Source organism: Rana temporaria, chromosome 2 (assembly GCF_905171775.1).
Source record: "Rana temporaria chromosome 2, aRanTem1.1, whole genome shotgun sequence".
Taxonomy (NCBI): Eukaryota; Metazoa; Chordata; class Amphibia; order Anura; family Ranidae; genus Rana; species Rana temporaria.
Window position 1 is genome coordinate 468,407,075 of NC_053490.1, and position 144,179 is coordinate 468,551,253.

At 45.1% G+C, this 144,179-nt stretch overlaps 1 protein-coding gene across 1 annotated transcript; it reads left to right on the forward strand.

Annotated features, from left to right (window-relative positions):
- The first annotated feature begins 9,927 nt into the window (after nt 1-9,927).
- On the forward strand, nt 9,928-94,303 carry LOC120928347 (collagen alpha-2(I) chain-like). The gene is made up of 5 exons (XM_040339445.1): nt 9,928-9,993; nt 11,531-11,690; nt 13,227-13,323; nt 89,450-90,021; nt 93,722-94,303. The coding sequence occupies exons 1-5, from the start codon at nt 9,928-9,930 to the stop codon at nt 93,952-93,954; spliced, it is 1,128 nt and encodes a 375-aa protein (XP_040195379.1). The 3' UTR covers nt 93,955-94,303.
- The last annotated feature ends 49,876 nt before the right edge of the window (nt 94,304-144,179 follow it).

Genomic DNA, 144,179 nt, shown 5'->3' on the forward strand with positions numbered 1-144,179 from the left:
TTAAAAGCTATGGGTACTGGGCCATATTCTCCTACATTTGCGGCGGGCGTCGCGTAAGCTATTTACACTACGCCGCCCCAACTTACAGGAGCAAGTGCTGTATTCCCTAAACACTTGCTCCGTAGTTTGCAGCGGCGTAGTGTAATTGGCCCGGCGTATCCCCGCGTAATTCCAAGGGGGCGGCTTGTATTTAAATTAAGCGCGCCCCCGTGCCGTTCGAACTGCGCATGTGCCGGGCTTAAAATAGCCCAGTGCGCATGCTCCAGTTCTCGATGGAAAACGTCAATGACGCCGACGTGTGCGTCATTGACGTAAAGTCGTATTCAAGAACGACTTTCGAAAACGGCTTTCCCGACGGGAAAAGACAACGCGGACCCGACCCCATACTTAACATGGATACGGCGGACTTGCGTGAACTTACCCCTCATATAGCAGGGGTAAGTTTACGCTTACGCAAGCGATGGCTACGCAACGCAAATTCGTTCGGGAATCGGCGTATCAGGCTCATTCGCATAAACAAATGAGACCTGAACGTAAACGCCACCTAGCGGCCGTCGGCGAATTACATTTAAGATCCGACAGTGTAAGTGACTTACACCTGTCGGATCTTCAGCGTATCTATGCGAAAATGATTCTAGGAATCACTCGCATAGATACGCGGGTCAAAAAACAGAGATACGACGGAGTATCCTGAGATACGACGGAGTATCCTGAGATACGACGGAGTATCCTGAGATACTCCGTCGTAACTCTTCTGAGAATATGGCCCACTATCTATAGCTGACAATTTCTGATGCGTTGGATGTTACATTCCCAGCTGTATGCTGTGGTTCCTTCTGTTGACTGCAAGACTGTGTCCTGTAATGACATAATGTCTGGATGGAGGAACCACAGCATCCAGTAGGCAACAGCAGCACCTGTAGATCTTCACAAGACTAAAGATTTGCCTCGACACCCAGCAGAAAGTTAGTAATATATATTTTCTTTTACGAGATGCTTGTAATTATTATAATTTTATTGTACTTTAATGACAGGGTCACTTTAAGTGCTGTAGCGGAATGCCTATTTACCTTCCAGACCCAGTTGCAGGTGCATGCCCCCCTTAGTTTAATTTCTCACAACTACCTGGGTTCCTGGGCACATCCAGGAGAATACATTCCTTAGGAGAACAGAGAGGCCACACCTGATGAGGCAGAGATATCTGGGCAAGTGATCTACAGCCATGTGAGAGATACTCCACTGTCAGAACCATCATGCGGGCATCTGAGCAAGAGCCCAATGCCGCGTACACACAATCGGAAATTCCAACTGAAATCTGGCTCAAACTTATGTTGCATACACATGGTCACACAAAATTCTGACCGTCAAGAACGGGGTGACGTACAACACTACGACGAGCCGAGAAAAATTAAGTTCAATGCTTCCGAGCATGCGTCGACTTGATTCCAAGCATGCATGTTTTTTGTGTGTCAGAATTGCATATAGACGATCGGAATTTCCGTCCGAAAAATTGAGAACCAGCTCTCAAATTTTTGTTGTCGGAAATTCCGACAGAAAAAGTCTGATGGAGCCTACACATGGTCGGAATTTCTGACCAAAAGCTCACATCAAACTTTTCTTGTCGGAAACTCCGATTATAGCATGCAGCTTTTCCAGCTAACTCCTCCTTGATTGCCCTCAGAATACTCCAGTTCCAGTAGACCCTCCAGCTGTTCACTTGTATAACCAGTGCTACCCTGGACTTCACAGAGAAGAACATTGTTTATGAGGATAATCATAAGTAACTGTGTTCTGAACTATTTTACTGAAGTCATGTATCTCAGATTGTCTCTCTGTTATTATAGAGTCTAATATGCTATGTAGCTTTACAGTGATTGAACCACAGAGACAATGAAGTGAAGAGTCCATGTTTGTGCAGCTTTCATTATATGACTCTGCATTGTGTGCATGTTCTTTGTCTTTCTGTACCTCTTTTGCATTATTGACTCTAACTTTCCACCTATTTTGTAGACTGCAAGTTAGGTTTACTTACCGATACTTTCTGCTCATTCAGTAGATTACCTATTTTGTTAAAATGCTTTTTTTCTGGACCAGAAAACAGATAAAAGCAAGTTGATACAGATAAAGCGTACCGATACCCACAACTAGGGATGACCCGAACACCCCCCTGTTCGGTTTGCAGCAGAACATGCAAATAATTTGTGCGAACACATGAAACACCGTTAAAATTTATGGGCCACAAATGTGAAAAATCAAAAGTGCTAATTTTAAAAGCTTATATGCAAGTTATTGTCATAAAAAGTGTTGTTTTATGGTTGAACTGGATAGACTTGTGTCTTTTCAACCTAACTATGTATCAATGCAAAAAAAGTTTTAAAAACATACATTTTTTCAGGAGCAGTGATTTTAATAATGCTTTCAATGAAGCAAAAAAGGAAATATTCCTTTAAATATAGTGCGTGGGGGTCTCCTTAGTCTACCTGAAAAGTAGCACATCTTTCCCATCTTTATAACAGTACCACAGCAAAATTACATTTCTAAAGGAAAAAATTAAATTTAAAACTGCTCGCAGCTGTAATGAATTGTCGGATCCCGGCAATATAGATAAAAATAACTGAAAAAAACCCACACTAAAATGTAAAAAGAAAATGGTGTAAAACCAAAATCCATACCAGGTCCCCCCATGTGAATGGGTATCAAGTACATTGTACCCCTACACGTCTACCAAAACAGGTGTCAAAAAAATAAAAATGACAGGAGACAATTTTGGACAATTCCTTTATTTAAATAAATTGTCCAAAACTGTCTCCTGTCATTTTTACTTTTTTGACACTTTTTTTGGTGAATGGGTAGGGGTACAATGTACCCCCTACCCATTTCACATATGGGAGGGGGGCTGGGATTTGGGGCCCCCCTTGTAAAAGGGGGTTCCAGATTCTGATAAGCCCCCCACCCGCAGACCCCCACAACCAATGGGCAAGGGTTGTGAGGAAGAGGCCATTGTCCCCATGAAAGCACCCTCCCCATGTTGAGGGCATGTGGCCTGGTATGGTTTAGGAGGGGGGGCACTCTCTTGTCTCCCCCTCTTTTTTGGTATTGATTTGGTATTGATTTTTCGGGGGGACCCCCACTACATTTTTTTTTATTTTGCCACATAGTTCCCCTTAATATCCACACCAGACCCAAAGGGCCTTTGAATGGACAGGGGGGGGGGACTCCGTTTTTTTATGTTTATTGAAGTACAATTCAGCATTACATTATCAAATCATAAAAGACATGGATACAACTCAATACAAGAAAGTCAGCATAATATCCACTTTGAATTGGGCACCTAGTCCCCGAGCAGGTATAGAATTGCAGAGTACACACAACATATCCCTAACAACAGACTGAGAATTCAATTGACTGAAAGAGTACGACTCCCTAGCCTTTTGCATAACCCGTGCCAATGGAAGGTTAGGCAATTCGAGGGAAAAAAAGGGGGGGGAGGGCGGGGAAGACGAAGGGGGGACTAAACAGAAATATAACATGCAAAAGCTCAAACGCCTACCCCGTATCAGTTCAGTATATCTCAACCATTAGCATCTATCTATCCCGACCAGACTTTGTCAAACTTCTCTAGGCATTGCCGACTCTGAGGCCCCATACACACGATAGAATTTATCCGCGAATACGGTCCAGCGGACCGTTTCCGCGGATAAATCCTCTCGAGGATTTCAGCAGATTTTAATGCGATGGAGTGTACTCACCATCGCATTGAAATCCACGCCGAAATCCTCTGGCGATGACATGTCGCGCCGTCGCCGCGATTATGACGCGGCGACGTGCGCGACGCTGTCATATAAGGAATTCCACGCATGCGTCGAATCATTACGACACATGCGGGGATCCCTTCGGACGGATGGATCCGGTGAGTCTGTACAGACCAGCGGATCCATCCGTTGGGATGGACTCCAGCAGATGGATATGTTCTGCATGTCAGCAAATATTCGATCTGCTGGAATCCATCCCAGGGGAGATATATCCGCGGAAACAGATCCGCTGGCGTGTACACACCATAGGATCTATCCGCTGAAACCCATTTGCTGGGATTTATCTGCGGATGGATTCTATGGTGTGTACGGGGCCTGATATGTGAGTCTGTATAGTGGGAGAACTGAGTTTACTGATTGGTACCAGGATTCTCTTGTGGGCAGTTCCGCTAATTTCCACCTAAGGAGGATCTCCCTCCTGGCATAAAACAGGGAGAATGTCAAACAGAGCTTATTATATCTATCCCTCTGAACCTCCTCCAGGTGACTAAGCAGGAGAGTCAGGGGATCAAGCGGGATCTGTGTCCCACACACCATCGTAAGAGTATCAGCAACCTCCTGCCAGTAAGGTTGAAGTTTAGGGCAGGACCAGACCATGTGCCAGAATAAACCCTCATCCACTCTACACCTGGGACACATTGGGTCTCTAAGGGGGAATATACTGTATGTGCTAGTCTCTGATGGGTGTAGTAGGCCCAGTGGAGGAATTTGAGTTGTATGAGCCTGTCCTTTGCCGCAATCATCGACGGGATGAACGTAGCAACACACTCCTCCCATATTTCATCATCAAGGGACGGCAAGTCCACCCTCCATTTGTCGAGGGATTGGGTCGGCTTGACGTCATATGCCACCGTCAGGTATAAATATAAGGAAGACAGGGGCCTCCCCATGGCACTGGAAGTCAAGAGACGCTCCACCGAGTCCGACTCCAGGATTATACGTTCCGGGAACTGAGTTCCAAAGGCATGTCCCAACTGCCAGTACCTAAACTCCCATGATCGGGGTATGGAATACAGGGCCCTCAGGTCGGGAAACGTCATCAGTCTGCCCTCCCTGACTATGTGTTTCAAAGTCAAGATCCCCTTTCGTGCCCACAGGGAAGGATCCGGCAAAGTATGGAAGTGGGGGAGCATTGGTTTCTCTAATAATGGCATGTGAGGGGAGACATGATATGGTTTACTATAGACTGCCCCAGCCTCCTGCCTGACCCGCACTGTAGTCCGCATAGGAGTGGTCAAAGAGGGACAAACCTCCCTCTAAATATGAGGTTACTAAGGGCCGAATTGAAGCCCAGTGTGGCTGCCTCCAGGGTAACGGCCGGGTTTTGTCTGGGTTGGGAAAACCACCAGTGGACGGTGACAAGAACAGCGGCCCAGTAATAAATCAGGAAATTTGGGGGGGGGCGCTTTGGGGAGGTAAAGGATAAGCTTTGCCACTCTGGGGGGTTTCCCGGCCCAAACAAAGGCTATCAGCAGCCCCTCCAAGCGTTTGAAAAAACTCTTGGGAAGGTGGACTGGGGTATTCCTAAGAAAATAAATAAATATAGGCAAGAACACCATTTTCAACAGATTAACCCTACCCACCAGCGTAAGGGGGAGAGTGCGCCAGGAGGTACATTTAGTAGTGACCTGATCCATTAGGGCTTGTAGATTGCGGCTCACGTATTCAGTCATCTCATTAGAGACCTGAATCCCCAGGTATCTGAAATCTTCTACCCATTGGAGCTGTGTTTGGGTATCGGGATAGGCGGGCAAAGGTTGGAGAGAAAAAAGGACTGACTTGTCCCAGTTGATGCGCATTCCAGAGAAGGCGCTAAACTGATCGAATATGGATACGCCATTTTTTTTAATGATTTGTATGTATATTGAAATTTTTTCCTTTAGAAATTTCATTTTGCTGCTCTCATTTATTTCACTATGTACGGCCGCTATGTAAGCAGCCTTACATAGTGTTGGGTGTGGATTTAGCCCCCTGAGCCATGATTGGCCAAAGGCACCCTGCCTTTGACCAATCATGGCTCTCACAGCAGAGTGCGCTGTGATTGGCCAAAGCATGCAGGTCAGGTGCATGCTTTGGCCAATCAGCAGCCGTCAATGCACTGCGATCTCGCAGTGCAATGACCGTCTCACAGTGCATTATGGGGCGTTCAGCGGGCACTTGAATTTCCTGCGAACAGCCCATAATGTTCCATAATGTCCTGCCAGTTGTTATATAACGTAGCTGCATTTGTTTATTTTTCTTTTAATTTCATCTGATATTCCTACAAAAAACACTACTGTTCTAGGATGACTACACATACTTCACTGGAGGAAGCCATGGTTGCCACTCAGACTGGACTTCAGACATGTCTGCCTATGTCCATCTCCATTACATTGGGGGTGGGGTATTACTAGATTACAGAAAAATCCTTTGGTGTTAACCTATCATTGTAACAAAGGTATAGAACAGTCTATGTCAGTACAATGCAGATGTTAAAGGAGTTGTAAATGAAATTTTTTTTCACCTTAATGCAATCCCCCCGAGCCCCCGTTTTACTTACCTGACCCATCGAAAGTCCCGCGCGGCCCCGAGATCCTCTTCGCCGCTCAGCCTGGCCGCTGATTGGCTAAAGCGGATGGATTGAGAGCATCACAGCCAGTGACGCGGCGCGCCGAGGGGCGGGGCCGAGTGATACAGGGAGCGGCTATGGCCGCTCCCTGTATCACGGGAGCGCGCCCGCAATTACTCACCACCATGCAAGCTCTCTCGCATGACTGTGGTCAGTACTTGCGGGGAGGACCAGAGACAGCCACCGAGGGACCCCAGAAGACGAGGATCGGGGCCACTCTGTGCAAAACTAACTGCACAGTGGAGGTAAGTATAACATGTTTGTTATTTAAAAGGAACATTTTTTTTCCTTTACAATCGCTTTAAGCAGTGCTTGTACATGATGGCTGCAATTGCTTTTTAATTAGATGAGTTGTGCTTACATGATTAAAACTTAAATTAAAATAGAACTATAGGCAATATTTTTTTTTTCATTTTGGATTGGTTATAACTCCTGTCAGATTTTTTTTGCCATCTGTGTCCCACTGGGGAGACTTACTTTCACTTACTGTCCCATAGACAAAAAAGGAAGTGAGAGGAAATCCCAGCAAATTCACCCCTTCCAGACCTCCACACATATATGTACTGCGGCAGGGCGACCCTTCAGTGTGAACCTGTACGTGATTTTGATTTCTGGGACATCTGAAAAGCACTGTTCAATCCATCATCTGAAAATGGAAAGAGTATGTCACAACTGCAATCCTTCCAAGACATGGCCGTCCACCTAAACTGACAGGCCGGGCAAGGAGAACATTAATCAGAGAAGCAGCCAAGAGGCCCATGGTAACTCTGGTGGAGCTGAAGAGATCCACAGCTCAGGTGGGAGAATCTGTCAACAGGACAACTGTTAGTTGCACAATCCACAAATCTGGCCTTTATGGAAAAGTGGCAAGAAGAAAGCCATAAGAAGTCCCATTTGCAGTTTGTGAGAAGCCATGTGGGGGAAACAGTACACATGTGGAAGAAGGTGCTCTGGTCAGATGAGACAAAAAAAATGTTTTTGGCCTAAAAGCAAAATGCTACGTGTGGCGGAAAACTAACACTGCACAACACCCTGAACATACCATTCCGACCATGGAACATGGTGGTGGCAGCATCATGTTGTGGGGATGCTTTTCTTCAGCAGGGACAAGGTCTGCAAAAGACTTGAGACTGGGGCGGAGGTTCACCTTCCAGCAGGACAACGACCCTAAACATACAGCCAGAGCTACAATAGAATGGTTTAGATCAAAGCATATTCATGTGTTAGAATGGCCCAGTCAAAGTCCAGACCTAAATCCAATTGAGAATCTGTGGCAAGACTTGATAATTGCTGTTCACAGACACTCTCCATCGAATCTGACAAAGCTTGAGCAAAGAAGAATGGGCAGAAATGTCACTCTCTAGATGTGGAAAGCTGGTAGAGACATCCCCAAAAAGACTTGCAGCTGTAATTTCAGCAAAAGGTGGTTCTACAAAGTATTAACTCATGGGGCGGAGTGCACGCCACACTTTTCACATATTTATTTGTAAGAAATTTTAAAAAGCATTTATCATTTTCCTTCCACTTTACAATTATGTGCCACTTTGTGTTGGTCTATCACATACAATCCCAATAAAATACATTTACGTTTTCGGTTTTTAACATGACATAATGTGGAAAATTTCAAGGGGCATGAATACTTTTTCAAGGCACATAATGTAAACAAGACAGATCGTTGTTCTGTGACTGGAGAAGACCTCTTGTGTTTCTACTAAGCAGGAACACGGATCTCTGTCTTCTTACAGTACAAGCATCCCCCCCCACAGTTAGAAAGCACCCCATAGGGATACATTTATCCCTTTTATTGCCCCTGATGTTAATCCCTTTCCTGTCAGTGTCATTAGTACAGTTACAGTTCATATTATTTAGCACTGAACAATATATTGATGTCACTAGTCCCCAAAAAAGTGTCCCTTAGTGTCTGCTTTGTCTACAATGTTGCAGTCCCACCATAAGTTGCTGATCGCCGCCATTACTAGTAAAAAAAAAAAAAATCCATAAAAATATCCCATAGTTTGAACACGCTATAAATTTTGCACAAACCAATCAATATACGGTTATTGCGATATTTTTTTGCCAAAAATATGTAGCAGAATACATATTGGCCTAAACTGAACAAGAAATTTGATTTTTTAGATTTTTATTGGATGCGTTTTTTTTTTCAAAATTGTTGGTCTTTTTTTGTATTTAGCGCAAAAAATAAAAACTACAGAGGTGATCAAATACCACAAAAAGAAAGCTCTATTTGTGGGGAAAAAAGGACGTTAATTTTATTTGTGTACAACGTTGCACGACCACGCAATTGTCAGTTAAAGTAATACAGTGCTGTTTCGCAAAAAAATGGCCTGGTCATCATGAAGGGCATTTCGGGGCTGAAGTAGTTAATTTAATCCCTTGGGCACCCCCACGTCACCAAAACTAGTGTTTCCATTGAAAGATTTCTCCTCTACTAATTTTCTGGGGAAAATCCAAAATGTGGGATTTTATTTCACTTTCAATGATAATGGTAAACAGGACAAATAGAGAGGGGGAATCTCCCTAACACGGACACAGAAAGCAATAAAAAACAGGAGTCCTGATTCCTTTCCACTCTGTCCAAAACTGAAAAAAGGAAAATTTATTATCATACTTACCGTAATTTTCCTTTCCTGATGGACTCCATGGCAGCCTACGTGTGGGTTAATCCCGCCTCCTCTCCAATGTGATAGGACCCCATACCCATAAAAGTTAACTCACCAATAGACTCAGTGTTCCGTAACTATCCCGACTCCATAATTTCAGGGTGGGAACTCCGTCTGCCATGGAGTCCATCAGGAAAGGAAAATTACGGTAAGTATGATAATAAATTTTCCTTTTTCCTGACTGACTCCATGGCAGCCTACGTGTGGGAAATAACTAGCCAAACACACGGGTGGGTATGCTGAACAGAAATATATTTAATTTGTCCCGTCAGCCGACAAGACTGATAAACCAAAGTTAACAGAAGACAGTGCTGCAGGTTCAACACAGTAATGGGACATAAAGGTGTTTATAGAAGACCAAGAGGCCGCTCTACAAATGACGTCTGGCGCCACATGACGGGCTGCTGCCCAGGAAGCTGCCATCCCTCTCGTGGAGTGAGCTGTTACCGCCTGCGGAGGAGCCAAGCCCTTTGCACAATAAGCCTGTTGTATCGTCTGGACGATCCAGGATGCGATTGTTCTTGAAGATGCCTTTTTCCCTTTGTTCTTGCCTGAATGCAGGATGAACAGGTGATCAGAACGTCTGAATGTAGATGTAGCTTGGAGATATTCAGTGAGTATCTTGCCCATATCCAGAGGGTGAGTCTCATCAGAATCTGGGTTTTTAAAAGTAGGGAGAACTACTTCCTGATTCTCATGGAAAACCGACGAGACCTTCGGTTTGGAGCCCAGCATAGGTATCAGAACCACTCTGTCTGGAAAAAAGGTGAGAAATGGCTCCTTGTGACCCAGAAAACCGATCTCGGACACTCTCTTGGCCGAGGTGATGGCGACCAGAAAGGCTACCTTGGCTGAGAAGCTCTTCAACGAGGACGGGGAGGGCCCCGACATAGTAAGTCCATTCAAAAAGTCAAGTACTAACGGGAGATCCCATTTGGGGAATCTTGGTTTCCTCAGAGGTCTTAGTCTTGAGGCTCCACGAAAGAACTGTTTGATTAGTGGATGGGCTGCCCAAGGAATTCCAGAAAAGGCTGAAAGTGCTGAGATTTGAACTCTTAGTGAGCTTACAGACAGGGGAAGGTCTAGCCCTGATTGCAGAAAGCTTAGGATGTTTTGGATTTCTGGGTTCTTGAAAGAACTGCCTGCGGTTAAAGAAAATTCCACAAACTTAGACCATATTCTACCGTACACTTTATTTGTGCTTCCTTTCCTTGAGCTCATAAGGGTAGAGATTACCCGAGAGGCGCAGCCAAGGGATTCTAGCCTTTCCCTTTCAAGAACCAGACCGCTAGTTTCATTTGAGCCGGACAGGGATGGAGGAGTGTCCCCTGGGAGAGAAGGTCTGGTCTGCATGGTATTAGAATTGGGTCCTGAAGACTCAGCTGAACCAGAAGAGGGAACCATGGCCTGTTCGGCCAGTATGGAGCCACCATTGTGATTTCTACTTCTTCCGCTAGAAGTCTCTTCAGGAATTTCAGAATTATTGGGATCGGGGGAAAGGCGTACGCCCTCTGAAACCACCACCGATCCGTTAGGGCATCTGTCCCGATTGCCTGGCTGTAGTAACCCCTCGTGTAGAATTTCTTCAATTTGGCATTGTTCGGGGAAGCAAAGAGATCCACTTGGGGATTGACTCCCAGGGATAATATCCAACGGAAGGACTGATCGTGGAGAGACCATTCGTTGACGTCCACCTGAGTTCGTGACAGGAAATCCGCCTGGGAGTTCTGAATGCCTGGAATGAAAACAGCCGTCAGGTTGACCAGGTTCACTTGGGCCCATTTCATAATGGGCTCTACTTCCTGGAGAAGGGATGAGCTCCGAGTCCCGCCTTGTCTCTTGACATATGATACTGCTGTGGTGTTGTCCATCCTTAGAATTACTGACTTTCCCCTCAGCAGTTGTGAAAAGGACTGTAGGGCACACCAGGCCGCTCGAAGCTCTAGGGTGTTCGAGCCTGGATTGTGGAGGCGAGTGTCCCACCTGCCTTGCGCCATACTTGTGCCGCACAGGGCCCCCCAACCGGAGCCACTGGCATCTGTCGTCACTGTGACCCAAGAAACTGGAGCGATGGAGTGACAATTCAGCAGATTCTTCGGTTGAAGCCACCAGAAGAGGCTGCCCCTCATTGACGTTGAAATGTGGATCCGTTGACTCATGCTCCCTGACTTCCACTGCCTGAGAAAGCCGGATTGGAAGGGACGTAGCCTCCATAGCGCCCATTTCACCATCGGTGTTGTGGATACCATTGTCCCAATGATCTTCAAGCATTGATGAGCTCTTAGATGGCGAGTACTCAAGGCCCGGGAAATCCTCTCCTGAATTACCGGAATCTTCTCTACTGGTAGAGAGATGGTCTTCCTTACCGTGTCGAATTGGGCCCCTAGATAGGTTAGACACTGAGTTGGCTCTAAATGGCTTTTTGCCAGGTTCAGGAGCCACCCGAATTCGGACAGGGTCAAGATGACCTGATCCCTTTGTGCCAAGAGAAGGGTTTTGTCTTGGGACAGGACCAGGAGGTCGTCCAGATAATGATACAAACGGATCTTCTTCAGCCTGATAAGAGCTACCAGTGCCAAGAGAACTTTGGTGAAGACCCGTGGGGATGTCGTTAGGCCGAAGGGTAGGCACACGAACTGAAGGTGTTCCTGGTTGACATAGAATCTGAGGAATTTGTGCAGCTCTGCTGCTATTGGGACGTGGAAATAGGCATCCTTTAGGTCCACGGAAATCATCCAGTCGCCCGGCTGTATTGCTTGTTGGATGGTTGATAAAGTTTCCATTTTGAACTTTTTGTGTGTTATAAATTTGTTCAAATATGTCAAGTCTATGACTGGGCGCCAGGTGCCGTTCTTCTTCTGAACTAAGAAGAGAGGGGAGTACACCCCAAGAAACTGTTCGTCTTTTGGGACGTGTACCACCGCCCCTTGAACCTTCAGGAGGTGAATGTAGTCTAGAAGGACCTGTCTCTGCTCCAGCGACCCTGGAAGAAGGGTGGAGATGAACTTTGGACAGGGAGGACTGGAAAAGGACCATGTGTGTCCTGAGGTCACGGTCTTGATAACCCAAAAGTCCTTGATTGAGGCCGCCCAGACGTGCCGATAAAGGAGTAGACGAGCTCCAACATGATCCGCTTGGGCGGGCGTTGTCTCAAAAAGATTTCCCCTTGTCGCGTCCAGTTGACGCTTGAGTAGTTGGAGTAGGTTTGCGGTAGGAGCCTCTACCTCTACTCCAATTCCTTCTGTAGTTTCCGCCAGGTCTGTAAGCGCGAGCTTCCCTAGCGCGGTCTGGGCTGTATCGCCGAAATTGGGGTATTTTTCTTCCTGTTTGGCGCTTGTCCTGAGGAAGGAAACCAGACTTGCCACCCGTGGCTTTGGAGATGGCATCATCCAGCTTGTTGCCGAACAGGGTTGACCCTTCGAAGGGAATCTTGCACCAGTTCTGCTTCGATGATGGGTCAGCAACCCAGGGGCGTAGCCAGAGGGCCCGTTTCGTGGTCACAGAAGAAAGCATAATCCTAGCTAACAGGCGGATTAAGTCAACGGAGGCTTCACCCAGGAATGCGACCGCCAGTTTTAGCTCTGCAGTAGCTGAGTTCTTAGCTAGTTCTTCAGAGACGCCTTTGAGGAAAGAATCAACGTTTTCCGTCCAGGCTTCCATGGCCTTTGATAATGCCGCTAAGGCTAGAGCTGGTTTGCACGCCGTGCCTGCTAGGCCATAAATTCTCCTAAGGTCCTGGTCCATTCTTCTGTCCAGGCCATCCTTGAAAGAGACGGAGTCAGCAATAGGTAGCGTGACGTGTTTAGCTAGTCTCGTTACTGCCGCATCTACTAGAGGAACATTCTCCAAATGTTTGACCTCTTCCTGTTTGAAGGGATAGAGCTTTGAGGCTTTGTTAGCCATGGAAGATTTCTTGTCCACCTTGCTCCATTCCTCTTCAAAGATACCCTTTAGTTCAGTCAGGAACGGGAACGTAGGGCGTTCTTTCCCCAAGCGTTTAAAATATTTTTTCTGCTTGGCTGGAGAAGCGGGTTGTTCCTCCCATAGGAGAGCCTCTTTAATCGCTTTGACGAGTGGCGTCACCTGCGCGAAGTCAAATTCTAAGCCTTCTTCGTCACTCTCTAGGTCACCCTCAGGAAAAGCCGGAGTGGAGGCTTGAGGCTGGGAAGGACCTGGATCCTCTAGGATCTCCAAGATTGGAGAAACAGACCCGTCAGTGTTGGTCTGAATCTGCGTGTGGGGCATATTCTCTCTTAGAGTTCGTTGAACCACACGTTCCACCAGAGACTCGATACGATGACCTTCAGTCTCTTTTTCCCTAACCGCATGGGCGTAGCATCGGTCACATAATGACTTGCCCTCAGGGACACGAGTGTCACATCCCCAACAGGCTCTGCGATCAGAGCGACTATCATGGCGGTGGGAGCGGTGTCTTGAGGAGGAATGTGATCTTCTCCTCCGGTGGGAAGAAGTAGATGGAGATCTACGCTTGGACCTCGACTTTGAGGAGGAAGAAGTGCGTTGCGGTCTGGCAAGGTCTTCCGGTTCTGGATTGGAAGGGCTAAATAAAAAACATTTAGGGAGGAAACTGTCAACACACATGAAATGTGACTAGCAGCCCCAAACCCGAACCCTTTCCCGCACATACCTTGTGCGTGAGGGCTGGCCGCCTGTAGACGGTGACTGGTCCATAATTCCCGGACCTGCGTGTAAAGGGTGACGCTAATTCGGAACCAGAAAGGAACCTATGGTGCCGAACAATACAGGAAAATGAATGAGTATACTGCCCCTTTAAGAGTAAGAAACTTCTTAATTCATCTGTGTTTTTTTTTTTTTTTTTTTTTTTTTTTCAAAAATGAACAGAACCAAATAAAATCAATGCGTATAAATCAATTAAATTTAGTGTTAGAACATAATTTAAACAATAATTAGAATACAATGTAGAAGGTGCACAGCAGGAAATGGTAAAATCAATTGCCAGAAGTAAAAGGATCTCTCACTGACCTGACAGCTTTAGCAGAGTATCACAGACGGTCAATCAGCTGCTTGCCTGTAGGAAACCCAAAGTACACAGGCCAGCAGCTGATTTTAAAAGGCCCGCCGGTGACGTCACACGTCCTCCACGTACGCGCCTGCGCAGTGGACCGCGAACCCACGGCGCCTGCGCGGCTGCCGCGGGAACCGACGGACTGCGCATGCGCGACCAAGCCTCGCTCTGGGAGTAGGTACAGCGCATGCGCGGGAGCTCAGGCGATGGGGAACCAGGAAGCCACAGGTGTGCTGGAACGCAGAAGCGCTCCAGCCGCCGCAAACAAACAAATAGACAACATATATAAACAAATAGGCGACTGCCATGGAGGTAAAAGTAAAGATGGACCTTGCCAGCCGAATCCTGTCTTCAGCACACGCCACAGCACATAACCAGATATGCTGGGCAAGCTCTCCACCCGCCCATGGCTGGGATCCGAGCTGCACCGCTTTAAAGTGTGCTCTTTCATTCCTTGAAATACTTGATCCATGGAGGAGGAAAAAAAAGGAACACTGAGTCTATTGGTGAGTTAACTTTTATGGGTATGGGGTCCTATCACATTGGAGAGGAGGCGGGATTAACCCACACGTAGGCTGCCATGGAGTCAGTCAGGAAACAACGTTTTTCCTTTAGTTGTAAAGTACTTTAAATAAAATTGTATAATGTGGCCCAGATTCTCAAAGACTTACGATGACGTATCTCCAGATACGCCGTCGTAAGTCAGAATGGGCGCCGTCGTATCTATGCGCCTGATTCATAGAATCAGTTTCGCATAAATTCTGCCAAGATACGAGCGGCGTAAGTCTTCTACGCCGTCGTATCTTGGGTGCATATTTACGCTGGCCGCTAGGTGGCGCTTCTGTTGATTTCCACGTCGAATATGTAAATGAGCAAGATACGCCTATTCACGAAAGTACGTACGCCCGTCGCAATTAGTTACCCCGTTTACGTAAGACATACGCCGGCGTAAAGATAAAACTGGTCTCTAGGTGGGGCAGCCCATGCAAGGTATGGACGTCGAAACAAGCGTATCTTTTTACGTTGTTTACGCAAGTCGTACGTGAATGGGGCTGTGGGTAGGTTCACGTCGCAGGCATTGAGCCGTCGTATCTTTGGGCGTAAATACGACGTGATACTGAGCATCTACATGGGGTCAAGCTTAATTTAAATACAACACGCCCACGACCTGCCTACTTTGAAATACGCACGCTTACGCCGCCCCATTTACGCTACGCCGCCGTAACTTAGGACGCAAGTGTTTTGTGAATACAGCACTTGCCTCTCTAAGTTGCGGCGGCGTAGCGTAAATAAGATACACTACGCCCGCACATAGTTACGCCGCCCTACGTGAATCTGGGCCACTGTGTTTAGAAAATGAATTTACCTTTATAGTATGTACAGTAACTGTTCAATTTTTAAATTTGATAATTTTTTTAAAGTACCAAAAAACAAAAAAACAAAAACAAAGTGTTTTTGTGGCAGTACTGCAGGAATGAAAGATCATTTAAGAAAATGAGGATCAAATAAAACAGCTTTGATGATTGCGTATCCAGAAAATAAAAGCTGGCCATGCACCCTGCAATTTTCACAAAGTAATAGGTTTCAGCATTGCTTTTGATAATTGCGAAGGAACGAACATAAAGGAAGGTTTCACAGCAATAAAAGTAAGTGGCTAACTGTATTCAGGAAAAAAGCTCTCCAGAGAAAGATAGATCAATTTGAGTTTTGAACTTGCATCCCTGGTGATTGCAGTAAGTTCTCTGTAAGATTGCAGTCAATTCTCTGGTGCTTTTATATTTAAGGAAAGCCAAGCATGAACAGCCAGTGTTCTGAGCAAAGAGCCCCACAAGCCATTATAATGATGCCTCTGTCAGAGATGGAGATGCTGTGAGTAGCATTGTAGAAGAGAGTGTGGCGCAGATTGAGATAGGTGAAAGTCACTTGTTGAATAGGTTGGACGCAAACAACACTAAAACATAAGTAAGAGAAAAATGGCAATTGAAAAAAATGCAGAAATTAACCACCTGGCTTTTTCAGACACCTTTTGTTTACAAGATGTCAAAATCTGTATTTTATGCTATGAAATTACTTAGAACCCCCAAACATTATATCTTGTTTAAAGCAGAGGCCCTAGAGAATAAAATGGTGAGTGTTGCATTTTTTTATGTCACAGTATTTGCGCAGTGTTTTTTCAATACCCAATAATTTGGTCAACTTTAAAAATACGATGTTATGCCCCGTACACACGATCAGAATTTCCGATGGCCTATAATCTGATGGAATTTTTCGTCGGAATTACGTTCAAGCTGTCTTGCATACACACTGTCAGACCACATTCCGACCGTCCAAAACGCGGGGACGTAAAACTCTACGACGAGCCGAGAAAAATGAAGTTCAATGCTTCCGAGCATGCGACGACTTGATTCTGAGCATGCGTGGGTTTTTTCTCCATCGGAGTTGCACACAGACGATAGGAATTCCCTATCGGTTTTTTTTTTCAACGAAAAAAAATAAAACATGTTCTGTTTCTAAACTGAAAAACGCCTGATAGGGCCCACACACGATCGGAAATTTCCGATGAAAAAAGTCCATCTGACTTTTTTCATCGGAAATTCCGATCATTTGTAAGCGGCATTACACTGAATAAATAGATAACAAACATGTCACGCTTTAAATTGCGCATGCCTGCGAAACACCGATAAACTACATACATTGGGGCAGATCCACAAAAGGATTACGCCGGCGTATCTATTGATCTGCCGGCGTAATTTTAAATTTACCGCGTCGTATCTTTGTTTTGTATCCACAAAACAAGATACGACGGCATCTGGGATTGATCCAACAGGCGTACGTCTTAGTACGCTGTGGGATCTTAGATGCAATTTTTTGGCGGCCGCTAGGTGGCGTTTCCGTCGAAATCCGCGTTGAGTATGCAAATTAGCTATTTACGGCGATCCACGAATGTACGTCCGTCCGGCGCATTTTTTTACGTCGTTTTCGTTCGGCTTTTTCCGGCGTATAGTTAAAGGTGCTGTTATGAGGCGTAATCAATGTTAAGTATGGCCGTCGTTCCCGCATACAATTTTGAAATGTTAACGTCGTTTGCGTAAGTCATTTGCGAATAGGGATTTGCGTAGAATGACATCACCGTCGGAAGCATTGCCTTTTTCCAGGTTTATTTCGAGCATGCGCACTGGGATACCCCCACGGACGGCGCACGCGCAGTTAAAAAAAACGTCGTTTAGGTCGGTTCACGACGTATTAACATAAAACACGCCCCCATTACATCCATTTGAATTCCGCGCCCTTATGCCGCCAGAGATACACTACGCCGCCGCAACTTACGGCGCAAATTCTTTGTGGATTCGAAAAAATAAAAAATAAGTTGCGGCGGCGTAGTGTATCTTAGATACGCTGCGCCCATCGTATTAATGCGCCCAGGTACGTGGATCTACCCCATTTTATTATCCATAAGTGTCATTTTTTGTTTACAAACTATTTTTATTGCTGTATAAGAAAACAATACAAATGACGTGAAGGGTCGGCATCTTACAAAAAATGCAGAAACAAAAGTAGGAAGCTTCCAAGAGAAACATTTGATTCAGTATACATTAAACAGCCATATGGCTATAATATATTTGCAGAATATGATAAGAATACAAAAAACCCTTGGCATACAGTATAGAACAAAAATGAAACAGAAAATAATATTAGCACGATATATGGTTATATCCTTTAAAAAATAGTTATAACAGAAAAAAAGAATGGGATGACTTCCAGGCATTCTATTTGGCATCAAAGACGTGCATTGCATCATGCATATGGTGAATACATTCCAAAAGCATTACAGAATCCACTCTATCAATAATCAGAGAAAATGGAACTACCGTGGCTTTCCATTGAAGGGCTATTGCCCAACTCATTGTGACACAGATTGTGTGGATAAGGCGCTCTTCTTGGTGTGAGGCCCACAGAATACAGTTGAAAAGTAAACACAAAGAGGATGCCATAAGTGACCCTTTAAAAGTCTCTACAGGTTACTACTTTAGATTTACACAGGAGGTCTGGGGTTACCATTATTTGTTTTGCGGTGATACCTCACAATGCGATTGCTGTTTAAGTATGCGCGTGGGACTGATGTGTGTGTGTACCTTTGTGTGTGAGCATGGGGGGATGGGGATGCCTAAAATATTGTATTTTTTATTTTTTATTTTTACACTGTAAATTTTATTTAAATCACTTTTATTGTTATCACATGGAATGTAACTATCACCTGTGATATCAAGAGACAGTATTATGTCCCCTTTACTGAGAGATATGGGGTCTATTAAACCCCAGATCTCTTCTCTGCCCTTAAAAGCTTTGGATCATACCAAGATTGGTATGATCTCATACTTTTTTCAAACCACTAATGCCGCGTACACACGAACTGAAATTCCGACAAGAAATGTTCGATGTGAGCTTTTGGTCCGAAATTCAGACCGTGTGTATGCTCCATCGTACTGTCGGAATTTCGACCAACAAAAGATTAAGGCCCAGATTCACAGCCGAGATACGACGGAGTATCTCAGATACTCCGTCGTATCTCTCAGAGTATCTATGCGACTGATTCATAGAATCAGTTACGCATAGATAGCCCCTAGATCCGACAGGTGTAATTGTTTTACACTGTCGGATCTTAGGATGCAATACCGCGGCCGCCGCTGGGGGGAGTTTGCGTTGTAAACCAGCGTCGGGTATGCAAATTAGTAGTTACGGCGATCCACGATGGTTTTTCGCGTTCGCTACGTCGCTGCTAGTCTAGTTTCCCGTCGCAAAGTTAGTCGTCGTTTTTGGTGCTGTATAAAGTATGGCCTAAGTTCCCGCGTCGAAATCTGAAAATGTTTGCTTCTTGCGTAAGATGTCCGGGAATACGGAAGTACGCTACGCACGTCGCCGTTTGAAAAAATGACGTCACTTCGCGCAAAGCACGGCGGGAAATTCAAAAGGGAGCATGCGCAGTAGGTCCGGCGCGGGAGCGCGCCTAATTTAAATGGCACACGCCCCTTTGAATTACGCTTGCTTACGCCGGAGGCCGCCGGCGGAAGTTTTCTCGCAAGTGCTTTGTGAATCAGGCACTTGCGATGAAAACTTGCGGCGGTCTAACGTATCTACGATACGTTACGCCGCCGCACTTCTACGTGAATCTGGGCCTCAGAGCTGGTTCTTAAATTTTCAGACGGAAAAGATTCCTATTGGAAAATGCGATCATCTGTAGCAATTCCGACGCACAAAATACCGACACATGCTCGGAAACAATTTGACGCTTCCTCTGAAGCATTGAACTTCATTTTCTCAGCTCGTCGTAGTGTTGTACGTCACTGCGTTCTTGACGGTCGAAAGTTCAGAAAACTTTTGTGTGACCGTGTGTATGCAAGCCAAGCTTGAGCGGAATTCCGTTGGGAAAAAAACATCCAAGGTTTTTCCGACGGAAAATGCGATCGTGTGTACGCGGCATAGGGGTTTGTTTACAACTGTGTAGCTGGAAGTGATTAAATGCTCGTTGCTTCCGGTTTCTTAGACCATAGAGATGATCAGGACCGTTTCGCTCTATGGTCCACTGGTGGAGCTGCACACTCGGGTCTCCCGGTGGCACATGAGAGCCCAGGAGAGCAGCGGAAGGTGGCGGTGGGGCTAATTAGCCACTAGAATTGTTTTTACAAGAAAGCTGACCAGGCATCATCCCGTTATAACCACTTAAAGTCCAGTGATGTACTGGTACGTCACTGGTCCACTAGTGGTGAAGGTGGTTTCTGGTGGTTTTTAAGGGTACAACCTTAGGGTATTAATATTTTAAAAGCTTCTTCCAACTATCCTGGACAAGTTCTTATGCTAAAATTTTTTAACACTGCAACTAATTGTAACCACAATGGTAATTCTGGCCAAACCCTATTTCCAAATGCAGCATATTTTCAAATACAGCATTTAAAGTATTAAAAGGGCCGGGCTGCTAAAAGTAATACATAAAAATACAGAGAGCTGTAATTACAGTTCAAAGCAGGAGCACTTAAGGTGCCATTTACAGAATACCTGCTCATCTACGTATTACCTATGAAAACATTTCAGAGTGCAGAAATCTTACTAATGGAATTGCTTATAAGCAGCAGAGTGCAGATAAGGAGAGATGCAATATGTTAATTGAATACTGTTAGGGCTTTGAACTGTAGAATTGACAGGTAAAGGAGATTTGCTTATAATCAATAGTGTTTACCAGCATAAACTGGATTGCCTTCATCAAGAAATAGAAGAGCGCAAGAGTGCAAGGAAGAGCAAAAAACCAAGGTGGCCGTTCACTGCTCAGTGCTTGTAAGCAAAGCTCCCAATTCAAGCATTATGGGCCAGATCCACAAACGAATTATCTATTGATACGCCGCGTAATTTCAAAGTTCCCCCGTCGTATCTTTGTTTTGTATACACAAAACAAGATGCGACTGAATGAGGGATCGATCCGACAGGCGTACGTCTTAGTACGCCGTCGAATCTAAGGTGCATATTTACGCTGGCCGCTAGGTGGCGTTTCCGTCGATCTCCGAGTCGAGTATGGAAATTAGCTAGATACGGCGATCCACGAATGTACGTCGGGCCGGCGCATTTTTTTTTACGTCGTTTCCGTAAGGCTTTTTTCGGCGTACAGTTACCCCTGCTATATGAGGCGTACTCAATGTTAAGTATGGCCGTCGTTCCCGCGTCGAATTTTGAAAATGTTACGTCGTTTGCGAATAGGGCTTTGCGTAGAATGACGTCACCGTCGTAAGCATTGGCTTGTTCCGGTTTAATTTCGAGCATGCGCACTGGGACACCCCCATGGACGGCGCATGCGCTGTTAAAAAAAAACGTCATTTACGTCGGGTCACGACGTATTACCATAAAACACTCCCCCATCACATCGATTTGAATTGCGCGCCCTTACGCTGCCTAAATTACACTACGCCGCCGTAACTTACGGCGGAAATTCTTTCAGGATACCAAAAAAAAAGCTGTAAGTTACGGCGGCGTAGTTATACGCCGGACGGAAGAATGCGCCGATCTACCTGGATCTGCCCCTATGTGTATCAAAAGCAAGGTTTGCGATCACTTTGGGTCATCCTATGAGAATATAGCATGCTCATTTTAACAATTTTTTTTGTACTTATAGGAAAACATTTTTTTCAGTAAGCAACTATTTTTTTTTTTTTCCATGGAGGGAATGAGTACTCACCGCAGGTAGAGTTATCACTTATCAGTGTAGTGCAGAGATTGCTGTAAACCCTAAAAACATGGGGCCAGATCCACAGCCGCTGAGCACAACTTAACTTTTCAGAGTTAAGTTACACTGCCGCAAATCTCCCAAGTTAGGTGCCGATCCACAAAGCACTTACCTGGAAATTTGCGGCGGTGTAACTTAACTCCGTCTGGCGCAAGGCGTTCCTAATACAAATGGGCGATTCCCATTTAAATTAGGCGCGCTCCCGCGCCGGATGTACTGCGCATGCTTCGTCGGGTAACTTACCCGACGTGCATTGCGCTAACTGACGTCGCTCCGACGTCATTTGCTTAGACGTTAACGTAAATGGTGTCCAGCGCCATTCACAAACGTCTTACGCAAACGACGTAGAGTTGAAAATTTCGACGCGGGAACGACAGCCATACTTAATAGGGCTTAGTCAAATAGGACTCAGCCCTATTTTTACGCGGCGTAACTCGACGTAAACGACATAGATTTAGCGCGACGGGCCCGTCGGAACGTTCGTGGATCGCCGTAAGTGTTCATTTGCATATTCTAGGCCGGCCGCAATGGCCTCGCCACCTAGCGGCCGGCCTAGAATTGCATCCTTAAGATCCGACAGTGTAATTCAATTACACATGTCGGATCTTCTGCCTATCTATGGTAAACTGATTCTGTGGATCAGTTCCATAGATAGAAACAGGGATACGACGGCGTATCAGTAGATACGACGGCGTATCCCCTTTGTGGATAACCCCCTCGATAGTGTATGGTCAGGTGGCCACATATTTTTAAACACGTTTTTACAACTCAACCTAAATGGCAGATATTTTGGCAGATTTCTAACCATTAATCACCAAACCTATATTTATGAGATTGATTTAAGTGCGCCAGAGTCAGGAGTGAGATTTTTGAAAATATATTTGGTGCACTGGAGAGAAGTGCTGTGCCTGGGACAAGCAGGATTGGTGCCAGGGTTGCCAACCACCAATAACAACTGCCAGTAAATATCAGGGGCTGATAATTTCATGCTGTGTTGACATTTTAAGTGTAAATCAAGCAAATTACTTTGTTATAGGTATTGTCCGTGTTGCTATACTATGTTTTTTTTTTTTTTTTAGAAAATTATTTTTATTGCTATACTATGTTTATACTGTTCAAATATTTACTGTGTTAGTTTTCGAAAAAGGATTTCTGTAATTTCTCATGTTGTTAGTAAAAAATGTGCTCCGCCAGTAAATATTCAATTTTTTGTCAGTAAAAAAATGCTGCCGGAGGTTGGCAACCCTGATTGGTGACTTGACAAAGAACAAGAAAGCAAGAAAACTAGCTGTGACATACGCACTGCACACTCTGTGCATGTTCAGTAGACCCCTGGTTAGAGGCGCATCTGGGTTCCCCTGAATGTCTTCTGAGATGCCAATAAGGGGCAAGCATAATTAAGCACCCAGGGCCGGCCCTATGATGGGACTGGGTGGTACCATGGGTACCAGGCAGCACTTTTAGGGGGGCAGCATACTGATGCCCGCCAGCCCGTTCTGCCAGCTCCGCTACCCAAATAAAATTGATGTCCTTTTTTTCCCACAAATCAAGCTTTCTTTTGGTGATATTTGATCACTTCTGCGGTTTTTATTTTTTGTGCTATAAATATATATATATTTTTAACTTTTTGCTATAATAAATATCCCCAAAATTTAGAAAAATAAACGATTTTCTTCAGTTAAGGCCAATATGTATTCTTCTACATATTTTTGGTACAAAAAAAACAAAACAATATTAGCGTACATTGATTAGTTTGCGCAAAAGACATTGTGGCCACCGGCAATTCACAGGTCCCTTTATACTCCTGGATACATGTATAGAGCCATGGCAGGTCCTTTTATACGCCTATATGCATGTATAGAGCCATGACAGGCCCTCTTTATACATCTATAGAGCCATGACAGGCCCTCGTTATACTCCTATATACATGTATAGAGCCATGACAGGTCCTCTTTATACTCCTATATACATTTATAGAGCCACGACAGGTCCTCTTTATATTCCTTTACATGTAAAGAGTAATGACAGGTCCTCTATATCAGTGGTCCCCAACCTTTTTGGCACCGGGGACCGGCTGCATGGAAGAAAATTTTCCAAGGCCCGGTTGGGGATGGCATGCGGGGGGTAATCGATTTTTCGCGGGCAATTTGTCAGCGCATTATTTCTATTTATTACATTGTAGTAAAAAATAAAGTTAAACCCACCATAATGCAGAATCAGTGGGAGCTTTGAGTGTGTCACTTGCCATGCTGCCTGCCACCAGATGCGGATTGTCACTTGCCATGCTGCCTGCCACCAGATGCGGATTGTCACTTGCCATGCTGCCTGCCACCAGATGTGGTAAGGCCCCAACAAATGAAGCTAGTGCCCCCACTAGGCCCTGCTCACACTCACCCTGTCACTGGTAGTGTTGTCCTACTCTGGGCTCCCCCATTAACGGTACTATCATCTGCCCCTATTTATATCATAACCCCACATTACAGTCCTCAGTCCCCCCCACACATTATAGTCCTCAGCCTTCCCCCCCCACACATTACAGTCCTCAGCCTCCCCCCCCCACACACATTACAGTCCTCAGCCTCCCCCCCCCCCCACACATTACAGTCCTCAGCCTTTTCCCCCCCCCCCACACATTACAGTCCTCAGCCTTCCCCCCCACACATTACAGTCCTCGGTTCCGTCCCCCACACATTACAGTCCTCGGTTCCGTCCCCCACACATTACAGTCCTCGGTTCCATCCCCCACACTTAGGGACAGATCAGAGGGAGGCACAGCATGAGGAGAAAAGTTGCAGGGAGGGAGGCGGGACAGTTCTGGATGGAGGGCCGAGGTAACAAACAGGTGATTGGCTGCTAGGATGAAGGACAGTCCTGGCAGCCAATCACCTGTTTGATAACCTCGGGCAGCTCCGCCCTCCACCCAGAATTGTTCCGCCTCCCGCTGTCGGCTCTATGAGCGACGCAGGAGGAAGAAAAGTCTCCTTGCGGTCCGAATGGCAGAGTGCCGCGGTTAGGGTTGCCACCTTTTCTGCAAGCCAAACCCGAACACTTTTGCGGCGCCAATTTTTTTGTAGTACATACTATAGGATTGATAAATACCTGGGACACCTTGTGGGTTAACTCAAAGAGAGTAGTAATCAGAATGGACAGTGTCAGTAGGGCAGTGGACGGTGTCAGTAGGGCAGTGGGCGGTGTCAGTAGGGCAGAGGGCAGTGTCAGTAGGGCAGAGGGCGGTGTCAGTAGGGCAGAGGGCGGTGTCAGTAGGGCAGAGGGCGGTGTCAGTAGGGCAGAGGGCGGTGTCAGTAGAGCAGTGGGCGGTGTCAGTAGGGCAGTGGGCGGTGTCAGTAGAGCAGTGGGCGGTGTCAGTAGGGCAGTGGATGGTGTCGGCAGCATTGTACCTCCATCCAGATCAGACAGTGCCTGTGCCCCCCCCCCCCCAATAGAAACCTCCATTAAACCTGGACAACAAAAAAAAACTTACCTTCCATGAGCCACTGCAAATATGTTTATGTGAACCTGTTAGGGGGCGCAGTCTGTAATATCATGCAAAAGCGTCCCAGTCCAGTGGCCCTCCATTCACTGTCTCTGGTGGCGCCGGCGGCTGGGTATTAGCCCCCCTGGAGCCGGAGGAAGAAGGGGGGTGCATGTTGTTTGACAGAGAGGAGGAGAGGGGGGTGACAGAGGAGGAGAGGGGGGTGACAGAGGAGGAGAGGGGGGTGACAGAGGAGGAGAGGGGGGTGACAGAGGAGGAGGAGGGGGGTTACAGAGAGGGGGGTGACAGAGGAGGAGGGGGGTTACAGAGAGGGGGTGACAGAGGAGGAGGGGGTGACAGAAAGGAGGGAGGGGGTGACAGAAAGGAGGAGGGGGGGTGACACAGTAGGAGGGGGTGACAGAGGAGGAGGAGGGGTTACAGAGAGGAGGAGGGGTTATAGAGAGGGGGTGACAGAGAGGAGGAGGGGGGTGACAGAGGAGGAGGAGGGGGTGACAGAGGAGGAGGAGGGGGGTGACAGAGGAGGAGGAGGGGGGTGACAGAGGAGGAGGAGGAGGGTGGGTGACAGAGGAGGAGGGGGGTTACAGAAAGGGGGGGGTGACAGAGGAGGAGGGGTGGCAGAGGAGGAGGGGGGTTACAGAGAGGGGGGGTGACAAAGGAGGAGGGGGGGTGACAGAGGAGGAGGGGTGGCAGAGGAGGAGGGGGGTGACAGAGGAGGAGGAGGGGGGTGGGTGACAGAGGAGGAGGGGGGTTACAGAAAGGGGGGGTGACAGAGGAGGAGGGGTGGCAGAGGAGGAGGGGGGTTACAGAGAGGGGGGGTGACAAAGGAGGAGGGGGGGTGACAGAGGAGGAGGGTGGCAGAGGAGGAGGGGGGTTACAGAGAGGGGGGGTGACAGAGTAGGAGGGAGGGTTACAGAGAGGGGGGGTGACAGAGGAGGAGGGGGTGACAAAGGAGGAGGGGGGGTTACAGAGGAGGAGGGGGTGTTACAGAGAGGGGGGGTGACAGAGGAGGAGGGGGGTGACAGAGGAGGAGGGGGTGACAGAGGAGGAGGGGGTGACAGAGGAGGAGGGGGGGGTGATTGATAGGAAGGGGGCTGACTGCCGCTGACAGAGCAGATGAGAGCGACCTTAGGACTGGAGACTCACAGCGTGAGGCAGGACTCGGGAAGGGGTAGCTGACGGGGGTTGTCTGACAGAGGGGGGGGGGAGTAGCTAAGTAAGCTGACAGAGAAGGGCAGATGAAAAAGATACCTCAGTGAGGAGACATATCGGAGCACACGCCAGGCAAGGGGCGGGGCTACGGGCGGCCGCGATCAACCACAGTCAAACTCCAGCCCCGCTCCAATCACGGACCCTCGTATCTCGTGTGCGCCGCCCGCAAGTGACCTATTCAGCCAATCACAGGCTGAATAGGTATGCCTGCCGCTCGCCGCTGAGCCCGGCTCAGATGCGGAGCGCACAGGCATTACTGTGTGTGTGATGTGACCCTGTAATACTGATGGCGGTCGCGGGAATCGGGTTGCCCCGGTTATATGTGCCCGGGTTTCAGGCGGGTCAAAAATGGACAGGTGGCAACCCTAGCCCGCGGTCCGCATGTGGGGCTCTCTCATGCCGCCTGCTCGCGGCCCGGCTGCAGAAGTGCCGCGGCCCGGTAGTGGGCCGCGGACCGGGGGTTGGGGAACACTGCTCTATATACAGTGAGGAAAATAAGTATTTGAACACCCTGCTATTTTGCAAGTTCTCCCACTTGGAAATCATGGAGGGGTCTGAAATTGTTATCGTAGGTGCATGTCCACTGTGAGAGACCTAATCAAAAAAAAAAATCCAGAAATCACAATGTATGATTTTTTTAACTATTTATTTGTATGATACAGCTGCAAATAAGTATTTGAACACCTGAGAAAATCAATGTTAATATTTGGTACAGTAGCCTTTGTTTGCAATTACAGAGGTCAAACGTTTCTTGTAGTTTTTCACCAGGTTTGCACACACTGGAGGAGGGATTTTGGCCCACTCCTCCACACAGATCTTCTCTAGATCAGTCAGGTTTCTGGGCTGTCGCTGAGAAACACGGAGTTTGAGCTCCCTCCAAAGATTCTCTATCGGGTTTAGGTCTGGAGACTGGCTAGGCCACGCCAGAACCTTGATATGCTTCTTACAGAGCCACTCCTTGGTTATCCTGGCTGTGGGCTTCGGGTCATTGTCATGTTGGAAGACCCAGCCTCGACCCATCTTCAAAGCTCTAACTGAGGGAAGGAGGTTGTTGCCCAAAATCTCGCAATACATGGCCCCGGTCATCCTCTCCTTAATACAGTGCAGTTGCCCTGTCCCATGTGCAGAAAAACACCCCCAAAGCATGATGCTACCACCCCCATGCTTCATAGTAGGGATGGTGTTCTTGGGATGGTACTCATCATTCTTCTTCCTCCAAACACGGTTAGTGGAATTATGACCAAAAAGTTCTATTTTGGTCTCATCTGACCACATGACTTTCTCCCATGACTCCTCTGGATCATCCAAATGGTCATTGGCAAACTTAAGACGGGCCTTGACATGTGCTGGTTTAAGCAGGGGAACCTTCCGTGCCATGCATGATTTCAAACCATGATGTCTTAGTGTATTACCAACAGTAACCTTGGAAACGGTGGTCCCAGCTCTTTTCAGGTCATTGACCAGCTCCTCCCGTGTAGTCCTGGGCTGATTTCTCACCTTTCTTAGGATCATTGAGACCCCACGAGGTGAGATTTTGCATGGAGCCCCAGTCCGAGGGAGATTGACAGTCATGTTTAGCTTCTTCCATTTTCTAATGATTGCTCCAACAGTGGACCTTTTTTCACCAAGCTGCTTGGCAATTTCCAGCCTTGTGGAGGTGTACAATTTTGTCTCTAGTGTCTTTGGACAGCTCTTTGGTCTTGGCCATGTTAGTAGTTGGATTCTTACTGATTGTATGGGGTGTCTTTATGCAGCTAATGACCTCAAACAGGTGCATCTAATTTAGGATAATAAATGGAGTGGAGGTGGACATTTTAAAGGCAGACTAACAGGTCTTTGAGGGTCAGAATTCTAGCTGATAGACAGGTGTTCAAATACTTATTTGCAGCTGTATCATACAAATAAATAGTTAAAAAATCATGAATTGTGATTTCTGGAATTTTTTTTTTTGATTATGTCTCACAGTGGACATGCACCTACAATGACAATTTCAGACCCCTCCATGATTTCCAAGTGGGAGAACTTGCAAAATAGCAGGGTGTTCAAATACTTATTTTCCTCACTGTACATGTATAGAGCCATGACAGGTCCTCTTTATACTCCTATACATGTATAGAGCAATGACAGGTCCTCTTTATACTCCTTTATACATGTATAGAGCCATGACGGGTCCCCTTTAGTTATCATGATATAAAATAATGAATGTGGGGGCCTTTTGGTTGGCGTGATTTTTTTTCTGGGGCCAGGCAGCACAATGTCTTGGGCCGGCACTGTAAGCACCCCTAGAAGAACTGAGCAATGGAAATGCCCCTTGATGTGAAGAGTTATGACACAGTGCAGAAAAGAACACACCAAAACCTACCACGGGGTCTGTTTGGTGACAGCATAGCTAAAAGACTCTACATACATTTTGATTCTGATATAATGTATAACGTTGTCCATACATGTAAAAATAATTGGTTATATACTTCATAGTTTAATGTTTCCTTTTAAATAAAAAAATTTAAACAAGAGAGGAAAAGATTCACAAGATTTTCTGTTAATGTCATTTGTTTTATTAATCACACTAACCATTTAACGGCAATCAGTTTTTTAAAGATGCTATTTTTTTTATTAAAATTATGAATTTATTAAACAACTGTCTTGTTACATGTATGGTCAGCATAAACCTGACAGATGAGCTCTTCTGGTGCTTCCAGTGAGTAATGAGGAGTCATTTATGCAGAAATGTAGAATGTATAGAACAAATGTAATTGTTTTTTTTTTTTTTTTAAATCTCTTTATTCATTTTTTCTCACATTACATAGATTTCAATACAAAAGTACTTACAAAAACACACATCAGACAAAACAACAACAAATACGGTCTCAATATATCCTCTTCATATATTGCACTAAGGCCCAGATTCTGAAAGGACTTACGACGGCGCAGCGCCATGTACGCCGTCGTAAGTCCTAATCTGACCCGTTGTATCTATGCGTCTGATTCTTAGAATCAGTTACGCATAGATATCCATTAGATCCGACAGGCGTAAGTCTCTTACGCCGCCGGATCTTAACTGTATTTTTTTTTTGACCGCTAGGTTGCGCTTCCGTCGAGTATGCAAATTAGCTAGATATGCAAATTCCCGAACGTACGCGCGGCTGACGCAGTAAAGTTACGACGTTTACGTTAGGCTTTTCCCGGCGTATAGTTGCCCCTGCTATATGAGGCGCAGCCAATGTTAAGTATGGCTGTCGTTCCCGCGTCGAAATTTTAAAAAGTTACGTCGTTTGCGTAAGTCGTCCGTGAATGGGACTGGACGTCATTTACGTTCACGTCGAAACCAATGACGTCCTTGCGGCGTACTTTGGAGCAATGCACACTGGGAAATTCCACGGACGGCGCATGCGCCGTTCCGCAAAAACGTCAATCACATCGGGTCACAGTAGTTTTACATAAAACACGCCCCCCTGATCCAAATTTTAATTAGGCGGGCTTACGCCGGCCGATTTACAAAACGCCGCCGCAACTTACGGAGCAAGTGCTTTGAGAATACAGCACTTGCCCGTGTAAGTTGCGGAGGCGTAATGTAAAGCAGATACGTTACGCCCACACAAAATTACGCCACTGGACGAGAATCTGGGCCTTATTGTGTGTAGCAGCTTTTTCAGGGAGATCCTCTAACCTATATAAGATATGCCTAACCCTATGTTTTTAAACAACCATTTAAAGGGGAAGGAGATAGAATATAAATAGGTTAAGATGGAGGAGAGAAGACCAAGAAGAAGCAGGGAGATAGAAGGGAGATGACACAGAGTACAGGGCCTCCAGTCCCCCCTCTAAAAGGGAGGAGGGGTGTTATACGATGTGTGTTACTTGCTTTAAGAAGGCTACTACTCCAAGCCTATTTATGAGAAAAAAAGAAAAATTAGTGTTGATGATTTATTTATATATTCTACTGAGATGGCCTCCCACTCCAGGCCGCTCCATGTGGAAGGAAAAAAAAAAAAAGGAAAGGGGGAGAGCAAATATAAATCGGCCCCACCTCCTCTCTCCTCCATCCCCATAAAGGTTCATAGTGCAACTGTGCAGTTCTAGATCCTAGTGAGAAAATTCAATGCCCATATATGCATATATACATACATAAATATATACAAAAGAAAAAAGAGAGAGAGAAAAAAAAGGGGGGAGGGGGTAAAGATTCGCCTCACTCCCCCCATCCTCTATCCCCATAACACATTCATAGTGCAGTTCTACTTACTAGTGAGAGAATTTTACCTTAATACAAAATAGTGTTAAAAAAAAGAGAAAAATAAATGTGTATGTATATTATTTTAAGAAGGCTTCCCACTCCAAGCTTAAAGTGTAGTGAGAAAAAGGGGAGAAAAAGGGGAAAAAAATTAATAAAAATAAATAAATAAATACAAATTATTAAAGAGGGGGGGGGGTGAGGTGTGAGAGAGAGGGGGAAGACAGACCAAGAGGAGGGGATGGGGATCCAGAAGATTCCAGAAGCAGTTGGGAGGGGTCTAGGATGAGCTGTCTGGAGTATTCTGAGGGCCCTGACCAATCCCCAACAGATAGGATGACAGGGGGCAGGCCCCCTCAAATACTCAGGTTCAGCCCATCTGGGGGCAGTAAGAATTTGGGTGGAAGATGGAGATGGATTGTTAGGCTGTCAGAGGACTTTGAGAGTAGCCCCCCGGTATGGGGGGTAAACTCAGGCCTGGGTTTAGGTGCGGAAGGGACCTCTTCTCATACCACACGGAGGGACCCTGACCAGGAGGCACGGGAGCAAGGAGAGGACAGCAGGAGGACACTCCTGGACAAATCTCCAGGGAGGAAAACAGCCAAGAGCTGGTGAGTGTTACAGTCAGAGGACTGAGAGGCATACCTGAAGGGTTTGGGTGCAAGCAGTTTGGGATGGAGCAAGCAGGAGGGCTAGTGAAAGGGGCAGCTGCAGCCAGGGGGAAGTACTGGAAGTAGTAGCCACAGGAATAGGACAGCTAGCACCAAAGACCTCTCATTTAGCTACACTACTAAAGAGCCCAGCGGTCCTTGCCTGCAAAGGGCATTTACTGCTGACTGAGATTGTGTTGGATCAAAGTGTCAGGGCTAGTTGGTCCTGGAAGATGTAGTTCTACAAGCAAGTCTGTGTTGCAGGTAAAAGAGGAGAAGTGTATATACAGTGATGAAAATAAGTATTTGAACACCCTGCTATTTTGCAAGTTCTCCCACTTGGAAATCATGGAGGGGTCTGAAATTGTTATCGTAGGTGCATGTCCACTGTGAGAGACATAATCAAAAAAAAAAATCCAGAAATCACAATGTATGATTTTTTTAAACTATTTATTTGTATGATACAGCTGCAAATAAGTATTTGAACACTTGAGAAAAACAATGTTAATATTTGGTACATTAGCCTTTGTTTGCAATTACAGAGGTCAAACGTTTCTTGTAGTTTTTCACCAGGTTTGCACACACTGGAGGAGGGATTTTGGCCCACTCCTCCACACAGATCTTTTCTACATCAGTCAGGTTTCTGGGCTGTCGCTGAGAAACACGGAGTTTGAGCTCCCTCCAAAGATTCTCTATTGGGTTTAGGTCTGTAGACTGGCTAGGCCACGCCAGAACCTTGATATGCTTCTTACAGAGCCACTCCTTGGTTATCCTGGCTGTGTGCTTCGGGTCATTGTCATGTTGGAAGACCCAGCCTCGACCCATCTTCAAAGCTCTAACTGAGGGAAGGAGGTTGTTGCCCAAAATCTCGCAATACATGGCCCCGGTCATCCTCTCCTTAATACAGTGCAGTTGCCCTGTCCCATGTGCAGAAAAACACCCCCAAAGCATGATGCTACCACCCCCATGCTTCACAGTAGGGGTGGTGTTCTTGGGATGGTACTCATCATTCTTCTTCCTCCAAACACGGTTAGTGGAATTATGACCAAAAAGTTCTATTTTGGTCTCATCTGACCACATGACTTTCTCCCATGACTCCTCTGGATCATCCAAATGGTCATTGGCAAACTTAAGACGGGCCTTGACATGTGCTGGTTTAAGCAGGGGAACCTTCCGTGCCATGCATGATTTCAAACCATGACGTCTTAGTGTATTACCAACAGTAACCTTGGAAACGGTGGTCCCAGCTCTTTTCAGGTCATTGACCAGCTCCTCCCGTGTAGTCCTGGGCTGATTTCTCACCTTTCTTAGGATCATTGAGACCCCACGAGGTGAGATTTTGCATGGAGCCCCAGTCCGAGGGAGATTGACAGTCATGTTTAGCTTCTTCCATTTTCTAATGATTGCTCCAACAGTGGACCTTTTTTCACCAAGCTGCTTGGCAATTTCCCCGTAGCCCTTTCCAGCCTTGTGGAGGTGTACAATTTTGTCTCTAGTGTCTTTGGACAGCTCTTTGGTCTTGGCCATGTTAGTAGTTCGATTCTTACTGATTGTATGGGGTGGACAGGTGTCTTTATGCAGCTAATGACCTCAAACAGGTGCATCTAATTTAGGATAATAAATGGAGTGGAGGTGGACATTTTAACCACTTGCCGTCGCCGCACCGTCGAAATACGTCCACAAGGTGGCTCTGCTGGGCGAGAGCACGTAATATGACGTCCTCTCTCCCAGCCGCCACTAGGGGCGCGCGCGCCGCCCACTCGCCCCCGACTCCCGTGCGTGTGCCTGGCGGGCGCGTCTGCCGCCGGGCACACGCGATCGCTCGGTACAGAGCGGGGACCGGGAGCTGTGTGTGTAAACACACAGCTCCCGGTCCTGTCAGCAGGGGAAATGCTGATCTTCGGTTCATACAATGTATGAACCGAGGATCAGTGTTTCCCCTAGTGAGGCCACCCCCCCCACAGTAAGAACACACCCAGGCATACTTAACCCCTTCCCCGCCCCCTAGTGTTAACCCCTTCACTGCCAGTGGCATTTTTATAGTAATCCAATGCATTTTTATAGCACTGATCGCTATAAAAATGCCAATGGTCCCAAAAATGTGTCAAAAGTGTCCGAAGTGTCCGCCATAATGTCGCAGTACCGAAAAAAAAAATCGCTGATCGCCGCCATTACTAGTAAAAAAAATATAATAAAAATGACATAAAACTACCCCCTATTTTGTAAACGCTATAACTTTTGCGCAAACCAATCAATAAACGCTTATTGCGATTTTTTTTTACGAAAAATATGTAGAAGAAAACGTATCGGCCTAAACTGAGGAAAAAAAATGTTTTTTTATATATTTTTGGGGGATATTTATTATAGCAAAATGTAAAAAATATTAATTTTTTTCAAAATTGTCGCTCTATTTTTGTTTATAGCGCAAAAACTAAAAACCGCAGAGGTGATCAAATACCACCAAAAGAAAGCTCTATTTGTGGGGAAAAAAGGACACCAATTTTGTTTGGGAGCCACATCGCACGACCGCGCAATTGTCTGTTAAAGCGACAGAGTCCCAAATCGCAAAAAGTACTCTGGTCTTTGGGCAGCAATATGGTCCGGGGGGTAAGTGGTTAAAGGCAGACTAACAGGTCTTTGAGGGTCAGAATTCTAGCTGATAGACAGGTGTTCAAATACTTATTTGCAGCTGTATCATACAAATAAATAGTTAACAAATCATAAATTGTGATTTCTGGAAAAAAAAATTTTGATTATGTCTCTCACAGTGGACATGCACATACGATGACAATTTCAGACCCCTCCATGATTTCCAAGTGGGAGAACTTGCAAAATAGCAGGGTGTTCAAATACTTATTTTCCTCACTGTATACTGGATGTATATAGTTGTGCCGGAAGATTTCTTTGCTGATCAAATGGGTATTCCATAAGAACCCTATCCCAATACAAGTTTAACCCCCCCCCCCCCAAAAAAAAAGAAAACAAAGCTGCACAAACTGATTCTTGTCTCCAAAGTGAGTGGAAAGTTCATGTGCTTGGCTGGGAGATACCCATATTCCCCAGCGGCTCCTGCTTGGGTAGCGCTACAAAACCACTTAGCTTCAAGTTTTTTTTGTCAAAATTGGCTACCATGCACAGCTACACCATTTTGCCCTCTCCAGTTTTAGTAAATCAACCCCAATATGTGTCCTATGTTTTCTACACAGGGCTGCAAAAACCTTTGGGGAGTTTCAGCTTCTTATCTTGTGCCAAACTCATGTGTCTTATTTGTTATGTAACCCTTTAGTTATTATTGACCTAACTGCCTGTCATTCTCATTGAGCCACCCACTGAAATTAGATAACAGTCTTCTGATTCGGCCATTTTTGATAACTACTGTTTTTCCAAGAAAGTGTCAGAAGGGGTCTGCAGCATGTCATTCCTACCTAACTCTGTTTCTTGAAAAAAATAGAAGAACAAAAAAGTTAGAACAAATATCCTAAAGCTCTCCTCATATTTACCTTTCTAGCATGCAAGTCCTCACCTTGTTCATATCAAGAGCGATCTTTATCATCCTACATTCCTGTGTCCACTGTCACACGCTATCTTTTGAGCTGTCATAGGGAAAAAACACATAGGGACTAGGTATTGGACACATGGAGAAACGTTGGATGCTAAAGATTTCACTGGCGAATGTAGCTCTTGAAGTGAACAGAAGTGAGAGATATTAGGAGTCTTTTACAGACTACAATTTTTGAGGTAAACGACAGAGTTGCTTAAAGGTGAACATTTTTATGTAGGAATTTGTTGACCTGTATAGATGAATGAGGGCTCCAATCCCCTCTCCACCATTGGCTGTTCAAGTAAAAAGTAATTCAGTATATGCTGAATGCAGACCTTTTTTTCAGCAGGAACGCGGGGGAATGCAGTTCCGGCACCTCCAGCTTTGAATATATGTAATGGCAAAGAGTGCTGGGGTATATTGGAGGGTCTATTGATGCTGGCTACTGGGGGATCTATTGTTGCCTGAGGGGATCTCTTTTTACAGGGGGGTTCTATTGTTGCTGGGGGGCTGTTATGCTACTTGGAGACAATCGTTGCTGCGAGACAACTGTTGAGGGGTGTATTGTTGCTAGCTGTTCAGAGTCTATTGTTGCTGGGGGTGCTCCATTGTTGCTGGCTACATGGGATCTGTTTTACTTACCATCCTTAACAAATTACATACAAATTACTTAGCACCATGAATTGATACTTGGTTCTGTATCCATTGCTGAGAGGTGGGTAGGGGGTGGAACCAAGGAATGGTGCTTGGAGGAGGGTAGGGTTGGAACCAAGGAATGGTGCTCGTAGGTGGGTAGGGGGTGGAACCAAGGAATGGTGCTCGGAGAAGGGTAAGGAGTGGAACCAAGGAATGGTGCTCAGAGGTGGGTAGGGGTGGACACAAGATGTGACTTGGAAGAAAGGAGTTCCTGTCATGGTCTTACCTCTCTCCTGTCTCCTTCGTTTGACATGTGCTGGCGGCCATCTTGGTTTCTAGGTCTCTTGTAGCCTCCCACCCTGCGGCTCCTCCTTCCCACTGGGAGGAGCTGGATACCTGGCTCACATATATAGGAGGTCTGTGACTTCAGTTCCTTGCTTGGTCCTCCTGTGTGCACATGCTTCTAAGACTGCTGCTGCTTCTGGTTCCGATCCTGGCTTCGTCTGACTTCTCTGCTGGTTCCTGATCCTGGCTTCGTCTGACTTCCCTGCTGGTTCCTGATCCTGGCTTCGTCTGACTACTCTTCTGGTTCCTGACCTCTGGTTTCACCATCCGTTGGACTTTTGCTTTACAGCTTGATTTTCAATAAAGCCTTCTTATTTTCACTTATCTCTTGTTGTACGTCTGGTTCATGGTTCCGTAACATTAGGACCAAGCCATGAATTTTGACGGTACAGAGCCATCCTCGCTACCCACGCTGGTTGCCAGACTTGATCAGCTGGAGTCCCTGTTGGGTCAGTTCGCTGTGGCGTTGCAAACCCTGCTTGAACGCACGGTTCATGTCGCTCCCGTTGCCGATGGGTCGGTTGTCGCTCCTGGGCCCGCTCCTACTGCCGCTCCGGTTGTTGCGCCAGAGTCTACCCCGACACCTGATGTTGCGCCTGCGGTGTTTCGGGGTATGTCCGGTTCTGCCCCCCTTCCACAGCGATTTGGGGGAGAGCCAACTCAGTGCCGAGGTTTCCTTAACCAAGTGGGCATTTATTTCGAGTTGCTGCCACATGCCTTTCCCACTGAGAGATCAAAGGTGGGGTTCTTGATCTCGCTGCTCTCTGACAAGGCCTTGTCCTGGGCCAGTCCTTTATGGGAGAACAACAATCCGGTGGTTGCCGAGTTTTCCGGTTTTGTTGCTTCTCTTCGGAAGGTATTCGATGTGCCGGCTCGCGCCGCCTCTGCTGCGAAGCTCCTTATGTCCGTCAGACAGGGTTCACGATCCGTAGCCGAATACGCCATTGAGTTTCGTACCCTGGCAGCAGAGGTAGGTTGGAATAATGAGGCCCTGGTCGCTGCTTTCTCTCATGGTCTCTCGGATGCCTTGAAGGATGAGGTTGCAGCTAAGGACCTACCAGTGGAGCTCGAGGCTCTTATTTCTTTCCTGATTTTGATTGACACCAGACTCAGGGAGAGACCTTCCTTTAAGGAGTGCCTGCGGAGGCCTCCTAACAGTTTGGCGCCTAAGTTTGCTGTCCCACCCGTGCCTCCCTCTCCTCCCACGCCTCCTGGGGTTGACTTGTCTGGGGGTGAACCCTCGCAGCTGGGGTTTGCTCGCTTGTCCGAGGGGGAGAGGGTACTCCGGAGACGCGAGGGCCGATGCATGTACTGTGGTCTCGATGGGCATTTTCGGTTGGCATGTCCGAACCGTCCGGGAAACGCTCGCACCTGAGATCCTGTCGGGGGCAGATCTTGGGTGGAGTCTCCTCGTCCCCGGTTTCCCGTGTTGATAAACCACTGATCACTGTTGTCCTCTCCTGGGTCGGGGGCTCGGTGACGACCCAGGCGTTGGTGGACTCTGGTGCTGGTGGTTTTTTCATTGATAGTGAGTTCGCTGCCGCCAATTCCATTCCTCTACAGGCTCGAGGTTCCCCGCTGGCTCTAGAGGCGATAGACGGCAGACCCCTCCAACCGTCACACGTGACTCATGAGACCCTTCCAGTGGGGGTAGCCATTGGTGCCGCTCACAGAGAGTCGGTCTGCTTCCAAGTTATTTCGTCTCCACACTACTCGGTGGTCTTGGGGTACCCCTGGCTCCAGAAGCATAATCCGACTTTTGACTGGAGATCGGCCGAGATCCTCTCATGGTCACCACAGTGTGGGGCTAAGTGCATCCATGGGCCTGTCAAGTTGCTGTGTACTTCCTCGGACTCTCTGTTGCCTCCTGAATACGAGCAGTACCGGGATGTATTCGATAAGGTACGCGCAGTTGCCCTACCTCCGCACCGCCCATATGATTGTGCCATTGAGTTACAACCTGGTGCCGTTCCTCCTCGCGGCAAGGTCTATCCACTGTCGGTTGCGGAGAATGAGGCCATGGAGGAGTACGTGATGGAGGCGCTGTCCCGTGGTCACATTCGCAAATCCTCGTCCCCGGCAGGGGCTGGATTTTTCTTTGTGAAAAAGAAGGGCGGTGAGTTGAGGCCTTGCATCGATTACAGGGGTCTCAATCGCATCACGATCAAGAACGCTTACCCGATACCCTTGATTTCCGAGCTGTTCGATCGCCTTAAAGGGGCCACGGTCTTTACCAAACTCGACCTGAGGGCGGCATATAACCTGGTAAGGATCAAGGCGGGCGATGAGTGGAAGACCGCCTTTAACACCAGGACCGGTCATTATGAATCCTTGGTTATGCCCTTTGGGTTGTGCAATGCGCCCGCAGTCTTTCAGGAATTCATCAACGATGTTTTCCGTGACCTGTTGCAGCAGTGTGTGGTGGTCTATTTGGATGACATCTTGGTATATTCTGAATCCAGGGAGGCCCACATTCTGGATGTCAAACGAGTGTTGCAACGGTTACGAGAGAACAAGCTGTTCGGTAAGCTTGAGAAATGCGAATTTCACCGATCCCAGGTAACCTTCCTAGGTTACATCATTTCCGCTGAGGGGTTCTCCATGGATCCTGAGAGGGTTTCGGCTGTCTTACAGTGGCCTCAGCCCAGTGGTCTTCGTTCCTTGCAGCGTTTTTTGGGCTTCGCCAATTATTATCGGAAGTTCATCAGGGACTTCTCCATGCTGGCCAAGCCTCTCACGGATCTGACCAGGAAGGGCAGTAATTCCCAGGTCTGGCCGCTCGAGGCCATCCGGGCTTTTGAGGCCCTAAAATCCGCCTTTGTGTCAGCTCCGATTCTGTCTCATCCCAACCCTGGGTTGCCCTTTGTCCTCGAGGTGGACGCGTCCGAGACGGGAGTAGGCGCCCTTCTGTCTCAGCGTAGGACACCAGAGGGTCCGCTGCTTCCTTGTGGGTTTTACTCCCGGAAACTGTCATCCGCGGAGTGCAACTATCAGATTGGTGACAGGGAGTTATTGGCCATAGTGCAGGCTCTCAAAGAGTGGAGGCACTTGCTCGAGGGCTCGGTGGTTCCGGTTCTCATCCTGACGGACCACAAGAATCTGACCTACCTTTCTGAGGCCAAGAGATTGACACCACGTCAGGCCAGATGGGCTCTGTTCTTGTCACGTTTTAATTACGTGGTCTCCTACCTACCTGGTTCCAAGAACATCAGGGCGGATGCCTTATCACGGCAGTACTCCGAGCTGTCCAGGGAGGAATCTATACCGACTTCGGTCATACCTCCGAATCAGATCCTGGCCGCCATTCGCACCAGCCTGACCTCTCCCCTTGGTGAGCAGATTTTGGCGGCTCAGTCTGGTGCTCCCTCTGGGACACCCAACGGCAGATGTTTTGTGCCTGAGGAGTTGCGCACTCGGTTGTTGCGAACCTACCATAACTCCAAGACCGCGGGGCATCCTGGTAAGAATCAGCTGTCCTGGGCTGTTTCACGTCTGTTCTGGTGGCCTTCCCTACGTTCCGACATCGCCGCATATGTAGCGGCATGCTCTGTTTGTGCCCAAAGTAAGTCCCCTCGGCACCTTCCGTTGGGCCTGCTGCAACCCATAGCCACCGGGGAGCGCCCATGGTCACACCTGGGGATGGATTTCATTGTGGACCTCCCTGCATCCCGAGGCCATACGGTCATTCTCATGATTGTGGATCGGTTTTCCAAAATGTGCCACTGTGTTCCTCTCAAGAAGTTACCCTCTGCACAAGAGTTGGCCACGATTTTTGCCCGGGAGGTCTTCCGGTTGCACGGTTTGCCCAAAGAGATAGTGTCGGATCGGGGGAGTCAGTTTGTGTCCAGGTTCTGGCGCGCCTTTTGCTCCCAGTTGGGGATTCATCTCTCCTTCTCCTCGGCCTACCACCCTCAGTCCAATGGGGCCGCAGAACGATCCAATCAGGCCTTGGAGCAATTCCTTCGTTGCTATGTCTCCGATCACCAGGACAATTGGGTTGACCTCCTGCCTTGGGCTGAGTTTGCCAGGAACACGGCTGTGAACTCTTCCTCTGGGACGTCTCCCTTCATGGCCAATTATGGGTTCCAACCTGCCGTGTTACCGGAGGCATTCTCTCCCCAGGATATTCCGGCTGTGGAGGATCACCTTTCTGCTCTACGTGCTTCTTGGGTACAGATCCAGAGGTCCCTTGAGGTCTCTGCGCAGCGCCAGAAACTCCAGGCTGATCGCAGACGAGCGCCTGCTCCTTCCTACCAGGTCGGAGACCGTGTATGGTTGTCCACCCGCAACCTCAACCTTCGAGTGCCCACTCCCAAGCTGGCTCCTCGCTTTGTTGGTCCCTTCCGAGTGCTTCGCAGGGTAAACCCGGTAGCCTATGCCCTTGCGCTTCCACCTGGCATGCGGATCTCCAACGTGTTTCATGTCTCCCTGTTGAAGCCACTGGTGTGCAATCGCTTCACTTCCTCGGTTCCTCGGCCTCGTCCGGTCCAAGTGGGCAATCACGAGGAGTATGAGGTGAGCAATATCCTGGACTCACGCCTGGTTCGCGGTCGGGTGCAGTTTTTGGTCCACTGGCGTGGTTATGGTCCTGAGGAGCGTTCCTGGGTTCCCTCCGCAGATGTCCATGCTCCTGCCTTGCTCCGAGCCTTCCACGCACGCTTCCCTCAGAAACCGTTTTTTGCACCGCGGAGGAGGGGCCCTTGAGGGGGAGGTACTGTCATGGTCTTACCTCTCTCCTGTCTCCTTCGTTTGACATGTGCTGGCGGCCATCTTGGTTTCTAGGTCTCTTGTAGCCTCCCACCCTGCGGCTCCTCCTTCCCACTGGGAGGAGCTGGATACCTGGCTCACATATATAGGAGGTCTGTGACTTCAGTTCCTTGCTTGGTCCTCCTGTGTGCACATGCTTCTAAGACTGCTGCTGCTTCTGGTTCCGATCCTGGCTTCGTCTGACTTCTCTGCTGGTTCCTGATCCTGGCTTCGTCTGACTTCCCTGCTGGTTCCTGATCCTGGCTTCGTCTGACTACTCTTCTGGTTCCTGACCTCTGGTTTCACCATCCGTTGGACTTTTGCTTTACAGCTTGATTTTCAATAAAGCCTTCTTATTTTCACTTATCTCTTGTTGTACGTCTGGTTCATGGTTCCGTAACAGTTCCTGCACCTATTTTTTGAGAGAAAAAAAAAAAAGCCCTGACTGAATGCCATAATATTTGAACTTTAAATCTGAAATCTTTTAAAGGACATACACCAACATACACAACATACACCAACCAGCTTTACATCAACTTGCAAGTGAAATCTTATGATGAGACCTTAAATATATCACAGTTTTATAATTCTAGCATTACTATACCTGAAAAGTTATGCTTTAGGTCAACCATTCTCAACTAGGGCTCATGCAGAGGTTGCTAGGGGTTCATTGAGTTGTAGCTGGTTGACCTTCAATTTGATGGGGCTTGCATAGTTCCAGGACCAAGAACACAGGGCAAAGCTAGCAGAATGACACCAATTTTCTTTTTTTTATGTGGTTTTAGTAGGGGTTCCTTTGAGACCTGAAAACTAGTTTAGGGTTCCTCTGGGCTAAACAGGTTAAGAATATCTAATTTAGATTGTCTAGCAAAGTGAAACAATATTGGGATTAAATAAACAGGGAATAGATTATTTCAATTTGTGTTTTTTCTTTTCTAAATGTCTGTATATAGTCATATTTTTGTCATTTTTTATCTTGAACCATACTGGAGTGTTTATGATACGTAGGGGAAAAAAAAAGGGGGCCAAAAAAACAAAATAGAAGGGAGATAAAAGAAAAAAACACAAATGATGCGAAACCATACTGTAGTTGAGACGCTATAAGCAATTAAACGTGAGCAAGTCTCGTGTTTCTTACTGGTGGAGTTTGAAGTGGTTAGAAAAAAATAAAAATAAAAAATAAAATTTGTATACTGACCAGTAAAATCAAGTGTTACAGGACTTCGGAGCACCACCCGTGAGAGATAGTGAGGCCTTACATTAACATGGTGTGATTTTTTTGCACAAGTGTTTAAATGTAGAAGAAGGGTTTTTCCACAGGGCAGGGATACATGTGTGTGTCGTGTTCACCATATAAATCAAGATAGAGCGCTTGTAACTTTTAAGTGGTTTTTGACCACCTTCTGCTGTTGGCTGTTTGCCATATCAGGTACACAAAGGCTGCTGTTGGATTTGTTCAAGGAGCAGCTGTCTAGCCTTGAGGACAAGAGAAGTTTGGCACATATCTGCCACCAGCTCTGTTAGTATAGTGTAAATATCTGAGCATGTGCCATGACCCCTGTGGTGTGCTGTTTGCTTCAGTTCATTGAAGGATGTGCTCAAAACATAAGTAAGGTCCAAAGAACCTTAATTATGATTTTTTACATTTAGTCCTTTTTTGTTTTAGTTATTAAGTAATTCCCTTACAGGAGGTGCTCTAAAGCAATGGGAAAAATAAATTGTTTTTTCTGTGAAAAATTACTCTGAATTTTGACAGTGAAAAGGATTTTATGTAGTTAAGACAAGAACAGCAGTGTATTTGCAAGGATACAACAATCTAGCAAAGCAATGTGATTTATCTTCTGCCACACACAGCTACGTCTGGTGTGAACACATAAGCCAAGAAATGAAATGTGAACCACCACACCACAAGCCTGGGCAGAGTGCTTTAGAGTCAACACCCAAAAATTGAGAACTGGATGAGGGCTTGATTGGGTTTGCCAGGATTTGTTTCTCTTTCTGGCCAAATATAGAGGATATTCAGTTAATTAAACTCTTATAGCCCCAAGCAAAATTATTCATGGGTCATGCACCAAGCTGCAAGGGCTGTGATGAATAATAGTGTCTGGGAAAGGTAATCTGTATTGCTTAGCCATATTTTATGTGCTCAGAGTACATGCACTCATATTCATTCCCAAGCCATGAAATACAATTCTACAATGTCTTGAACCACAAAAAATATATGAACTAAATCTGGGTCTAGACAGTATACAAAAATTAGATGGATTTTAGAGAAGCGGCAAAAGATATTTGCTTCCCTTAGTTATTTGTTTCCTATGAGCAGGCAACACCTCATTTAGCCAACACTTATCTTTTCAGTGAAACAATGAATATCATATGAACATTTTCCATTTCTAGTAACCCTTTCCTTAGCTCTAATTGTGATTGCAAACGAAAACATTTTCTTAAAAAAATAAAATAACAACCAATGTTATACTTAAATGAAAGTGGTGAGACTCTTGCGCTATCGATACTGAACACTAGGGGGCACTGCTGCAATCACCAGATAGTCTGCCTTACACAGAAAAGAAAACAAATATAGATAGGTGGTGGTGAAGCGCGGTGGGACTACTAACTATAACAAGGGAACAACGTAGGACCCATGGACTGGGTAAATAGACCCTTGTGTGAAAAAATAGGTGGATAAAATAAATACTAAAGGGGGAGGGAAGAGGTGAATGTGATAGAACAAAATATATAGGGCCAGATCCACATACATTTAGATAGGCGCAGCGTATGTGAGATATGCTATGCCGCTGTAACTTACTTTTTAATTGACGACTTACGCAGAAAAAATAAAAAAATTTAATTTCGACGCGGGAACGACTGCCATACTTAACATGGCAAGTCTAACTATACGCCGCAAAATACCAGCTTTAACTTTACGCCGAAAAAAGCCGACTAGAGACGACGTAAGAGAATGCGACGGCCGCACGTACGTTCGTGGATCGTCAGTAAAAGCTAATTTGCATACCCGACGCGGAAAAAAACGCGCACTCCACCTAGCGGACGCCAAAGTATTGCATCTACGATCCGAAGGCGTACAAAGCCGTACGCCTGTCGGATCGAACCCAGATGCTGTCTTATCTTGGTTTGAGGATTCAAACTAAAGATACGACGCGGGAAATTTGAAAGTACGCCAGCGTATCAGTAGATATGCCGGCCTACTCTCTCTCTGGATCTGGCCCATAGTGTGTAACAAGGTGTAACAAACTTATATAAAACAGCTAAACAGTAATATAAACTGATGAAAACCAGGTAATAGTAATAACTCAAAAGGCTGAAAATATCTATACTGTTCACTCCAAACAAAAAAACATCAAACACATAAAAAACGTGTGCATAAAGTCTATTAGGATAGTGATGCCAAGGGAAATAACCCAAAATCCAGTGTTTTAAAATGGGCAGACTTCAGTGCGGACACCTCTTGTGGTACTAAATGCTCACTTCAGAGCTATAGCACGGATAGCTCAAAGTACCATAGGTGTCTCCTCAAAGATGCAGCCACACTGATTTAGGCTGGAAGAGGGAGGGGGTCCTCATCAAGTGTTCATAAAAGTGTGGAAACAGAAATATAAAAGGATAATAGCATAATTGTGTGGGAAACCTTGGAAGAGAGATTGATATATCACATATGCACGAACTCACATTGAGGCAATGGATAGTGGACTGACGGCGGTGAGACGAGCTCGCTGCTCGTAGGTTTTTGGCTGCTGTCCTTCATTTTAAATGTGGGTTTTTTACTGTTTGATACCAAGTTCACAATACATTTTTTACGGTACTGCACTATGGGTCTCTTTTCTTCCACCTTATACCCTTTGAGTACCTATTGATACCACAGGTCAAGATAGGAGGTGGAAGACACAGAGGAGTGATCGCTTCCCTACTACCCAGTAACCTTCCAGCTCACAAACAAGATCAGGATACGAACTCGGTGTTCGTGGAGATAGGTCCACTATCCATGGCCTCAATGTGAGTGCGTGCATATGTGATATAAATGTGATTGTTAAGAGTAGGAGGTAGATTGTTAGAAGTAGGGGCTAGAGGTTGGGAGTAGGGGGTAGATTGTTAGGAGTAGGGGGTAGAGGTTAGGAGTAGGGGGTAGATTGTTAGAAGTAGGGGGTAGATTGTTAGGAGTAGGGGGTAGAGGCAGGAACCTGGGTGTGGAGAATGAAGAAATGTTATAAAACACATTTTCTTGTCCGAAAACAAAATGTCTGGGTGCATTAACATCAATATACTAAACAATGTGCTAGAGGTGTTTTCATACACAGCTTATTAGGTAGGCTTGGGTCTTTCTTTGAAATAGGGATTTGTAATTAAAAGCACTTTTTTTTTCAATAATGTGATAATTGCTTTAGAACTTTGCATGTTTCCTGAACTGTTATTAGCAATTTAAAACTCCTCAGTTATGACAAATGCTTAATAATACTGTGAGTGTTAGTTATTAGTGATCTGTATGTGTTACATTTTACTGGGGCGCAGTACACTGTTATTTTCTTGTTAATGTTATAGTTTTCCATTTTACTTCTGAGCAACATTAATTGTTCACCTGGAAGGCATCTAAAACTGTTTTTTTTATCACTCTCCGCTACTTCTTATTAGTGATGATTGAATCAGTTTGCAGGAATCCAGATATGCATAGTTGCTCTGATCTTCAGCTAACTGATCTGTTCAGATAAATTGAGATTCTCAGTAAATTAAACAATTCCTTTTGAGCTTTTACCAGTTCTTCTTTCCTGCAGAGCACACAGTCAGGTTGATTTACTAAAGCCAAGTTCACTATTCACTTTGCAAGGGAAGTTGCACTTCACAACAGTATTTTCCCCAGAAATTAATGAATGTGGTAACATTTCATTTTTCAAAGACTACCCAATCACATGCAAGATTTCCTAGTGCATGAGGTGAAGCATGTTTTGCATACTGAGCAGTTTTTAGAACTGTTTTAGCTGGTGTACGGGACATATGGGGCCTTCCCAGATGGCAAGCTATTTAAGGAGTGTTGCCGTGCCATGTGTCTGAACCCTTTGACTAATTAGAGAGGACAAAACATCATGGTCGGACCGCACAACAACTGGATGTGACATCAGCCCTTGTCCCGAAAGTGACGGGCTGGATCTCTCTGAGAATTCGACTGTTCGGCACTGTGGCGGGGATGAGTGTCTGACGATGTGGAAAGACTTCATTGCTTATGTTTTATTGGCAATTTTTTAAACTTGCTTTGTGAGTACATTTTATTGGGTTGAATAAATGTGATTGTTTGACGGTAATACACTATCAGAATTTTTTTTTCTTTCAGATGTGGACTGCTTGAAGATTCCTTAAAGCGGTACTTCAACCCCCCCCGACACATTTTACCATCGAGACAGGCATTGTAGCGCGAGCTACAGTATGCCTGTCCCGATTTTTTTAACCCCGGACTCACCTTGTTCTCGTAGATCGTATTTTTCGGCTCCCGCGGGGAATGGGCGTGCCTATGGAGAGGGAGGATGATTGACGGCCGGCCCTGGCACGTCACTCTCCTGGAAGACAGCCGGAGTAGGTCTCGGCTCTTCACGGCGCCTGCGCACAGGCTATGCGCACGCGTCGTGAAGACCAAGCCTATTTCGGCTATTTCCGGAGAAGCGTGACGCGCCAGAGCCGGCCGTCAATCATCCTCCGTCTCCATAGGCACGCCCATTCCCCGGTATCTTCAATCTACGAGAACAAGGTGAGTACGGGGGTAACAAATTCGGGACAGGCATACTGTAGCTCGCGCTACAATGCCTGATTTTATGGTAAAATAAAAAAAAAAAAATTTTTTTCGTCGATAGGGTGAACCCCCGCTTTAAAGTGGAATTTCACTCTACCAATCAACATTGGACATGTGTAGACATGTGTTGAGGGCCATATAGTTAGGTTTAATTTGTGACCATTTGTCAATGTTATTGACTTTTTATTTATTTATCTATTTATACCTCTTTTTGTTTTAGCCATGTTCCCTTTTCTATTTTGGCCACTAGAAGGAGTGACGCATCTGAGCTAATTGCGTGCTCGTAATAGTTATCCAGTGAGGATGAGTAGTGAGGAGGCCTTCAGGTAAACTGGAAGTGGCGGATGGAGCGCAAACACACCTGCACTTCCTGGTATCATGGCTCTGATATGCACCGCCCATATAGGGTGCGCGCGCATAAGCGGAAGTGACGTCCCGGCCCAACCGGAAGTGCAGGCTGGAACGCAGGAGATGCACGCACTTCCTGGTTGGGATGGCGTGCGTTCCATGAGACACTGAGGGGGAGTGAGGAGAGGCACCAGATACATCAGAAGCGGGTGCCAACTATCGACCCACTGCTGCCTAGGAGTTGGTCTGGGGTAAGACTTTTTAGTTGGGGATATTCACAGTATGTCATGGTCTTACCTCTTGCTGGCTTCTTTCATCTGACATGTGCTGGCGGCCATGTTGGTTTCTGGGCTTCTTATAACTTACCACACCCTGCGGCTCCTCCTTCCCACTGGGAGGAGCTGGATGCCTTGCATATATATAGGAGGTCTGTTGCTTCAGTTCCCTGCTTGGTCCTCTTGTATTCACATGCTCCTGAGATTGTGCTGCTGCTTTTGGTTACCGACCCGGCTTCCACGGACTACCCTTCTGGCTCCTGATTCCTGGCTTCGTTCGGACTACCCTTCTGGCTCCTGATCCCTGGCTTCGTTCGGACTATCCTTCTGGCTCCTGATCCCTGGCTCCGGTGGAAGACTCTGCACTGTTTGATCATCCGTTTGGACTTTTACCCTGCTGTTTGGTTTTTAATAAAGCCTTCCTATTTCATTTATCTATTGTTGTACGTCTGATTCATGCTTCCGTGACACAGTACCTGTCGAGGACTTTGTCTCTTACACCTCTCCTTATCTCCTTAAATCCCGGGGGTCTTTATAGTGGCCTGTGTAATGGCAGTATGGGCTGGCACCAGGAATAGTGGTGCCATGATGCCCCACATATTAATAAACTAACCCCCCCCTTATTTTGGGCAAGAGGGTTCGCAATTGGCCACCTCCCATGGAGGTGGTCACCTAGGAGTTCCTTCCCCCTGGGTGGGAGTGGCTATGACTAAGGGGCGGGACTGGCCAATTGAGGGTCACCTGACTTTGGACTCCTCTGCACACACATATATATTTGAGGTCAATTAGGAGAGGGCTATAATGGACCATCTAGGCTCTGAAGAAAGGAGTGTGCCCCAGAAACGCATCAGCCGTTCCGCCGTTGGGGTACCATCCGATCCTCGGTATCATCAGGTCCTGCTGGCAGGAACCAAGAGACCAGTCTAAATGTTTGATAAGCGTGTATTCAAGCTCTCTTTGTGAGTAGGACTTTTGCTTTTATTTTATTCAATAAAACCTTTTTATGGTAATGCACTAGGTTGGTGTGCCCTCCCCCCTTCTTTTCTTTCTTTTTTAGCCACATGAATGCCCATGGTTCTGAGGAGGGCTGCAAGATTCTAGACCTTGCCCTAGGATTGGACTACACCACCCTTTAGCGAAAACACCAGAGCGCAGGAGAATTTTGTATTTAAGACTGCCACTTGTGCCACTTACTGCCACAGTACTTGGGGAGTATTTTGTGGGTGCAAGGACTGAAGCATATGTGTGCAGTATATTCAGTGACTAGTTTAAATTCTATTTAACCCTACCCCTATAAGCTGCAACCAGTATTCAGTGTAATATATGCATGCAATTATTTGCATATCACCCAGCTGTGACCACAAGACCTAATTTCCCTGACTGCAAAGCTAGCCTACTAGCGGCCATTCAGTGAGTTGTCTTAATGCCCAGTAATGCCCTGTACACACGATCGGTTAGTCTGATGAAAACGGTCTGATGGACCGCTTTCATCGAATCAACCAATCGTATGTGAGCCCCATCGTTTTTTTTCTCATCGGTGAAAAAACGTAGAACCTGTTTAAAAATTATCTGATGGTTAAAAAACCGATAGAAAAAAATGATCGTCTGTGGGCAAGTCCATCGGTTAAAAATCCACGCATGCTCAGAATCAAGTCGACGCATGCTCGAAGCATTGAACTTCATTTTTCTCAGCACGTCGTAGTGTTTTACGTCACCGCGTTCTGACACAAACAGATTTTTAACTGATGGTGTGTAGGCAAGACTGATGAAATCCATCGTCCGTTTTCATCGGATAAACCGATCGTGTGTACGTGGCATAAGGGCACTCTAAACAAATAGGGATATAGTAGTTTTTGGTCATAGATTTGAATTCAAGACTCAAACAACAAAGTGAAACTAGTTTCAGAGAGGGACACATAGGACAGTTTTCTGTCTGACAAATATAAAAGCAACACACCCCTCCATTACTGCTTTCAAGTAAGATTTTAAAGCGGAGTTTCACCTAAAAATGGAACTTCCGCTTAACCCACTCCTCGCCCCCTTACATGCCACATTTGGCATGTAATTTTTTTTGGGGGGGGGGGAGTGGGGACTTCAGGAGAAGGGGACTTCCTGTCCCACTTCCTCCTTCCGCCGAGGGGCTGGAAAGGCGATTAGCTTAATCGCCTTTTCACAGCCCCTCCCTGTAGGCGAGCGCCTGTCCAATCGGACGGCGCCGCGCCGCTCGCGCATGCGCACTGCCGCTTGCGCATGCGCAGTGGGTGCCCGGCCGTGAAGCCGAAAGCTGTCACTCCCGGGTTCCCACACTAAGAATGAAGACGCCGGCCGGCGAGGGGGGGCGAGGCGCGTCGTTGGAGCCGTGGAGCAGGTAAGTGTCTGTTTATTAAAAGCCAGCAGCTACACTTTTTGTAGCTGCTGACTTTTAATAAACTTAAAAAAAAGGTGGAAAACCCCTTTAAATACTTTAATATTTAAAGGTTTGGTGTAAGGAACATTAATTTGACAGTCACAATGTTTAAAATGTGCAGAATAATGTGCAGAATATATTTTACTAATACGACTATTACTAATAAAAACTGTATCAGCACCCATTATGCCACAATACCTGCCCAGCCACAAAAGGCAAATGAAAAGCCTGGCCTGTATTATGTCATTGATAGATGTGATAAATCTTGTCACATACTCCAGCAGCCGCCTTGCTGTCTGCTGTATCTCCCTGCAGCAGCACTAAAGAGACTGGACAGTTAATGCACTTCCCAATCTCCTGACATGTCTAGCACTCTTACATCATGCTCTCTGCCATTTAGGCTGTACTGTACATGATCACTCATCTGCAATCAGCATTCCAGTGGGAATGAATAATCATATTATATGCCCCGTAAATATTTTATGAGCTGCATGTTTTCTATCTGATAGATAACTTTATTTTTATTTTTTTAATTTCTCAATTATGTGTTCATATTAATGTACTGAGCATTTTCTTCATAGCTGTGTCAGCAATGTTAAATGATCATTTGGAAATAAAACATACATCATTCATAATTGAAGAGGGATTACATTGCAGTGATGTGTCATAATCACAGCTACTTAGGCACTTCAATGACAGATTGTATTTTCCATTTATGTGGAGGGCATGTGAATTGAACATCATGCATTTTAATTTCACATTAAGTTCTCTCCATTATAAGGAAAGCCAACACTGATAAATTAATTGGGAATATAATGTCCTTGCAAACATAGGGAAGGAGTTATAAAAAAAATGCAACAAGAACATCGGGCAGCAGCTATCCAGACCTGGGCAAATTTAAAACGGAACTCCAGGCATAGCTGCCTTCTACCGTTTTCCCTCCCTCCCCAACTAATCCCTGAGTTGTTTATTAAAAGTCACTTTTACTTACCTAAATCCATGCTCATGGCATGCACTTAGGTACCAGGTCTCTTATCTTTTTTACTATGGAAGAGGAGGATTTTTTTTTGGGTGTCCAATTCATTGTATGGATGACGTGGATGCTTCCTTTTGGCTGTCCAGTAGTAAAATCTTCTCAGGATCCAGAAGACTTCAGTGGCATCTCGAATAGACAACCAATCACTGGAACCACTAACTGTCACAAGCAAAGCACGTGCAAATTTAAGTTTGGTACCTTTTAAAAAAAAAACTTCAGGTAGTTACCTTTTCAATAACTGAATGGACTAGAGGTTCAGTGAGGTATAGGAGACAGGTAAATTTGCCTAGTAATAGACTTTAAGGCTAAACTCTTAGGATGAAAACTCTTTATCCATGCAATGGATCCTCCTCCCCACTGCAAGGGTTACCTGCTTGTTTTGCCTAGCGGACATCCATTCACTGATCTCCGTTGAGTAGTTTGAACCAGGGGCGGACTGACAACTCATGGGGCCCCCGGGCAATAGAAGATTATGGGGCCCCTGGCCTTACAGATGGCCACCACGCCAGGAGGCAGTGCAGAGGCGGGCAGCTAAAATCTCGGGATTTTCACATCAAAAGCATGTCGGTTTCAGACATATCAGGGTCAGATCTAGAAAAAACATCGATTTTGACATACTGTCCCTGGTTTTACTGAGCCTGGCAACCCTGATGGGGCCCCCTAGTTGCATGGGGCCCTCGGGCAGTGCCCAAGTGACTTAATGGTCAGTCCGCCCCTGGTTTGAACCCAGGGCAGCACAGTGGTTAGTTTTTCTGCCTTAAAGCACTGGTCCTTGGTTTAAAACCCGGTTAGGACACTGTCTGCATGGAGCTTGCATTTTCTTCCTGTGCTTGCATTGGTTTCCTTCAGGTATTCCTGTTTCCTCCTGCACTTTCAAAGACAACAAGTTTATTAATAGTTTTTTCTTTTTTAACCACTTGCCCACTGGGCGCTTATACCCCCTTCTTAACCAGGCCAATTTTTAGCTTTCAGTGCTCTCACATTTTGAATGACAATTTCTCAGTCATGCAACGCTGAACCCACATGAAATTTGTGTCATTTTTGTTCACACAAATAGAGCTTTTTTTGGTTATATTTATTCACCAATGTTTATTTTTTATTTTTTGTGCTATAAATGGAAAAAGCCTGAGAATTTTGTAAATTTAATTATTTCTTGACCCTACATCACGGAACACAGAGCCTTAATTACTTAATGGGTTATATAGTCACCACAGGTGATTGGACACTGGTTAACCCAATTAAAATTGAGTTCCTCCCCTATATAACCCCTTCCAAATGGAGAGTGCCTTCGTTTTTTCATCAGTGTTTAAGGTGGTTGGTCACATTCAACATGTGCTAAGAAGAAAGTGCTCTTTTGATGGTCTGTCTGTGGAGGCCTAGAAGCTATAACCGGATCCATACCTCGGGCCTATATCAAAAGCCTAAGATGGGTGGTACCCGGGCGTCGTGTAATGAAGAAACAAGGTTTGCCTGTAATGTCTCTCTGCGAAGGTCTGGGCTCTGGGATCCAGACTTTGGTGTACTAATGCAACTGTGGCATGAAACGTTTCTGGCAGAGTCTTCTACAGGTCCAGGTATGAGGTTTTCTCTAATGGAACCCTTGATAAACCTGAATGTTGGCACAACTTGATCGCCGTGATGGGTGAAAGCTGTAACTACTTATTAGTAGCTTTCCTGCAGGGTGGATAAGGTAAGAAGAGGATAATTTATTTTATATTTATTTTCTGTGAGTAGGATGTCTTTCCTGGTTTTCACCACTGGAGGGAGTAAGTGCATACATGGTGTATTCTTACATAGTCAGTCAAATAAAAAACGCCACTCACCTCCTCCGCTGCAGGCTCTGCCACAAAATGCATACAGGGGTCCTCAATGATGCCCCAAGTAATCTCTCCCCCTTCTCCTTGTTGCCCTGGGCGCCACCATGACAGTGGTGCGTGCGCACGCCTGGAGTGCGCTTTATGCTGTATAATGGGCAGATGCCTCCTGTTGAAGCTTCTATGTCCTCTGTTTTCTCTTTTGGGATCTCGGAAATCCCTGCAGGCTGCATGCTCCTTTCCAGTTCATCCCTTGCTGGATAAACTGATGTATGATGATTGGGTTTACCCAGATAAACTGTTTTCTCCTCCTAAATAGTTTTCCCTTCTTTATCCTATGGAAGAAGATTTCACTAAGGAATGCTATTGATGCAGCTATTTCTTGTGGAAACAAAAGCCTGTCCTATAGACAATACTCAGGGTTTTAAGGATCCAACTCATAAAAAGCTGGATTCCCTATTGAAAGCCTCCTCCTCCATGGCTGGGGCTGTAGTATAACCCGCAGTTGCAGCTATTGGTGTATGTCAGTTCCTCAAGGAACAAATGAAGCAGATTATTAACCTCCTCCCTACAGAGAAGAATGAGGTTTATGAGGACCTTCTTAAGGCTTTGTGTTTTGCGATTGATGCGATTATGGACTCTGTTCAGCAAGCATCCCGCTTGAATCTCCTGCAGGTACACATGTGCAGGTCCCTTTGGTTAAAACATTGGGAGGCCAAGGTTTCTTGCAAAAGATACTTGGCAGATAATTTGCAAACGCCTGGCGGAACAAAGTTCAGGACAAGTGGGTCATCTTCACAGTGTCCTTGGGCTACAAGCTAGAATTTAGAGAACTTCCGCCACCCCGTTTTCTGAGATCAAGAGTTGCCAAAGATCCAGAAAAATAAGGCCTTTGCTGTTGGCCTTGGAACACTTGTTGTCCCAAGGGGTAATCATGGAGTTAGCCCCAGAGGATCAGGGATCAGGGTTTTACTCAAACCTTTCACGGTTCCAAAACCAAACGGGGATGTCAGACCTATCCTGGATCTGAAAATCTGTCCATTCAGGGAGGAGAATTCCTGGCATCAATAGACATCAGAGATGCATATCCACATGTGTCAATATTTCCCGCTCACCAAAGGTTTCTAAGGTTTGCAGTGATTCAGCGCCACTTTCAGTTTGTGGCCCTTCCATTCGGGCTGGCTACAACACCTTGAGTGTTCACCGAAATACTGGCCCCGGCCCTGGTAAGGCTAAGGGCGCGGGGCATAACAGCCTATCTGGACGATCTGTTGATCATAGATCAGTCCACTGCACGCTTGGGCCACAATGTGCACAGCACAGTGGAATATTTAGAGTACCTAGGCTGGGTCCTCAATCTGTAAAAATCCTCCTTGCAGCCTCAAAGAAGGCTGGAGTACTTGGGCATGATTATAGACATGTCCCAAAGCAAGGTATTATTTCCCAAGCCAAAGGCAAAAGCCATAGAAGACTTGGTCCGAGTGATAAAGGCAAAGAGAAGGCCTTTTATCTGTCAATGCGTGAGATTATTGGGAAAGATGGTAGCCTCATTCGAAGCTGTTCCTTAGGCCCAGTTTCACTCAAGGCCTTTACAGGACAGAATTCTGTAAGCTTGGAACAAAGATGTTCAGGCCCTGCACCTTCCTATGATCTTATCTCCAAAGGTTCACCAGAGACTCAATTGGTGGTTGCTCCCCCAAAATCTGTCAGAGGTAAAATCCTTCACTCTGGTTACCTGGAAATTTGTAACCACAGATGCCAGCGTTCTTGGAGGGGGGGGGCAGTTCTAGAAGAGGCATCTGCCCAGGGAAAGTGGTCCAGAGCCGAAAAGCTCCTACCCATCAGCATTCCGGAGATTTGGGCAATTCATCTGGCCCTCAGAGCTTGGTCTTACAGACTGAAGGGTTGGCCTGTTCGGATTCAGTCTGACAATGCTACAGCCGTGGCCTATATCAATCACCAAGGAGGCACCAGAAGTCTGGATGCCCAAAGAGAGATGAATCACATCCTGGCCTGGGCAGAAAGGCATATTCCTCGCCTGTCTGCAGGCTTCATTCCAGGGGTACAAAATTGGCAGGCGGATTTTTTTTAACCTGCCAGCGGCTGAGTCCAGGAGAATGGTCTCTACACCCCGACATATTTCAAATCATACGTCAGAAATGGATGCGGACCTGTTGCCTTCCCGATTCAACGCAAAGCTGGACAAGGGTCAGATGCCCTGACAATCTCATGGGATCGTTATTCTCTGATTTATGTGTTCCCTCCAGTTCCGTTTCTCCCACGATTCCTTCAGAGATACAAGAGGGAAGAAAAGCCGGTGATTTTGTTCACCCCGGCTTGGCCCAGGAGACCCTGTTACGTAGAAATCATAAGGATGGCAGTAGGAAGACCTTGGATTCTCCCACTACGCTCTGACCTACTATCACAGGGTTCAATATTCGATCCTGCCTTACAAAGTCTAAATTTGACGGTTTGGCTGTTGAGACCCACATTCTAAGGAAACGTGGGCTTTCAGGTCCAGTCCTATCCACTTTGGTTAATGCTAGGAAGCCGGCCTCCAGGCTCATCTACTACAGAATCTGGAAGGCATATGTTTCCTGGTGTGAACCAAGAAGGGGGCATCCTAGAAAGTATGCCATTAATAGGATTCTTGCCCTTCTTCAGTTGTGCTTAAATATGAAGTTGGCCTTGAGCACTATCTTGCCTTTCATTCCCTAGTCCGGGCTTTGTTCAGGGAGCACTGCGCTTGAATCCACCCGTTAAGTCTCCCATGTGCCCATGGGATTTGAATTTGGTATTATCTGTTTTACAGAAGCTACCTTTTGAACCATTACACCATGATTCTTAAGCCTTTTGACAGAGAAACAGTTTTTTCTTGTAGCCATATCCTCGGTAAAGAGGGTATCGGAATTGGCGGCTCTTTCATGTAAAGAACCGTATATGATTATTCATGATGACAGGGTGGTGCTGCGTCCTCACCAGACTTTTTTACCTAAGGTGGTTCAGGATTTCATCTGAATCAAGATATAGTCCTACCGTCTTTTTTTCCAGATCCGCAGTCTGCGGAGGAAGAAGGTCTACACTCTGCAATCTACATCTCAGATACGAAAGACTGATTGTCTGCTTATTCTGTCAGGGCCCAGGGAAGGGCCAGGCAGCATCTAAATCTACTATTGCATGATTGGATTCAACAAGTCATTATTCTGACCTATGGTTAGAAAGGAAGATTCCTACTTTTCAGGTGAAGGCGCACTTGACAAGAGCAGTTGGTGCTTCATGGGCAGTGCATCACCAGGCCTCCATGGCTCAGATCTGTAAGGCTGCTACTTGGTCTTCAGTCCATACATTTACTAAGTTCTACCAGGTAGATGTGAGAGGGTACAAGGATGCTGCCTTCGGGCGTAGTGTGCTGCAGGCAGCAGTATAGATCCTCTGGCCCGATGGCGATCTTATTTCTGATCTGTGTCTCCCTCCCCTCAATTTTAGCATTACTATGGGACATCCCATTATGTAATTAAGGCTCTGTGTCCCGTGATGTATGATAAAGAAAATAGGATTTTTTAATACAGCTTACCTGTAAAATCCTTTTCTTGGGAATACATCACAGGACACAGAGCTCCTGCCCCTCTTCGGAGTTAAAAGTGGGACACTTATTGCTTTGCTACAAAACTAAGACACTCTCCATTTGGGAGGGGTCATATAGGGGAGGAACTCAATTTTAATTGGGTTAACCAGTGTCCAATCACCTGTGGTGACTACATAACCTATTAAGTAATTAGGGCTCTGTGTCCCGTGATGTATTCCCAAGAAAAGGATTTTATAGGTAAGCTGTATTAAAAAATCCTATTTTATCATTGTTTCTGTTATAAAATGTTGATCACACCTGATGTACTGATGGCCTATCTAATTTCTTGAGACACTAACAAGCCAGGAAAGTACAAATACCCCCCAAATGACCCATTTTTGAAAAGTAGACATTCTACGATATTTAGTAAGAGGCATGGTGAGTTTTTTTAAGTTGTATTTTTTCCCACAATTCTTTGCAAAATTACGATATTTTTTTTCACAAAATTGTCATTTTAACAGGTTATTTCTCTCACACGGCATATGCATACTTGCAACTACACTCCAAAACACATTCTGCTACTCCTCCTGAGTATGGCGATACTACACGTATAAGACTTTTTCACAGCCTGCCCACATAGAGAGGCCCAACATGTAGGGAGCACCTTCAGGTGTTCTAGGGACATAAATTTCACATTTAATTTATTGACTACCTATTACACTTTTGAATGACCCCATTTTGGAAAGAAAACATCCCAAAACATAATGTAGGAGGCATAATGAGTCTTTTGAACATGTCATTTTTTGGAAAATGTGGAAAGAAAATTAAAACACATTTTTTTTATACACAATGTTGTCAATTTATAAGATATTTCTAACACATAGCATGTACATAGCAAAAATTACACCCCAAAATACATTCTGCTACTACTCCTGAGTGGCTATTCCTCCTGTGGCATGGATGAGGCACAGATGAGTGCTGATGTGGCATGGATGAGGCACGGATGAGCACTAATGTGGCATGGATGAGCATTCATGTGGCATGGATGAGGCACGGATAAGCTCTGATGTGGCATGGATGTGGCACGGATGAGCACGGATGGGGCATGGATGAGCACTGATGAGGCATGGATGGTCTCGGATGAGCACTGATGTGGCACAAATGAGCACTGATGTAGCATAGATGTGGCATGGATGAGCACGGATGGGTACTGATGAGGCACGGATGAACTATCACACAGCATACTTGCAACTACACTCCAAAACACATTCTGCTACTCCTCCTGAGTAAGGAGTAAGAGGGATGCAGGACTTAGCCACGTTAAGAAGGTGGCAAAGAATAAAGTTTTTGTGTGTCTTACCCAGTTTTTTTAAAATCACGTAAGAGGAGAAACCAGTTGGTTCCTCAGGTATCTCAAAATCACAACATTTTTGAGTAATCCCTTGGACCTCTCTCCAATAGTCCTCTACTCTGAGGCATGACCAGAAGACATGCAGCAATGTCCCCTGCTCATTCAGGCAGTGCTAGCATCTGTCTGAGATATTCAGGTAATATGGAAAAGGGCCAGAGTTCAATGCCATTGAGAAAAGATCTTGTAATTTGTTTCCTGTATTTTTGTATAGATTGAGGATTCAATAGAATGGATTATATTAGCACACTGTTCCTCTGTAAACATTATATCCAACTCCTATTTCTGAAAGAAAGCAACTGGAAATTTTCAGAAGTGTATATCTTTGAGATAGTGTGAGATATTAATTCTCTCTCCGTACAGTATTCCTTGAAAAGGAGTAAATTGCGCTCAAAAACATCAGGGGCGGGTACAGTCTATAAGTAATGTCTCAATTAAGCTGCTCTCCAAAAATCCAATTGACAGTGGCCCTTTCCTGAGGTCAACATTTGAAATGTGGGCCATTCCCCTGATGTTATAAAATGAGAGGCCTGGTATAACCCCAAGTCCATGAAAACTCCCCCCCCCCCCCCAGGCCCAGTGCGAATTGTGGGTTCCCCTAAATGGGGAAAAATGGAGATTCTTATGTGGAGCGCTTACACCTAGAGAAAAGCCCTAAACATTGCCGCAAAGTGGGTCCTATCATCCTATCAAGGGATGTGTCTTTATTGAACATGGAAGGTCTCTGTAACACCAAGGGGCCCTTTGTAGCAAAACACTGCTCTGTGCTTGTTCCAGCTTTGGCCAAGTTTTTATGTCCTCGTGCCTACGCCAATCTATCGGGTGGCTCAGATGGGCGGCCTGGTAATATTTGTACAAGTCGGGTACGGACACTCCTCCGTGTTGTTTGGGAAGAGTCAACGGGGATGTTCTGATCCTCGGGTGCTTGTATGCCCAAATGAATCCAGTAAAGAGTGTGTATATCCATTTAAAATATTGCATTGGTATGCCTATAGGTATAGCCTGAAACAAGTATAGAAACTTTGGTAGTATGTTCATTTTGATACTATTGCACCTCCCAAACCAAGAGTGGAGCCCCTTATGCCACATTTCCAGGAGGATCTACACCTCCTGAAAGAGTGGTAAAAAGTTTAGCTTAAATATTTGCGAGAGGTCTACTGCGATCAAGGTCCTGAGATACTTCAGAGCAGGATCCGTCCATTTGAATTTATAGCTGTTTTTTTGTGATTTCATTAGATCGTCAAGGACCGCCGATCCCATCGTCTCTGACTTAGAAAGGTTAATCTTGAATTAAGATGAGTGCTGTAAGTCTCCATCTCCTGACAAAGATTAGGAAGGGGTATTCTTGGATTTGTTAATGAAAAGCGCATGTCATCGGCATCAGCTGAGATCTTGTATTGGATTCTGTCTACCATAAGTCCTTGAATATCAGGGTTTCGCAGAATCTTACACAGAAAAAGCTCCAAAGAAAGGGCAAAAAGGAATGGTGACAGTGGACATCCCTGCCTGGTTCCGTTAGTGATCCCAAAAGGGGAGGACAGCACTCCATTTATTTTGACTTGTGCAGTTTGAAAAGTGTAAATACTTGCAATCCATCGGAGCATGTTGTCTCCCAGGCCTATACATCGCAATACTGTAAATAAGACCCAGTCAAATGCCTTTTCTGCATCTTTTCCCAGGAACACACGCGGGATCTTAGATGTTTTTGCCATGTGAATCAAATTCAAAGCCTTTATGGTATTGTCCCGTGCTTACCGCTTCGGGACAAACCCTACTTGATCAAGATGAATTAGAGAAGGCATTTGTTGTTGCAATCCTAATGTAAGGACCTTGGAGAAAAGTTTCAGATCTGTATTTAAAAGTGAAATTGGCCTATAACTCCCATATTGTATAGGTTCTTTACCCTCTTTTGTGATGACTGTGAGAAGGGCTTTCAAAGATTCCGCATGAAAGGGAATCGAGTCGCCTAATCCATTGAACATCTTCACAAGGTATGTCCCCAGAATAGGTAACAGAATTTTGTAATAAAATACGATAAGGCCATCTGGGCCAGGTGCCTTACCCTCCTTTGTCGCATTTGCTGCTGTCTGTATTTCCTCTAACGTGATTGGTGGGGGGGTTTGTATTTTTAAGATTCCCTCCACTCTGGAAAGATGGACCATCAGGGAAGAGAAATGAGAGGGTGGAAGGGAAGGGGGAGGAAATTATATAGCAGATCAAACCAAATAAAGTTTATTTTTTGGAAAGAGGGAAGCACTATTGAAGCTGTAGGAAACACAAGAAGGTGGATTCACCAAATTATAAGCCCCCCCTTTTTATTTTCTGAATTGAAGTGGGAAAACTGATTAAGAGGATAGGGAGGAGGTGGTGAGGGAATTTTTTATTTTTTTGGATGGTTTTATAATAAACACTGATATTTATTTTACTCTAGTCCATTCATTTATATTTTATTAATTAGTTTTATGTCTAGGACAATTTTTTTGGTATAAATTCATGTATTTGTTAGTAAATGTTCACTTGTGCTCTGGCATCTGCTGTGCCCTTGCTGTGCCTGCAATCATCAGAGAAGCCAGTATATTTTTTAACTACAGAACCTCACTGTGGGGCAAGCAGACTGGCAGAGATGTCTGATATATGACATGTATCTGGTTGTAGCGGTGAGTGGCGATGTGAGAATCCATTGGCATCTATCAAAATACATTTGTAGAATTCTTGCTGCAATTAGCGGGATACATGATCTCAGTCTGGAACAAGCCTGCGACATAAACCATCTCCTTCTGGTCTAGCTCTGTTAATAAATGTATGCAGACAATCCTTCAAAGCATCCCTAATTAACTGGGCAATTGGCCAAACACATTGTTTGCCAATAGATGCATCCCATGGTGTCATAATGGTGTTTAAATTACATTTAGCAAAATGCCGCTATCAATTTCTTTGTGGACTTTAATAGATCTGAATCTGTCCAGCATATAAGGATGCTCTTTTATTTAAATGATGATGATTACTGCATAATTTCATTTTAGCAATGCTCAGAAAAATAACAAAGTGCAAGAAAAATGTAATACTACAACGCAATGTGTATACCTTTAGAGTGAACCTAGCATCATATATTTTTCCATGGTAAGTGCATACATGGTAAATAATATGAGTGTAGCGCCCCCTTTGCTTTTAGCACGGGCACTACGCTAAAGTTAGTGGGGAATGGGAGAGTTACTTTGCTCCCATTCAAGATTTGTTCAAATTCCGGACTTCTGTCATTCCAGAATTGTCCACTGGGTCAGTCTGTGGTCCAGGGATGCAGTGCCATCCCTGGCCAGCAGTTGGCGCTAGAGGGGTTCTGGCAGAGCAAGCTTTCCCAGCAGCCAATTAGAGGAGTTTTCCCTCGCAAGGCATGCTGGGGGAGAGTATATCTGTGACAGGGGTCATGTGTTCTAAAACTTTCGCGGGGTCCCCGTTCCAGGTGCGGTACCCACCTTCAGGGTATGCGCATCCATGGACCCCGCCAGCGCGGCCCACCTAGCCAAGGCTCAATACTGCCTTAAACCTCATCAGGAGGAAAAGGTGGACTTCAGTGTTTCGCTGGATTCCAGGACCTATTGAAAGAATCTCAGTCTGGGATCGGGTGTTCGGATCACTGACAGGTATGCTTGCTGTCATCCGGGGGCCTGTTAGCAAAGAGTCTACTGGGAGGAGTTGCTCTTTACCCACCTAAGTCCTTTATTGAAATTAGCCTGTGACCAGGGCCCTAGAGCCGGGTCTGTGAGACAGACCCGTTCCTCCCAGACGGTTCAGAGTGACACTTCGGCTGCCAGGCCTATCATAGGGGTCTGTCCGGGGGCACTTTACCCACTCCGAGTGGCGACGAGTTGCAGAAGTTGGTACTATACAGAGTAGTACTGACTGCTCCATTGTTATCCAGGCCTGATACCGCAAGGTTTTCTCCTCCTATCCTTTCATCAACCTTGTCCTTCCAAACTGATGTTGATATTGGCCGTGTTGGCCTGGAAATAAAGCATTGAAAACCCTTCAATTACTGTCTGGACCTTCGCTCACTATTTGTTCTACCACTGCACCCCTGGAGCCATGTCAGGGTAACTTAATTTGCCGATCCCAAATCAATCAGCGGCTCCTTCGGGGGTGATCCCTACATGAGTATAATACAGATCTTTATTTCAGCTCACAGTGATGTGAACAAGCTTTTATGTGACTTTTGCCGCGTACACACGATCGGATTTTCCGTCGGAAAAACCTTGGATGATTTTTCTGACGGAATTCCGCTCAAGCTTGGCTTGCATACACACGGTCACACAAAAGTTCTCTGAACTTTCGTCGGTCAAGAACGCGGTGACGTACAACACTACGACGAGCCGAGAAAATTAAGTTCAATGCTTCCGAGCATGCTTCGAATTGTTTCTGAGCATGCGTCTGAATTTTGCGCATCGGAATCGCTACAGACGATCAAATTTTCTGATTGGGAAAATTTTCAGCTCTCAATCTTTTGTTGGCAGAAATTCCGACAGCAAAAGTCTGATGGAGCATACACACTGTCTGAATTTACGTTCAAAAGCTCACATCGGACTTTTGCTGTCGGAATTTCCGATCATGTGTACGGGGCATTTGTCTCCTAAAGAATGTCACCATTTTTGTTTAGGCATCATCCAGTGTCAGCATCTACTTTCTGAATTGAAATGCTGGTTCAGAGACTGCACAGTCATGTAAATTCTGGTTCCTGTGCAGGTTTTCACCTAGTTACGGTTTAGAGTTTTTGTGATCACTGGTGGAGACTGAGAAAATGCTCCCTTCTTGCCTGCAGCAGGATGGTGACAACATCTCAATCTAGAGAAAGTCACTTGATGGAAGCTTAGGCATTGTTTTTAATAAAAAAAAAAAAGCTTTTTTGAAAAATTATACTGGTGCTATTGTTTTAGGAATGTATTCATACAGATTTTGAAAGGCTAAGTCACTTTTTTGAAAAAAATGATAAAATAACATATTTTTTCACATGAGGCTGCAGAGTATTGAATTCACGTTCATTAGATGGCGGGTGCAACATCAAGCTGCTGCAGACACTGCCTCCAGTGTTCTTGCCCATACCTCTGTACCTCTGTACGGGTTTTCTGTTTGAAAGCTGGAGGAAGTGTCAGTGGATTACAATGGCACTCATCAGTGTCCTCATTCCATTGTAATTTCTTCAATCACAGATTCCTGTAAATGAATGATGAGGCTGTGTGTGTGGGCGGAGCTAATTTTAAGATGTGATAGCAGCTGCAAGAGGGAGGAACCCCCGCCCACTGTTAGCGGTAAATAGGGGGGGGGCTAAGGGGAGACGGGGGCCCTTTGTACATGTTACATCCTAAATACAGGCGCAAATGTTCCAAAGTTGAACCTATCCTTTAACATTAGTAAAAGATCAACTTTACTGCATAGTTTTAAGAACATTGTTGCTAACAATGCTTTAAGTGGAATTGCGGTCAAAAATCTTAATCTCCCCTTTATTTGTTTGTTAAATAACATATAAACTTTTGTATTAAACACTTTTTGGATTGCATAATGCCTGATTAGAAAGAATTGTCTAATGCAGACATTGAGCTACCCTCCTCTCTGTGACCGACAACGCTTGCCCTGCTCAGTGAAATGTGCCAGCCTCACCCCCGCTTCTCCTTTCCCAGCCCTGCACCTTCCCTCTCAGCCCTGCCACTCCCCTCCTGGCCCCACCCACTCCTCCCCTTCCAGTGCCGCTCCATCTGCATCTTCCCATCTACCGGTCATAGAACAGCAGGCGCACGTCACTTCCAAAATTGACGGCACCAGCTCTGTATGTACACATCCACTTGCTGCCGTTTGATTCAGAAAGCAGAGGCTTGCAGTGACGGGATAGGGAAGAAATCATCTCAAACAAAGATGCAAAAAAATGTGTTTTTTTTTTTAGTTTTGGGCATATCAATCAATTTTCATTACAATAATTGATTAAAACCATATAGGATTATATTAATTTACCACCCCAGCAAGGTCCCACACGTGATCATATAGATGTGTCACTGCTGCTTACAACCCCATTGAGGGGCATTTATGCTGCTGATAATACATTTGCTTCACCTTGAAGAAACCTTGAGAAATATTGTGGAGTGGCTGTTGGAGAGCATGTAGACAGGAAGTGGCTGCAAGTGATCGTCAGTTCAACAATGGATAGAAAAAAAAGCAGGAGGAGCTCAAGAGACTTGGTGGGTGGCAGCATAGAATCATGGGAGATGGAGTTTGGTAAATAAACTTTACTATGGCAATTAATGGACAATTGGACTAAAATTCCCAATGCAAGCTGGGTATAAAGAGAGAGGTGTATTTTTACAGGCTGAATATCAAGGGATTTATTCCTTGCTGCAAGGACACCAAGGTGTCCACAACACAGCTCCTGAGTGCACATCAACCTGCTACAAGCCTATAGCCGTGTGCTGAGAAACAGAGTTGCTCCAGGAAGATCAAGAATTGAGTTGATATCTGAACAGTAGGACCCCTGTTGCTGTATTGCTGGGACTAGTGAAAGGACACTGCTGCTATTAACCTATTGCTGCTAGCAGAGACTGAGCATAAAGGGACTGGCCGTCCAATTAGCAGCATTATTAACTCAATGCAGGCTTTACTGGGACTGTCACTGTACTCATGTACGCCACCATAAAGAATGAGCCCCAACGCTAGCCAGCTGAAGAACTAGGGCTAAAAATAGTTGCTTCAAAAGAACTTTGCCTATTTACAGAGGAGTTATCGCAGTATTGATTATCATTGCTGTTACTGTTTTCTGATGCCATTACTTATTGCTGATTTTGTGTATTACCTGGTTTACTTTAATTTAGCGGCATAAAACCAAATGTTATGCTGCTATAGCCTAGTGATCATGATGTCTAATAAACAAATCCTTTACTTACTATTATTTTTTGCATACTGCTGTTTACTGCATCCCATGACCATATATTGGGTTCATTTACCACTAACCAGTTTGATGTTAGCTTTTTTATCCTGAACCTTAGTTGTGGGCAGGGTATCAATAGTATATTTGTGTACCAGGTAGCAGTGCAGTATCAATTTGCTTAGCCTGTTGTGTCAGAGGGGCTGATAAAGTTCTCAGAATTGAGGCAGAAGAACATAGGGCCAAATCCTCAAAAGGAATACGCAGGCGGAACTGCTGTTCAGCCTGCGTATCCCTGTGCCTATCTTTGGAACTGATCCTCAGAAGCAGTTTTCCAAAGATAGGCAGAAGATCTGAAATCTGTAAGACACTTACACTGTCAGATCTTAGGATGCAGTACCGCATCCGCCGCTGGGGGCATTTCGCATTGAAATGCCGCTTTGCGTATGCAAATGAGGACTTGCGGAGATCCACAAAGCTTTTCAGCTTTGTTTTTTCTGCGTAAGTTTACGTTTGCATACGTAACATTAGGGCTGCTTTTACAAGGTGTAAACTGTTTACACCTTGTAAAAACAGACCTTTTTTTCGATCGCCGCGATTTTTTTTAAATTTTGAATTTTTTTTTCCCGCCGTATCTTTTTTTAACCCGTCGCAATTTTTTAACCCGGCGCGATCCTCAAAACTCGGCGTATCGTAAAAACACGCGATGCACGTCGGGAAAAATGACATCACGGGCATGCGCAGTACGTCCGGCGCGGGAGCGCGCCTCATTTAAATTGTAATCGCCCCCGGGAGAAGAGGACCGCCTTGCGCCGGGAGAATTTAAGTTACACGGCCTGAAATTTCTAGGTAAGTGCTTTGTGGATCGGGCACTTAGGTAGAAATTTTAAGGCAGTGTAACTTAAATGGGAAAAGATAAGTTAGGCAGGATCTTTGAGGATTTGGCCCATAGAACCCAATATACCAAGTGTCTCTTGAGGGGGCAGAACTATAAAACTATTTAGTCAGAGTCTAGGTGTCATTTTTTAAAAGCAGCTTAGGAAATAAAACGTGTTATAAGGGAAAAACTTGCGCACTACTATGTTCACATTTTTAGGCAAATATAAACCATCAGCCTCCAGTGAATATAGTGAAAATAAACTCAGAAAAAATATATATAATACATGTTTAATGACCGTGAATTAGCTGCAACCACTTAGTAGTGTACTCAAAAAACACTGCGTAATAAATGTAAAAGAAAAAGATGGGAATGGCGCACTTATTCAATAATGTGCCATAAAGTAATATACTCAAAAAAAAAATATGATGAGTATCCAAACATACAAATAAATAAATAAATTTGAATAAAGTCCAACTAAAGCCCAATGGTAGGAGTTAGTTCATATAAAGGCAAAAATCTCAAAGGGATAACTTGATAGAAGAAAAAACTGATAAAACATCTATCCAAACATTGACTGTTAAAAGTAAATTAAATAAAAAATAAATGTATTTAGGAAAAAAAACTGCCAACATCAAGTATGGATAAAAACTGCAGAAAAAGCAATGGGAATAGTGACACACAAGCCTCCTCACTGTACTTCCGTTAAACACCACCTAAACTGACGTCACAAGGCTGCACCCGACACGTTGCATCACTGGTCGAGTGACTTCCTTAGGGATCCCTGAGGAAGGCCTGTGTGCAGGGCCGATCCTAGACAGGGTGCATTGCACCCAGGCGCCTGCAGAGGTGGGGGCGCCAAACATCTAACAGACTCTCTAACAGAAGCCCTCTCTGTGTCCATCACAGAGGCCCCCCTCCAGGTCCCAATAAAGTATTCTGCTTCTCTTCCTGTATTTTGTTTATTGTTAAGAGATCATGTAAGGATCCCAGGTTAATAAAGACTTTGTGGGGGAGCATCTCTGTGGTTGAGTCATTGCCATAGAAATATTTGTAAAGGGGAGGAGTTAGTAAAATGATGACGCACATGTGGGGGCGCCAGAAATATTTCTGCACCCAGGTGCCTGTGACCCTAGGATTGGCCCTGCCTGTGTGTCACTACTCCCATTGCTTTTTACTGCCTATTTTATCCTTACTTGATGTAAGCAGTTTTTTTACTAAATACATTTACTTTTCATTTGGCAATTATCCACTATGGCTGTTCTTTGTTTCCTTTGAGCGCCATTTATACAAAAAAATGCCATTCCTTGGAACGAGCTGTTTCCTCTATATATGGAATTACCCAAGATGTTTTGATGCCATGTTTTGGACATAGTTCTTCGTCTTCGCCTGAAACCTGAATGCCTTTAAAGATCCATCAGCAGGATTCCTTATCTGACTATCTGATAAGCCTTGTTTGACCCTTGGGTAATTGTTAGAGGTGAGCGGCCAATTCATAAATTTAACAGTCGATGTTTGGATAGATGTTTTATCTGTTTTTTCTTCTATCAAGTTATCCCTATGAGATTTTTGCCTTTATATGAACTAACTCCTACCATTGGACTTTAGTTGGACTTTATTCACATTTATTTATTTATTTGGATGTTTGGATACTCATCATTTTCATTCTTTGAGTATATTACTTTATGTAACATTATTGAATAAGCTCACCATTCCCATATTTTCCTTTTACAGAAAATAAAACAAGACTCTGTAAGGTTGGTATAGAGATTGTGGCTAGTTTTCTTTTCCTTTGAGGTAAACACATCAGATTTGCTGACAGCAGTTCCAATATTATTCCTCAATCCTCTCCAGACATCTCATATGATTAACCACGAACTTGATCTTTTTCCTGGAGTGGATATATGCTTAATACGTCTTGTCTGGCTGGCCTCAGGTGTCAGAATTTCTAGTTTATTACATGCAGCACACATTGACTTTCCCTGAGGAGTCAATGGTCCGAAATGTAAATTACCAATCTCAATCATCTGACAAGCACTGCGCATTTCAATAACAGCCAACAAAGCGCCCATTTTCTCCATAGACAGCAGATATGTCTGAGCTTGGCAGCAGGTGCACTACTCTGAAAAGAATATTATCCATGCAGAGGGAAATCCATATAAGAGATGATGGAAAGACAATGTAATCCTCTCTGTGTCCTTTCATACATGACTCTGTTTCATCACATCTTCACATTACAATCATGGGTACATCATGGCTGTATAGATAAATAGATAGATAAATAGATAGACAGATCTATCTATCAATCTTTCTATCGATCGACCGATAGATAAATAGTGAGATAGGGTTCCACTGCTGACTCCTCATTCTGCAAATGCTAGTTACCTGGCTGTCACAATGACTATCCTGCTTCAGTACTTTAAGACACTTTGAGTCACTGAACCATCAACCTGTCTATGCATTCATCTATGTTGAAGCCATCTGTTTGTGCGTCTACCTACCTATGATAGTCCTATTCTGTATCTATCTACAGTCAAGCTCCAGTACCTATCTGTATCTATCTGTCTATGATATACAGTATCTATTCATGGTCCATCTATCTATCTATCTATCTATCTATCTATCTATCTATCTATCTATCTATCTATCTATCTATCAATTTTCTTTACTTCATTGTGTTTTTCTCTATGTATCTGTGGCCTAGCTAGATATCATTCTATCTATCTATTAAAAAAAAAAAAAAAAAAAATTCTATTCTATTCCTTTATTTCTATTCTATTTTATTCTCTTTGTAAATTGGACAACTTTTCAAATTCAACATTTTTTAGAATTCGAAAACTATTCGAAATTGATGCAAAAACTTTTTCGAATCGATTTAAGTTAGAAAAATTTGAATCGATTCGAAAATGAAAAAAACAAAATGAATTCTGAAAAATAATTAAACTAATTAAATGAATTTAACTAAACAAATTATTTTAGATAGATAGACCGACCATATATATGGATACTGTATATCATAGATAGATACAGATAGCTACTAGAGCTTAACCATAGATAGATAGAGAGTGTGACCATAGATTGATAGAAGACCATAGATAGACAGATCATAGATAGACAAACACACAAACAGCTTTAACATAAATGGATACAAGGGGCCAGATCCACAGTGAGAGTATGCCGGCGTATCTACTGATACGCCGGCGTACTTTTAAAATAACCTGCGTCGTATCTTTGGTTTGAATCCTCAAACCAAGATACGACGGCATCTGGGTTAGATCCGACAGGTATACGTCCTCGTACGCCTTTCGGATCTAAGATGCAATACTTTGGCGTCCGCTGGGTGGTGTTCACGTAGTTTTCCGCGTTGGGTATGCAAATTAGCTATTTCCGACGATCCACAAACATACGCGCGGCCGTCGCATTCTCTTACGTCGTCTCTAGTCGGCTTTTTCCGGCGTATAGTTAAAGCTGGTATTTTGCGGCGTATAGTTAGATTTGCCATGTTAAGTATGGCCGTCGTGAATGACCAGGAAGCCGCTCAGCACATGGCATTTACCATTCATTCACTGTCCAGTGCAGCTGAGGCTGCAGAGAAAGTCATGTGTATTTGAGCTCTGAGGTGCACGCCCTAATGCAATAGGCTGCACACACCTATGCAGCCAGGTAACTAGCATTTGCAGAACAAGAAGTCAGCAACAATACCCTCCATGTGTCTCTCTGGCAAGGTTTCTTTTATGATATAAAAGGGATAAACAATAAATTAGAATTGGAACTTCAGCAGAGGTTGGAATCCTTTCCTACTATTTCCAAAACAGTTTTCCTTTTTTCCTTTTGTTTCTATATACAACTGGCCATTAATATTTTACAAGTAAAACATGCATTACATTGGCTGCATTTGACTTTTGAAATCTTCTTCTTCTTCGACAATTTTAGCACACAAAACCAGCACACATAAAGCTGCAGCTATTGTTTTGTAGGAAGTGCGCGGTTCACATAATATGTGAAGGATGAGACGTGTACTTGACTTTCACTTACCCTTCAATTACTGTAAGCAGCCTGCGTGATAAGCTGTAATACATTCATTTCCTCACACTGCGCCTATTTTTATACCATTCAATTTACAATTCATATTCCACCTTGAAGAAAACTCTCATTTTCTGGCCGACAACTAGAAGCTGCTTACTGGCTTCAATTTATGCCAAGATTCAGGGAGCAGATGATGAAAACTGCAGTCGAATATGAGGCTTGGATAACTATATCCAATGTTATAGAGATCAATGCTAAAATAAATAACATTGCTTTCATGGAAAATTATATTATCATATTTCCAATGTATTCTGTGTATTGTGTTCCAGGTTATCCATGAACCCTTTTAGTCCTCAGCAATAATTTATATTGATGATATATAGAGTTTCGTTTCACTGAAGATCACATTAAATCAGTGTTATTAAATTCACTGATGTTTTAGTTTATTTGTCCCTGTAAATTCCTCCAAAAGTGACACTAAACTTTGGTTTAAAAAAAATTCTATTCAAGTATGTATTCTTAAAGTCATTCCAAAGGTTAAAATGAAATAATAATAATAATAAAAAAAAACCTTCTACTAACTTGCTCTGTGCAATGGTTATGCAGAGCAGCCCCGATCCTCTTCAACTTGTGTCCCCTGATGGCGGGCCTGACTCCTCCTCCCTGCAGAGTACCCCCAATAGCAAGCCTCTTGATATGGGGGCACGCTCCCAAGCCACAGTCCTGTGAATGGACATTGTCCATTCAGACGCAGAGCTTGTCTCGGCCCCACTCTTCTCCAGTGAGAGACCTGGGAAAGCCTCTGCTCTCATGCATATCTCTGGATTGATATGGGGGCTCAGGTGGGCTGGGCTGCAAAGAATGCATTAAGGTAATAAAAACTTCTGCCTTTAGAACCACTTTAACTCAAAAAAGTCCCTTGTATTGTTCTCAGCCTCCTCCAAATCTCGAAATTCCTTTTGTGCTGTTGTGATCTGACTTCCTGTTCAAGGGTGGCTACATTCTTTCTCCATTTATATTTGTAGTGCTACCCCCACAGGAGCCGCTGGTTGTTGTTGGGATCTACTCTTTGGCTTGGCTCACCCTTATTTAACTAACTCGAACCCTCCCTTGACACATCAGAAGTCTGGTGGGTAAGGTATTGTGACCTCTGCTGGGCTGGGGTCACAATAGCAGGCACACAACATGCAGTGATGATATGACAATAGTATTACCTGCTTTATGAATGGTCCCTCCAGACGAGAAAATACACTTCACACAGTGGATATATTTTAAATCAGAAAGAATAGGTTTACTTCACGTGAACTTAGGAAACAAGCTTAGATTTAAATCGCAAGCAAAACAACTGTCAGATAATGACTCACTATGATTCAGCAAGGGCCCTTGCAGGAATCAGCAATTAACATCAATGAAAAGACCTAAACTAAGAATGGTACCATTCACTTAAACCAAGGTAGGCAGTATATGCTCGCGAGCGCCCTCTAGCGGGCAGTCCTGCAGAACAGTTTAAGTCCACGTTGCGGCCGGTTGGTGCACGTTAAATTTATAATCCACAAGTGGTGAACGATAAGAGGAAGCTAACCAAACAGAGTATTTTAGATGGCAAAACGTTGGTGAACTGATCGCTCGTCAGCGTCAGTCACTTTTGCACAACACTATCAAACAGTAAAGGGGCCTCTAAGTTTTAACTGAAGGCCCAACATGTGTCTCCGGTCTGTGAGGTGGCACTAGAGTGTCTGTCTAGAATGAGAAGCTTTAGCTGAGCGTGTGCTCTCTCACCTGACAGGCCTGGTCCGCCTGAGTTCTCCTCAGAAGGCGCGTTGGTAAATCGCTGCTCCACAGCACAAGGATCCCGGACGAGGGTGCTCCACTGTTTCAGTTGTCAGCTGGGCTGCCTCTTCGATCTCCGGGAACACAGGCTGGACACTGGAGTCTTGCTTCCTTCTGGATGGCTGGTCTCTCGGTGGGTTTAGGCCCAGGCTTCTGGCCTAGCAGCACGGCTGTGCTGTGTCGGCAGCTCCACAGAGGAGAAGAATGCAAGTCCCGAGAGAGCGAGATCAGCCGTGCCCCTTCCTTAAGTAGCCTCCCCCATAAGTCTGTGCGGAGGTGTCACATGTTCCAATGCTGCAGGGCATTGTGGGATGTGTAGTCTGTTTCTCTTAAGAGTCAATGAAGTCCATATCTCCTGCTACTTGCAATCCCACAATGCATAACTTCTAAAAGGTATCTTACATATTTACAAGCGTGAATAAAGTCCCAGAGGGGATGGCCTGTCATTAGACTCTGACAGGATGACCCGCTACATATTGTATGTAGGAAAATATCCACCCTCATTTGCTTGCTCACTGATGAGATTGACTGGGAACTTTGGATGATGGGATTTGGGGTAGGCAAGGACATCAGCCACAACTAATGTTCCAAACAAACAGATGTGAGAGGGAAAAGGAGAGACTCTGGAGAAGTCTGACTAAAAAAAAACTTGTCCTGCCTTGTTGCTAGGACGTTTCTAAGAGACTCCACTCCCAGTTGCTACTGTTTGCTCCACCATCATAGTAGCAAGCTCTCAAATGCACATTTATACAGCGAACAATGATATAAATATGCACTGATTACTGTATAAATGTGACTGGCAGGGAAAGGGTTAACACTAGGGGGCGATGTATTCCCTAATTAGTGATTCTTACTGTGGGGGGTGACTGGGGGAGGTTTACACACAGAGCTCCACGTCCCTGTCTCCGTGACCGCTGATTGGGGGTGCCTGGCGGACATCGCGGCCGCCAGGCATGCGCATCGGCACCTGACTGATGCGGTGGGTGTGCGCGTGCGCCACCGGCGCCACTCGTGCGCCCCCAAGTGGCCTGGAGGCCGTATATAGACGGGGGGAAAGTGGTTTAAAAACATTTTAGGGGGGGGGGGGGTAGGGTAAAGCACTACAATGGAGCTGACAAAATACATTGGGAAGTGACTAGGCTAGGTGTGTTTGGGCCCAGGATAGAATACTGGAGAGATTAGTAAAGGGACATATGCATGTAGGCCAAAAAAGGAGCATTAAAAGCTTACAGCATGCATGGGGACATTTACAGCATATTACAATCATGGTAATTAGGGAAGGAGGAAATAAATACAATACATTAACATACATTAAATACATTGAATGTGATTAGATAAGACAATGAAAGAGAAAGGGGATATTTGCGGTGCAGAGGATATGGCAGTAATGATGAGAAAGAGAATATTTTTATGAAAATACAAAATATTTTTATTAAATATATATAAAATTCAATTGATGTAAAGGTAGTAGTGGTCATTAAAATACATGGTTCTGCTTTACTGCACGTGGAGATCACATATTCCCAACATGTTTCGCAGTACTTGCTTCTTCAGGGGGAAAGCAAAATCCAAGCAGATAAAGTTTATAGCTGAACAAAACAGAATACATAGGATTAGCTATGCAATATACAGGTAATATATAGTATATCTAGAACATGTGTGTGGCGAAGGGCAAGCAAATTTTCCAAACTTAGGGAGGCAAACAAGAAAGTTTACCAATCAACCACCAGAGAGGGGGGCGCAGGCACTTCCGAGAGCCGGGATGGATGGGTGGGCCCTGGCATAGGGTCAATACCAGGCTCCAAATGTAGTCAAAAATAGGTGCTATGGAAACATGCGGTGCATCTGGAGCTGTAGGAACAGACAAAAAGGTCCAAAAAGCAAAAAAAAAAAACACAAAAAAGGAAAAAGGACAAAAATCAAACCGAAACATTTATTAAATAAAGATGGAAATGAAAAGGGGGGGGGGCAAAAAGGCAAAAAACAAAAAACAAAAGAATAAAAACAAAAAAATATATAAGAGAATGATTGAATTTGAGATCTAATAGTTTGTTGAAAAATGACGGGTTAAATACTCAAGCAATAGGTGATCAATAAGGAGCTGAGAAAAGGACGCCTATCGCGGTGTCAATAAATGGCCAAAAATCCTCCCTGATGGCAGAAGATTAGATAATTATAATGTATATTTGAATAAAAAAGTGGGTAGAAAAGGGGGGATGAACAGGGTATAGATGTAATGAAAATAATATTCTGAGAGCGTTCAAGATTGAAAACTTGAGACAATGTTTCAATAAATGTCTCACAACAGACCAGCAGGTCTCCATATATACAAGTAAAGGAAGAAATTAGATACAATGTTATTTGATATTAGGCCCATGAGCCATGCTGACCGATATGAATGTAGCAAAAGATTGTATGAAAACAAACGTCTCCCAAATTGAAGGATTGGTAATCCAAAATGGGGAAAAGAGAAAGAGATAGAAAAGTGCAGATAGTGCTCAATAAATAATAAATGGAACAAACTCCATCAAGACAGGCAGAGTACATTTAAATGGACTAAAAACAGAAGGTCTTAGATCACAGCATGTTGCTTACCAGTGAGATTGAAATAAGAAACACAAGGTCTGTGCTCCGCAGCAGTCACCCGCTCTCTGCAGACAATGCGAGAGAGCAGGCTTAATATAGCATCTGAATCCGGCGTCTGACGTCGGCGAACGCCGAACGGGCCAATGATGCTTCCAGGGAGTTAAGCCCAACCCCTCAACCTGGAAAAAAACACAGGTACCATCATGCATCGCGTCGGTGACCAGGACGACTACTGGTCGACATGGCAACCAAACGGCCACTAATGCTCAGACGACCAGATGCAAAGGCTGGAACGAGAGGATGGTACAGTGTGGGCCGCCGGCAGTGTCGCTGAACAAATGGCACACCGCGCAGGTGATAAAAAGCAGACGGAACAACCAAGGGTGGGGGGCACAGGACAAAAACAAACCCGGAGCATGATGAGGGGACCAGCTGGGAGGACAGCTGGCACCCTTGGGTGCCCTTGTGGCTAAGTTGGAACAGGATGTCCCAAAACCATCCCTGCAGGTGGAGACACGGGAGGGCACCACGAGTACCTCCAAACCAGTGGATAAAGGGAATTCTATCCTCACATAGGTGGCCTAGAGGATGACATGGGTATAAACATTGCCCAAAAGACACACACATGTAAAATAATTACATGTGATATTAAAGGAGAAAACTTACCCTCATATAGTCCTCCTGCAGGACTTGTATAATGGCAGAACAGGTATCTGGGATTATGAGGCCCAGAGCCTGGGGAGAGATGCCTGTCGTGAACTTCTACTCAGCGCTGATGGCTTCCCGCATAACGGTATCCTGTCTGGTGATATAGGGCGACACCAAAGCCAAGAGCTGCTGAAAAACGGGGTCAGACATCCTAAGGAAATTCCTGTAATCATCAGGATTATTCTCCTGGATCTCCCGCAGCAGAGCCATATGACAGAATTAGTTCCTTCGGAGCAACAAATTCTTGGTCCATGAACGCCTCCTCACCCTGTTCATGGCCTCGTCTTGGTCTAAAACAATAAGACCAACACACACTGACTGCACAGCACAAACTCTATGACGAGCAGGTGCCTGCAACATGGCTAGAAAACAAACGTCTAATCAGAACGAACGAACTAAACAGAACGCACTGAAGAAAAGCAAGTCCTATGAAGAACGACCTGAAAATCAGAAACGAGCGGACAAGAACGCACTGTAAAACAAATACGACCTGACTACACGCCCTGAAAGACAAGATACGAACGCACAAGCACAAACTGAACTGCAGAAAACGATCTGAAAGCACGAAGACTGAAAAGCGCGAATCGTCTCTCACCAAACTTTTACTAACTTGCTGTAACACGAGATTAGCAAAAGCAGCCCCAAGGGTGGCGCCAGTGGAATCGAACTTCCCCTTTATAGTGCCGTCATACGTGTTGTACGTCACCGTGTTTGAGAACGACGAGATTTTGTCTTGACAGTGTGTATGCAAGGAAAGCTTGACAAGAATCTCATCAAGCCTGACAAGAACCTCGTCAAGGAAAACAATGTTTCTTTTACGACGAGATTCTCGGTCGTGTGTACGAGGCATGAGACTGGAGAAGGCACTCTTCTGTCTTAACATCCTACCACTGAGAGCGCTTTGCATCCTATTACTTTTATAAGAAATTGTCTCCTGCAGGATGCAATTACAAGATTGGGGACAGACAATTGTTAGCTATCATTTTAGCTCTTAAAGAATGGAGGCATCTTCTCAAAGGTACCACTGTACCGGTCCTCATTTTGACTGACCAAAGGAATCTTACATTCTTGTCTGAGGCAAAACGCTTATTTCCCAGAGAGGCACAATGGGCTCTTTTTCTGTCAAGCGTCAATTACAATTCTGGTGGCCCAGTCTCGATGCTGATGCAGCCCGCCTTCGTAGCCGCTTGTTATGCATGTGCTTAGAGTAAGACACCACAATACTTTCCAGTGGGCCCTACAACCCCTACCCAATGGAGAGAGGCCTTGGGCTCACCTGTCTATGAATTTTATTATGGAGTTACCCAACTCCCAGGGCAACACAGTTATTCTTCTGGTGGTTGACTGTTCCTGGAAAAAGTGGCATTGTATTCCACTTAGAAAGTTGACCACATCCAAAAAAATGGCATTTACAAATCGTTCCACAGTGGCTCACCTGGTGATCATTTCCTGCTCATCAGCCAGCCCCTTCTGGCTATTTAAACTGCCTAGTTCATTCTATCCATGCCTTCACCTTGGTCAAACATATCTGGAGACTCTCATCTGTGTTCCTGTTGAAGACTTGCCTGGCTGACATCCCTTCTGGTTCCTGATCCTGTCTGCTGCCTCCGACTATACTGATCTTTGGCTTCCTGATTTACTGGCCTGTTCTGACTACCCACTTTGGCTACCGTACCCTGTCTATGTGTTGACTAAGTTTACTGCCCATTTTTACCATTATATTAAAATGTATGATTTTTGCTGCATTTCCTGTCTCTGTCTGATTCACGGTTCCTGACACTCTCTTGTGTCCCTTTTTATAATACACAGAACTAGTGGGTCGGACCCTACAAAGCCTGCCAAGAAAGAACTGGGAAACACAATTAACACTAACCCTCCCAAATGGGGCAGCATAAAACTCAACCTGCCTACATGCAGACCACTGTTTTTAATGTGCCTGTACACACAGGCACATAAACACGTGTTGTCTATAGATCAGTAAAAAAAACAACACAGAAATCTGTGTTGCCGGTCAGTATTTTACACACGTATTTGCATATGTATGCATGATGTTGATTTTAAGAGATTAGAATTGCATTCTGGGAGCTAGAATTTATTTTACGCTTGTATGCGTGTATGTAAATATATGCACAAAATAGATGCAAGAAATTTCTGATATCAGTACTGTGTGCAAGTACCCCAACATTTCTGCCTGGAGTTCAGCTTTAAAGTGAACCTGTGCTACACAAAACTGCAAATCCAAACTATAGTGTAGGGAGTATTGGGAACTTGCTAGGGGGCTCAATACCTAGCTCCTATGTTAGTGTTCTTTTAACCTTCCTCCCTGTTACAAACCTCAGAATCTCTGTTACTATTAAGTCACGTGATATCTGCCTGAAAATAAGTGATGGGTGGATTTATTACAAAGAATGGGAGAGGCTGGATGGAAGGACATAATTACAGTATGCTGTTTACAGAAGGAGGTCTCTCTGAACAAAGCCATTTGTGACAAACTATACTTATTTAAAATGTCATATATATCAGTCTGCGTGATAACAGATCCTCTTTATTGCGTAAAACATTTGTTAATAACAAACTTCTGATATAATAGGTCAGGGCAGCATTTTTTGGGGATATTTGAACCCAGTGGGCTGGCCAAAAAAAAATTGACAGCTCAGGTCAGACTCGGGCCCCCCCGCCAGTACACTCTGGTCAGCGCTCTCACCCATTGGCTGAGAGCGCTGATCAGTAACCAATCAGCAGACCTTTTTCGTTCATGCCCCGTCTACAGAAGCCGGAGAACATCCAGCTTCTGTTAGATCAGCCTTAATACACACGGGATGAATGTTGGCCAGTTTCTATTTATGGCGCGCCTGACATTAGGCACGTGTGTACTAGGCTTAACCAACTCATAGGGGATGATTTACCAAAGGCAAATTGGTTGATCACTTTGCAAGGGAAGTTACACCTTGCAAGGCAATTATCACCTGAACTTAGTAAATGTGGTGAAATTTCACTTTGCAAAGAAACCCAACCATATGCAAAGAAAATAAAAAAGAGCATTTTAGCTTGAAGATGATTGGATGATGGAAGTCAGCAGAGCTTCATCCCATTCACTAAACTCTGGTGAAAATTCCTATGCAAATTGCAACTTCTCTTACAAAGTGAAAAGTTGTTTGCCTTTAGTAAATCAACCCTATAATGTCAGAGTAGAGTTTTAGCTGTTCACTTGTTTTAACTATCCTGAAAACGTATTACAATGCCATATTACAATGGACCTGTGTGTCTATATCACGACAAGGAAGAAAACAGAAGACAAAATCACATAGATTATGGTATGCACCATGTACATGTAGCATGGTATTATATTGGGACAAAGGTTAATAGGTTGTTCATGTAGAAGTTGCGCTTTACAGGGGAATTTGCCCCAGAGCTTAGTGAATGTGATGAAACTTACCGTATTTGCCGGCGTATAAGACGACTGGGCGTATAAGACGACCCCCTATTTTTCCAGGAAAAATGTTAGTTTTGGGATATACTCGCCGTATAAGACTACCCCCTTTCTACTAGTCTGTCTGGAAGCTGAGGGGTAGCCAGAACAACCGCTGACAGAAACAACCACTGACAGAAACAGGCATTTTTCAAATCTCACTGTGCCATTACATTACATTACATGCCTCACTGTGCCATTGCATTACATGCCCCACTGTGCCGTGCCATTACATGCCCCACTGTGCCGTGCCATTACATGCCCCACTGTGCCGTGCCATTACATGCCCCACTGTGCCATTACATGCCTCCACTGTGCCATTCCATGCCCCCACTGTGCCATTCCATGCCTCCACTGTGCCATTCCATGCCCCCACTGTGCCGTTTCATGCCTCCACTGTGCCATTCCATGCCCCCACTGTGCCATTCCATGCCTCCACTGTCCATCACATGCCTCCACTGTGCCGGCCAAGACGATCTCCCTATCTTATTTTTTTGCTGCGGACATCCATGTTTCAGGCTGCGGGCATCCATGATTCAAAAGCCGCGCCTCCTCCTCAGACTGTTCCGTGATAGGCGGAACACAAATTTTCCCAGCGGGGCCTCTGTTCAGTGTTCCGCCTATCACAGACGTCCTCTCGTCCGAGGATGAGAAGGCATCCGTGATAGGCGGAACACTAAACAGAGGCCCTGCTGGGAAAATTAGTGTTCTGCCTATCACGGAACAGTCTGAGGAGGAGGCGCGGCTTTTAAATCATGGATGCCCGCAGCCTGAAACATGGATGTCTGCAGCCTGACGGAGACAGATCCGGCGTATAAGACGACCCTCGACTTTGGATGCATTTTTTTGCATCCAAAAGGTCGTCTTTCATGCCGGCAAATAGGGTAATTTTTCAAAGAATACCCAATCGTGTGCAAGAGAAAAAAAACATTTCTGCTGGTGCATGATTGGATGATGGGATTCACCAGAGCTTCGTCTAATTCACTAAGCTCTGAGGCAAAGTCTTTTGCAAAGTGAACAGCCTATTTGCCTTGAGTAAATCAAGCCCATGATCTTTGTACTGTTCCATGTTCTCACTCTCCAGTGCTGTGCATGACCTCTCTCCAGCACAAGTCCCCAGAGATCCAGATTTTGTTTAGCTGTCATACTGTGGACATACCATATTATATGGATATCCTGTTATAACTATGTAGTCATTGTGATTCATTTCAACCACTGAAATTCCTCGTCTTGTTTACCTTGTACAGATGTCACAGTCCTCGCTCTCGCTGCACACTTGTTAACCCAGCACAGCGCTGATTACAGCGCGTTGTAACTGGCATCCGTCCCACATATTTCTGGCACAACCACACTGGAAAAAGAGATGCTGCAAGGAAACAGAACAGATAATTCTACCACACCAGGAAAAAATGCATTTGACCTTGAGATAATTCTATCTATTTTATCTATTAGTCAGGAATTTTACATTAGTCAGTGATTTATTCCACAAATACATGTAATGGGTTTTTAAATCGTCCCAGTCAACACAACTGTACTTGTCCATATTAAAGTATTTGTAAACCTCTGAAATGGAAAACGGTCAAAACATATCCCTCTATAGTGTATACTTGCCTCTATCCTGAGCACCTAGTGTTATTTCTGTCTCCTCTCTCTTCCTTCTGCTATCTGCATGAGTTGCTTCTAACAGGTTATCCTGACCCCACAGTCTTGGGAGACAGCCCCGCCCACCCATCCAACACACAGCCTCAGATGTGCATGTTTACCTAAAGATTGTGTAGAGGGGATGTGTCCTTTTCAAACACTCATGTCACAGATTACACTTACCTCCCTGCCCTATGATGCGCTGTGTGTGACATCAGATCCCCACCCCCTGCTTGCTGGAGCTGAGAACTAGCCTTTGATCTGTGTGTTTTAGAAGGCTGTAGAGGAGAGCTGCAGATAAACAGGTACAACCTATGTAGGAGGATTTGTTCTATCTATGTGTATCACCTGAGGCTAGTCACATCACTGGGTATATGTAAGGGTTGACAACACTTTGATGCATTCCTTAAAGGGGTTGTAAACCTTTGTGCATCCTATGCATTCAGGTGAAAAAACACCTTGCAGTCACCGCCCCCCCCCCCGATCCCTCGTTTTATTTACCTGAGCCCCGAATCTCCAAGGGCACAATCCCACATTGTTCTAGCCATGCCTGGTCGGCTCTTCATTGGGTAGATTGATAGCAGCGCAGCCATTGGCTCCCGCTGCTGTAAAATCCAATTACGTGGCCGCTGGGGGCGGGGCAGAGTCATACAATCGGCGGCTATGGTCGCCAATTGCATGGCAAGGGAGCGTGCCCTCAAGCTAACCCCCTCGGGAGAGTGCTTCCCAGAGGGGGTTAGCTCTTGCGTGGAGGAGCCGCGAGAGCCTCCATGGGACCCCAGAAGAGGAAGATCAGGGCCACTCTGTGCAAAACGAACTGCACAGTGGAGGTAAGTATGAAATGTTTGTTATTTTAAGAAAAAAAAGAGAACCCTTAGTGTCACTTTAAGACCCTGTTCACACCTGAGCAATTTTCTGCTTGAAGCTTGTAGCTCTAAAATGCTCAACAAGCCAAATCCCATTTATTTAAATGGCCCCTGTTCACATCTAAGCATTATGTCACCTGAAGCTAAACTTCTTTTTGGCAGATTACAAGCATTTGTGGCCCCATATAGGTAGATTCAGGTACCTGGGTGCAAACTTGCGGCGGCGTAGCTTAGCCTGTTTAGGCTACGCCGCCGTAAGTTAGCTAGGCAAGTACATAATTCTCAATGTACTTGCCTGCTAATATACGGCGGCGTAGCCTAAAGCGGGCGGGCGTAAGGGCGCCGAATTCAAATGTCTTGGAGGGGGGCGTGTTTTATGGTAATGAGGCTTGACCTCACGTTTTTGACGTTTTTTTTTACTGCGCATGCGCCGGGCGACTACATTTCCCAGTGTGCATTGCGGCTAAGTACGCCGCACGGGCCTATTGATTTCGACGTGGACGTAAACGACGTAAATCCTGATTCGCGGACGACTTATGCAAACAACGTAAAAAATTCGAATCTCGCGGCGGGAACGGTGGCCATACTTTAACATTGTTATTCCACCTAATAGATGGAATAACTTTAGGCCTGCTAATGCCTTACAGAAACGGCGTAAATCGACTGCGGCGGCCGGGCGTACGTTCGTGAATCGGCGTATCAACTAATTTACATATTCTACGCCAACCGCAATGGAAGCGCCACCTAGCGGCCATCCAAAATATTGCAATCTAAGATAGGACAGCGCAAGCCGTCGTATCTTAGATATGTTTAAGCGTATCTCTGTTTGAGCATACGCTTAAACATAAGTCGGCGTAGATTCTGAGTTAGGTCGACTTATCTACTGATAAGTCGGCCTAACTCTACCTGAATCTACCTAATAGACTTCAAAAGATATTCCTGACTTGAGTATTTTACAAGCGTTTTCTGCTCAATTAGCAGCTTTCCACTCCTAATTTCCTTCCCCTCTCCTCCCCCTCGTGCTTTCTATTGGCTAAAACAAAAACACCTGAAGCTGTAAAACGCTTGTAATACACTTTGAAAATGCTTTAAAAAATCTTGTAAAATGCTGTAAAAATGTTTAAGGTGTGTATGGAGACTTAGGCCTCTTCCACACCAGGCGGACTCCGTCGCTACGGAGTCCGCCAGCTCCCGCCGGCTCAGTGGGAGATCTATCCGCTGATCTCCGCTGAGCCGGTGGATGACAAGTCCCTCTTTGCTCACTGAGCGGGAAGGGGCTTGTGCAGCGCTGCTGATTCCTATGAAGAGATCTGATGAAAACGGACAGCATGTCCGTTTTCATCAGATCTCACCTGATCTGATCCGCCATGGACGCCATCCGTCTGATTTTGGCGGATCGGGTCGGATGTCAGCAGACATGTCTCCGCTGACATCCGACACTCTATAGGCATGTATGGAGCGGCCGTTGAGGTCCGCCGTCAAAACTGACAGGCAGACCTGAATGGTCCGACAGTGTGAAAGGGGCCTTAGGTCAGTGTTGCCAACCGCCAGTATTTTTACTGGCAGCCAGTAAAAAACAGGCAATTTTCTCCTGCCAGTAAATGCCAGTAAAAATAAAAGGTTGCCAATAAAAAATATGGCTGTGATGCTCGGCTTGGTCCAGAGCCAGCTGAGACCATCCGAGTGCTTGCTACAGTGTGATCAGGTGGCTCTGGCGGAGGGGGTACCCAAACATGTCGCATGATGTCATGGTGCAATGGAGCCAAGCAGAGCGGCCATGGCCTCGTGTGCGGGTCTGCGGTATAGGAGCAAGGCAGGCTGGGCCTGGGACCGTCAGTGCTGTTTAGACTGGACTGGACTGGAGGGACCACTAGGCTTGGAGAGAGACTGTGACTCAGGAGATGAGTCACAGGATTTTCAGGATACATGGTGCATGCAAAAGGCTGGGGCAAGTAGATCTGAGAAATAACAATTATTTTTCTTAACCACCGGAAGGTTTTACCCCCTTCATGACCAGGCCATTTTTTGCTATTCAGTCTTTTTATATAACCTCGTGTTTGTTCAGCAGAGTCTATCTCTCTCATTTTTTGCTTTTTTTCTTCTTCTGCACTTAGTAAAGCAGACAGGGTCATAATGTGTCAGGACTTTTTTTTCCTCTAGTGGCTGTTTTAGAGGCTACAGTAACATGGCCGCCATTGCCTGGTAACAAGTATACTAAGACGCGTGTATTAAAGAGTTGTTAGACATCTGTTTGAGTTTCCCTATGAGGAAGTCACTGTACCACTCGACGAAACACGTCAGTAGGTATAACCATGTGATGTCATCAGGCCAGGACGTCGGTGAGTGGCTGTTGTAGAAGCTACAGTAACATGGCCACAGTTGCTTGGTAACAAGTATACTAAGGCGCGTGTATTAAAGAGTTGTTAGACATCTGTTTGAGTTTCCCTATGAGGAAGACACTGTACCACTCGACGAAACACGTCAGTGGGTGTAACCATGTGATGTCATCAGGCCAGGACGTTGTTGAGTCCATGCTTAAGGGGGCAGTAACATTGGATTTTAAACAGGCAATATTTATCTAGTGCACTGGATTATAGAGTGCACCTTCCTTGTGAGTAACATTGTTTCTTAGATAATTAAATATTAGAGTAGTTGGCATACTACACTGTGAGAGTTTTTATTTCTTATATCCCCTGCTGAGTGGGAAGGCTCTATTACTATGGAGTGGAGTGAGACCTGTTCCATGTATCCTTGGAGTATTGTTGCAGTTATGACCCAGGGATCTGGGAAAGCTATGTCTGACCTTACCATTATGTGGGTCTTTCTGTGAGGTCAAAGGCAGCATCAACAGGTGGTGGAGCACAGCTGTGGAGCATGTTTTTCTGCACATGCTTCTAGATTGAAGCACGCATGTTATATGCAATATTATTGTTGTGGACAATACACAATATTGGTGTTTTTTTATATTAATTTATATGAATTATTAAGTGAAATTACACATTTGTGATGGTTATGTATGTATGCATATATATTCTTTTTATTTCCTTTATGAATTAAGAATTGTGGGACTGTTCTGGTTTTAATCTATAACCTCTTCTATGAATTGTGTATATGATGTATTATTTATTTGTATAAGTTATTTTTTTATGAATCTATGTATCTATGAGATTTTTTTGTTGCGCTGCACTATTAGCTTTATATATACTGCGCTACTTTAACTGGCAATTACACAGTCATGCAACACTGTACGCAAATTACATTTTTATCATATTTTTTCACACAAACAGTGCTTTCTTTTAGTGGTATTTGATCACCAATGTTTTTGCTTTTTTGCAATATAAATTAAAATAAGCTTTGATATTTTCTGTTATAAAACATATAAAATAAGAACAATCAAATTCTTCATAAATTTAAGCCAAAATGTATTGTGCTACATGTCTTTGGTTAAAACAAAATCCCAATAAGTGTATAGTATTAGTTGGTTTGTGTGAAAGTTTTAACATCTACAAACTACGGTATATATATATATATATATTTGAAAATTGATCAACTCTATTTGTAAAGTAGACAGTCCAAGGTATTTATTAACCACTTCAATATAGGGCGTTTTCACCCCCTTCCTGCCCAGTCCAATTTTTCGTTTTCAGCGCTGTCGCACTTTGAATGGCAATTGTGCGGTCGTGCGAGGTGACTCCCAAACAAAATTTATGTCCTTATTTTCACTACAAATAGAGCTTTCGTTTGGTGGTATTTGATCACCTATGCGTTTTTTTTGCGCTATAAACAAAAGAAGAGCGAAATTTTTGAAAAAAACACAATATTTTTTACTTTTTGATTTAATAAATATCACAATTTTTTTTTAATTATTTTTTTTCCTCAGTTTAGGCTGATACGTATTCTTCTACATATTTTTGGTAAAAAAAATTGCAATAAGCTTATATTTATTGGTTTGCACAAAAGTTATAAAATTCTCAAAATAGGGTATAGATTTATTGCATTTAATTTTTTTTACTAGTAATGGCGGCGATCTGCAATTTTTATTGTGACTGTGACATTGCGACAGACATATCGGACACTTTTGACAAATTTTTGGGACCATTCACATTTATACAGCGATAAGTGCTATAAAACTGCACTGAGTACTGTGTAAATGTGACTGGCAGGGAAGTGTATAACAATAAGGGGCATTGAAGGGATTAAATATGTTCCCTAGGGAGTGATTGTAACTGTAGGGGGTGGGGACTCACAAGGGGAGGAGACCGATCTGTGTTTCTCTCTACTGGGAACACACATTGGTCTCCTCATCTCTGACCAGTCCTGCTGTAATTACGGGCAATCGTGGGTGCCCGGCGGACATCGCGGCCGCCAGGTATGCGCACCGGGTCCCGAGCGATGCCGCATGCGCGCGCCCCCTAGATGGCCGGGAAGCCCAGGACATCATATGACGTCCACCCAGGATGGGAGATCCCATCTGTGGACATCATTTGAATATGGGCGGGTAGGGAAGGCATGGCAAGTTTTTTGAAGTTGTATTTTTTTGTCAGTTTTTTGAAAATTAAGAAATAAAAAAAATTGCAGTACAGTGTCATCATATGAAAGGTGTGGTGGTGATCAGGATAACTGACTGGTGACAATATGCAAAAAAATTAAATAAAATCTAACCTTTTTAAGATAATTTTTTATTTGATTTTTTAAAAAAATGATTTTCCTTTTTAGTAAGGAACAATCTTTTTCACAAAGGCATAACATATTCTGGGTCAGGAGAGGGTTGTACTACGGATTGAGGATATTCCGAAGCTCAACCTTTTTAACATAAAAATGAAAAAATGTTGGCAACTTTATTAATACCACACTTATGTTGAGGTTGAATACAGGTAAGGGTTTGTTTTATAAAAATAGAAATCCCTTCATACAGCATTTCTTGACACTTTAGCAGACAGAACTGATTCCGCTAACTAGATCTAATTTGCATAGATTGCAAGGCTAGGTGTCACGTATGTTTAACAGGCAGTGAAAGACTTTGCAGCAATGATTCCTGGGAAATAAAAGCACATATGCAATTTTGCAATGACCTTGAAGCAATTGCACAAATTCTTTTTTTTCTGCGTCACCCATGATATGCATATTGAGGACCATATTTTTGCTTGTACTGATTCCCAAGCCTCAATCAAGTCCTGCATATAAATTTACAAGAGTTATGCCGCGTACACACGATAATTTTTCGGCATGAAAAAAAAACGACGCTTTTTAAAAACGTCATTTAAAATGATCGTGTGTGGGCTACACATTATTTTTCGGCTTCTGAAAAACAACAAAACAAAAATTCGAACATGCTGCATTTTTTAACGTCGTTTTAAAAAATTTAGTTTTTCGGGTTGTACAAAATGATCGTGCGTGGGCTAAAACGACGTTTTAAACCCGCGCATGCTCAGAAGCAAGTTATGAGACGGGAGCGCTCGTTCTGGTAAAACTACCGTTCATAATGGAGTAAGCACATTCATCACGCTGTAACAGACAGAAAAGCGCAAATCGTCTTTTACTAACACGGAATCAGCTAAATCAGCCTAAAGGCGAATAGAACTTCCACTTTAGAGTGCTGTTGTACGTGTTGTACGTCACCGCGCTTTGTTCATCATTTTTTTAAAACGATGGTGTGTGGGCAACGTCGTTTTTAATGATGAAGTTGGAAAAACTCAGGGCCAGATTCACAGAAGAGATACGACGGCGTATCTCCTGATACACCGTCGTATCTCTTGTCGTATCTATGCGGCTGATTCATAGAATCAGTTCCGCATAGATAGCCCTAGGGTGCAATACTTCGGCCGCCGCTGGGTGGAGTTCTCGACGTTTTCCAGCGTCGGGTATGCAAATGAGGTTTTAAGGCGATCCGCTAAGGTTTTCGCGTTCGTTACGTCGTCGCAAGTATTTTTTTCCCGTCGCAAAGTTAAGCAATTTTTTTCATTGCTTAACTTTACACCAGCCATGTTAAAGTATGGCCGTCGTTCCCGCGTCGCTTTTGAATTTTTTTTCCCAGCGTAAGCACGTTACGCACGTCGCGATTCACAAACATGTTGGGCCGCCGTAATTTCGCGCAAAGCACGTCGGGAAAATTGCGAACGGAGCATGCGCAGAACGTCCGGCGCGGGAGCGCGCCTAATTTAAATGGTACACGCCCCATTTGAATTGGGCGGGCTTGCGCCGGACGGGTTTACGTTACACCGCCGCAAGTTTACAGGTAAGTGCTTTGAGAATCAGGCACTTACGCTGAAAACTTGCGGCGGTGTAACGTAAATGGGTTACGTTACGCTGCGCCGCAGGTACATGAATCTGGCCCTTAGTTTTTTGGACATGCTGAAAAACAAAGTTTTTTTTCATGCCGAAAAATGATCGTGTGTGCATTAGGACTCCATATAATACTGGCTTTCCTTGGAGCTGCTCTGAAGTTTACACATGTATTTGCAAATGTGTGCAAACTAAACCTGTTTTTAACACAAAATGTTAGACAGGATAACTCGGTTGGTTGCAGACAGGTTGGTGAGTTGAGCTGGGAATTTTCTTTGGTTTTGTTTTACATGCATTGCCCTTCCATGTGCTCCTTGCTACGAAGGCCAGTCATAGGTGGGGGCGGGGGCCATATGTTTGTTCCTGCATATAATACACACTGAGTCACTGGAATAAAATACAGGAAGTAATCCTGTTATATTCATTAAGGTGTTGGTCATGTACAATCATTTACTAAAAAAATTATATTTTTTTAATTTTATAAATACTTTGGCATGGTCGTTTGATTTACATACTCCGGCTTGTTACCAGATGTCAGACAATAGTTTTCCTGGCCTTAAAACTTATCTAATCATGAATGTGACAGTGTAAATTGACATGGTTATTATTATATATGGTGAATCAGCAATGTGATTTCCACATTGGAATGCAAATGTGTTCCAGAGAATTACTGCTACATAAAAAGTTTGGACAATGGGTTGAGTTGAAAATAATCTATAGCCATTTCTTGCCAATGACTTGCTACTCTTTAAGGTATGCTTTGCCAAGGGCAGGAAATGATGATTGCTGTGACCTGCTTTTGATCCGCTTCCTTTGTATAAAATAGGCTCCACTCCCTTAAAGTATCTAATTGGCAAATGTTGTTGAGTAATTGAGAGATTATGATAAATGAACTTTGAGAAAAAATAAAAACTTCCATTTAGTGCATATGGAAAGGTTCATTAGCAATTCAACTTTGGAAAACTAAAGCCTGGTATATACTAATAGCCTCTGTACTAATGATCCAATGTTAGTGCAGCGATCTCCCCCCCGCTGAGGTATTGTGTTCAGACGGGGGGGGGCAGCCCCACTGTCAGAACACCCTGGTCAGCGCTCTCTGCCATTGGCTGAGAGTGCTGATCGGAATCAGTTGGCTAATGGTTTTCTAGCATGCTCGTCCGACAGAAGCCAGCCAAACGGCCGGCTTCTGTAGGACTGGCTGACATACACATATGCCGAATGTCGGTTGTTTTTTATTGAACCGGCCAATGTCTCCAGAAAATCGGGCCCGTGTATTCTAGGCAAAAAAGCAAACCAGCAGAGACAAATTGATTTTGTAGCACTACTGGCTAGTGAGACTTCCCATACAGTGATGGGTCTGTAGTAAGTTGCACGATGTGGGAAATGGCCATCTGGAACTGACAAGCATGGAAGGTTGTGACCAGGGCTCAAGTCCTGCGGGAACGCGTGGGAACGGAGTTCCTGCACTTTTTTCACAGCAGGAACTCAGTTCCCTTTGCAGGACTAGAGCAGCTGAGAGCAGCCGAGCTGCCCAAGCCAATCCTTCACTAAGCGGCGATGCCCAGCTCGAGTCACTGTCAGGGGCAGGCGAACCTTAGTAATCCTTTATTTTACTGGCCGCTTCCTGTATAAGGATTCATCAGGTAGTGTGCGGGTATTCCGTCACTTCCTCGATGCCGCAATGTCTCCTGGGAGCTTTTGTCATTGTTCCCAGGAGACATTGCGGAGGTCTGCCGCGAGTTATCGTGGGATTTAGAAAGAACATGTTTAGTAATTATGCATAAGAGCGTATCATTTTTTTTTCTTTGGTGGGAGAGTGGATCTTGGGTGGGAGTTCCCACACTTTTTTCCCCAGGACTTGACCCCTGGTTGTGACTGTTTGCATAACAGCTCCTTAGGTTTTGGGGTTCCTGGGGTATTCCTAAAGGAACCAAGAGCGGTACCCAAAAGTGCCTGTTTTTTATAATAAGTGGTGTTTTACAAGCTTTTTTCCCCGCAGGACCGATCATTCACATTTTACATTAATCAGTAGGGAACGTGTCAGCATAATGGCGTAACATTATTTTTAGTAAAAACAAAATCATTTTGTTTGCCATGAAAAAAACTGCCACTTCTTCTTCTGAGAGCCCTTATGTGTGTCAGAGAGGTTCCCTGGCACACGCCTGTGCACGCTGGTGTGCATACCGATGCGCGGGCGCGCGTCTCTGCACGCTGGTGCATGTGCGCGTGTGGGTGGGTGCGTGCGCGCGGGGTGCTTGGCGCCAATCTGTCTATTTAAACTGCCAGAGTGCCTGATGCTGTCTGATCTGCAGCTACCTGTGACCCTTGCTCCTGTTACCTGTCTAAACACTTGTCTCCTGATTACCTGGCCTGCCTATTGGATTATCCTTGCCTTCCGCCTGCACCTGACCTTTGAACCTGCCTGCTCCTTCTTTACTTCACTGCCCGCCTGTTGCCAACCCTGTCTGTGACCCGACCATCCTGCTCAGCATCACCTGCCTGTGTTCCTGTCTCCTGTTGCCTGTCCAGCCGGACACCCTCTTCTCTGCACCTGGATCCAGAGCCACATCTCCTGCAGCTACCCACCAGGCTCTCATACCAGTCCGCACTCCTGTGCCTTCTGTCTATACTACCAGGGGCCGTGAGTCGGACACGTAAGGGAGAGATCCCCCTGCTCAATCGGGTTCTTCAGTCTGGTACGTACAAGTCTGACTATGTGTCCTAAAATGTATGCAATGATCACACAATTTCTGGCTACAATGAGCAATGTGAGTGTTTCACATGATTAGACAGTTTATATGAAAGCACTGTTAAGTATATGTCATGATTCCTACATCAGTTCAGTGAGGCACGGAGCCCAACTGCAAGTCAGCGTAGGGCCGGCCATGACAGGGTTAACAGAACCCTGGTAGCTGGGGGGGAGGAGGAGCAGGAGCGGTGGGAGGGGAGATTATATCTATCTCCCACCATCCAGTTTCCCGGGCAGACAGGCGTGGGGGAGCAAAGTTGCATGGTCTGTACAGCCTGCAACTGGGATTTTTCTGCACAGCAAGCGTTGGGACACAGGTAGGGGCGGCGAGATGGCAGGGATTGAAGCCTTGTTTGCACAGCTTAGGGCTGAGGCGGCGGTGCGGGGGGAGGACTGGCTGCAGCGTCAGCTGGGGACACTTCTCCCTCAGAACGGGGCAGCAAGCGGCGCGGCGCCGTCGGGGCCTAACCACACGGGCCAGGACATTATTCAGAGCGGTGGGGAAGCAGCGCTATCGGGGCCCAGTCACACCGGCTGGGGGACCGCGCGGTCGCGCTCGTCGCGCCCCCCCCGCAGATATTCACCCAGCCCATCCCCTTGTCAGCAGCGGTCGGAAGGCGGCAGGAACAGGGCCCCATCGGGCCCCCCCCGCAAAGCGTGTGGCGGCGGCGGCTACAGGGGTCATTGAGGGCCCGGCAGGGGGGACCAGAAGCACCCTAGGACAGAGTGGGGGACGGCCGGGGGGCTCAGGTGCGGCGGCCGTGCCCGCCCGACGTGTGGAGCAGGTGGAGACGGGCCCGGTGAGCAGGCCTCGGCGAGAGGGATCCCAGGTTACGGTGGCTAGCCCCTCAACTGCTACGGCTAGCCACTTGCAGGAGGCCCAGACGGCGAGGGGGAGAAGGCAAGAGGAAGACCGCAGCAGAGTTACGCCTGGCAGGAAAGCGCCGGCAAAATCCGCTAACGGGTCCAGGGCCCGCAGGGAGAGCGAATCCGGCCCTGGGCCTTCGGCCGCCGGGACCGAGCTGCCCGGGGGGTCATCATCGGGGGAAGAGGGGTTGTGCGAGGACCAGTCGGATGGGGAGCTGTCCGGTTCGGAGGAGGAGGTCGTGCCCAGGACGGTGCCTACAGCGAGGGAGTCCAGACGATCGGCTGATGGGATTGCTTCCACGCAGCCCGGTAAGTCCTTTTCCACATTTGTTTCAAATTCACGGTGTGATGATGTGATTGTTGGGGGCCGGGTGGGGGTGGCCCGGGATAGGTTGGTGGTGCCTGCAGTGTCTGGGGGCAGTGCGACATCTTCCCAGGTTACGGACGCACTGGTGGGGAATCCTGGGGTGGATGCGGGGTTGCAAAGATTTTTGTCGGGGCTAGAGGCGTTGGTTAGCCAGCTAAAAGGGGGGGACAGACCCCCCGCGGGCCCGACCGCGGCTTGGGGGCCGGGAGGGGGGGCTGCGGCGGCTGCGGCAGCTGCCCCAACGGCGGTAGTGGCGAATGAGAAGGAGGTGAACGGGGGTGGCTTGGGGTCAGGACCGGCGGCGCAGCCGGCAGGGACTGCCGAGCCGGCAGGGGCCACAGGCAAGAAGCGGGATTTGGTGCGGTTAGCGGATGAAGCAAAGGGGCAAGTGTACACTTGTTATGATGCGCCGCTGGGGGCACATTTGAAACAAGAGGTTCGGGAAAAAATCTGGAAGAGCGAATATGTGGAGATATTCGCTTTGTTACCGTTGGAGAAATTCAACTTGGACAGGGTGAAGCCAGAGGACTCCAAAAAGGAGAACGAGGAAAAGCGGAGGTATCGGCTCATACCTCGCATGTTTGCGAATTGGTCGCAGGCTTATTCTATTTTGGCCAGCGTGATTGGCGAGAAGAACCCCGAACACTGTTCGGCGCTCTTCAGCTACCAGGAGGCGATTAGCGAGGCCTATCGTTGTTATGGGGGAACGGGTTGGCTTCGTTATGACGAGCAATTTAGGCAACGCCGGGCGATTAGGCCGGACATTCGGTGGGACGCGAAGGACATTAGCCTTTGGATGCGGCTTATGACGGCTCCGAGGACGTCGGCTCCGTTTTTTCAGGGGGGGGGCGGCGGGGCCTCTTCCCTGGGACAGTCGGCCGGAAAGAAAAAGGGGGTTTGTTGGCAGTTCAACGAGGGAAACTGCAAATTCGGTGGGTCGTGCCGGTACAAGCATGAATGCTCCGGGTGTGGGGGTAATCACCCCTCTTCCTGCTGCTTCAAGCAGGGCAAGGGCCGTTCCGGAGATCCTTCAGGCAAGAGGGAGCACGCCGGTGATGGTGAAAAGGATGCTGCCGTTTCTCGGTAGGTATCCGGACAGGGCGGCTGCCCAGCTCCTGGAGGAGGGTTTTACAGTTGGTTTTCGTATCCCTGCTAATTTGACCGCGATTCCGCCAATGTCCAAAAATTTACGTTCAGCTATGCAACACTCGGAAGTGGTTTCCGAGAAGCTGCGTAAGGAGGTCGGGCTGGGCCGAATGGGTGGCCCGTTTGAGTCCCCTCCGTTAGCAGGCCTGGTGGTTTCCCCGTTGGGGGTGGTACCGAAGAAAGAACCAAACAAGTTCAGGCTCATACACCACCTCTCCTTCCCAAAAGGGGGGTCGGTGAACGATGCGATTAATGCGGAGGATTGTTCAGTGTGCTACACTTCGTTCGACGCGGCGGTGAGTTGGGTTAGGCGGTACGGCCGGGGGGCGTTGATGGCCAAGTCGGACATCGAGGCGGCTTTCCGGCTGTTGCTGGTGCACCCGGACAGCTTTCGGTTGTTGGGGTGTCACTGGGAGGGCGAATTCTATGTGGACAAGTGCCTGCCCATGGGTTGCTCAGTGTCCTGCGCATTATTCGAACAGTTCAGTTCTTTCTTGGAATGGGTGGTACGAGACGTGGCGGGGGTGGATTCGGTTATCCATTATCTGGATGACTTTCTCTGCATTGGACCGGCGGGGTCAAAGGTTTGCGCGGTTTTGTTGGCCACGCTGGAGCACATAGCGGAGCGTTTTGGGGTGCCACTGGCGCCCGACAAAACGGAGGGGCCTAGGTCGGTCATTCAGTTCTTGGGCATAGTCATCGATTCCGAGGCTATGGAATGCAGGCTGCCGGCGGACAAGTTGGAGGGCCTCAAGGCGGAGGTCAGGGGGATGATTGGCATGCGCAAGGTACAACTGAGAGCGCTGCAGTCGCTCTTGGGGAAGCTCAACTTTGCCTGCAGGATCCTCCCGATGGGGAGAATTTTTTGTCGGCGTCTGTCTGCCAGCACGGCAGGGGTTAGTTTGCCTAACCACTATGTAAGGCTGGTGAAGGAGCACAGGGAGGACCTGTGGGTCTGGCACTCTTTTTTAGAGGCCTTTAACGGTAGGGCCTTGTGGATGTCTGGCCCGGTCAGCAATTTTGACCTAGAGCTGTACACAGACGCGGCCGGGGGATCAGGCTTTGGGGCCTTTTTTCAAGGACAGTGGAGTGCGGGCCCCTGGCCTCAGTCCTGGCTGGCTGCGGGTTTTACGAAAAATTTGGTGCTGCTGGAGCTGTTTCCAGTGGTGCTGGCGGTTGAGTTGTGGGGCACGTCTTTCCGGGATCGGAAGGTGCGCTTCCATGGGGATAACCTGGGGGTCGTGCAGGTGATAAATCGCGTGACCGCGTCCTCTCCCCCAGTGATTCGGCTCCTGAGACACTTGGTACTGCGGTGTCTGCAGCTGAATGTGTTTGTTTATGCGGTGCATTTACCGGGGGTTGAAAATGTCGTGGCTGATGCTTTGTCTCGGTTCCAGTGGGACAGGTTCCGGGAGTTGGTGCCGGAAGCAGAGGAGCGAGGGGTCCCCTGTCCGGAGTGGCTGTGGCAGATTCCATTGGAATCATCTCCACCTGGATTAAAAAATCGGTGAGTGCGGGTACTTGGGCGGCCTATGAAAAAGTATGGGTAGAATGGAGTAGCTTGGTAATGGAATCTGAGGTGCACCTCTCGGGACCGGAGGTGAGGACGTTGGTGTGGTACTTTTTGTCCAGAAATATCGAGGCAGGAGTGTCTCAGTCGGTATTGGATAAGAAGTTGGCCGGTTTGGCGTTTTTATTCAAGTGGCATGGGTTGCCAGACTTTACAAAGGATTTCTGGGTGCGCCAGGCTCTGAAAGGGTACAGGAAGCAAGGGTGGCGGCTGGACACACGCCGCCCTGTGTCTTTCGACATTTTAAAAGGGTTGATGGATAGGATGGGCACGGTGGGTTCGTCCGTTTTTGAAGTTACATTGTTTCGCGCGGCATTCGCGCTGGCATTTTTCGGGGCTTTTAGGATAGGCGAGCTGGTGAGCCCGTCGAAAATCGTCCAAGGGGGCATGGGGGCATCGGACGTTAGTTGGGCCCCGGAGGGGGTCACGTTGTGGCTCAGAAGGTCCAAAACGGACCAGAGTGGCAAGGGCAGAGCGGTCCAGGTGTTCCCGATCGAAGGATCGGAACTTTGCCCAGTGGGGCTGGTCCGGAAATATCTGGACATCCGCCCGGCGGTTGGGGGCACCTTTTTGGTACACGAAAATGGGGCCCCGCTGTCGAGATATCAGTTTGTGGCGGTGTTTAGGAAGTGTCTGGGGGAATTGGGCCTGGTTGCAAGGGAGTTCTCGGCTCATTCATTTAGGATTGGGGCTGCTACGGAGGCGGCAAGGAATGGACTAGGGGAGGACGCAATAAAGAGGATAGGAAGGTGGGAATCGAGGAGGTTTCGTTCATATGTTAGGCCGCAGCTGGTGGCAAATTTGCGTTGAGGGATTGGGAGTTGTTGTTGGGATAAGGAGAAATGAGTTAGATGACTGTTTTGAAACGTGGGTGTCGCTGTATTGGGGGATGTGTTAGTTATTTGTTGTTGCTTACTGTCTTTCAGGTACTGGACCTTTGTTGGTCTGGATTTTGGGCCACTCTTACGTGGTTCGGGGGGGAAAAACGGGCGGAGGCGCGCCCGACCGGTCGGCAACTGGGGATTTCGAGACAGGAGGCGAGGGTACGGTGGTTGGGGGTCCCCGGGATGTTATGGAGCAGAGTTGTGCCGGAGGTACACAAATGGGCACGTTTGGACAGACCTCCGGATGTGCTAGTGATTCATGCTGGGGGCAATGATCTTGGGGTGAGATCTATGCTGGAGATAGCGCGGGATATTAAATTCGATTTTCAGCGGCTCCGGTTGTCTTTCCCGGAGACGGTAGTGGTGTGGTCGGACATGGTGGCTAGGACATCGTGGAGGATGGCGAGGTCGGTAGACGCGGTGAATCGTGCGCGCAGGAAGCTGAACAGGAATGTGGGGCGTTTTGTGCTAAGGAACGGGGGGCTGGTGGTTCGGCACCCGGAATTGGAGGTTGACCCTTGGCGTTACCTCAGGAGTGATGGTGTTCACCTCACGGACGTGGGGATTGACATGTGGGCTTTGCGCCTAGAGGAGGGGGTACAACAAGCAATGAGGGTGTGGAGGTGCGCCCGAAGGTAAGGTGTTACCTTCGGGTGCTGGTGGCGGGTGTTTTTCGGACTTTGCAGGAGAAGATATTACCCCAAAGATGGACACCAGTACCCAGTGGTGGATGGTTTCTGAAGGGGTTTCTAGTTCCCAGTCTACTAATGTAGCTGGAAGGTTGGTGAATTGGGGGCACTGCGGTCAACGGTCGTCTTTGAGCCAGTTTCGGCTTGAGGCCTATGACCAGAGGTTAGGACACCGCAGTGCCAAATAAAGAGTTACAAGGTTAAAAAGTTAAAGTGTGAATAAGTTTAGTGGTTAGTGGGTCCTGCAAAGTCCAACACCATTTAGGAGAGGTATTATCTCAGGAATTTTACGTGTTTGTTGTTATGTTATTGGTTATTTATTATTTAAAGAGTATTTAAAATAAAGGAGGCTGCTACGGCCAGTTTTTACTCCAACATTAAGTGGTGGTCTCATTATTTATTAAGGGTTAATGTGGGGGTATTAACTGTAAAAGGGTCTTAGCGGTCAGGGTGTATTCTGGTATACCATAGTCAAGTGAGGCACGGAGCCCAACTGCAAGTCAGCGTAGGGCCGGCCATGACAGGGTTAACAGAACCCTGGTAGCTGGGGGGGAGGAGGAGCAGGAGCGGTGGGAGGGGAGATTATATCTATCTCCCACCATCCAGTTTCCCGGGCAGACAGGCGTGGGGGAGCAAAGTTCCCACCCACCCTCCCTAGTTTTGAGGTAGAAAAAATGGACTGATGGTACTTGATAATTTGGTATGTGTTTGGGTGCTGTTTTTGTGTTTGTTTCTTTACAGGTGAGGATTACATCGTCGTGGCAGTGGCGGGTGTTTTTCGGACTTTGCAGGAGAAGATATTACCCCAAAGATGGACACCAGTACCCAGTGGTGGATGGTTTCTGAAGGGGTTTCTAGTTCCCAGTCTACTAATGTAGCTGGAAGGTTGGTGAATTGGGGGCACTGCGGTCAACGGTCGTCTTTGAGCCAGTTTCGGCTTGAGGCCTATGACCAGAGGTTAGGACACCGCAGTGCCAAATAAAGAGTTACAAGGTTAAAAAGTTAAAGTGTGAATAAGTTTAGTGGTTAGTGGGTCCTGCAAAGTCCAACACCATTTAGGAGAGGTATTATCTCAGGAATTTTACGTGTTTGTTGTTATGTTATTGGTTATTTATTATTTAAAGAGTATTTAAAATAAAGGAGGCTGCTACGGCCAGTTTTTACTCCAACATTAAGTGGTGGTCTCATTATTTATTAAGGGTTAATGTGGGGGTATTAACTGTAAAAGGGTCTTAGCGGTCAGGGTGTATTCTGGTATACCATAGTCAAGTGGGGCATTCCCAATATCATACTTCTGGTCGTCGCTTATAGTTTTAGATGGATTGTCAAGATTCTTGGGTCCCAGGTTAGGTGGGGTTTGGCAAAAGCGTACTTCGTAAAAATGGTTAACTAATCAGGACAGTTGATACGTTAATTTTTATAATTTTGAAAAGGTTGTCTGATGTGTTGACTTTAGCTAAGTAAGTTTAAATTTGAGATTGACTTAGGTTTCATTGGTGTAGGGTATAATCCTGTTTGCTTGTACAGTAATTATACTGAAGCACAGTAGGCAGTATTTGGTAAATCTAAAAACATACTTAGCTACTTTGCTATAAAAATTTGCAGCCTGTACATGTGCTTGTAGTATCTCCAAAGCTCATTGTTCTGACAGCTAGTAGGATACGGTTCTTCGAATCTGTATGACATAATGATCATGAAAAATATCTCAGCAAACTTAACATCACATAAAAAAGTAATTTCAGGTAATCTTTACTCAAAAGATTTGTTTATCACATTCAGAGCCTAATGCCGCGTACAGACGGTCGTTTTTTGTGATGAAAAAAAACAACGTTTTAAATCATGAAATAAAACGACGTTTTTGAAACTTCATTTTCAAAAACGACGTTGCCTACACACCATCGTTTTTTCAAAATGCTCTAGCAAAGCGTGGTTACGTTCAGCACTCTTTTCCATTGAAACTATTATTATTATTATTATACAGGATTTATATAGCGCCAACAGTTTGCGCAGCGCTTTACATCAGGGAAGACAGTACAGTCACAATACAATTCAATACAGGAGGGATCAGAGGGCCCTGCTCGTTAGAGCTTACAATCTAGAAGGGAGGGTCAAGTGGAACAATGGGTAGTAGCTGTGGGGGATGATCAGATGGACTCAAATGCAAATACAGTTGTTAGGTGTGGGTAGGATAGGCTTCTCTGAAGAGGAGGGTTTTCAGGGATCCTCTAAAAGCTAGTAGAGAAGGAGATAGGCTGATAGATTGGGGTAAGGAGTTCCATAGGCTTGGAGAGGCTCTGGAGAAGTCCTGGAGACGAGCATGGGAGCAGGTGATGAGAGAGCTAGAGAGTAGGAGGTCTTGAGAAGAGCGAAGAGAACGATTAGGTTGGTATTTAGAGACTAGGTCAGTGATGTAGCTGGGGGCAGAGTTGTAGATGGCTTTGTAGGTAGTAGTTAGTAGTTTGAATTTAATTCTTTGGGTGAGTGGAAGCCAATGGAGGGATTGACAGAGAGGGGAAGCAGAGACAGAGCGTTTGGTAAGGTGGATGAGTCTGGCAGCAGCATTCATGATGGACTGAAGGGGGGATAGAGTATGCAGAGGTAAGCCAATGAGAAGGGAATTGCAGTAATCAAACTAGCTTCATAACTTGCTTCTGAGCATGCGCGGGTTTAAAAACTATCATTTTAATTGACACAAAAAACGACGTTTTGAAAAACGACACAAAAAATTCAAGCATGTTCAAATTTTTTTTTGGTCGTTTTTCAGAAGACATAAAACGACGTTTTCCCCACACACGGTCATTTTAAATGACGTTTTTAAAAACTACGTTTTTTTTCATCACAAAAAACGACCGTCTGTACGCGGCATTAGGTTTATTCCTGTACCATTTACTATAGCCTTAACAACCCCAAACCCTAACAAGCCCACCCTATTACAAAACTCCCGACTTCTCTTAAGCCCTACCAGCTTGCATAATGCCCACCACTTTGCACAGCATATCCTCTCTCATTGAGAGTAGTGCCTTAATATTTGAGGACTTCATGTCTTCTCACGATGGGAAGTGTAGTATGTAACCCTACCCTGTAGCTGCACTAACTATACAGAGAGCAGGAATGCATATTCACCTTGCTAGGCACACCAGAGTAATTTATAAACATTTTCCTAAGGTTTTGATGAGAGAGTGGTAGTTTGGATATGGCTAGGTAGGCTCTATGGTAGTGGTGCCCAACCTGTGAACCAGGGGCCACATATGACCCTTCAGAACATAAATGATACTAAACATAAATCCAGTGGCGGTTCGTCCATAGAGGGCGCTGGAGCGCCGCCCCCTCTGGCTCTCACCGCCACTGAGTCTAATAACATAGATTCATGCATTGCACGAATCTATGTTATTGTCGCTGCTGCCGCCCACTATTCAGCTGGCCGGACGTTGAGCGACAGCCAGCTGAATAATGGAAGCTGGTTGGCTGTATGAAAGTGCCTATCAGAGCCAGCGGCCATAGGCTTTCCGAGTACAGACCTCGGGTCCCCGGGAAGCTTATCCTCAGAACGCACGGGGGATGCGTTCCTTGGATAAGACTGACAGGCGTCTCAGCCAATCAGGTTGGCCGGTTCTGGCTACCGGCCAACCTGATTGGCTGAAGCATCATCGAGGGCGGGAGAAGAGGACATCGAGGGTCGAGGACATGGATGGATGAGTCAACAATCAACATGGGACTGAATTCCCCTGATAGCCAGCAGCAGCGGAGGTCACGGATCACAGTAAGTGTGTGTTGGTGTGGAAAGTCAGCCTCTGCCTGACAGGACAGATAAGACAGACAGTGAGAGTAAGGGATCGGGAACAAGTGCACTGTGTGTTATAGAGGTGAGACAACGAAGCCAGCAATGTGTGGGCAGCTTTGTACTTTCACTTTCTCCACTTCTCCCTTCTCTCCCTAACCTCCCTGCTTGGAATGTGTGGCTGTGCTGGAAGACACGCTGCGTTTGATGGGCACAGTGACTGCGTTTGATGGGCACAGTGGCTGCGTTTGATGGGCACAGTGACAGTGGCTGCGTTTGATGGCACAATGGCTGTGCTTAATGGGCACAGTGGCTGCGTTTTTATGGGCACAGTGACTGCGTTTGATGGGCACAGTGGAGGCAATTGATGGGCAAAGTAGCTGCGTTTGGGCACAGTGGCTGCAAATGATGTGTTTTTATTTTTCAGTTTGTTTGCGCCCCCCCCAAAAAAAAATTGGAGCACCAGCCGCCACAGCATAAATCATATACTGTATATCATGGCACTGTATTTTTTTATCCTGCAGCACTGTTGTGTAGTCACATTATCTTTCCCTATTCTTTGGCATCCACAGGAAATGATCTTTGGGAGGGACCTCTATTACTCTGCTGATGTTTTCTCTCCACAGTGTGAGTCCTGATTAGTGCTGTGCCAATCACAGAAGAGCAAATCAAATTAAAATATAAATATAAAAAAACTGTTTTATAGCTCCCTATAGATCTTTATTGAACATCAGATGTGCATTAATATGTTGTGAGTGGAGTCAAAAATGATAGACACTAGCTTTTATTTTGTTCAGACGGCATCTTCATCCAAGGCTTTTTTTTACTTTACAGATTACATTTGCTATATTTGTAGCACTACCCCCGGAGGAGCTGCTGGTTGTTTTGGGTGGCACATTTACCTCATGGCTCCCCCAAATTCCTAGGGGTGAATGATGCGTATTGCATTTGGTAGAAGTAAAGGAATGTCCACAACAGGTGTTCTTTGCTGTGCTCTTTATTACCCAGCCGGGTAAAAACAATAAACTTGTGGTGAGGAAAGTAAAGTTGAAGAAGATAGGAGAACAGCAGATTCAGGCGTAATGAAAGGAAACCGTCCTGCTCCCAAACGTAACACTTCTTTGCACCACTTCTGCCTGGGTGGGTTTAGTGTACCCGGACAGGCCTCTCTCACTGACCTGGCAGCCGGAGTATCACTCGAACATTTGTAGGATAAAGTCCCTGCCACAGACCCTCCTTGGTGAACTAGAACTTGAGGAAAAGTCTCTGCCACAGACCCTCCTTGGTGAACTAGAACTTGAGGAAAAGTCTCTGCCACAGACCCTCCTTGGTGAACTAGAACTTGAGGAAAAGTCTCTGCCACAGACCCTTCTTGGTGAGCCTCAGAAAGACACCTCTGCCACAGGCCCTCTCTGGTTTGTAGTTACGAAGATAATCCTCCTTAGATGAATTACGCCTGGATCTCCTTCAACTTGCCGCCCAGGTACTGACTGACAGGTGATCAATCCTTCAGTGTCCAGCTACCTTGATCCCCGGTGGTTTGTCTAGGCCCTTTTGGATCGCCATCCTCTTAATGGAGCTCCTCAGACGGACTCCCCACCGAACAGCAGTACAGCTTGGGATCCTCAAAGGTGGGAACCCAGTTGCTCACTGGGTCCCGTCACTGTTCAGATGCTCCGGGGCAACATGGTCCCGGAACCAGGAACACCGCGTGGCACGCACGCCCCGGCCAGGTAGGCCATAACGCTGGGGCGCCGTGATGTGGTCACCCTAAAGGTGGGTGCCACACTCGAAGAAGAAAAACCCAAAACCAATGGCGTCTGCCTCATAAATACCCCTCCCCAGCATGCACAGCGAGGTCAAACCCTCCTGATTGGCTGCTGGGAAAGTGCACCCAAACCTTGACTCCAATGCTGCCACCTGCAGCACCGGGGTTGGAAGAACACCCCAGCGCAACAGAATAGCCCACAGCACAGCCCAGCTGAGACAGAGACCCTGTTTTGCACTTAACAATCTGGATCAGAGTTTAACTACACTCTGATCTACCTCTAAATTTAATATATATATATATATATATATATATATATATATATATATATATATATATATATATATATATATATATATATATATATATATACATATATAACACTGTAATTGGATACATATTAACCATTTCCCCTCACAAGGTAAAAAAATCTTCTGAACATGCGTTCTCCTCGCCTAATGCAGGACAGTCAAGTCCCCAGAGAGCATTATTACAATTTCCAGTTTCCAAGCTCTTGTTCCTTGTATAAAATATGTTGCATATTTTAAAATGAATTTATAGCACACAAGCCAGATTTTTTTTTCTTGTTGTACTGGAAAAACATACAGTGTGTCTTTTTGCATCCCAGTATGTACCTGTGCACGCCCTGGGTGCATACATCTGGCAGTATGTGTGGCTTCTGGCCCACTTCCCTCTTGGTCATCAAATGTTCCCCTGGTACAGACCCACCAGGAAGAGTAACAAAAACGAACTCTACTGCAGGCTCAAACAAGATGCTGTAGGTAAGCTTTGATTTAACAAGGTACATTAAAAAGCTGATGCAACATTCCAGTGATTACTACTATGTATGTATGAAGCATTTTAGCTAAATACACTTTTAAAAATAGATAGCACTTTTGGTACAATACATTTTCCAACTGAAAGATATAACACCAACATGTCAGATAAAAAACAAAACAGAATCACTGAGTTGGAAAAAGGATGACTCCCTCCTAAAAATGACTTTTGACTTTCAACTGTGATCAGCTGTGGTCATTTTGATTAGCTCAGCATGAAAAGAGCTTTCCAGGAACATTTCAGTCCTTGGTAAACCAACTCAAGCAAACAATCAACTATGGGTGGTAACGCACTGTTAATAAATCTCTGGGATAAAGTTGTGGACAAGCACAAGTCAGGAGATGGATATATATGTTTTTTAAAAGGCTTTATCAATGCCTACAAGCTCAGTGAAGTCTATAATTAAGAAGTGGAAGTTATTTGGCACATCCCTGGATCAGGATGTTGCTCCAAACTGGATGAAAGAGCCAGGAGGAAACCTTTTAGAGAGGCTACCAAGAGACCTACAACAACTCTGAAGCAGTTGCAGGAATTTATGACAAAGAGTGGTCATTGTGTGCATGTGACAACAATATCACATATTCTCTACAAAGGTGGCTTGTATGGGAGGGTTGCAAGTAAAAAGCCACTCCTCAAGAAAGGCCGCATGCAGTCACGCCAAAACGCACCCTGAAGATTCTGAGGCCACATGGAAGAAGGAGTTATGGTCAGATGAGACAAAAATTATTTGGCCTCAACTCAAAACGATATGTCTGATGGATGATTCTTTTCTATACCCGCTGTATATTAGCAATTATTATTATTATTATGAATTTTTCCATAGTTCTTCTTATTTTGCCCTCAGACATCAGTAATTTTAGCATTGAAGATACACTGTTTTAGGTTGGACTGGGCACTGGGCAAGTTGATAGGCAATGCAATGTTGGGTAACATACAGTAGGGGCAAGTTGTCATCATCACATTCAATAAATTCAACACACAGAAGTTTGTCATGATTTGCTATACATTGGTCCTAGGAACATTAAGACAGGCAGCACACTGGTATATGAATGTGTGGGGTGCTGTAGACAAGAGCAGCCGGATAATTAATATTTAGTGCTCTTCACCCTGAATGTTTCAGTGAATTATGAGACCTGAGGTGTGAGAAAAATAAAAGGTAAATCTACTGTAAGGATCTCAGGGTAGTGACCGTTGAGATGTAAAAGGCTGCAGTTGATCCAGCCACTGAGTCAACAGAAATATTATTTAGTGAGAAATAAACTCTGTGCTATGATGGTAATTAGGGTTGTCCAGATACCGATACCAGTATCGGTATCGGGACCGATACCGAGTATTTGCGGGAGTACTCGTACTCGCGCAAATACCCCCGATACCTAAATAGAATACTTTCCCCCCCCTCCCCCCCCCCGCCGCTGCCGCCGCATCGCGCCGCTGCATCGAGGGACATGGCTAGAGGGACATTGCTGCATATGTGAGGGATATGGCTGCATATGTGAGGGACATGGCTAGAGGGACATGGCTGCATATGTGAGGGACATGGCTAGAGGGACATTGCTGCATATGTGAGGGACATGGCTAGAGGGACATTGCTGCATATGTGAGGGACATGGCTAGAGGGACATGGCTAGAGGGACATGGCTGCATATGTGAGGGACATGGCTAGAGGGACATGGCTGCATATGTGAGGGACATGGCTAGAGGGACATGGCTGCATATGTGAGGGACATGGCTGCATATGTAAGGGACATGGCTAGAGGGACATGGCTGCATATGTGAGGGATATGGCTAGAGGGACATGGCTGCATATGTGAGGGACATGGCTAGAGGGACATGGCTGCATATGTGAGGGACATGGCTGCATATGTGAGGGACATGGCTAGAGGGACATGGCTGCATATGTGAGGGACATGGCTAGAGGGACATGGCTGCATATGTGGGGGACATGGCTGCATATGGGGGGGACATGGCTGCATTTGGGGACACATTTAAAAAAAGTATCGGTATTCGGTATCGGCGACTACTTGAAAAAAAGTATCGGTACTTGTACTCAGTCCTAAAAAAGTGGTATCGGGACAACCCTAATGGTAATCCTAAAATATGATGGGAACAATATAAAATTATCAGAATAGGTTAAACTGTATCTTTGGGCATTTTTATTAGTTTTTGATCAAGTGGGAAATGGTTAGAACAGGGGTGCCCAACCAGTGGAACAGGGGCCACATGTGGCCCGCAGAGCCCTTTGATGTGGCCCGCGACCTCCTGCTCTGGAAAGGAATAGAATACTGTTATTAAAGGTCAGTTTATTATTAAAATCACAGTGTATATATATATGGACATATCTGTTCTGCAGTGGTTACTGGGCTGTTTTCAAACTAATCCGCAGATGCAGAGCAGCGCACCTATGAGTTACCTGAGCCATAGACTTCTGTTATTACCTGCAAGTTTGAGCTTTTTGAAAGTGCACCAAACCTGCAGAATATAATAGAAGTCTATTGCAAAGTGCAGAAAAGCCATCAGTCTGACCCAATTGGACCCTGTATTCACTTCCAAGGAGTGGCAGATGTAACCGACTTATGTCATACCTCCAATCCAATCCGGCTGTGTCTGTGTCCACTTTGCAAATGCAGAGCGGACATGGACCTGCCATCTGCCCCCTCTGCTGATTGTGGCCCGCGACCAGTTACCAAGTCGCTTAAGTGGCCCTCGTGCTTCAAAAGGTTGGGCACCCCTGGGTTAGACCCTTTGTCAAGTTTATTTGCTGTCTGAATTGGGGTGATTTACTTCTTGATTTGTACTGATGACCATTGTCACTAATAGAAAATAATCCAAAATCTTAGCATTATCCCCAGAACAAGAGATGATAAAAAATCTTCCAATCTTCCAATCGGGATGTCTATTCTGGGAACAAGTGGACTGACAGATCCTCAAAGACAAAAAGGAGGCTAGTGAAAACAGGGCCTTATTTTATAAGCTAGCAACCACCATCCCAATAGATCGCTTTCAGATGAACAGAGTGCATCATGCCAAGGGCCACAAAAGATACAGTGATCTGCAAAGAGACATTATCTCAAGCTTCACTTAAAAAAAAAAAAAAAAAGGAAAGATTTCTACAAGCTGGAATGTACCACCCTCAAATTCCAGGGTAACCCTTACCAGCATTTTCCACACAATCTACTATTCTGAGGAGGCGTATCTTCTGTCCTTTCCTCCAGATCTTTTGGGACTAGAAGATCAGCTACAGATGGGGAAACATAAAAAAATCCAGGCATTCTTCATTAAGCAAATTAAGGGAGAATTCTTAGCATTGCACTTCCAGCTTCTGAAGCGGGGCTGATGCATCCCCATGGCCCAGTGCCTTGCAAGTGGGCAAGACAGAGCAGACACTACCTTCTTCTCTTAGGATAGGTACCAAGTACTTCAATGCCTTAGCACCCAGACCTTCTGCCCTGCACATGACAGCTGAATATACCTTCTTCCAGGAAGGGATTTATACCTTCTTTCTCCCCTGCCCATAGTTCCTGCATTGCTAAATAGTGGTACTCTGCACTTGTGCCTTATAAACCCTCTACCTCTTTCTAGGTTGCTTGTGGCTCTCAGCTCTGGGTCATGGGAGAATCCTCAGGGGACTTACTATTCCATGAGAGTTTATCACAGAACTGTACCTAACTAACTAAACCAGTGCCCTGGGAGTCTGCCACTCTCCTGCTACCTTAGGCCTCGTACAGACGAGCGGACATGTCCAATGAAAACGGTCCGCGGACCGTTTTCATCGGACATGTCCGCTGGGATCATTTGGTCAGATGGCTGTACACACAATCAGACCAAATTCCCCCGCGGACAGGATACGCAGTGACGTTGCGGCGACGTGGCGGCGACGATGACGCGGCGACGTACGCGACCCCGGAAGTTCAATGCTTCCACGCATGCGTCAAATCACTTTGACGCATGCGAGGGATTTCGGCCGAGCGGACATGTCCAATGAGTCGTACTGACCATCGGACATGTCCGACGGACATGGTTCCAGCGGACATGTTTCTTAGCATGCTAAGAAACATTTGTCCGCTGGAAACCTGTCCGGTCAGCCGGAAAATTGTCCGGTCGGCCCTACACACGACCGAACATGTCCGCGGAAACTGGTCTGCGGACCAGTTTCAGCAGACATGTTCGGTCGTGTGTACGAGGCCTTAGACTCGCCTTTAGCAGAGATGGGAGCTATGATAATGAGGACCAGAAGATCTGCCTGGACCCTAGATATCCACAAACTTTGGGAGGCGAGGCAACATCGTACCCCTTCATTTTCTTACCAGTCTATTCTCCAGTTTCTTGCTCTAGGTTGCCTTCTAGATAGTTACTCACCAACAACAACATCTTTTTGTTAGACCAGTCTTTTCCAGTTTGAGCCAACAAACCATAGGTTTTTCCTGACTTCCAAAATTAGGAAGTTTTATACCTTATGCACACCTTCCTCCTGCAACTGGGGGTGGTGTAGCTTACATCCGCAGTGAGTGCCACTCCCCCCAGCTATCCTCCTGTACTATTCCATGTGCCTATACTTTAAAGCGTAACTCCACTTTTGTTGAGAAAAAAACATTCCCACTTGGGTGGTCTATGTACAGTGCAAGGATTTTAACAAACTTTGCTGCAGATTCCTACCTTTTGTTTTTCTTAAGAAATCCCTCCATGTTTTTCTGTGCCCATATGGGAAAGTTAGTCTGATGGGAGTGGTTTCATAATTATCAATCAGCTGTTGCAGCAGCAGGGCTCTAATGAGAAAAGCTGCTGGGCCTGCATCCCTTTAAATGTGTTCCTATTGGGAGTATCTCACCAAAAAGTAAATTTTTTGTTGTAGGGGATGCCGGAAATCTGACTTGCATCTCAATTTAGACTTCTGGGAAAATCAGAGAGCCAATCACACAAGCAGGAAATTAAGTTTATGCAGGACACCTCCAGGTAGCCATATTGCATTGCATTTTTAGAAATGACAGCAGCTGCAGATTAAAAAGAAAAGGTCATTTTTAATAACATTCAATTACAATATGATTTGTGTTGCTATTTTATACGCTACATTGTTTTTCAATATTTCCTATTTTCTTTCCCCACGAAAGTGGAGTTACGAACCCAGCATGACTGTTATGCTTACAGTTTGTAATTTCTGTTCTCTGTTTCCATGTTCTCTGGGTGTGATTCTCCTGCCACCATCATTGCCTTATGCCCTGTACACACGATAGGTTAGTTTGATGAAAACAGTCTGATGGATTTTACCATCAGTTATCCGATGAAGCTGACAGATGATCAGTCGCTCCTACACACCAACAGTTAAAAAACTGATCGTGTCAGAACGCGGTGACGTAAAACACAACGACGTGCTGAAAAAAGTGAAGTTCAATGCTTCCAAGCATGCGTCGACTTTCTGAGCATGCGTGGATTTTTAACCGATGGATGTACCCACAGACGATCGTTTTTTTCTATAGGTTTTTTTTATCCATCAGATAATCTTAAAACAAGTTCCTATTTTTTTAACCTATGGATAAATAACCGATGGGGCCCACACACGATCGGTTTGGTCTGATGAAAACGGTCCATTAGACCGTTTTCATCAGACTAACCTATCGTGTGTACGCAGCATAACAGTTAATTCCCCAAACACAATTGTACCCACAGTCAGCCATGTCTGCCTGAAGCTTGTTGATCCTGGCAGACTCTGACCTGGGGATGGTGGAGGGAGATCTGTTCAAGGATACCCTGCTCCTGCTGATCGGAACAGACGTGTAAAGACAAATGCCCCAGAATACCCGCTATTACCTTTATAAACCAGAAGTCTTTTGTGTGCCCTGCTCTGATTTAGTTTTATGACTTTGTTTTATCAAATACCATTCTGCTATTTAATGAGTCTGCCCCTGTGGCCAGTAAGGGCACTCTCATTGAATGTGGGTTGAAGTTACTGGATCTTTGCCAAGTTAGTGACAGTTAGGACTCAGTAACAAAGTGAGACCAAATCAAAGAGGAGAACAGAGGAAGTTTTGGCTTAGTAAAGGTAATAATTAGGTTCTGTGGTGTTTACTCGGGCCGCAGTATATATATATACACACACACACAAAGGTTCCCTAGTTACAAACATCCGACTTACAAATGACTCCTACTTACGAACAGAGGGACACAACAAGAATTGAGAGGAAATCTACAACCCGAAGAAAGGGAAATTTACTCCTGTAAGAGTTATTATGCGGAAAAAGGTGTCTCCGCTGATGCTTTATCATAAATCCTTGTTTCCACAAAAACCCAAAATTTTCTAAATCCAATTGTCATTGGGACAGAAAGTGAGGTGAAATCTTCTGAAAGGGGACATAGACAGCAAAACAAATGTTACAGGAGTGATAACCCTAAAATGTTTACATGTTCCGACTTACAAACAGATTCAACCTAAGAACAAACCTACAGACCCAATCTTGTTTGTAACCCTGGGGACCACCTGTATATATATATATATAGTAGAAGCACAATGGAGGAGACTCACTGGAATGGTAGGCCTGGGCAAGCTGCAGCTTTTGCCCTAATTATTAATCAATTGAACTCTGATCATTATGCTAAAATATTTCACATATGAACAATAAATCAGTGTCATTGGTGCATGTTTGACATTTGTAGCTTCAGAATAACTCATACTGTGGCTTTAAGGTTGAAGATAACAATATAAAATGTGTAGTTCATCCAAAGTGGCAGTTGGTAACTTTGAAATGTTTGTATAATTCACATAATCAATTGTAAAGAAAAAGAACACACTAAGGAAGAAGAATGAAAAGAATCAAGGAAGAAAGGAAGGACATAGCATGTCTATATGACTCTAGGGCAGGGGTCTCCAAACATTCTAAACAAAGGGGCCAGTTTATTGTCCTTCAGACTTTAGGGGGGCCGGACTGTTGCCAGAAGGAGTGGAAATTTTCCTTGCATCAGTGGGAGTAAACATTGGCACATTTGGTATAAGGTAGAGCAGGGGTCTCCAAACATTCTAAACAAAGGGCCGGTTTATTGTCCTTCAGACTCTTGGAGGGCCGGACTTTGGCCAGCGGGAGTAGACATTTTCCTGGCATCATTGTTAGTGAACATCTGGTATTAGGGGGAGGAAAAGTGCCCCATTGCTGGTATCATAGGGAGTAATAGTGCTCTATTAGTTGTGTCAGTGGGAGAAATGGTGCTCCATTGTCGGTGTCAAATGGCAGAATAGTGTCTCGTATCAGTGGGATGGATAGTGCCTCAAGGGCCAGATAAAGGCAAGCAAAGGGCCACATCCGGCCCTCGGTCCGCAGTTTGGAGACCACTGAGGTAGAGGAATAGTACCTCACCACTGGGAGGCCCATTGTTGGTGTCAATGAGAGAAATGGTGCCCAATTTTGGTTGTCAGTTGGCAGAATAGTGTCTCATATCAGTGGGAGAATAGTGTCTCAAGGGCCTGGTAACGGCAAGCAAAGGGGCCGCAGTTTGGAGACCACTGCTCTAGGGTAAGGATAAGTATACCATTCCGATATGTGATGTTTGACTTATACAAAAAGAAAGGGTTATTGCCTCATGCCATCTGCAGTGATGTGTCACATTGTGGGGTACCACATCCAGGATTCTGTGAATGATACAGCAGAGCCACTACATGAGCTGTGACTGAGCTTGTTGGAATTAGTGAATCATCGTCTCATATCTTCAGAATTGTTTGTCTTTTATTTCACTGTAGGTTTCTTAAAAAAAACAAAACGGTCTTTCCATCTGCATCAGAATGCTGGAATTCTGGGAATATATCTAAAATCCCTATTTGTTTCTTTACAGTGTCTTGACCATATCCTCTGACACGGTGCATATTAGTCTGTTCTCCATTATAATATTTTTCATGATATGTAATGAAAAGGCTATTGAGATGAGTAAAGTGAATCAAATTTCATTTCATTGCAGTTGGTCAGAGATAAATTGTGATCTGTTGCTATGGGTAGACGCATTATGAACTTTTATGACAGGCTTATTAAATAAACTTAATTATGTAGTGACATCCTTGCAGACTGATAGCAGGCTTACTTTAGCTACAGGTTGCTCTTATCTTAACAAACAGAAAACGGAGATTTGGTGGTGGCAGCAGAGGATATTAAAGGACAACTTCACTTTTATTAAAAACTATACTGCCCTTCCGAATCATTCAAACCTAAACCTCCACCTAGCAGTTATCCTAGCACAGCATGAAACGCGTGACTTCCTCCACTATTTACCTCCTCTGGGCTGTGTGCAGGGAAATTATAGATGATCATTTGTGAATCACATGATCAGTTTTGTGACAGTGTCAGACATTTTAGAGCTGTCTCCATTTTAAGGCAATGCATATATTGAAGTTCAAAACTTAGTAAACATGTCTATAAAGGGAATTTTCTCAAAGATCATGGCACGTCGCTAGGGACATTATCTGACAGGAGAAGTTACCAGAAGAACCAACACCCTAACCTCCTTATCTTGATGAACAGATTTGATTTGCATGGACATTGATATAATACTATTTGTGATTGGATGGATATGATTAGTTGTAATAACCACAGATTTTAACATTTGATCGTAATACATATGCGGCCTCACTGCACTAGACTTTTATACAGGTGGTTCTCAAAAAATTAGCATATTGTGATAAAGTTCATTATTTTCTGTAATGTACTGATAAACATTAGACTTTCATATATTTTAGATTCATTACACACAACTGAAGTAGTTCAAGCCTTTTGATTGTTTTAATATTGATGATTTTGGCATAAAGCTCATGAAAACCCCAAATTCCTATCTCAAAAAATTAGCATATCATGAAAAGGTTCTCTAAACGAGCTCTTAACCTAATCATCTGAATCAACTAATTAACTCTAAACACCTGCAAAAGATTCCTGAGGATTTAAAAAATTCCCAGCCTGGTTCATTACTCCAAACCGCAATCATGGGTAAGACTGCCGACCTGACTGCTGTCCAGAAGGCCATCATTGACACCCTCAAGCAAGAGGGTAAGACACAGAAAGAAATTTCTGAACGAATAGGCTGTTCCCAGAGTGCTGTATCAAGGCACCTCAGTGGGAAGTCTGTGAGAAGGAAAAAGTGTGGCAGAAAACGCTGCACAACGAGAAGAGGTGACCGGACCCTGAGGAAGATTGTGGAGAAGGACCGATTCCAGACCTTGGGGGACCTGCGGAAGCAGTGGACTGAGTCTGGAGTAGAAACATCCAGAGCCACCGTGTACAGGCGTGTGCAGGAAATGGGCTACAGGTGCCGCATTCCCCAGGTCAAGCCACTTTTGAACCAGAAACAGCGGCAGAAGCGCCTGACCTGGGCTACAGAGAAGCAACACTGGACTGTTGCTCAGTGGTCCAAAGTACTTTTTTCGGATGAAAGCAAATTTTGCATGTCATTCGGTAATCAAGGTGCCAGAGTCTGGAGGAAGACTGGGGAGAGGGAAATGCCAAAATGCCTGAAGTCCAGTGTCAAGTACCCACAGTCAGTGATCGTCTGGGGTGCCGTGTCAGCTGCTGGTGTTGGTCCACTGTGTTTTATCAAGGGCAGGGTGAATGCAGCTAGCTATCAGGAGATTTTGGAGAACTTCATGCTTCCATCTGCTGAAAAGCTTTATGGAGATGAAGATTTCATTTTTCAGCATGACCTGGCACCTGCTCATAGTGCCAAAACCACTGGTAAATGGTTTACTGACCATGGTATTACTGTGCTCAATTAGCCTGCCAACTCTCCTGACCTGAACCCCATAGAGAATCTGTGGGATATTGGGAAGAGTAAGTTGAGAGACGCAAGACCCAACACTCTGGATGAGCTTAAGGCCGCTACCGAAGCATCCTGGGCCTCCATAACACCTCAGCAGTGCCACAGGCTGATTGCCTCCATGCCACGCCACATTGAAGCAGTCATTTCTGCAAAAGGATTCCCGACCAAGTATTGAGTGCATAACTGAACATAATTATTTGAAGGTTGACTTTTTTTTTATTAAAAACACTTTTCTTTTATTAGTCGGATGAAATATGCAAATTTTTTGAGATAGGAATTTTGGGTTTTCATGAGCTGTATGCCAAAATCATCAATATTAAAATAATAAAAAAGCTTGAACTACTTCAGTTGTGTGTAATGAATCTAAAATATATGAAAGTCTAATGTTTATCAGTACATTACAGAAAATAATGAACTTTATCACAATATGCTAATTTTTGGAGAACCACCTGTATATATGTGTTTCTCCATTTGTGCTGGGAGTGTGCCGCTGTTAAGCCTCGTACACACAATCGGACTTTCTGCAGACAAAGCGTAGGACTTTTGTCCGAAAGGCGTTGGCCATGAGCTTGTCTTGCATACAAATGACAAAGGATTGTCGGCCAACAAACACAAAACTACATGTTTTTTCAGCTCTTTAGCGCCACCCTTTTGGCAACTTCTGCTAATTTTGTGTTATGGTTAGCATTGCTTCTGAGCATGCGTGTTTGTACTTTGGATTTTTGTCCGAAGGACTTCTCTACACACGATCGGATAATCCGACAACACACATTTGTTGTCGGAAAATTTTAAAGCATGCTATCCCACATTTGTTGGCGGAAAATCCGACAACAATTGTCCGATGAAGCATTCAAACGGTCGGATTTTCCGACAACAGCCTGTCATCACACAATTCCCGTCGGAAGATCTGATCGTGTGTACGGGCCTTCAAAATACAATAGTGCAGAGGGGGAGATCCCTGGATCAACATTGCTTGTGTTGATGTGGAGGTCTGTTGGGTTTTTTCATGCATAGCATACTAGCTCATTATGAAATACTTACCTTAGCTTTAAGCCCCCGCTCACTGCTCTGCCCGGCGACATGTCTCCTGGAGTTATTTCCGGGTATCGTGGGCTCTGGCGCTGTGATTGACCAAAGCCGTGATGACGGCACTTCCGCGCATGCGCACCGGAGCTGTCGGTAAGACACATCAGCTGAAACAATGGCACGAACAAACCGTTGCTTTAGTGTGCATGCGCCGATGATGTCGGCACATGCTGATACAGGGGATATCTCCTAAACTGTGCAGGTTTAGGAGATATCCATGGTTGCTACCCGCTAAGCCTTATTATAGGCTTACCTGTAGTGAAAAGTGGTCTGTAAGGCCCCGTACACACGACCGGATCGATCCGCTGAAACTGGTCCGCCGGACCAGTTCCAGCGGACAGATCTGGTCGTGTGTAGGCCCGAGCGGACAATTGTCCAGCGGATTGGACAGTTTCCAGCGGATGAAAATTTCTTAGCATGCTAAGAAATCTGTCCGCTGGAAACCTGTCCGTCGGACGAATTCTGTCGTCTGTACAGACTCACCGGACACGTCCGACCGACCGCCATCCCTCGCATTCGTCGTACTGATTCGACGCATGCGTGGAAGCTTTGAACTTCCTGGGCCGCCCACGTCGCCGCGTCATCGTCGCGGCGACGGCGCGGCCATGCCCCGCGTATTGTTTACGCGCGGATTTCTTTCTGATGGTGTGTACAACCATCAGACAGAAATCCGGCAGCGGTCGCAGCGGATCTATCCGCTGAAAACGGTCCGACGGACCGTTTTCAGCGGATCGATCCGGTCGTGTACGGGGCCTAAGGGTTTACAACCACTTTAAGCCTGGTACACACTACGAGCCAGATTCAGGTAGCTCGACGTATCGTTGAGCGGGCGTAGCGCATCTCATATGCGCTACGCCGACCTAACTCTGAGAGGCAAGAGCAGTATTCACAAAGCACTTGCTCCCTAAGTTACGGCGGTGTAGCGTAAATGGGCCGGCGTAAGCCCGCCTAATTCAAATTTGGAAGGTAGTGGGCGTGTTGAATTAAAATTAACCGTGACCCCATGTAAATGAATGGCCGAACGAACGGCGCATGCTCAGAATCACGTTGCATATACTCCCTAAGAAACAACGGCTCAATGCGTACGACGTGAACGTAACCTACGCCCAGCCCCATTCACGTACGACTTACGTGAACGACGTCAAAATACGACGGCTGTTCCGACGTCCATACCCTAACATGACTTACCCCTGCTTTAGGTGGGAAAACTTTACGTCGGACGTACGCCTTACGTAAACGGCGTAACTTACTGCGACGGGCGCGAGTACGTTCGTGAATTGGCGTATCTAGGTCAATTACATATTCAACGCGTAAATCAATGGAAGCGCCCCTAGCGGCCAGCGTAAATATGCACCCAAGATACAACGGCGTAGGAGACTTACGTTGGTCGGATAAGCCAGAATTCAGGCGTATCTGGTTTCAAGAATACGGCGCATAGATACGACGGCGCATCCGTGGACTTACGCGGCGTATAAGAAGATACGTCGGCGTAAGTCCTATGTGAATCTGGCTCTACAAGTTTTTTTTCTGAACAGGCCGATATACTCCCGACATTTGGCCCGTGTGTACGGGGCTCTAGAGGTAACTTGTATGTGAATAGAAAGTGTATGTATAAGTGCTTTTCCCAATTCATGAGCTAAGGAAGAAGCACATTTGTCAATTTGTGTGCTTTTCAAATAACTTTCAAATTAATCAAAAGCAGAAAATGTCTTCTCTCTTATTATCAGGGTTTGGTAGAACGCAGTAATAGCTGAGTACAGCTATATTTATGACACATTACATATTATACAATATACTGCATGTGTGGTCTGACAAGTATAACTTAGAAAATGTGATTAATGTTTATAGGTTGGTGCTGGCAAGTTTACCAACGCTAGTTTTTTCATACAGACGATGGGTCAGGTCATGCTATGACATTTTCCCATTGCCTTGTAAATTTTCTTTAAAGGAAAACAATTGTGACTGTACTGTGCTTAAAGTGGTTATAAAGCCTAAACATTTTTAGCCCGCGGCCCACCTGATCTGAAGTGCAGGTAGCATGGAAGGATCAGGAACAGCTTCTGGATTGCTGCACATAGGAAGCGATGCTGTCCGCAGATGTCCCTCTGGGTGCCGCTGGATAACTCTCTACTATGCAGGCTGCGACTCAGCCGCAACTCACACTGGTACAGAGTTCCTGCTGGCAGATCCAGGTCGGGATCCCAAGAGAGCAATCTAGGCCTAGACCAGCCTTTTTATATCCTCTCCCAGCAGTGTGTTCTTCTCTCCCCAGCAGTCTGGAAGTTGCAGTCCTGAAACAATGCAATCTCGATGTGAAACTTGAGTCCTAGAATTACAATTCCCTGTATGCTTTGCTTACTGGTGTTAATCACTCTGCTGGCAGGATGTGATGACGTCTGTGACGATGTGATGAAGTCTTTGCTGCCACTAGAGGGAAATAGTCTCACTGCAGCAATGTTGCAATGTTGCAGAGTTTCTTCTTATACTGCAGGTAAGATAGCTAGCTCCCTGCTACAAACGTAACAGTTCATTTTTTACATGATCCAATAAATAAATTAATTTGCTACATATGTGCTAATTCATCCAAAAACACCAAAATTCATGACAAATATCAATACTCAGTATTCCCAAATAAATAAATAAAAAATGTAAAGTGCATATGATGGTATCCATCCATCCATGGTAAGTGTCCAGTACAACAAAAATAAATCCACAAAGTGCCTTGTGCTTCAATCAGAGTGTTTAATCTTCTCATTCCACAGTGCTCACACCTCAAGTCCTCCACCTTTCAAACTAACAACTCACCAGAACTAATAGTCACCAGCTCTTATCACTCTCCCAGGTACAGGATCCACTTTCTTACAGTCACTATGAGCTTAAAATTTTTCTCAACTTCCTCTTTTAACTTCCACACTCATCAGTAGAGACCACAAACAAAAAACAAAAAAGTGCTTCATTGTGTAAAATCTTTATTTATAAAATCATGTGAAACAAAATACACTTACATTCTGGGTGTGGGCCCCGACTCTAAGGATCATCCACATATAACATTTACACCATTTACACCTCTTGGCACACTTTGGGCCCCTTAGTACTAATTGAGCATCATTTAAATGCCAAGACCTACTTGAGTATTGTTGCTGACCATGTCCATCACTTTATGACTACAGTGTACCCATCTTCTGATGGCTACTTCCAGCAGGATAATGCATCATGCCACAAAACTCAAATCATCTCAAACTGGTTTATTGAACATGACAATGAGTTCACTGTACTCCAATGGCCTCCACAGTCACCAGATCTCAATCCAATAGCGCACCGTTGGGATGTGGTGGAACGGGAGATTTGCATCATGGATGTGCAGCCGACAAATGTGCCGCAACTGTGTGATGCTATTATGTCAATATGGAACAAAAATCTCTGAGGAATGTTTCTAACATCTTGTTGAATCAATGCCAATCTATTAAGACAGTTCTGAAGGCAAAAGGGGGGCAACAGCAGAGCCTGACAGCCCTTTGAACTTAATTCGCTGACAATGCTCTAGCCCAGGTGTGCCCAACCAGTGGCCCGAGGGCCACATGTGGCCCGCGGAGCCCTCTGATGTGGCCCACAACCTCCTGCTCTGGGATGGAATAAAATAGAATAGAATACTGTTATTAAAGGTTTGTTTTTATTACTAAAATTACAGTGTATATATATATGGGCATATCTGTTCAGCAGTGGTTACAGGGCTGCTTTAAAACTGATCCGCAGGTACACAGAAGTGCACCTGTGGGTTACCTGAGACTTCTATTACCTGCGAGTTTGGTGGGCTCTATAGAGCCGAGTTGGCTGCCATTCCACCCGCTCCACTCATTGTGGCCCACGACCGGTTACCAAGTCAATTAAGTGGCCCTTGCTCTTCAAATGATTGCTGCTAGAGTCACATGGGGCTGCAGTATCCATTTGGATAGTTTCCCCAGTGACCCAGGAAACCATAGAGGAACCACATTCCTCTTAACTTTCCTCCCCCTGCAATAACGCTGCGGTTGAGCACCCTCTGCAGTGAAGAAAGTAGACTGCACATGCCTATACATCGCTGAAGTTGTCCGTTGCTATCCATGTGTACAACAAGGAAGGCTCTTTTCAGTAAAAATAATTCCTTACGTTTTTATTTTTCAGTGTTCAGTCCATATTGCTATCCAGTGGTTATGTGCTGTTATTCAATTTTTCTTAGAAGCCATGACATGTTTCTAGATTCTTGAGATGATCGATCTTAGACATGTAAAGACCAGACATCTGGATTGGTCATGGGTGAGTCGGTGGGTGAATCATTATGGTCTGTGCTTTAAATAAGATAAAATATTACCCGATTTCTCAGCATCAGGAATGTATAAAGACTTCCTTGGTCAAGAAATTACAGCTGGCCAACTAAAGACAAATTTTGACTTTATCCAACATCACCAACATTGTCGTTTGGGGAATAGCTATGTAGAGACATACAGCCCTCTAGAGAATTCCTATCAAGTGAACTCTATAATGTGTTATTAAAAAAAAAAAGTGAACACCAAGTGAACACTAATGTGTAGAAGTGGAAAAAAATAAAAATAAAAATTCACTAAATAAGTGTGTATTACTTTGGGGAGTCTTTCCCACCCAAACCTATATATACACATATATAAAAAGAAATGTCTCAATACCAGTGCCAAAATGTGAAACAAAAAGTAAAGGGAGATGGAGGGACATCATATTACTCTAATGCCCCGTACACACCATCACTTTATGTGATGAAAAAAAATGACGTTTTTAAAAACGTCACTTTAATTGACCGTGTGTGGGGGAAAACGTCGTTTTATGTCTTCTAAAAAACGACCAAAAAAAATTGAAGCATGCTTCAATTTTATGTGTAGTTTTTCAAAACGTCAACTTTTACTTCACAGAAATTGACCGTGTGTAGCAAAAACGTCGTTTAAAACGACGTTTTTTCATCCGCGCATGCCCAGAAGCTACTTATGAAGCGAGCTTCAATGTAAAAACGTGGTGAACGTAACCGCGCTTTGCTAGAACATTGTGAGAAAAACGATGGTGTGTAGGCAACTTCGTCTTTGAAAATTGAAGTTTCAAAAACGTCATTTTTTACTTCACAGAAAATGTCGTTTTTTTTCATCACAAAGTGATGGTGTGTACGGGGCATAAGAAATACCGTATTTATCGGCGTATACCGCGCACTTTTTTGCCCTGAAATTCAGGGCAAAATCGTGGGTGCGCGATATACGCCGATACCCGTGTCGAGTTTGAACTACTGCGTAACAGGACGCACAGGACGAGAGGAGCCGAGCCTGACCGACTTTACACGAGTGTACTGCGCTCGGTATATGCCGGCACAGTAGTTCAAACTCAGCGCGGGAAGCGGGGACCGAGCGGGGAGGACACCGCAGAAGGACGCCGGACCCGACGAGGAGGACACCACCAAAGCCGCAGACGGACGCCGGACCCGACGAGGCCGCCGATGGACGCCGCGCAAGACACCAAAACTGTAAGTACTAAAATGTTTTTTTTTACAGGAATGCGAGTGCACTTTAGGGGTGCGCGCTATACGCCGGAGCGCGCAATACCCCGATAAATACTGTACCTATCAAGTGAATTCTATAATGTGTAAAGAGAAAAACAAAAAGGTGTATATTACTTTGGGAAAGCTTTCCCTCCCAGCCCGATATATGTATATATGTAAAAGATTCTCAATACAAGTGCCATAATAAGGAGAGATAGAAGAAGATAGAGGGAAAACATACAACCCTCTAAAGAATTCCTCTCAAGTGAACTATATATATATATGTAAAAAGGAAGAAAGGAAAAAAAAAAAGGAAGGAAGGAAGATAAAGGAAAGACCTATATCCCTCTGAGGGATGCCCATCAGGTGGACTCAATAATGTGTAGGGAGAGAAAAAAAAAAAAGAAAAGAGGGGTGAAGGGGAATCTCTATCCTCATCCACTCAAACCTCCAGCTCCTTAAATTTACTTTCCATTTACTCCATATCTTATCATATCCTGGCCTACTTTCATTGTGGATTGATATTAGTTCCTCCATCATACTAATTGTATCCATTTCTTTTATCCATTCTCCCATTGATGGAGCTTTCCTTTACTTCCAATTCTTTGGAATTAATGCTTTCGCTCCATTCAATAGGTAAGGGACCAAAGACCTTCTATAGTTTTTTCTGGAATTTGTCAGGAAAGACACCTGGGAACTGCATTCTGACTTGGTTTTCAATGGAGATACCTAGGGGGTCTGTCATCCTTTTTCTTCATTCTTTAATGATTCAAGACCCAGACCTCTGCTGCAAAATTTCTGCAACATAAAGCCTAGTACACACAATCAGAAAATCGGACAAAAAATACCACATTCAAAACAGTCTGATCGTTAGTACACAGCTTCTAAGAACCGATCATGACAGTTCATCTGAAATTATCCGAAGGGACAAACGCGAAAATGTTTGTTGTATAATACCAGATTGTATGTTTTTTGTTTAATCTGTACAGTACTCGGAAGAGCAAGACCACACATGCTCGGAAACAAAATAATGAATTACAATACAATGCAACACATAACATCGCTTTCGAAGTTGTATTCTGTTGTACGAGTATTGTACGAGTATTTTCGTAAATTTAGAAACCTCTTCATTTCAATATGAGACTATCATGCCAAAGAAACAGACATTCATTCGTCTCATTTTCTTATCGTGTGTACAAGGCTAAATGAAGCTGCTAGCAGGTGCAAGCACCTAGAAACACCTGTACATACTGGTCTGTTCTAAACAGAAAAAAACTCTGACACTTCCAGGTAGTGTGGACACTTTCTGACTTCCTCCTACCCACACATTTATGTCATTATTATGTATGTTATTGTCCTGAGTCATATACTTTCTAAGCAGTGAAAACAATAGTAGAAAGTATAGTCCAAGAGCTGCACCTTTGGGCCCCTTAGCTTGCAGCCACTCCCGCTCTTGCGCAAGTTCATGATTAATGTTAAAATTCTATGTCAAGGAAATCTGTGGAGAGATAAATAAGACTGCTATTGTTGACCTTACCTTCTGGATATACTAGTATGCATGTTAGAGTAAAATAGGGCTTTTGTTACCTTACTTTGATTTGATTTGCTTTATCACTTCGTCACTAAAAATTGAACTATTCTCCTTGGCCACCAAGCAGTATAACATTTTTTATGAATGTCTGAATTTGATTTGTAGCTGTGGAGAAATAACCCCAGTAATTTGTAACAACACATTCATACATAAAGCATGGCCCCCAGGGCCATCGTTTAATATTGATTGGACCCTGGGCAAACATTTTCTTGGGCCCTCCCGAATTCACTTATAAACTTTTAGTGAGGGCTCAAGGGCAGGATGCCGGCAATGTCGGGTCCCGAAGCCGATTTGTCTCTCGGATCTCGGGTGCTGCTGCCGCCATCTTCGGTAGGGGAATCAGGAAGTGAAGCCTTGCGGCTTCACTTCCTGGTTCCCTTCTGCGCATGCGCGAGGCGCACTGCGCAATACCACTGGTCCCTGCTGTCTTCTGGGACCTGTGTATCTCCCAGAAGGCAGCAGGGGGGGGGCAGAGTAGGCGCCGGACGTGGCGTAGGTCACTGTGGTGATCTATGCCTGGAAGTGGGAGCCAATACAGGTATCTGCTCCCTCCTCCCCCTGAAAGGTGCCAAATGTGACACCGGAGGGGAATTCCAAAAAGCGGAAGTTCCATTTTTGGGTGGAACTCTGCTTTAATATCACTTTAAGCTAAACTCTAGCCTTTTTCTTAATTACATTTACAGTGGGGAAATGTTAGAACTCCTGCTGTCACTATAGATTAAAACAAGGGAAATTTTCTACATGGATTTGTAGACAACAATATAAAGTTAAATGAAGTTCTAACCTCTAAAACTTTATTGAGACTTAAAAAAAAAACATGTTTTATTGGCGTTGGGCAAGTTATTGTTGGTTAAGGACATCAAACAGACAAGATTAGGACAGTGTAGTAATGTTTAATAGGAAGATATTATTTTCAGGTCTACTGCTATAGTCAAGATTTTCAGGCGCATCCCAACAGCAAGCGGTATAATATTTCTAAATCTGACAGGAAAGATAAATTTACCTGGGGATGATAAGAAATGCAAGGTCACTAGAGAGCAATTATAAACACATTTACTACCTTCCATATATCCTATGCCTGGAGACACAACACTAACACATGATATTGGATCATATTTATTTCTTTCTGAAGGCTACTCTGTACACCTACTCTATAAAAATAAATTATACAAGAATGGCAAGCCGTTTGCATACAAATTGCCATTTAATGCTGATTTGGCAACATCTCCATCTAATTTTAACATGGTTTTGAAATTGGCTGGCGACACGCTGCTTCAGTCTACAGTAATGATCTTTGTCCTAAGAGAAAATATTCTGTCGTTTATATGCAGATGAAATAATTACTCATGTCTCAGCTGGCAATGCGGCTTAATTAGCAGAATGCACCGCCTATAGCATATTATAAAAACATATTGCCTGCTAAATACATTAGCATACTGTATGTTCAAGTGACACTCTCTGTCAGTGGGAGACTTTAAAGAAGCGATCTGGTCTAAACAAAAACTTTTATTTTTATTTTTTAGTTTCAAATAGTAGAACTGTTTAGACCTCTTAAATGTCAATCATTTGTGTGATCCAGTTTGATTTCAAACCACATGGATCAATTTAATTAGGTTATATTAAAGCACATTTTTTCTTTCATTATGGATAGAGCAGTGAATGGTTAAATCATATCTAAATCCAAAAGAAAAATATAATATACTATAAAGTAGAGTTTTCTAGTCCTTAGATGTGGTGACTGCAATCGTTTTCTTTTTTTAAGGTTTCTTCCATTTATTTTCACCTGGTAATAACACACTTCCTGTCCTTGAGTGGCTACACCCTTTCACCACTGTATCTATGGAGAGAGCTATGGTTGCCACCCAGTTTAGACTTAAAACATGTCTGTCTGTGTTCATTTTCATTGCATGGGAGTGGATGATGAAATTTGTTTGCAAAAGAAAGATAACATTGTTTTTGCTGTGTTTTCAGCCCACGGAAAGGAAAAGGAGCGCTCTATGTCTTGCAAGATCAACCAGTATTTTCTGTATGTAGCACCCTTTAGTTTGTGTGCTAGATGTAGTATAGGTTTCTGAGTCAGCCTGAGCTGGGAATCTGATCAGGGTTCAGTGAGTGAGGGATGAATGCCAGTCCCTAAGTAAAGGGCTGGAAGGGGGCAAGGCTTACGTCATATATAGGCATAAGCCATGCCAGCAGAGGCAGTTGGGTGGAAGAGGGAGATATAGTGCTGTGGAAGCTGTTGATGGCCCTCAATCTGTGTCCCCTAGTCTGAGGTGGGGGGGCTTGACCTTGGGCCAGGGCTCGGGTGCCTGAAGGATCCTGCCACAACACACAGAAGAAGCCCTTCCTGGAGGCATGGAAGCAAGTGGAAGGAGGACAGTGTGAGTAGGGAGACGGGGCGGACGCGTTTTAACTTGCATACGTGAATAGTGCTGCATATGAAAACAGTGTTGAAACCACACATGTGAGGTATCACCGCGATCACTAGAGCGAGAGCAATAATTCTAGCCCCAGACCTCCTCTGTAACTCAAAATATGCAACCCGTATAATTTTTTTAATGTTGCCTATGGAGATTTTTAAGGGTAAATGTATGTCGCCATTCCACGAGCGGGTGCAATTTTGAAGAGTGACATGTTGGGTGTGAATTTACTCGGCGTAACATTACCTTTCACAATATAAAAACAAATTGGGCTAAATTTACTGCTGTCTTACTTAATAATGCAAAAAGGTGTATTTTTCCCCATAAAAGTGTGCTTGTAAGACCGCTGTGCAAATACGGTGTGACAGAAAGTATTACAACGACCGCCATTTTATACTCTAGGGTGCTAGAAAATATATATATAATGTTTGGGTGTTTTGTATAAAAAAAAATGGCACTGATAGGCGGCATGGATGGGCACTGATAGGTGGCACGGATGGGCATAGATGGACACTGATAGGTGGCACTAATGTATGTGTTGTACTAATGGATGCCAATCAGTGCCAAACAATAATGCCTGCCAATCAGTGATGCCCATTGTGGGCACTGATTGGCATCCATTGTGGGTACTGATTGGCATCCATTATTTGTGATTGTCATCCCTGGTGGTCTAGGGTGGCATACCTGTGGTGGGCATCCCTGGTGGTCTAGTGGCATCCCTGGTGGTCCAGTGTGGGCATCCTCGGGGGGGCTGTGCTGATAATCAATCAGCACAAACCCCCCCTGTCAGAGGAGCAGCCGATCGGCTCTCCTCTACTCGCGTCTGACAGACGCGAGTGAGGAAAAGCCAATTACCGGCTTTTCCTGTTTACATCGTGATCAGCTGTGATTGCGGGGTGTCAGACTGACACCCTGCAACAACGATCGCCGCGATGCGCGCCCCCGAGGGCACGCATCGGCTCAATATCCTGAAGACGTCATATGACTCACACTCAGGATATTGAAACCACTTTGCCGATGTCTTTTTGCATAAGGCGGGCGGCAAGTGGTTAAAGTGGTTGTAAACCCTGAAATAAATAAATAAATAAATAAAACCCCTGCAAGACAGGAGAGATGTCGCCGGCTGGAGGGGAGTACGAGGACCACTGTGGGGGCTTCGATGTAAGGTAAGTAATTCATAATAATCTAGTATGCTGCATACTAGCTTATTATGAATTACTTACCTCACATCGAAGCCCCCACAGTGGTCCTCGTACTCCCCTCCAGCTGGCGACATCTCTCCCGGGCTCCGGCGCTGTGTTCACAACCACTTTAAGTGGTTAAAGTGTAACTAAAGGCAATTTTTAAATTTTAAGGGAGGGCTATAAATCCTGTCAGGTTTTTTTTAGCCATCTGTGTCCCATAGGGGAGATTTTTCTTTTCAACCTGTCCCGTAGCCAAAACCAGAACTAAGAGAAAATCCCTTCACAGTGATGGAATTCTGGGGTGTCACCAGGGTCATCAGAACTAGGCTTACCTTTAGGTGTAACTTCCGCCAGAGGGTTTACAACCACTTTAACTAACAATTGCGTGGTTGTGCGATGTTGTACCCAAACACAATTTATGTATTTTTTCCCCACAAATAGAGCTTTCTTTTGGTGGTCTTTAATCACCTCTGCGGTTTTAATTTTTTGCGCTATAAACAAAGAAAAATATGTATAATCACTGTCAAGACTGCCCTCTTCTCTTAACACAGCTCAGCGCTTAGGGGGTTAAAGTAAAGAGTGATAGGACAAATCTGTGTATAATGGGTAACCACCTCAAAATCACATGTAGAAAGATAGCAGCCACGTAAATTAAAATAGAATACAAAATCAGGCAATCAATATAGAACCAAAAGTCCAATACAAATTGTAGCAGCACTCTTTGCTCTCATTGAAGTGAACAAACTTCTTTATGCGGTGAATATCATAAATGTAAATGATAGATAAAAAAGGAGAGGTGCTCAAGGGAGTATAGGGCCAAATTCACAGTGGAGATATGACGGTGTATCTGCTGATACGCCGTCGTATCTCTGTTTCTATCTATGCGACTGATTCATAGAATCAGTTACGCATAGATAGCCAGAAGATCCGACAGGTGTAATTGTTTTACACTGTCGGATCTTAGGATGCAATACCGCGGCCGCCGCTGGGGGGAGTTTGCGTCGTAAACCAGCGTCGGGTATGCAAATTAGGAGTTACGGCGATTCACAACGGATTTTTGCGTTCGCTACGTCACCGCTAGTCTAGTTTCCCGTCACAAAGTTAGTCGTCGTTTTAGGTGCCCTAACTTTAGTCAGCAAGCGTATTGCTGTCTAGAGTATGGCCGTAGTTCCCGCGTCGAAATTTAAAAATCGACGTCGTTTGCGTAAGCCGTCCGGGAATACGGAATTACGCTACGCGTGACGCCCGTTCGAAAAAATGACGTCACGGCGCGCAATGCACGACGGGGAGTTCGGAAACGGAGCATGCGCGGTAGGTCCGGCGCGGGAGCCACTAGGGGGCCCCACCAGGGTTGCCAGGCTCATTAAAACCAGGAACAGTATGTAAAAATCTGTTTATTTTACATCTGTCCCTGATATGTCCAAAACCGACATGCTTTTGATGTGAAAATGCTGAGATTTTAGCTGCCCCGCCTCTGCAATGCCTCCTGGCTTGGTGGCCATCTGTAAGACCAGGGGCCCCATAATCTTCTATTGCCTGGGGGCCCCATGAGTTGTCAGTCCGCCCCTGGGGATGGGGTCCACTTTGGCTCATGTAAACAATAACAGAATGCACCACATAGCGTAATACTGTTTATATGTTTAAAACTTTTATTGCTTCCCCCAGTGTCCCCTTCTCAATATATACATACACAATATAGATAAAATAACAGCAGAAATGCGGGATGCATGGATGCTCAACAGAGGTGTAGTTACCGGTACCGCCAGCTGTGAATGCCGAACACTTTCCGGGAATGCCTCCGTGAGACGCAAACCGTCACTGTCTGTTAGAGCGATGAGACCACGGCCCTCGAGGGCCGTGGTCTCTAACAGACAGTGACGGTTTGCGTCTCACGGAGGCATTCCCGGAAAGTGTTCGGCATTCACAGCTGGCGGTACCGGTAACTACACCTCTGTTGAGCATCCATGCATCCCGCATTTCTGCTGTTATTTTATCTATATTGTGTACGTATATATTGAGAGGGGGAAGCAATAAAAGTTTTAAACATATAAACAGTATTACGCTATGTGGTGCATTCTGTTATTGTTTACATGAGCCAAAGTGGACCCCATCCCTTATACAGCGTGTGGAGATTCATTCTGGCTCTCTGAGGAGCGATCGTGGGTGGCCAGCAGACATCGTGGCGGCCGGCCATGCGCAGCGGCTCTGGCCCCCTATAGCTTCTTAAAGCGGCCAAAGTACATTAACTCTTGATATGGCATTATAAGGTGTAGAAAGGTAGGACTTTAGTAGTGCTACTTCCAATGACATTTATACTGTATGTATTTTTAGCATAGATAGAAATTCAGGCCCGGATTCACAGAGAGCTGGCGCACATTACGCTACGCTGACGCAGCGCAGAGAGGCAAGCATGGAATTCACAAAGCCAGTGCTGCCAAAACTGCGCTGGGTTTCGAAGGCGTAAGTCGGCGTAGGTGGAAGTGGGTGTGAGCCATGCAAATGAGGTGTGACCCCATGCAAATGATGGGCCGAGCGCCAGACAGATACGTATCACCAACTGCGCATGCGCCGAGATGAGGACGCATTCCCTCTGCGCATGCCGGATCACTGCCTACGGCGTTAAGGTAACCTACGCCCAGCCACACACACGTCCAACATAAACTCCGTCAAATACAACGGCTTGTGTTCCCTGGTGCAGACCTTTGCATGTCTGCTGCTGGGTTACACCTCCTTTATGGGGCTTAACTTTACATCGGACGTACAACTTACGCGCACATCGCGTAGCCTGCGTCGGGCGCACGTACGTTCGTGAATCGCCGTATTTCCCTCATTTGCATATTTAAATAGAAAATCAATGGGAGCGCCACATGCGTCCAGCCTAAATATGCGCCCACGCTACGCCGGTGTAGGCAACTTACGTCGGCGGGATGAAGCCTGTTTTTAGGCGTATCTTAGTTTGTGGGTCTGGCGCTCAGATACGACGGCGCACATTTGCACTTACGCGGTGTATCTGGAGATACGTCGGCGCAAGTGCTTTGTGAATCCGGGCCAATGTGTTTACACGACACATGGAAGTAAAAACTATATAGACCTTCACAGCATCTCTGTTTTCCTATTACCAGTAGCCATGATGCTAGAATTAACCTGCCATCTTCTGGTGGAATCTTGTATCACAGTTTTTATGTAATCATAAACCAGGTTTATGGCACCAATATGTCAAAATGGGATTACTCTAGTCTGCAGTGATCTGCTAATTAAAGGGCTACTAAACAATATCCTTATTCTTAAAAAATAATCCATACACATCCACTACTTAATGGTTCTGTAATCTATTTATCATGAAATAGTTTCTTGCTATGTTTTTCCTGCCTATTTGTAATGTCCTCTGTGAGCTCCCAAGCCTCTTGTTTCTCCTCTCACTGCTGTTTGCTGTTAGCTGTGGTCATGTACACTACTCTATGCAGACTACATATCCAGTATGTAGACATTTCTACATGAAGTGGGCTCATGGACAATAAATGTAGCCACCCTCTAACAGCAAGTCAGATGTCAGAAACAAGGGGGTAGAATCAGATAGATTAGCGGATCTTTAGATCCGCGTAATCTATCTGATTTACGATCCGCCGGCGCAATTTTCAGAGGCTAGTGCAGTATTCAGAAAGCACTTACCTCGAAACTTGCGCCGGCGGATCATAAATCCCCCGGCGGAATTCAAATTCCGCGGCTAGGGGGAGAGTAGTATTTAAATCAGGCGCGTCCCCGCGCCGATTTAAATGCGCATGCGCCATCCGCGAATTTTCCCGGCGTGCATTGCTCCCAATGACGTCGCTAGGACGTCATTGGTTTCGGCATGAACGTAAATTACGTCCATCCGTATTCGCGACCGACTTACGCAAAAAACGTAAAAATTCAAAACTCGGCGCGGGAATGACGGCCATACTTAACATTGGATACGCCGCATATAGCAGGGGTAACTATCCGCCGGAAAAAGCCGAACGCAAACAACGTAAAAAAAAAGCGACGGGCGGGCGTTCGTTTCTGAATCGGCGGATCTCCTCATTTGCATATTCGTTGCGTATACAAATGGAAGTGCCACCTAGCGGCCGACGGGAGATTGCAGCCTAAGATCTGACAGTGTAACTCACTTACACCTGTCGGATCTAAGGGAGATCTATGCGTAACTGATTCTTATGAATCAGTCGCATAGATCCGACCGTCGGATCTCAGAGATACGACGGCGTATCAGGAGATACGCCGTCGTATCTCTATCTGAATCTCCCCCAAGGAATTTAGAGATTTGGAGGAGGCTCAGAGCAATAGAATGTACTTTAAGTTAGGAAAACATACCAAACCTGAACTTTTTAAACCAGAATTGAATGTCACTTTAAAGCAGTATGGTGCTTTACTCATGTTCATAAGAGGGATTCTGGAGGTAGGTGGCCTTCATTGTGCAAAGCTCATTTGGCGGTCAAGCTTTGCCAAAATCTGAAGTTGCAGACATAAGTGTAAGCTGCTTGGATACCTCTAGGAATCAATCAAGTGGAGTCACTGGATCTTTCCTACTGAAGTCAACAAGGCAACAGTTGCCAAAGTAAGATGTATGCACCAAATTCTCTGCATTGGCCATGTTGGATAGATGTTGTTTATGTGATGACCTCAAGGTGAATAACTCTACACCAAGCTCACTATATGGACCACTTATGTGTAGCACTACCCCCGGAGGACCTGCTGGTTTGTTTTGGGTGGCACATTTACCTCTTGGCTCTTCCGAATTCCTAGGGGTGTATGGTGCATATAGCAATAGTAAGGGAATGTCCGTAACAAGTGTCTTTTCTGTGCTCTTTATTACCCAGCCGGATAAAAACAATGAACCGGGGATGAAAGGATAGAGTTTGGAAGAAGAAGGAAAACAGCAGATTCAGGCTTGGTATTTGGAACAGTCCTGCTTCCATACGTAACACTTTCCCGCACCACTTCTACCTGAGTAGACTTAGCGTACCTGGACAGGCCTCTCTCACTGACCTGACAGCTGGAGTATCACTCGAACCTTTTGAGGAAAAGTCTCTGCCACAGACCCTCCTTGGAATGAACTTCAGGGAGACACCTCTGCCACAGGCCCTCTCTGATTGCAAATGCGGAGGCAATCCTCCTCGGAAGAATTACGCCTGGATCTCCTTCTTTTTTTTTTGTTCAATAAGATTTTTATTAAGTGAAAAAGTGCATACAATAGCATACAGCACAAAAGGACATAAATAATAAAAGGGTAGGAAGTAACATGAAATAATATCCGAGCATCGACATCACCATTACTGGTAAACAAAATTACTTAGTCTGAGGCACCAGAGGAGGCATGAGGTCACATCCATACAAGAAACGTTCAACATTTGTTATGGTAGCTACTCAACGTAAAAATAAAGCTAACTCTCATGTTTTCTCAAGCTATTCCACAGCTCGCAAACCAGAGCTGTGCATCACTCGGTATGCCCAGACGTGGCATTGAAAAACCTTCGGCTCGGAAATAAAACTTAAAATAAGTACAAAGAATAGGAAAGAAAAGTAGAGAGGGGGATATGAAAGGAAGAAAAAGGGAGGGGCAGGTCGAGGGGGGGGGGGGGGGGAGGGGGGTTCCTCTGCTCCTGGTCGCCACCTTAAACCAAAAAGAAGATTCTCTTGGATATGGCACTACATTAATCATGACAGTAAAGTACTGTGCATCAGGTAGGTTGAGACATGATGTCAGCATATGCCGGCTTATACTTAAAGGCAAACCAGTCGGACCATATCTTCCGCGTTGAATCAGATTTATTTTTAAGAGAGGAAGTAAGGTCTTCCATGTAATATATGTGTGGATCTCCTTCTTAACGTCGCTCAGGTACCGACTGACAGGTGATCAATAATTCAGTGTCCGGCTATCTTGATCCCCCGTGGTTTGTCGAAATCCTTTTGGACCGCCAGCCTCTCAATGGCGCTCCTCAGACGGACTCCTCACCGAACAGCTCTACCATTTGGGATCTTCAAAAGTGGGAACCCAGTTGATCACTGGGTCCCCGCCGTTGCTCAAACGTTCCGGACCAACATGGTCCCGGAACCAGGAACACCGCGTGGCACGCGCGCCCTGGCCAGGTAGGCCATAACGCTGGGGCGCCGTGATGTGGTCACCCTAAAGGTGGGTGCCACACTGGAAGAAGACCCAGACTCAATGGCGTCTGTCCCATAAGTACCCGCTCCCAGCATGCCCAGTGAGGACACTCCCTCCTGATTGGCTGCTGGAAAAGAACACCCAAGTCTCGACTCTGCTGACGCCACCTGTCGCCCTGGGGTGAGATAGCACCCCAGTAACAACAGAATGAGACCACAGCACAGCCAAGCTGAAACAGAGACCCTATTTGAACATTGTAATTTGGATCAGAGTCATTAGTACTCTGATCACCCTCTAAATTTTAATAGCAATGGTACTTGGAAGTAACCAGGCGCTACATATGTATTTATACATGTGAAATAAGAGATAATAACTGCGGTGTGTGTGTATGGAGGGATAGGGCGAGAAACAAAAAAAACAATAAACAAAAAAGCAAAACAAAACAGTGATCAATAAGTCCCACCAATTGGGCGGGTGGACTCTACAAGCAGTGTGCAATCTGAACTGTGAAGGTGAGTGATCTGGAAAAGGTTAACACTGTGCAGCAAAATCCTTATAAGGAAATATAATAAACATGGAAGTAAGTAAACACAATTATCAAAATAAATGTCCAGGATTGGTACTAAAGACCAAAGGTAAGTGCTCCCAACACATAATAAAGGGTAAAAATCCAGTGAAATCAAGTGCAAATAAAAGTCTCACATCCAAAAAGCATATATTTAAAGGTACAGTCCTTGATAGCTGTGAATAGTAAGTGATGAGAAACCAGGAAATCCAATATTTCAGAGAAGAGCAAGCTTCGGTGCGCACACCTCTAGCGGTATAGAATGCTCACCTCAAGGCCATAGCACGGATAGCCTAGATACCACTCAAGATGTACTCAAAGATCCAGCAGGATGAGGGCTAGATGTAGTCTCCACATTAAATGACCATATTGGAAGAAACAAGAAAAAGAGGAAGATATGGCGTAATACTGGAAGCAAGTCTAAAAAACGATGATCAATCACATGCACATGCACTCACATGGAGGCCGTGAGCAGTGGGCCTATCTCCTACGAACGGCGAGTTCGTGCGACCCAGTCTGTGATCTTGATTGTATGCTGATCCTCTCTCTTTGACCTCCACTTAAACGTCCACGGATACTGGCACTAAATGCTTAGCAGGTATAGATGGGCAAAGAGAGAAAAAGGCACATAGTACAGCTCCGCTTCAAAAAGTATTTAATATAAAAACATATAAAAAACTCACATTTAAAATGTCAGAAATATCCAAACAAAACAAGCAGTGAGGTCATATCTCTCCCTTCAGAGTGTGTGAGGTCTGGTTCTTCCTGTCCTTACGCGTGGCGTCATGTCACATGACTTCATCAGGGGATAGTGATGGGAGTACTGAGGGATCTTAAATAGGCCGTCAAAATGTCTGCAAACATGGGGATCCATCGGCCATTTTGTCGGAGCCCATAGAAAACAATGTCACCGCCGTCATTGGAACACAGCTGGTGTGCAGACAGTATGTATTGGCATATAAATCAGCAAAAAGGATAAGATATGGATTGGTAAGCCATAAAAACATGAAAGGAGAAGTTTTAAAGGCCGGATTTGTTTTGCTTTTTTGTTTATTGTTTTTTTTGTTTCTCGCCCTATCCCTCCATACCCACACAGCGCAGTTATTATCACTTATTTCATTTGCTTTCCATTTCCAGATAACTGCAGCAGTGCCCCCTAGGTTTAGAACATCGATAGCGCGAGAGCCCTTCCATTACATGTATTTATACATGTTGATCATACCCCCCTTAATCTCCTCGTCTCAAGAGTGAACACATTCAGTTCCTCTAATCTTCCCCCATAGCTGAGCTCCTCCATGCCTCTTATCAGTTTTTTTCTTATCAGTACCTGGTCACTATTTTTGGACTACAACCAGCCATCGGACACCATACCAACAGATGGGTCCCCACTTTTATCCAAAACAACATATTTTAATCACATTCAAGGACCTCCAAGCAGGGCCGGCCTTTGGGATGTGCGAGCTGTGCGGCCGCACAGGGCGCCATGGGCAACAGGGGCGCCATGCGACCATCACAGTTCGCAGAATGTGAGTCGCAGTCAGTTACTTACATAATCATCACAGGAGTCCGACTCCTACAAGTCACAGCAGCAGGCGCTGCCAGGTCCCCCAGCCCTGGGACTGGGTGAAGAGCAACGCATCGGCTGCGGCACCTGAAAAAAAAATGGCTGCTGCCTGCCCCGACGGGCACACTGCACATGCGCCGCCGCTGCTCAGGAAAGCCCGAAAACGCTCGGCTATTCTCGGGCAGACGGCGCATGCGCAGTGGCGTCTAAGCGCTGGGCGGCGCCATTTTTAAATGCAAAGCCGCACCGTCCACCGAAAGGTAAGTCACACTGAGCCCCTGGCCGTGCATGCATCTACTTTTTCAGATAAAAATAAAAAAGAAAAAGTATTTACTTTTTATAGCCAGCCTATATACAGAAGGGGAGGAGGATATTTTTGTATGTTTGGGTGACCAGGGGGCGAGGGGTGAAGATGGGGGGGGGGGGGCGCCATAGGATTAGCTCGCACAGGGCGCCTGGACACCTAAGGCCAGCCCTGCCTCCAAGCGCCCACCTTGTCACCAGAAGACCCAACCAAAGCTCCTCCTAACCTGCCACTAGAGAGGGAGGGACATTCATCTGATGACTTTCAGACTGTACAGCTCAACCCCTCACTGCAGTCTAATCTCCTGCACTCCGACTCCTCACCCTGTCTCTTCAGGAGTACCTCTCCTTTCGTATAACTTCGAAACCCTAACTCTACGCTGCCCGGTTCCCCTTCCACCTTGTCCTGTCGGCTCTATTTTTATTCATGCTTCATTACTCCGGGTCTTTCTTAGTACAATTCGAAATGTACAATTCTAGCTGTGTATCTTTTGTGTATGTTTATCTGAAATGCAGTTGTATGTTAATTTTTTGGTCTTCAGATTCACATTTTTGTTTTCTCACTGTTTTCACAAAAAAGAAACTGGATTCTCAACTTATTTTATCTTCTTCTCCATACCACAGAGTTCAAAGATCTCACATACTCAGCTGTGCATTAAGTCATCTCTTCTGAGAGTACATAGCTGACCACCAGGAATAGCGAGCTTTTTGAATAATTAGATTCAACCAATCAGATGAGATGAGGTAACTTCTGATAATATGCACATGAGTCACAAAGCTAGTACTAATGAAATCCGCATTTCCTGTACATTGTTTGTGAGCTCTTTTTAAGACTTTTGTATCTTCTAAAGATATTCGTGTGATTGAGAATTGACACAAAATACTGCATGTCTTAATATATATATATATATATATATATATATATATATATATATATATATATATATATATATATATATATATATATATATATATATATATATATGTAGCACTACCCCTGTAGGAGCTGCTGGTTTAGATTTGGCTCTTGCATGTTCCCTAAACATTCGCTGTCTAGGGGAAGAAAGTCTGTAAAGAACTTTAATGTCCACACGAGATGTAAAACCTTTAGCTGAGGTTTTATTTTTCTATTAAATTGCAGGAAAGTAGAAGGATGGAGGGGGGAAAGGGGAAGGTTCAGGTGCACAATATAGATCACTGGGGAAAAACTTCAAAGTCCCAATAGTCATTCACCACTTCCTCTCAAGTGGGTATTGCTCACCCGAATAGACCCCTCTCATCTGGCCTAGCAGCCGGAATGATGCACGAACAATGATCAGCAACAGTCTCTGCCACCGACTGGTTGTGAGCAAAACGAACAGTCCGGAATCCTCTGCCACAGGATTTTAACACTCGAACTTCCAGTCATACAGTTTAAGAGCCTTTAAGCCTACCCGGCGAAACTGTAGGATAACTTGAGCTGTAGATCCCCCTTAATAGGGTCACCAGGCCTATCCCGAGACATTAGCCTTCTGCTTGGTCTCCTCCTGGGAAGGTCCTCCCCTGGTTTCCTCCATTAAATAGCTTCCTCTAGTAGACGGACAGCTTGGGATCTCTTTGCAGTTGTAGGCCCCAGCCAGGATAGCTGGGCCTACTTGGCAGAAATGTAGCTTTGGGCCAACGTGGCCCCCGAGACTGAAGATTACAACGACACGTACCTCGCCCCAGGAGGGCCACGAGGCGAAGGACTCCAAAAATTGGCGTTTGCCCCTTAAGTATCCTTTCCCAGCATGCCCAGCGGGGAGACCACTCCCACTGGGCTGTTCCCAGGAAAAGACACTCAATACACCATAGCCTGCCCTTGTTCCAACATTGGCCTGTGGTGGTATCGCCACCTACAGACAACAGTGGGAAAATCCTTTCAGGCACAGCCACAGCCAGAACAGAGGCTGCTTTAGTATAAAAATCATTAAAGTCTGAGCCAACAATCGGCCCAGACACCCACTAAATTTAACATAGCGCCTGATCAATGGGAGCTACACATATATATATATATATATATGTATATGTGACATTCTGTGCAACCTGTCTATACTGTTAAATAAGAGGATCCTATGAGTGTACAGAATATAGGACTAGCCATATTGCTGACTGGTTAAGTAGAGGAACCAGGCCCCAATACTGCCAAGACATGGGAAATGAAATAAAGCCAAGGCATGGGATATATAATAGAGCCAAGGCATGGTATATACAATAAAGTCAAGGTATGGGATATGGGATATACTCATACATCAAACAACAATAATACAATTTAAAAAGAGGGCTAACTTGTTGCTATCCTCTATAAGAACAAAGATATATATAATAATCTGTACTGTTACTAACAACAGCAACCTGATAAAAATTGGTATATGCCACCCAATTAAAAGAAATATTACAAAATATAGCAGCTCTAATTTATAATTCTTGACAATATATAATGGTTATAAACAATAAAGTGGTTGTAAACTATATTAACAAAATAAATAAAAAACGTAATACTTACCTGGTATTACCATGGTATTGCACAGAGCGGCCCCATACCTCCTCTTCTGTAGTCCCCCCGCCGGTGCTCTTGACTCCTCCTTTTCTCTGTGTGTCCCCATAGGAAGCCACTTGTGGGCGGGGCTTGCTTTGCCCTAAGCCGGGACCCTCCACACTCGCTAATGCCGCGGAACGATGCAAGGGCCGTGGTCATGCAAGAATCAGCATTAGGGGACACGCCAAACTTAGAAGTGAGCTGTTTGCCCTTCTCAGATACACTGTAAAACACTTAAGCACCTCTCTGTAAGTACTCTTTCTGTGATATATGACACAGCTTCCTTCAGGGTACCACTGGAACACTCTGGAACACACTACACTACAGTCATTCCTCCCTAACTAAAGCCAGCAGCTCCCAGCACAGCAGAAAATAGTAATGGAAATCTCAGAGGCAACAGCAAGCAGTTCCTGGCAGCAAATGCAGCATAACAAAGCTTACAACTATAGCCTTTCAAAATGAAATAGGGGAGGGGAAAAAACATACAGGCACTCACATATGCCAACATCCGTAATATTGATTCGAAGGAAGGGTACTACTCAGGGCAGTGACAGGGCGGACTTTTCAGGCAATGACAAGGACATAAAATATTTAGAAAAATATATAAGTTTAATAACAAAATACATAGATTAAATTACAATAAAATATGATGAAAAATAATAAAGAATGTAGTCAAAAGTAGTGTATTCAATCGTCTCGCTACACTACTTTTGACTACATTCTTTATTATTTTTCATCATATTTTATTGTAATTTAATCTATGTATTTTGTTATTAAACTTATATATTTTTCTAAATATTTTATGTCCTTGTCATTGCCTGAAAAGTCCGCCCTGTCACTGCCCTGAGTAGTACCCTACAACTATAGCCTGTAATAAAGTCCTGTTGTGGGCTTGCTAAAACACAGCCCAGGCCACAGCAGTCCCGTATCTCTCTCCTTGAGCCAGTCCTTGCAGATTTTACAAGCAGCCTGCTCTGCTCTACAAGCTTTGTACCTGGGCTCACTGACCACCCCCAACCTGATATTCTGGCACAACACCCCACAGCTCTAGCCTGTGCACATTTATCAGCTTATCAGAATCATGCCAGCATGCCCAGCCAATAAGGCACCCCCCCCCCCCCCCCGGTGACAAGAGTTTTTTTTTTTGCCTTTTGCTAGTGGGGGGTCCTTCCCCTTGGCTGGGCTGGCAACCAATCAAAGTTTAGTTCAGTCTCCCTTCTCCATCAAAGCTAAGAAGAGAAAAAAAAAGTACTGCTGCTGTTTATTCTCTGCACTGCTTGGCAGGATTAAAAAGTGCCCAGTCCAGCCGGAGCTACATATTACTTTCCAGACTAACTTTCACAGATAAGATTAGCAAATAGCCAAGTGCTTTGTTTCCAAAATTTGGCAATGCATATTACAATTTTTATTGTATAATCTCCTTTAACTATACCAATAGCTGTGGAAAATGAGGTTTTGAGCTCAACTGTGTGGATTGTTTAGGTAGACCTTTTGCACAACATAGTTGTTGGTAAATCTAAAGAAGGATCAGACTGAAATGATAGCTTTGTTAGTTATGGCTGTACCTTGTGTATATGCGGTAGAGGGGGTCCTTATGCCAGGGCCCCAGAAAACTTTAAAGAGCCAGAGAGATATCTAACCGTGCCCCAACTCCCCCATAAACATAAAAATGTAATTTGCATAGATTGCCCCTGCAGTAAAGTAGTAGGCTGATCTGGGTTTCTGTACATCTCAATCCTCCCTGCGCTTCATTGAATTTACCAATTTTATTTTCAATTCAGTCCTTACACCTAGTAAGAACTTGGGTCTGTAAACTTACCTATGTAGACAGTTCTGATGGAAGCTCTTGCTGTGCACAGATGTCCAATTTCCATACTAAAAAGATTCCTGCAGGTATTTGTTATGGATGAGTAAACACTGGGAAGCGAAGTACCAACAACAGAAATAATGATTAAAAGTATATAAATACATAAAAATTGCACTAATTACAATAATGATTAAAAAATAAATTACTGCGAGAAAATTTCCATGATGCAGAGCAGGAAGTGGTCTCTCTAGAGAGGGGGTAATTAATTCCTTTCTATGTGTGTCATATTTTAGATAAAAGAACTAAACAATGAACATTTCTCTTAGCAAAACATTCATGAATACATAAACATATAATATTGAAAAAAAATGTTTTTTCTCATTTTGTTTTGCACAGATGTAACTAAATGCTTTTAATGATACAAATAAATAATAGGAGCAAATAAGGGAAATTCATTGTTAGGGTTTATATTCACTTTATGCTGTATTTATACTTAGGGCTCTTTCACACCTGCGTCCATTTTTCATCCATCCGTTTTCAGATGAAAAATGGACGTACATGTATCCCTATGGGATGTCAGCGGATGAATAACCAATCTCATCAGTCTCCGCTATGCTATGCTCCGTTTCTGCAGACAGAGGAAAATCCTATTTTTCCATCCATCTGCGGATCGGATCGGATCGGATAAACACAGTCCATGTTCATCCGATACATCCTTCCTGAGGACTGGTGCCCAGAACTGGACGGCACACTCAAAATGAGCCAGAGTCTTGTAAAGTGGGAGAATTATCGTTTTATCTCTGGAGTTAATTCCCTTTTTATTGCATGCCAATATTCTGTTGGCTTTGCTTGTAGCAGCCTGGCACTGCATGCCATTGCTGAGCCTGTCATCTACTAGGACCCCCAGGTCTTTCCATCCTAGATTCCCCCAGAGGTTCTCCCCTAGCGAGTAACTTGCGTTCGTATTTTTGCCACCCAAATATATTACCTTACATTTTTCAACATAAACCTCATTTGCCATGTAGTTGCTCACCATATTATTTTATTTAGGTCTTCTTGTAAGGTTTCCACATCCTGCGCTGAAGTTTTTGCCTTGCTTAACTTTGTATCATCGGCAAACAATGAGCTTGAGACATTTTTACCAACCTCTATGTCATTTATGAATAGTATACATTAAACAGAGTTGGTCTTAGAACAGATCCTTGGGGAACCCCACTCACCACACCAGACTATTCCGAGTACTTGGTATTTATCACCAAGTTATGTCCATGTTGGGCACCAGGACACCAAAGTATAACCCAGTGGCTCTCGTAGCTGCAATGCGATTATTGCAAGTATGGGATTCAGTCAAGGTGTCATAGCTCCCAACTGTGCCTGATTTTGAGGGACTGTCCCTGATTTGGAGCAACGTCCCTCTGTCCCTCATTCCTCCCCATTTGTCCCTCATTTTGATCTGATCTATATAGTTGTATATAAAATGCACTTTTTATCTATCAAAAAGTGTTTTCCAGCACTAAACCTTTCATCTGATTTCTAAATTGCTGCATTTGTAAATTCCAAAAGCCAATATAAAGGAATAGTAGTGGTCAAAAAGCACTTGTGGGTTTAACCAATCTTGTTTTTCTCCTATAAGGGGGTGTGGCAGGGAGTGTGTCCACTGCCTGCATACTTTTGCTGATAGGTGTCCCGGATTCCCATCTCAAAAAGTTGAGAGGTATGAAGGTGTTGGGTAATCAAACCATCTGCTGTGGTTCTCTTATTAAGATTGTTAGTATTGGGTGGAACAGCAGGGCCTGCCAGGCTACCTGTATTCCCACGAGTGACCACAAACAGGGATTTCTGCTTGTAATATGAATTATATTGTAAATCCGTGACTCAGTCTCTACATTTTCAGTTGTCATATCCAGGGCTGTCTTTAAGGCAGGGCAAAAGGGACAGCTGCCCTGGGCCCTGTCATTGTTGTGGGACCCAAAGCAGCTGCCTCATACTTGCCAAATATCCCAGTTTAAATTTCCTTGTCCATTGAAGTTTTAGTCCTGTGCTGTGTCCTAAAATTTCAGTGTAAAGTGCGACTACTAATGATGCACAGCTCTGCCCTATTGTTGAGTACAGATGACTCACCTGCAGACCCTATGTTTACATGTGCCAAGGTTTACAACCGTCATTCATATGTAAATAGCGGTGGGATTCATATGAAAATAGCTGAGGCCGACGGCATTCATAATGTAAATAAAGGCAGCATTCATATGTATATTATGCCCCTCTGCAGTGAAGAGAGGATGTGCTGTAACCTCTAGCAACCAATCAGTGAGCAGTATTACTGTACAGTAATTTCTAGCAACCAATCAACAAGAAAACATAATGCGCTGTAACCTCCTGCAACTAATCAGTGAGCCGTAATGTGTGTTGTAACCTCTAGCAACCAGTCAGTAAGAGGTAATGATATGCTGTAACCTCTGGCAACCAATCGCAATAACTGCCTGATCTGATACAGTAAACTGATTTTAAGTCTAGCTGATATTTATTGTATGTCTCAGAGAAGGTGGAGAGCAAAGCATGAGGAGGGGCCCCAGGATTTTTTTTGCCCAGGGTCCAGTCAACATTAAAGATGGCCCTGGTCATATCATAACCTTTTACTGCTAAAAGTTCCCCCTGAACTATAATTATTATTATTATTATTATTATTATTATTATACATATTCATTGTTCTGCAAATGCTAAAGAAACAATTTTGTATTTCAAGCACAATCTTCTGTGCTATGTCCCGCTTTTATCTTTATAAATCTAAATGAAACAAATCTTGCACCTAATTTTGCTTTCCAAGAGCAAATGATACCATATTAGCTTGTGCAGCACCCCCTCTAGTGGTAAAAGTGTACAATTGACAAATGTTGTGCAATACTTCCCTCTGCTGGTGTAACTATAGAACTAACAGTTTTAAAGAAAAGTTATCTAGGGCATACTTTGGATGCAAAGGGCAAAGATCAGTATTCTAGGAATGATGTTTGATACAAACAAATTTATGTTCTTTAAATATAATTTGTTTTATAGATATAAAATAGTATACAATCAGTCTAACCGTTTCATTGCATTAAGCATGTCGGTTAGTTATCACTTTATAGTTTTTAGATTTTAATAACCGTCTAGAAGATCTCCAGAAACAGAAACACTATGCAGAGATTTAAGTTCCATAGGATTTAAATGGCGCCTAGATGCTCGGACGTGTGGTTGTAATTATGCTCTGACATTAAAGTGAGTCTCGCTTGGAGAAATCAGTACTTTGATGTAGTACTGAGGCTTGTGAAATGATCCTTGAGCTGTAAGGGGGTTCTTAAGGAGATTTATTTTATCTCCTTTAGGCCCCTTTTAAACTAAGGGGTTCTTCAAACACTTTTGCGTTAAAAAGAGCACCTGAAAAGCTCAAGAAAAACGCTTCCCTTTAAAATCAATGAATGCTTTCACACTGGGGCAGTGCACTTGCGGTGCAGTGCAAAAAATCCTGCTTGCGGCATTTTTGGCGCATGTTTGGGGAGCTAAAAAAGTCACACTCCTCTCCATTGAAATCAATAGAAGCACCTCAAAAGCGCCTCAAAAATGCCCCACAGCGCCTTTGGTGCAGTTTTTGAGCCACAGGTCCTTTTGAAAACCGCACCACAAAATGCTGCAAGAGTGCTGTAAAAGCACAGATAAAGCGTTCAGCGTTTTACTGGCAGTTTTCCATCGAACCAGTTAAGGAGTTCCCTGTGTGGCCTGCACTCGGTGTGATTTGTGGATTTTCCTGGTCATTATAGAACACATTAACCTGTGTGGCATATCCTGGAGGGTGGAGTTGTGTCCTCTTTACCTACTGACTGATTAGTTGATGGATAGAATTGTGCCAGGTACTTTCTGGTTTCCCCCTGCCAGGAGGAGTTTGTCAGTATTGGATGTGCTCCCCCCAGTGGTTGAGTGTGCCTTCTCTGTGGATTGTGGATGGTTATGGAAGTCATTGGTCCTATCGAGGACCACCCAAGTCAGCTCAGGAAGTCTGAAAATATAAAACCGATAAAAAGGGGTACCCTGATCTTCCCTTTTGGTGGCTGAGACTGTAACTAGCAACCCAATCTTGTAAAAAAATAAAATAATTCAAAGCCTACCATGGGTTATTGGAAGCAAAGTTAGGCCCAGTAGGAAAGGCAATGGTAATCAGAGAGGGAAAGAAAAGAGCCTTTTCTGGTAATAAAGGTAATAACAGGTAGGGATGATTGGCGAACGGTTCGTTTTAGGAGCTGTAAGTGGCATAGGCATTTTTAAGCTCCAAAAAAAAACAGGACCAGTGCGTTCTCAGGCTCCAGCGCTAGAGCTGTAAAACATCAGACTCCGGCAAAAGGTGTTAAACACGATTTAACAAGGCTTAGCGCTGTTTTAAGCCTCATTCGGCATTTCTCTCTCTATTCAAAATCAATGGTTCCCTATGGGAGCCCATTGATTTGAATAGAAGTCGCACCAGAAGTCAGATCAAGATGATCCGATTTGCGGTGCAACTTGTGTGCTGACAACCTTGAAGGTGGAACCCTGTTGCATAAGGTTCCCCCCCGAGATGATACTAGACCCTTCGGTCTGGTATGGATCTTAAGGGGAACCCTCCACACCACAAAAAATGGCGTGGGGGTCCCCCCAAGATCCAAACCAGACCCTTATCCGAGCACGCAGCCTGGCAGGTCAGGAAAAAGGTGTCAAAAATAAACACACTACACAGGTTTTTAAAACATTTTAATAAGGCAGCTTCGGCTCTTCTCCCTCTTCTGGCGACCTCTTCTCCCTCTGCCGGTCCTTCTCCCCTCTCTGCGCTGTCCTCTCTCTCTCCACTGTCTTCTGCTCTTTTCCTGGGTCTTCTGCTCTTTTGCTGGGTCTTCTTCCGATGTTGACTCAAAGCGATCTCCTGGTGTAATGCTGGGTCTGCCATGTGCAATGACGTATATAGGCATGGGGCGGGGCCACCCGATTACGTAAGTTTGAGACCTCGCCCCTTGTGATGTCATAGGGTGGGGGGGGAGGGATCTGGAGGCCCTTTGTTAAAGGGGGCTTCCAGATTCCGATAAGTTCCTGCCCGCAGACCCCGACAACCACCGGGCAAGGGTTGTCGGGAAGAGGCCCTTATCCTCATCAACATGGGGACAAGGTGCTTTGGGTTGGGCGGGTGCAGGGCCCCCTGCCCCAAATCACCAACCTCCCATGTTGAGGGCATGTGGCCTGGTATGGTTCAGGAGGGGGGGGCGCTTGCTTGCCCCCTTTCCTGACCTCCTGGGCTGCGTGCTCAGATAAGGCTCTGGTATGGATCTAGGGGGGACCCCCTCACCATTTTTTGTGGCATAGGGGTTCCCCTTAAGATCCATACTAGACCGAAGGGTCTGGTATCGTCTTGGGGGGGGGGGACCTCAGGCAACGGGGTTCTCCCTTCCAGATTCTCAGAACACAAGTCAGACCGCAAGTCGGATCATCTTGATCCGACTTCTGGTACGACTTTTATTCAAATCAATGGGCTCCCATAGGAAACCCCTGATTTTAAATAGAGACAGAGAAACACGGCTGAAAGCCAGCGCAACTAAACTTGCATTGATTTCAATGCAAAACGCGGATAAAATCACATTTTTAACGCCGCTCTTTTTCTGGCGTCTGTACTAGCTTTACAGCCTATTTTTTTAAAACGTCCGTGGGCATGAGGCCTAATTTAATGTCCCCATTTAAAAATGTGAGTGTAAAGCAGAAATTATATATAGCCTCAATTCCAAAAATGTTGGGACAGTGTGTAAAATCCACATAAAAATAGAATGCAATGGTTTGCAAATCTCATTAACACATATTTTATTTTCAATGGAAAATAAAAAACATATCAAATGTTTAAAGAAAAAAGGTAATTTTGAAATTGATGGCCGCAACATATCTCAAAAAAGTTGGGACAGGGCAACGAAAAGCTGGAAAAGTAAATGATACAAGGAAGAGCTGGAAGAACACTGTGCAACAAATTAGGTTAATTGGCAATAGGTCAGTACCATGATTGGGTACAAAAAGGGCATCTTAGAGAGTCAGAATGTCTCAGAAGTAATGCTGGACAGAGGTTCACCAAGCTACGTCTAAACAGGGTCACACAGTTTCAGAATAATTTTATGCAGCGTCCGAACTTTTTTGGAATTAAGGTTGTACCTACCTCTCCTGCCATGAAACACCACCAAATTAAAGAGTAACGTTTTTTTTCTGAAACTGACAACTCCAGGAGTGTTCATCTCCTGGGTTCCCCACAGCGCACAATGGGTCCTCCCACACCATCATTTTACTACTACACATAGTTCAGCCTCTCGCCTCCTCTTCTTGACCTTCATTTAATCATTATCCTTTATTAATTGAGTGGGCCAGATTCAAGAAGCACTTGCGCCCGCGCAACCATAGGTTGCGCGGCGCAAGGGCTTACTTGCTCCGGTGTAACGAGTGCTCCTGATTCAGGAACCTCGTTACACCGACTGCAGCCTAGGATGTGACAGACATAAGCCTCCTTATGCCTTCACATCCCAGGCTGCATTCTTGCGTTGGCCGCTAGGGGGCGCGGCCATTGTGATCGGCGTATAGTATGCAAATTGCATACTACCACCGATTCACAAAAGTTGCGCGGGCCCTGCGCACGCAAGGTACGGAGTTTCCGTACGGCGACTTTAGCATAAGGCTAAAGGATAGCTGCGCTTCCCGCTCGTGAAATTTAAATTTCACGTCGTTTACGTAAGTGAACCGTGAATGGCGCTGGACGCCATTCACGTTCACTTAGAAGCAAATGACGTCCTTGCGACGTCATTTGCCGCAATGCACGTCGGGAAAGTTTCCCGACGGAGCATGCGCTGTTCGCTCGGCGCGGGAGCGCGCCTAATTTAAATGATTCCCGCCCCCGGCGGGATCATTTACATTAGGCAGCCTTACGCCCGGCTGTTTAGCATATCGCCGCGCAATTTACGGAGCAACTGCTCCGTGAATCGCGGGCAAAACGCAATATTTGCATGGGCGCAGAGAAAAATATTTGCTCTTTGCCGCCGCAAATATTGCTCGGATCTACCTGAATCTGGGCCAGTGTGTTTAGCATTATAAATGACACTTTATATTTTTTTAATCAGATAACTATGAAATCTATAATACTGATATTTAGTATTTTCATATGCAGCCAAAAGGTGGAGCTCTTAGCTTCTACTTCAATGTTTTCAGGCTTCTGGAAATTGAAAGGAGAACATTTCTGATTTGTGCTGTCCATAGAAAACATACAGAAATGCTCTGGGAATTTCTGTGTCATTAGTGCATCCTGTATAAAATATGTATTTATAGAACAAGTAAGACTTTTTTTAGGGTTAATGCACACTGAAAAATCGGTAAATTGGAGAGTAGCCAGAGAGTCTTTCTGCTGCAGCCACACTGCATTGTCGGCTGCGCTAGGGGGCAGTGTGGTGCGGAATTCAGATTTTATTTTGTACTAGCTTTATTTGAAGTGTACAAAATGTATTCTTCATTCACTGCAATGTCGGACAGCGCGATGCACCATGCTCCCTACCATTATAGTGTGACTCAGCCCAATGCGCTGCAGTAAAATACAGCTTGTCTGCATTTTACCACAGCATACTGCAGCACATCGCTAGGCTGCGTTGCATAGTCAATGGGACACAACAACGTCTGGCACTGCATATAGTGGGAATTGGTCCTAAGTCTATATATAATCAAGACCACTGTTTTATAACAGATGGCCCTTTGTGGCACACAGTTACTGTAGTCCTGCAGTACCAATGACATAAACAATAGATCACTAACTAAGAAATTAAGCCCCAAGTGAGTGTGGAGGGCTAACAATAGGTGCAGCAGGCTAGTTCACTTGAGGGCTCTCAGACAAGAGGTCCTAGGCTTAGGCTTGTGAGTTTAATATGCTACCAGCAACCCAGTTGTGCCCGCAGGTGTGCAACAAGAGCTTAACAGTTCTTTGATGTAAACTTCTGCTGGCACAATTGGGGCCCTTTAACATTGCCACGCAGAAAACAGTGCAATGTTTCTATGATGTGAAATTCAAGAATATTTAAATAAAGAGTTAGACCTAATCAGTAGGTATGCCCCTTTAAGGCAGCTAGGTGAAAGTAAACACGTTCAAAGAAAGGTGGAAGGCAATGTAGAGAGTGGCATGGGAGGAGCTAGCCTTATGGTATTATGCACCAAGTAGTTGTATACAAGCTGTAAATAAAGTCAGCACTCTGGAGTAAAAGCAGCTTTGGTGGCTGTTAAGTGTGGGTTGTTGTGTGGGTCAAAGACCCTCTCACCAGAACCGTCAGTGGCAGTTCTCATGTGACAGTGAGTTATCGGTTCAGTGGGGGGGGGGGGGGGTCCTAAGTAGCGATGCAGCAACAGTAATCAAGCTGGTTGTGGCTAAACAGCACTACTGAATGATGGATGCTCTACCTCTGGTTATTTCTACAGCTCAGTGCTCAGCTCAGCAGTCCACCCTCGGCTCTTGTACAGCCTCATTGGATGCAGTTCAGCCTGGCCTGGTTCAACGCAACACAGCATGGCTACCACACCTTCCTGGTTGGTGTGTCTCTCTTAACTGCCCACCGGCTTCTTCCCAGGCTTTTGTTTTTATATTATCCCTTCCCCTCTCTGGTGCTTGTGGGCTTCTTAGATGTGACCCCAGCTTCACTGTGTTCAAGATCCTCCTTCAGAAAACATCTACCCTCTCTGGACACTTGTGTTAGAACTATGATTAGGCTAAATAGTAAACACTGCCATCTTGTGGGTAAGTAGAGTTCTGCATCTCAGTAACAATGCCCAGTGTTACATATAAATACCTGTAATAAATCAACAAATATGGACTGACTGGCTGCAGGAGGATGATTATGGTTTTGCACAAGTA

Excerpts from the sequence above, each read along its gene's own strand:
- LOC120928347 (XM_040339445.1), top strand. The coding sequence starts at position 9,928 with ATGGCGACCAGAAAGGCTACCTTGGCTGAGAAGCTCTTCAACGAGGAC. Across the intron at positions 11,691-13,226 it reads CCAGTGCCAAGAGAACTTTG|GTCACCCTCAGGAAAAGCCG; the intron begins GTGAAGACCCGT and ends GTCACTCTCTAG. Across the intron at positions 13,324-89,449 it reads AAACAGACCCGTCAGTGTTG|CAGCGGTCGGAAGGCGGCAG; the intron begins GTCTGAATCTGC and ends TCCCCTTGTCAG.